Genomic DNA, 144,179 nt, shown 5'->3' on the forward strand with positions numbered 1-144,179 from the left:
ATCAGCACTTCATAGAGATAAATTAACATACATTAAATATTAAAGATATTATTTCATCAATTATGTTAATTGAACATCAAAATACAGATCTAATATGTGTTTATTTATATCTCTCATACCTTTTTTGTTTGATTAATATCTCCTATTTTTTATCTTTTACACAGTATCTCCATTTTAAAACTACACAAAGATCATAAGACAATGTAATGTGACTTCAATATTTCAATATCCAAAATCCTTTTTCTTTTATTCTAGTACAATTTTCAAGACTGTTAGTTACACTCTCCGGTCACAAACATAAGCAAAAATCTAAGTTTTAGATTCATTCAATAAATTATGTATGTTGTCTACAATAAAGACTACATACATCATTTATTGAATGAATCTAAAACATGAATTTTTGCTTATATTTGTGATGGGAGTGTGTACGTTATTATTATGAGTATGAAGGACAATAAAGAAGTTAATGATTGAAATGTGGGTGGAATTTAGCCTGGGACAGTGATGTTTTTTCCCACCATGGGAAAGTAAATGTTAGCCATTAGATCAGGTAGAGAACACAATCTTATTATACACTCTCAACACTATATTTTTTTTATCACTATCTTCTATCACCATCTCTCTCCTTCATACCAACCAACCCACCACCGGAACGGCAGCAACAGAGATTTGAGATTTTTTTGTCACTAGATTTGAGATTTTATTTTTCATCTCAAATCTTTTACATAAAGAAGCTCTGTCCTTTTCAATTGAAACTCATAAATTGAAACCATTATGATTTGTCCCAAAAAGAAAACCCAGGTTATTAAGATATTAAATTGACAAAGGAAACTTCACGTGTGCTTCAAAAAAAATCGTCATCATCTTCATGTTCCAAAAAACAACATAATATAATGTTGTTTTTGGTTTTCCAAACTGTTAAATTTGGATTTCCAAATTCTGTTATCTACCGAAGTTGTTACTAGGTTGAGTCACGACCAGGTCGCTCTCTTTAAGACGTTTCGTGGCACTACCCAAAGTTGTGCAAGGTAGACTATCAACCACGCCGCCTCCAGGATAAAACAAGCCCAGCTACAACTGTTCGATTAACTACTGCACTGTAGAAAAATCGTTCGAGAATTACACTACGACCAAGGATGTTACCACCATTCTAACTTCTCCAAAACATGAATATGGCACTACGACCACTCAAATATGGTGATACCACCATTTCTCTTTAAAATAATATATATATATATATATATATATATATATATATATATATATATATATACTGTTAAGATCATTCTTTAATATGATCTTAATAGTACTCTATATTCCGAAGAATCATATATTATCGAAGGGACTATGAACTTAAGACCAAGGGACTATGGTCTTAAGAACACTCTTAATACCGAAGGGACAGAAAGGAGTAGAAGCAGAAGAAACTTGTTAAAAACAAGTCGGAGGGAGAAGAGAGGAAAAAACACTGGAAGCATCGACTGTGAATTTTCGGTGTAAAGAATCAAATGAGGCAAGCTCTCCTTTTATAGGGAGAGTTTGTAACAAAAAATGAGTGACTTGGGGATTAAGTCTGCTTAATCCTTAAGCAAACGCGTTTTGTTTCTTAATTGGATATATCCGGAAGTTTCTGGATATGCTTTTGGATCGGGTCGGATCGTAACAAATTTATTTGTTACGCGTAGCGCTTAGGGATAATGATTAAATTAATTAATTAATTAATTTAACATTTTCAAGTGACAAAAAAAATATATATCAATTTTTTTTTTAAGCGTTCACCCGTTCACAAAATTGGGTACCCCAAGGGCACACCCTTGGAGGTCACTTTTCCCATATATAAACACTTACTAGTTGGGGTGACCGTTCAATGTGGGACATTTTTAAGTCACACCCACACACTAGTTTTTTCATAGTGTTTTTCTTTCCAATTTTCTTCACTAGAATTAACTAGTGTTCCAACAATCCCCCACTTGACTTCAAAATGGTTTCGAGAAATAACGTAAAACGTTTCCATAAGATTTGCTAATATACAAAGGTGTCGCCAACAACTTGAACCTTAGCATAGTGGAAGATATTCTGATTTAACAAGAGTTGCTTACAGCATTGAACTCTATCTCAGACATAGAATCCACACACAAACCTTTTCATAGGTGTATTCTAAAAGCCCGTGAGTTTTAAGGCCCTGCACGTGTATCCCGGTTTTAACGAATGCTCTAGGAATTCTGCCTCGAAATTCCATAGGATCGGCCTAAGTTCCACATTCGTATAGGTGAGTCTATCAAGGGTACTCCTGTAGCTGTGTACCCCACTCAACATAGAGTATAGATCTCATTAGGAGTTACTATTACCTCATCCTTCTTTCGCTGCAGGATCATGCTTTCTATATTCTTTCTCTCATAGCATGTTCTACCACTTCATGACTTGTTTTTACCCATTGAACCTATTTCTTGGGATCTCCAGTCATGTAGGTCGGGTTACCATCACTTGTGGGCTATAGGCATTAGTCCCATCCTACTAGATGTTTCTTGGACTTTCTCTCTATTAAGTCCTTTCATCAAAGGATCAGCTAAGTTTTTGTTCGTACGTACAAAATCAACTCTAACCGCTCCATTTAGAGATACACTCTCTAATCGTGCTATGTTTTCGCCTTATCTGTCGTCTCTTACCATTGTAATAACGATTCTTAATCTTTGCAATAGCCGCGGTACTATCGCAATGAATTAACACAGCCGGTAACGGTTTCTCCCATGAAGGGATTTCAGCTAGCAAGAATCTTAGCCAACTTGCTTCTTCACTAGTTTTCTCTAGTGTTCTCATCTCAGATTCATTCCATAGTGGACTGAGTCAATATCATTTGTTTTAAAAAACAACTCCTCTAGTGATGCTCAATGTGCAAACACTAGTCGCTAAATATTCATCTAAAAGATGTTCATTTTATATCTTGTACCATTTAAGTACAATATGTTACTCCTAGTGAAGTAATCTTAGAGTCATAGTCTTCTTAAGGCACCTCATGACTCTTTCTATAGCATGGCAATGCTTCTCATCCGTCTACTAGTAAACTTGCACAAGAGTTTCACGACATCGACAATGTCGGATCTAATACATTCAGTGGCATACCTAAGTGCTGCCAATGATGCTCATATATTCTGTTTTTCTAATTCCATCTCAAGTGTTCTTACACTTGGATCATAATATGTGATTGCAAGTTTACGGTGAAATAATTACATTTCTTTAAGATCTTCTCAACTTTGTGAGATTTATCAAAAAAGTTATCTTTTCTGATCTAGTAATCTTGAAACCAAGAATTACTTCAATTTTTTTGTTTAGGTCTTTCTTATCAATGTTGTTGATAAACAATGATTTCACATAATTCATAACATGAATCTTTAAATCAAATATGAGCAAGTCGTCTTCATAGAGACATATGATCGTGCAAATATTATTTGTCACTTTCATTCACTTTATACTCATTCGATAACATTAGAATGTCAAATTTTTCATGCCATTCCTCAGGAGTTTATTTTAGACCATTCAAATAATTATCTAACTTACAGACCTTGTTTTCTTGTCCATGAATTGCAAACTTTTTCAGGTTGTTCCATATAGACTTGTTCTTCTAGTTCACCATAAAAATGCAACTTTCACATCCTTTTGGAGTACTATCGAGTTATAAACGGCGGCTAAAGGGACTAGTACTCTTATGGATATGATTTTAGTGACTGGTGAATGAATGTCGAAGAAGTCTATATTTTTCTCTTTGTCTAAAACCTTTGACTACAAGGAAAGCCTTGTATTCATCAACCGTACCATCAGGTTTTAGTTCTTTTTTCAAAAATCCAAATACAAACGATTGGTTTTGCAACTATAAGACAAGTCAACCAAGTGTCATGTTTTGTTAGACTCTAGAAAATTCATTTCATCGTTTATTGATTTTGCCATAATTCAGCATCCAATGAGGATATAACTTCTTTAAGGCTTAATGAATCTTCTTCCAATGTATAAACCAAGTTCATACTCTTTAGCAATTTTAGCTTTCTTACCTCCTTGAGGTTCTATAACATCTTGTATGATGTTTTCATAACTATTTCTAATTACATGAATGTGATTAGATATAGTGCCCCCACTAGTTCTTAATTTTTAAAGGGAAATTTATTTTTCCCCCACTAATGTCGTGCTCCCATTAGAGCCCCCACTAGTGCCCCCACTATTCTTTAGTTAAAGGGGTAAATATTTACATAGAATTCGACATCTTTGAAATTCTATGATCACTTTAACATTTAGGTCATAAAACCTATATGTTTCGTTATTTATCGCATACCCGATGAATACATATTCATAGGCTCTACTAGTGAGTTCAACTCTCTTGGGGTCCAGAATCTAAGTATAGTTCAGACAATCCCAAGTTTAAAAATAAGACAAGTTGGATTGTCTTTTCTTCAAAAATTTCTTAATTAGAATTTTTGTTCTTAGACTTGGGTACTCTATAAATTTCAATTTTCGTTAAAAAAAAAAAATTGAACATTCAAGCATATCAATTTTATTTTTCCAAAGTTCACAGTCATCAATAAATATGATAAAAATATCATTTTATCATTTCTAATTTATGTGTCATCAAATTAACACATATCATTATGTTTAGAGATTCATATCCTCTAAATTCTAATTTATATGAACTTTTGATTCATATATCTTGACTGCAATAAATAAAATTGTTTAATTATATAACTTTGGAATTAAGTCCAAGTTACTCAAGTTTAAAATTAAACACTTGTTCGTGATCAATTTTGATATGTCAAATATTAAAATCACACAACTAATATCATAGAAGGAGAATTTAATTTTTAACATACCATCAAAGTGCAATCTTTCTCCACAAGAGTGCATGGTACACAAGTCTCTCTTTAAGTCTGAGTCAACTCAGTCTTATTCAATAGAATTCTGAAATTCAGATTCTTTCTAATATTTGTTTCAAACATTTTGAACAAATTTCTCAGATAATTTCTAGTTCATCAAAAGACATTATTATTTTTCTTTCAATGTTCATATCATTCCAAGTACATTCCAGTATTGAACAATTCACTAATGTGACCGAGTGCATCCAGAAACAATTATTAGCACATAACAATCCATTTTTTAATAGTCACCAATTAGATGACGTCACATCAACCCAAATACTTTGATGTAAATAAAAAGTTCTTTAGCAAGCACAGAAGTCACATACTTCAATTGAATGGTTCGAAGACCTGTATTGTTCTCTAATGGATTTAAGTGTTGTTGTTTAAAAAACACTTTTAGAATTCACCATAACAAAATAACGACCTTGCATTATTTTATTTTCTGCTCCAAACAATTTTTTTATGTTTTGTAACAAACTAAACTTGTTTGGTTCTGTAACAAATAATTTGTTTTGTAACAAATTATTGTTTTCATCAAATAATTTTTTTTAGTGTTGTTGATTGAAACAACAATCACTTCATCGTTTCATTCGAAAGATGTAAATCTATAGTTTGGTTTATCCTTAATGTATTTAGGGACAACTTAACCTCAATATGTAACTTCTTCGGTAGACATAGCATATAGAAACGTCTTAAAATTGTTGTTTTTGGTTTTCCAAACTGTTAAATTTGGATTTCCAAATTCTGTTATCTACCGAAGTTGTTACTAGGTTGAGTCACGACCAGGTCGCTCTCTTTAAGACGTTTCGTGGCACTACCCAAAGTTGTGCAAGGTAGACTATCAACCACGCCGCCTCCAGGATAAAACAAGCCCAGCTACAACTGTTCGATTAACTACTGCACTGTAGAAAAATCGTTCGAGAATTACACTACGACCAAGGGTGTTACCACCATTCTAACTTCTCCAAAACATGAATATGGCACTACGACCACTCAAATATGGTGATACCACCATTTCTCTTTAAAATAATATATATATATATATATATACTGTTAAGATCATTCTTTAATATGATCTTAATAGTACTCTATATTCCGAAGAATCATATATTATCGAAGGGACTATGAACTTAAGACCAAGGGACTATGGTCTTAAGAACACTCTTAATACCGAAGGGACAGAAAGGAGTAGAAGCAGAAGAAACTTGTTAAAAACAAGTCGGAGGGAGAAGAGAGGAAAAAACACTGGAAGCATCGACTGTGAATTTTCGGTGTAAAGAATCAAATGAGGCGAGCTCTCCTTTTATAGGGAGAGTTTGTAACAAAAAACGAGTGACTTGGGGATTAAGTCTGCTTAATCCTTAAGCAAACGCGTTTTGTTTCTTAATTGGATATATCCGGAAGTTTCTGGATATGCTTTTGGATTAGGTCGGATCGTAACAAATTTATTTGTTACGCGTAGCGCTTAGGGATAATGATTAAATTAATTAATTAATTAATTTAACATTTTCAAGTGACAAAAAAAATATATATCAATTTTTTTTTTTAAGCGTTCACCCGTTCACAAAATTGGGTACCCCAAGGGCACACCCTTGGAGGTCACTTTTCCCATATATAAACACTTACTAGTTGGGGTGACCGTTCAATGTGGGACATTTTTAAGTCACACCCACACACTAGTTTTTTCATAGTGTTTTTCTTTCCAATTTTCTTCACTAGAATTAACTAGTGTTCCAACATATAATATTTTTAATTAAAAATTAATTATTCATCTTCATGTGTTTCTTCATCATCTACCTCACTTCATACCCATCATTCTGCTACGATGGAAATTGCAATTGGAGAAAACTCTTTAAATTTCCAGGAAGCAAATTGTAAACATGAGTGTCAATTATTTCTGAGATTTTGACAGGAAGTTATTATTGTCATGATTTTTTTTCTTTATATTCATCCAGGAAATAAAATAACCCAGCAGAATTATGAATTAATGAATGGAACAAGGAATTAAAAAGTTTTTGGTGGGTATTCTAATTGAAGAAACAAGAAGCCCCATGAAAATGGCAAAGCATGGTTACTGGAACATGGGGTGTGTGGAACCGTAAACAGGATGAATGATTGCAGAAAAAATATAGTGTGGGTGGTCTATCATAAAGCTATACTCATGATATGATCTGAGGGTTAAAAAACAACTTTCCCATGATGGGAAACAACTAGCCTTTCCCAGGCTAAATTCCACCATAATATGACTGATATGATTTCATGTTACAAATGGGACACACTAATAGTACAATGTGAAACATATGTCACTAAACTATTTCTCTGAGGAAAAATATCATTGTATTGGGTAGCAATCAATACTGTCCTTAAAGTGTGTGTGGGACTTCTATTCTAGTATATGTGACTCTTCTAATTTTGGATGGGAGTTGAGAAAGAAAAAAAAGAAAAGAGGGACAGAGAGGAAAAAATTGATGTGGCATATACATTTAGGTACCGTACGTGTCAGTGGTACTAGTACTATGTCTGCCACATTGGTGGATACTATGTACAATACAGAAGAAAGAGTACTAATAGGGCCCACTATTTTATTGAGAGTATAATATATAGATTTACTCACTATTTTGACTCTCAAAATTGTAGTACTAGGGCAATTTGATCATCTAAAATTGAGATTTTTTTTGTTGTTGAGTGACCTCAAAATTGAGAACTTGTAAATTAGTATTTCTTAGTTTTGAAAAGATAAATATTAATGTGTCTATCTATCCGCATTTTTTTTGTTGTATACTGTATTATTTATTACCTTAATTTAATTCATTTATTTATGTTTTTTTATAATATCTATGTTATCTAAACTTATTAAATTTACTTTGAATATTCAATTTATATAATTTTAAATTTTTTAAATACAATTCTAGTTTTTTTGAAAAATATGTTGTTAATAGAAAATTTTCTATAGAATTACAAGAAAATAGGTTATTCTATTTTAAGTTTCCTATGATTATTGTGTAGATTACTAAATTTAAAATTGTTGATTGGAAGCTGAAATTAGTCGAGGCCGGCCTTAAACGATTAACGTTGAGGGAGGAACTGTGTCCCTCATTTACGTTTCCCTAGCTACTCTCTAATAGAGGGTTAGGTGTGATTGTTTTTTGGTTTTGAGCTAGACTAAGAATTGCATAGATAAAAGTAGAAAGATAAAGGTATGAGTTTGCAAAAATAAGTTTGTTTGATTGATTGGATGTGTTAATTATAATGTATAAATAGAGTATTTATAGTGTAACTATTGCCTATTAACCCAACATTATGGCATACTGTGTGTAGCCCATATTTGACTAATTTTTGTGGTTGTTGTGTGATAGCTCTCATAGTAGTGTGTCATAGCGATCCACGTTCAGCTTTAATATCCTCTCATTGACATGATCCATTTACAAGGACCTGTTATACACAAATCCATTACTGACAATGTCATGACTCTCATTCCTCATAAACGTTATTGGCATTGAGAGCAGAAATTGTGGGTAATGCGTTATTGTCCATTCCCACTATATCTTTGACCTAGTTTTGGGCCTTTGACGACCCATGTTCTGGACTAGTGTACTTGAGAAAGAACCAGATCCCTCGCTCGACTGCTCTACCATCGCCTATCATTCACTCGGCTAAGGGGCCTCATCTCATAATTTCTCCTTCGCTCGACTACTCCACCATCACCAATCATTCACTATAAACCCTCTTAATCCTGTCTTCTCAAAGAAAAGGCCAACTGAATCTCGTGCTTCTCCGGCTAGATCAAAGCCAACTATAAAGGTAATTAAGCTTCTCTTTAGTTAACTGGTTCTTGTGGAATCTCATTCTTTTGCCATCGAGTTTTCTCTTTCAGCAAAAGAATGTGCATCCATACAATTACAAGAGAAGAGTCATGATCTCACCACCATAAGTATTTGAGAGGGTAAGTTCAACTAATGATCCTTTTGCTTTGAAATATGTTGTTCTTGATTCTAACTTTATTTTTTACTCTTTATAGGCTATAACACATCTATTTACTACACTAGAAATTGTCCCAAATGAAAATTTGGACGAATATCTAGGGATAGCTGTCCTTCCTTAGCCAGCCCCAACGAGCATAAAAGAAGACCTCCATCAAGTAGAGAAACTATTGCAAGGTGAGATTACAACCGATCTACAGGAGATAACGTACTTTTGATTCATCTCGCATCGGGTGGAGTCATCCTCCTCAATACCACCTCTTCCACATGAAGTTTTCAATCAACTAGCAATTCAACTTGGGGACATTTCAAGAAGTCACATAAGCTCGCGAACTCAGTTTGACTGTGTTGTTCACGACCTATCTCAGCTGCAAAAACTGTAAAGACTCCTTCAAGAAGACCTATTTTGACAAGGAGTTACATTTTAAGAGGAAGAAGAAGATAGAAGATAGGGCAACTGATTTAAATGCACGAAATCTAGACATCTAAACATAATTGAACAAATTGGTTCCAGAGTCTAACATTGTGGTAGAGAAGATCAAATTAGCCAATGCACGCAACCAGAGCTTATTTCGGGAATCTCAAGAAGTGGACATTAAACTTGATCCCTTGCTGCAATAGAAATCTTGCTCAGACCAAGATTTGGCCACCGGTCATGAAGGACTTTCCATCCAACATAACATAGTTTTACTTGTATTAAATGACAACTCATTAATAGCTACCATTAGTTTTACCTAGTTTCTATACACGGTCTTATCTTGTAACCAACTTGCTGCTGAGTCAGGAACGAGTGCACTGATATATAAACCGGTTACCATCCCATTATAACTAACTCATATTCATTCTATCAAAATCTCTCTCTGTAATAGCCCGTTTTTCGCTAGGATTATTTTATTAATTTATTATATGTGTTTGTATGTTTTTAATTACTAGTTTGTGTATTTGATTTGGGATTAGTGGATTTATAGCCTAGAAGGGTATTTTAGTCATTTTTAAGACTGAGTATTTTGATCATTATGTGAATAATGTTAATTTTAGTAAGAAGGTTATGTTTAGTGTTTTAGTGAGAGTAGTTACTTTTACTAAGTTACTAGTGAGTTGAGGTAATTATTTTGAAGTGGTAAAATAATGAGATGTTTTAATGAGTAGTGTGTAGTAACTTTTTAGAATTAAGTGACAAGAGTTTTGATGCCCAATAAGAATAGAGCTACCCTAGCCCATTTTTGTGGTATAAATAGATAAATCATGAGAGGAAATTATGGTTACACTCATTCATTCTCACATTTCACAAATATAATGTGGCTAGAGAGGGAAAATAGAGAGATAGAGAGAGAGCTAGAGTGAAGAACAAGAGGAGACCCAAAGGGAGATTCAAGATGAGATCAAGCTAGGATCAAGGGGAAGTGAAGATTTGCTTAGGATTGTGAAGAGAAGAGTTACGGGGGGTGGGTTTATTCATATAATCACCTATAATTCAGTTTTAGTTTATGTGTCATAATTGATTTTGTGAATTGATGATTTTGGGCCCGTTTGTTACGGATTAAAATAAAAGTGATTTTGACATAAAATAATATAGCGATTTTATGAAAAATCACTCTTTATTAAACAAATAATTTAGTTTGTTTGGATACAACCAAATAAAAAGGATTTTTTTTGTTACAAAATTAGTTCAATCTTTTAAACGATATTTTCTCCCTCCTCTAAAAAAATCTATTTTTTGAGAAGCTGCTCATAACAGCTTCTTATTTGAAGCTGTTTTTAGATTTTTTTTAGATTCTGATTTTTTTAAAAAGTTGTAACAAACAAATGCAAAAGTGATTTTTTCTTAAAAAAAAAAGACTAAAATATGGTTTTAGTCCCTGCAAATATGTCACGTTTTGATTTTAGTCCCTGTAAAAAAATTTTGTTGTTTTTGGTCCCTGCAAAATATTTTATTTTTGAAAATAGTCCCTGACCCTACTTTTGTGATGATTTGGATACGTGGCACATGATGGCTGAACCTATTTTGTAGTTTTTGGTCCCTGTAAAATATTTTGTTTTTTAAAAAGGTCCCTGCAAAATATTTTGATTTTGAAAATAGTCCCTCCAGGGACTATTTTAAAAAACAAAAAAATTTGCAGGGACCAAAAACTACAATTTTTTTTCAGAGGGACTAAAACCAAAACGAGGCATATTTGCAGGGACTAAAACCATATTTTAGCCAAAAAAAAACTGTAACAAACGGGCTCTTTATATGGTGAAATTCGTGCTCCTATTTGATGTGTAATTATGAGTATGTTGAAATTTGTAGAATTGAAGTGTGTATATGTTCAAGTTCATGCTTGGGGTTTGAAATAAGTTATTTTGATGATTTTTGCTTAATTGTGTGGAAACTATTAATTTTGGGAATGATTATTGTTCAAACATGTTTCAAATCACTCATTAAATGTTTGAGTATGTTTGTATGTTGTTGGGTTTTGAATTGTTGGTGTTGTTTGTGAAGTTTGGATTGAATTGTGTAGAAATGAGTTTTGGTGAAAAATGAACACGATTTTGAATTCTTGAGGAAATGATGTTACGAACTCATGATTAAAAGTGTTTTGATTATCTTTTGATGTATGTTAACTGTCAATAAAGTTTGGGAAACGATTTTGGGACAAATGAGATCAAAATTGGGGTGTTTATGGAGTTTTGGTGTGTGTTCCTGATGACAGTCAGTCATACACTATTTTTAGAGTCGCTTTAAATTAAGTTTTTAGTTTATTTCTATTAGTTCACCATTTAATTTAGAGTCAATTTGAATAAATTGTTGCTTTAAATAATTATTGAGTCAGCATTATTATCAATGTTATTGGAAAAGATATATAATGAAGGAGCTGCGCACAGAAAAGAGGTATCACGTTTTGGAAGAAAAGAAGCTACAGACATTACGGGATTTTGGACATCAAGAAGAACACAGTTTGGGAGTTTTGGAAACAAAACGCAGCACATGACAGAGAGGGGAAGCTACATGGACATGGAAAGACAACACACATCGGAAAGTAATTGAGAGCAATGACGGCAACGACGGAATTCTATCGGTTTATTTTCTTTACTATGTTGTTTATTCCTTTGATCATGTTTAACTAATTTCCTTTGATTAGGTCCGAGATGAATCTGATGTAACTCTGTTTGAACCATGTTGTTGTGAAACTCTATTTCAAGTGAATATCAATCTGGTTTTATTCATTTCAATTGTTCTTAATGCTTTTTATATATTGATCACATATAATCCAAATCAGTGAGATTGCATGACTACTGACCATAACTTACAACTTAGACCTAATTGAATTGTTCAAATAAACAGGGTTAGTCTAACAATGGATAATCGTTTATTTGTGATACTAGGTTAATGTTCTTAAAACCTTCAAAGAATATTAGATCACCTAAGGAATTAGGGACTGTAATCTGAGAAGAGGGTCCTAAGTCAAGGGATTGATTAAGGATATTCTAGTTAACCATCGTGAAACTAGATAAATTAGGGGAATTCAGAGGATTCGAAAAACCTAGTATCATCTCACTCTATCTTTTCCAAACAAATTTAATTTTCTGTTTATTTATGCACAACAAACCTACTGCCCCGGGCACTAAAATAAATTTCCACATCCTAGATATTAACGATATTACTAAATTGAGATTAACACAGTCCTCGTGGATACGAACTTATTTTTTATTACTTCGATAGAATTAGTACACTTGCTAAAAGTCTATCAGTTCCTGAGAGGGAACCCATTTATGGGTTCCCTGTTCTGGTGCAGCTCGCTTGTGAGCCATCTAGGTGCCACGGCGAGCAGATTATGTGCCATGGCTAGTTGTGCTAGACATCACTTGTTGTTTTGCGTTTTCCGACCTTTTGGGGTGTTTGCGGACATCCCTAAGTGTTCCTTTTGATTTGTTTGATTGATGTTTTGATCTTTAAACCTACTGAAACATCATTTGGATTGGATTAAATTGATTTCATAGATTTGAGACGAACTTGACTTGAAAATGACATAAACTTGGAATTTTTCCAAAACTCGTTTTTCTTGAACAAAATGGTGAGGTTATGACTTGTTTTCTGTAACAATGAACTTAGAACAATCATGTAAGGTGTTTGTGAGCATATGACTTGGTTTTACCTTGAAAATCAATTTGTTGTGAAAAAGGAGGAAAATGAGGCGAACTTTGTGAATTTTTGGAAATAACTGGAATTGAGCTATGATGTTGATATGTATAACTACTGTGATGTTATGTGATATTTGAAAATGCTTTGTTGATGTGTTTGAGCATGAATGCCTTGTTTCGGTGAATTATTTGAAAAAACATGATTTTTGTGAAAATAGACGAACTTTATCAAAATGTTGAAAAAAGATTTGATAACTTGCAAATGACTTTATATTCATGATAATATGATAAAATAAGAATGAATCATGTTTGATGAGTGTTTAATATATGGATTATCATGATGTGAGTGATTATTCGTCTATTTTGCAATGTATGCCTTATAAAGTGATATTACTTCCTTATTTGGTGATGAATATGGGGAGTTATTTATTTGGTGATGAATATGTGGAGTTTATTTTTTGGTGATGAATATGTGGAGTTTATTTATTCGATGATGAATATGTGGAGATTATTAGTTGATGATGATTTGTGATGTATGGATTGTAATTACTTGACGATGCAAATGATGTGTTAATGATGAGAATCACGAAGATGAGATATATATATTATATAATGGTGTAAATTATATAATGATGATGAGTTTTGAGTTATGCATTGTCGAGTCTTTACTTGAACTTCATGCATTCATTAAGTATTGTAATCATGAAGATGGAAAAATCACGAAGATGGGGGAATGAGTTGGTAACAATAAATCCGGTTGTATCCAAATAATCATGAAGATGGGAATCACGATGATGGGTGGATTATTTGGTAATATTACCTCCAATATCCAAAAATTGGTACCACATGAATGTAGAGACGTGTCTAGAACATTGGATGCATCCGAGTCTTTATGAAATGCCTTATTCTTGATGATGTGATTTGGTGAATTATTTGATGATGTGATTTGATGAATTACTTGATGATATGACTTGGTGAATTATCTAAATATGGTGACTTGGTGAATTATGTGATTGTGTGAAATGTATGGAGATGTGTACATGATCATGTTTGTTAATTGGTGATGCTTGTAGACTTGGTGATTTTATTTGATGATAATTATTTTGGTGATGGTAAAGAAGTGTGAATCATATGTATTTGACTTGGTGAATTCTTGATGATGTTGAATTACTTGTCTATACTCTTGAATGATGATTGTGATTAATTGAAGTGATTATGTGAGGATTTATGGAAATGTTGTATCAACATGTATATTTGAAAATGTAAAAGGTGATGTTATGTTACCTGATGAGGTGAAATGAGATAATGAATTCTATGCTAATGTGCCTAATTGAAATGGTGATATCTGTTAATGAGTTTTGTTATATTAAGATATGATTTGATGCTTATACATGACAAAATATGAATACTGTGAATTGAATTGTTGATGACGTGATGACCTCTTGATGTTGAAATGATGATGAATATGTTTACTTGAGTTGATGTCGTTAATTATAAATGATGTGATAATTGTTTATGATAATATTCACATCATGTTAGTATTCTAGGATAATGAGTATGTATATGAATATGTGGTAATTGAAATCCTTGAATGTTAATTATTTGATTATATGTTATTATGTGAATAATATCTAACCTCTCAGTGGTCGTTTGGTTGGCCACCACGCCATTTATTGAATGACATATGTGATTTGCAGGCTTGAGTTATTTTGCTTACTTGTGAGTACTTGAGGACTAGCATGAATGCTACCTCGTTTATGTTTTTGTTTGGAGTCTAGATAGACTCTGATTTAGGAATGTCGGTCTTCAATCTTTATTTTGATACCATTGAGACTTATTATTATTTATGTTTGAGATTTGGTTGTATCCGGGAGATATAATTATGAGATGTGATACATGGCTTTTGGGATTTATGTATGTTGTTGGGAACATTTATGTTGTTGATTTTTCTGCTGCGAGTTTTATGAAAAACAGATTATGCATGTATTTGAGATAAATGATGAAGTGACATCTAAACTCTTTTGAAAATATATTATTTATTTGCATGTTTATTGCTTTCGGGATTTAGAGTGTTACTCTCTCTCTCTCTCTCTCTCTCTCTCTCCTCTTCATCATTATGGCATGGGGTTATCCAACTCTATTATGGTATCACGAGCTTATAATGTTATAGATTATTAAACTTATAAGATAATATTAAAATTGGGATTAAGGTGTTTATTATAATACCGTCCATGTTCAAAATTGAATAGAAAATTATTACTTTTGGTCGATGAACCTCATACTGACGCTCTCTATCTCTCTCCATTCTCTCATCATCCATTGTCATCCCACGATCATTCTCATCCGACCAATACATTTTTCTTTCTAGGAGTGTAAAATCAATGGCCCATGAACTCAAAGATTCAGACCAAATAAATTAAAGGTTTTTTTTTCGATGTTTGGATCCAAACTAAACTAATTAAACTCGATCAATATATATATTTGGGTGTTGTTTTACGTAATTCAAAACCAATTACCCAAAACTCAAGCCAAACTTTTAGATTTAATTATTTCTCTTATTTTACACCATTTGTAGTTCTTTACGAAAGGATAGTATGTTGAATTCATGTATTGTTTAATCACTATATATTATTTCCAAATTTTGACATAATTACTTATTTTAATTGTATAAAAAAATATATAAAGTATTTAGAAAACAAAGTTATTTTGTTTTTAGTATTTCATAATATAATTCTTCATTTTTGAAAAATACCAAACTGATTGAACCAAACAAGCCAATCCCTTTTTCATCAGTTTGGTTAGATTTTCGGAAGAAAAACTGCAAAAACCAAATATAAAAACAATTTTTAAACTAAATCATCTATTTTTTTATTAGTTTGATTTTTTTTTCAAAGATCAAATGAAACCGGCCCATTACATTCATCAGGGCCGTTCTTTTGGGAGTGCAAAGAGGTCAACCGAGCTGAGCCTCCCAAAGTGATGGGCCTCAAGAAAAAAATTATTGCTCAATTTCCCCACCTCCACTCAAAAAAGAAAAATAAACATGTTTCATGTTTCAATTTTTAAGTAAAAAAATCATGTTCCATGTTTCTATTTTTAAGTTAAAAAACACGTCTTTAGTAAAAATAATTGCTAATTTTGATTTTGGTGGCTAATAATCATCATATACGAGTGTTATTTTCAATTTAAATATAAGATTAATCTTTTAAAAAAATTATGCGTTTTTTTATTAGGGGCCTATTTTTAATACGAGAACCGAGGCTCTAGTTTCATTGGGACGGCCCTGACATTCATGCATTTTCCTACCACCCTATATTCCCCCTAAAAATAAGTTTTTTCTCCCAAAAGTCGAACAAACCCGACCAATTGCATCCCTGTTTCTTTCAACGACCCTATAACTCCCCTATATCTCAAGTTCATATTAGTTCATATTTTTCCTTCCAAAATAAGTTTTTTTTGGTCATTAATTTTAAAATCAAACCTACTATTTCTATTAGTTCATATTTTTCCTTCCAAAATCGAGTGAAAGCGACCTACTAAATGACAACCTCTTTCTTTTACCCTGTTCAGATTTTTTTCTTCCAAAAATCAAATGAAACAGATTTTTTCTTCGGTTGCATCTCTGCCTCTTCTTACGCCCCCAAATTTCTTGATCATCGATTTTTAAATTGAATCAACCTGACAACTTTTTATTAGTTTGGATTTTTTTTCCTTCCAAAAATCAAACAAATTGACCGATTAATCCTACCTTTTTCGACCGCCCTATTACACACGCTGGCACACACACCTCTCCTCCCAAGATGAATTGCAATACTTCCAACTTCTTTCCATTTTCCTCTCCCATTGCCAATTTCATGTTATAGATTTGAGACCAACAAGTGGTCCCAAGCTAAAGTCCTCCCTCATGCCACATTCAAAATTAATGTCCTCGTAATCTTTATGTCCACCTGTCTTATTATATCGATGTGATCTTTTATCTCTATTAAAAATTGGGAAGTTATACCCCACACCTCTACATTTATACCTTCACCCCAACATTTGACATAAACTACCAAATTTATCCTTTATAAAAAATAAAACACAATCACCATTTCACCCCATCTTTTTCTGGAAAAAAAACGTGGCTGCTGGAAACAACGCTTCCAGGAAAACACATAGAATTTCACCCCTCCTTTCTTGTGAAAACACTTCCTTGCTTCAGCTCCCAAGAAACAATAAGCCTTCTTTCACGAGTTCTCTTAATCGTTTTGTGTTCTTTCTCTTAATCTGTTCCTGTTCTTGTTCTCTTAATCATTTACCGGAATTATTGATTGAGGTTTTCTAGGTTAGTGGGTTATCAGAATCGTTCACGAATTGTGTTCTAGGTTACCGAAATTGATCTCTGAATCATTGATTCATGAGAAACGCGAGCAAAGCGTTCCAGTTGAAATCCCGGAAAACGTTTGCAAAGCTTTCCGGTTGATGCTTCTCAGAATCCTTTTGTACACTTTATTTTTAGTTCTTACTTTTCTTTTTTCTCAAACATTTTAAATGAAAAGAAATTGAGATGGGAATTTCTGCACCGTTAAAATTGAGATGGAAATTAGGAATTATTGTTGTTCTTTATTCAGATTTGTAAGACTTGGTATTTGTTAATTTATTAGGTATCCAAGCTCTTGCGTACATGAGAGGAATGGTTTTAAATATCAATTCTTGTACAACAAAAACTCATACTTCAAAATATTAGATCTCGTTTACCTGTTTGTAAAGGATATGCAATGCTTTCCAATAGACATTTCGGATAAAACAATGATGACTTTTCCGGAAAAATATCGGAAACTTATTATAGGAGGCTCAGGAAAAATTGATGTTGGGGTATACTCATGGGAAATGTTAAAAGTCAGGGTAAGAAATTGATGTGTAAAAGGTTAAATAATAAAGAGGGTAAAATTGGAATTTTTGAAAATATGTAGGGGTGAAAGTACATGTGTTGGGGTATAGGGTAAAATTTCCTAAAAATTGATGACAAAAATTGGGCTTGGGCCCAACTATCTAAACATTGAGTTCTTAATATTTACGATGTTTAGCAAGGAAAGTTGTATGGAAAAAAGAGAGGGGTAAAGCTATATGTGTAAGCGGTTCAAACAAAACAGATGAAAACTAAATAAAAAAGAAAGTTATCTGATATTTTATAATTTGGTTCAAAAAATTGTATCAATCTGAGGGAAACCGAACTAAATTGATTTAGCTATCGGTTTTCAATTTCAAAATCCAATGAACCGATGAGTCGAACCAATAAGTTTACTATGTGTACTAAGTTCACTTTGACTTAACCCAAACCCAACATTTTATTAACACCCTTACACTAAAACAACAAACAAACATCATTTCCCCAAATTAACTATAAAAAAAAAAAACTAAGATTATGTTTCACATTTCTCAATTTGTATTGCTTCAATGAGAATATACCGATTATAAGCATTGTATTTGTACTTTGACTTATTTATCATAATTAACTTGATTTTTCTTTAATTATTTTAATGATTTCGTCGAGTAAAAAAAAATATTTTTTAATTATTTCCGTAACTTTATGTAAGTTGAAAATTTAAAGGTAATTTGATGTAATGTTTTTGGATGTGATCAATCTTCAATAATATGTCGGTAAGAATGAATGAAAGTTATTATCTTTTTAATTGCATTATTAGGCAAACTAGTCAACTTAACCAATCAAACAAAAGATCATTAGTTTAGTTAAAACCGAACAGATGTAGATTTAGTTGGTGTAAAAAACAGAAATAGAAAGAAAAGTAGGAAGATAAAATCTTGTCTTTTTTGTTTTTTTTCTTCTTATAATTGAATCAAAATACCTATATAATAAACACTTACAAAATGAATGATCAATTAATTTGTTTGCCTCAGAAAACAAAAATCTAACAAAGGATTTTACAAAGTTGAAAAAGCCATAGTGAGGTGTGAAACCAAAGAATGAAATTCATTCATGCAATCATGTTGCTTATGGGATGAAATAAAGGAGAGATTATTTGCTGTACCCATCTTACAATACATACAATCTTATGGGGACCGAATCAATTAAAAAGACCACTTTACGACAGAGACAGAATTTTGCAGCCCCATCCTATACACTAAGAGTAATGATATTTTGACATCCATTTGATGACAACTTTGTTGACAACCTTGATTTTCTCACTTCTTATTGGTCAAAAACAATGGAGAGAGAAAAAGGAAGAGAGAGGATAACAACATCATGTGAGTATGAGAGAGAAAGTTGTCCAAAAGTTGTCAAAAAGTGGTTGTCAAAATATCATTTCTCATACACTTATTATATCAATATCAACAAATAATTTAGAGTAATAATATTTATACAATTATTTTGTGACAATTTTTAAAACAACTTTCTTTTTTTCTTTTTATTGGTTATAAACAATAGAGATGGAAAGAGAAAGAGAGAGCAAAAAAACACAATAAAAGTATGAGAGAAAGAAAATAGTAGTACAATAAACAAATCAATTAATTGGTTTATTTAAAAACATATATGTATATGTGTTTTTATTTAAAACGTGGGAGAAACGAGTGGCTAAAAAAATAATATATGAAACCAAATTCATGAACAATCAAAGTTAAATGAAGTAAAGGTGTACCAACAATGGGATTTGGAAAGGTAAGGGATTTGGATCCATTAAACATGTAGTTAGGAGTTTGATTTACGGCTCATGTGTATGTGGTTGAGAGGGGAGAATCCACCTTGTGTGTCTCATAAGTTCTTCGACGAAGACCAGCCACTGTTAAACGGTGGTAGAAATTTCGTACCAATATCAAGGTAATTGAAAAAAAAAAGGCTTAATTAATCCTTTGGTCCCTTAACTTATTTTTGGATTACAATTTGGTCCCCTAACTTTAAACTGTCTCAATTTGGTCCCTTAAGTATCTCTCCGTTTACCAAAATGGTCCCTTCCGTTAGTTTTCCGTTATTTTTAATAAAAAAAGTTAAATATGGTACACGTGTCATTTTGTCATTGGTTGAGAACTTAATTATTTTTTATTGTTTTTTCCTTCATCTTGTTCATAGAATCCTTCATCTTCTTTCTTAAAAAAATGAAGAACACAAACCAGCTTCCAATCCTTCAGCTTCCAATCTCAATCACTAACCATCCCATACTTTCATTTTTTTACAAAATCATCATCAATCATAAAATTTCCACCGAACTATTAACAATATACAAACATACCAACACAATTCAATTCCAGAATCATTTTTTCAAAGTAGTAACAGTGAAGAACAAACACCATGATCCATACAAAATCCCACTACCACAGCCTTTAACCCTCAAATTTCAAAACAACAATCATCTCAAATATCAACACCGCTCCAAAACTCAACCAAAAGATTGAATCCTCACCACTACACACAAGCATACGAAGCTGTTCACAAAGCCAATCTTCATAAGCTGAACCGATTTCAGCAGAAGGAAGAAAGGGAGTTCAATCTTTCAGTATCGACGAAGGCAGATGGAGTAGGAAGAGAAGAGGAACAAATCGGATTGTTCAAACTGCAAGCCAGAACCGAGTTTCATCACAAGATCCAGGCTCAACAATAACAACAGCTGCAGCAACAACAACAATAAGCAAACAGAGGCAAATTTACGAGCCAACAGAAGCAAATATTAACTATTCACCAATTAATGACGAGACAGAGGAATTGATAAACCTCCAGGCTTAATGATCTCGTGGACACGGTCGATTTGGGAAGAATTGTTGATGATGATGACGTCTGTGTTCCATTTTTTCCTTTCTGGGTTTTTTTTGTCCCACTTTTCAGAAGAAGAAATTAGAACAAGAAGAAAAAAAAATCCCCTTTTGATTTTGGAAAAGTTTCAGATGAAGAAGATGTAATAGGGTTGGATCTGGAAGATGGAATTTGTTTTGATACTACTGCTGGATTTGTTCACCGGAATTGGAAGCAAAATTTGAATCATCAATTTGAAGCAAAAATAATGGTGGAAGAAGAGAAAGATGAAGGAAAAAAAAAATAAAAAAAATAAGTTCTCAACCAATGACAAAATGACACGTGTACCCTATTTAATTTTTTTTATTAAAAATAACGGAAAACTAACGGAAGGGACCACTTTGGTAAACGGAGAGATACTTAAGGGACCAAATTGAGACAGTTTAAAGTTAGGGGACCAAATTGTAATCTAAAAATAAGTTAAGGGACCAAAGGATTAATTAAGCCAAAAAAAAATGAAGTAAAGGCGTGAGCCCCCAATTTTGGTTGAGTTGGGACACCCGCAAATATTTGAGACAGTTCAAAGTTCAAATTCAACCTACTAACAAAGCATGCTAACAACTAATTTTAAAGTTTCCTCTAAAAAAACTACTCCCTCCGTTTCAAAATGAGTGTCGTTTTAGCCAAAAAAATTTGTTTCAAAATGAGTGTCGCTTTCAGTTTTCAATGCAATAATAACTTTTTCTTTTCAATTGTACCCTCCAATTAATACTCTGCACACTAATTCCAAAGTATTACTTTTAAAACTAACCAATAGTTAATAAGGATAATTTGGTAAAATAACCATTCTCTTTCTTTTAATCATTGCATTTCTTAATATGTGTGTAAACACCTAAAACGACACTCATTTTGAAACGGAGGTAACATTTTAAAATTCCGCCAATCCAACTCAATTGACGAAAGGTTATGGGGATATTTGATGTATTGGACAGTTCGTATTTAAATCACTGGAGACAAATGGAAACTTAGAAAAAAACTTTAAGAAATATGAATTTTACATATGAGATTACTTTAAAAGAGAGATTAAAAGTGAAGATGCAAAACTTTAAGAGAATAAAAATTGAAGAAATTTTTTAGAGGAACTAAAACGAAAAGTTGACATATTTATACTCAATTTAGACTTTTCAATATAAGATAAATTATTTTTTCAATTTTACCCTCTAATAATCATTGTGAATACTACTTTCAAAACATTATACTCAATTTACATTTATGATGGTGAAAAATACACAAATATATTTGATAAAAATGTAATGATTTTTACAGCATTATCACATTTCTTAATTTGTGTAAAAAAACACACTTCTAAGTAGAGCTGTCAAAACGGGCCGGGCCGTACGGGCCGGCCCGAAAGCCCGAATAAAATGCAGGGCCTGGGCCGAATAATTACAGCCCGAATCGTTTCAGGGCTTTTTAGCCCGGCCCGAAAAAGCCCGGAGCCCGGATGGGCTAGCCCGGTCGGGCCTCGGGCGGCCCGGCAGCCCGCAAAAAACTGAAATTATGAAAAAAATCTGTTGCTTCTGTAATAAGAACTGCATGAAGGTAGTTGAATGCACAGACGTCAATAAGCACTTTAGTTGATAATATTGATATTGTTGTATCTTCAAGTGAATTGATATGTCCAAAATCAGAAAAGTATGTCCACAGTTACACGTTGCATGGATCTGTCCAATCTTTGCGAAGAAATTAAACTAATGTAAATTAAACTAATGTAAGATTTACACCAGAATAAATATAATACAGGTATCTGCCTCCTTTAAAATAGGTTGAGCCTACTGAGTTTTTGTGAAAGTTTGAAGGATATAGAAAGAATACTGCACGCCAATTATAAACAAAAGAATATAACAAAACAAAAGAATACAAACAAAAGAATGCTACCAGTCACATAAACCAGCAAGCAACAAGTAACATACAATATAGAACAGTGACAATTTTATCAATTCTAACAAGTAGTAATAATAACTATGTACTAAGATCTCTCCAAAAAAAAAATAACTATGTACCAAGATCTCTCCAAAAAAAAAAACTATGTACTAAGATTGAAATAAAAAAAAAAAAAAAACTAGATATGTGCGGGCCGGGCTGGCCCGTTAGCCCGGGAGCCCGTATAGGGCCGGGCTCGGGCTCAATTATTCTAGCCCATATTTAAACCGGGCTTTTTAGCCCGGCCCTAAAAAGCCCGTTGCCCGGTCGGGCCGGGCCTAAACGGGCCGGGCCGCCCGTTTTGACAGCTCTACTTCTAAGATCCTAGGATAACAAATGAATGTATGCGATAGAAATAGGATCAAACCTAGGGGGACAAGAGAAACATTATCCACACTCTCCCATATCATCTCTTGTTGATACTACTAGCTAGGGCTAGGCTAGCACAAACACATTAATGGCTCACATGACCACATGCCATATGAATCCAGTACTATGGTACCAACACATCACCAACCATATATATCACAATTTGTCTTTTTGTCTCGTGATTTATCTTGTATTTTTCTTGTTTAAATCAAATATCATGACATTGGTTAGTATGATCAACATCTAAAACTTACTATACAAATAACACTTGACAAAGGTAATTTAATAAAAATATTATCTCTTTTGTATATTTATACACATGAGTAGTATTATTAACACTCTCTTTTAAACATTCTTTTTAACATTCATTTTTTTTGTTGGGTTAAATCAACTTGGATACACAAATAACACTTGACAAAGGTAATTTAATAAAAATATTATCTCTTTTGTATATTTATACACATGAGTAGTATTAATAACCAGTGGCGGAGCTAGAAAAAAAAGCTAGGGTGGGCCATTAAAATTAACCGTTGAAAAATTGTTTAAAGCCTCGCAAAATAGACCTATAATTGAATTATTTAAATTTTTCGGGTGAGCCACTACATCACTTTGCGGGAATTTGGATCAACCGAAACCTAAAACCGACATAAAATTGTATAAAAGCTCGTAAAATAGACCTATAATCGTTGATTTTTTAAATTTTGGAGGTGGGCCGTGGCCCACCTCAGCCCATGAAGGGCTCCGCCACTGTTAATAACACTCTCTTTTAAACATTCTTTTTAACATTCATTTTTTTGTTGGGTTAAATCAACTTGGATACACTTTGAAAATAAAACTCACATAAAGTGGTGTATTTTATTTGAATTTATTTCACTTAATAAAAGAGTGAATGTTAAACCCCTAAAAAAAATAGTGAATTTTTTTTGACACTTAAAAAAAAGAGTGAATATTAAAGGGTGTTTAAAAGAGAGTGTTTCTAATATCGTAATAATTTTATAAAAAATAAATGGTATACATATTTCTTAATCTATAAGAAATTTTAAAAGTTACATTGTAGAAAGAAGTGGTATATATAAGAGAGACATGATTATGTAAGAAAATGTCCTAAAGACATTCTAGCAATTCATAAAAATAATAATTTATCTTTGAAATATAATGTTTTAAACACACTTGTTATTAATATACACCCCTCCGATCATTATTATAAGTAAAACTTTATTCTTTAGATTTAATCAATAAAATATGTATGTTATCTATATAATAGACCACATACATCACTTATTTAATGATCTAAAAATATGAATTTTTGTTTTTTTTTTGTGGTGGTCGGGGTTCAAACCCCGGACCTTGCATATTTTATGCATTGTCCATATCAGCTTAGCTAAGCTTACGAGGACATATGAATTTTTGTTTATAATAATAATCAGGGTGTATTTTCCTTAAAAAAAAAAGAATAGCGAGAATCTTTTTGTTTTTAAAACAAATATCTTATACGCACAGCTGCAGAGACTAATCTTACGAGTTAGATAAAATCACGATGAATGATAAAATTCTCACACAAGAGATCTATATTGATCAAATTCAGAATCTCGAATCTCTGATTAAATTGATCATCTGATTCAAGTGCTTTTGCGTAGAATATGAGGAATCTAATGGAGTATATAACGTCATTAAAATGTCCTTTAAAATAAAGATGACACATCAGTGACACTCTTTAATACAAGTTTTTGATGATGGTTTTATAGTTAATGCATACACGCATTTAGTGTGGAAGCCAACTCACTACTTAAGTGTTTCATAGCACCATTTCATTAATTCAGACTCTGTTTATAGAAACCAATACGTATGCATCCATTATGAATGTGAGATTGTCAACTCATTCTTAAATGATTTGTGAGAAAAGGACACTATACGAAATACTTGGAAGTTAGAATATTCATATGTTTCTTTCAAAAAAAGGTTAGTTTGCTTTTAATTTTTTTGTGGCAATTTTATTTAAGCAAGCAAAGTTTTTTTATTTTTTGAAATGGCCAAATGAATGAAATAATATTGAAAAATTCTATTGGAGGGAAAAGAAGTTACCACAGTGTGCTTGAAACCAACAACAAACCAGTCTAGGAAAGAAAATTTCCTAGACACAAAAGAAAAATTGCCCTAAAAAAAACATCATGGAAATTGTATATGAAGAGTATTATCTAGCATTGGTTCATATTTACTAGAGTGTGTGCAATTTCATTTATCTGTCTCCTAGTAAACTAACACAAGAATTTTAAAAGATGTGTGAAATCTAATAATATGACATAGGCAAATGCTAACTTGTACCCGACACATGTTAATAAACTCATTATAGATGTATACGTATCAAAAGTCGAGTAATTAACTCCTTAAAAGTTAACCTATTATGTTTTCTAATGCAGAGTTGATTTTTTTGGGTTGTTTAAGATGTGCCCTTTGAAAAAACAAGTTAGCATAACCCTATGACATAATACAATATTTTTTACTAAATAATACTACTAGTTTATTTATTTACTGATTCATTTATTTAATATTAATACCTTAAAATTTTGAATACAAATGTGACATCTCTCTTATATGGTTCTGAAGCAATGACATGTTGTTCTCATACTCCTCTAAACTTCCCAACATAATATTCATGAATACTCATTTTTGTGTGGGACTAAAAATAAATATTTGTGTTTGGGACAAGAGGAGCAAGTAGTCCTCATTTCAATCTCTAGAATCAAACGCATTAATTCACAGTGGACACCAATTATAATTCTTTATCGGTTTATATTGCCAACTCATGATTCACTAGCTGTGTTCATATATACAAACATGCACTAAATATGCCAACTCATTTATATGCAGTTTCATTACAAAAGACATGTCATAATACACTCAAACATTTGGATATTTTCACCTCCAAACCGCTTAAAATATTATATTTTTTTGTGGTTTTTATAATTTACTTTTTTAAAAAAAAAAAAAAAAGAAGTTAAAGGTTATAAACACTAAGTATTTGTGCTTATCAGCAAAAGTTTGTGGGGAATTAATTACTTCTAATCAATCTATGTCTTCTTTATTTCATTTGATTTAGACCGCTGAATTTTGATTTAACATCACAAATGTTTGGAAATGCTACTTTTTGCATGACAATTAATTAAGTAAAAAACTATTATAACATCGATATATGTTTGAATTAACGATTTAAAAAAAATCATAATTGTTTTCCATGATTTTGCAAAAAAAAAAAATTTTGGCGGTTCAAAATTTTTTGTTCATATTATTCTTCTTCACTTAGTTTAATTGTTAGAGTTACACAGCAAATATGTTCAGAAGTGAAAAATACAGAATTCAAACCCTTATCTTTACCTATCAATATCCAACTAATCTACGATTACAAAACAAAACATGTGTTTTTTAACTAAAATAAAACGTTGCTGTAGTTTTATCAAAGTCACTGTCTATCATACTCTATTTTACTTTAAGGAAATATCTTCAATTGCTAAATTAATTAATAAATTGAATAACAAATATCGTTGTTTGACTCACTAGTCAAGAATACAGATATGTTTTAAAAATCCGAATCGCTTTCATTCTTAGTTTACATATTTGACCCAATTAATTAAGAGTTGAATAATATATTGATAATCATAAAAATATAAAAATTAATTTTTTTACAAAGTTTTATCATCCTTCCACTTTCAATATTATTTTCTTATTTTCTTATTTTCTAAAAACATATTTATATAGTAATAAAATAAATTTAATTGATATGAACCAAACTTTCTAACACTAAATGGAAAAACAAACTACAAGATTTTTAGATCATAATATAAGGTCTAAACATTTGATTCTTAAAGGAAAGGGGTCTTTGATAATTTAAAATTCGACGGAGAAATAAATAAAGTATGACCAATAAATGTTTTAGACAAGATTTGAACTCGGATCCTCTCACAAAATTGTACTAGGAGTATTTTAAATTGAGACAAAAATGCAATCGAAACGTCCAAGTAACCGAAAATAGAAAACTATTTTAAATATAACCGAAAATAGACAATACTCGGTTACATTTCAATGAGTTGAACATTCCGTTTCGGTTTGATTTTTAAAATATACTTATGCGTTGACATTATAATTCTTTTATAGACATCAAATAATAGTTCTCATTCAAACGCGGCTCAAATTGAATCACCTCGATGGAAGGCAAGTAAAAAAAATTAGGTCAAATTCGTGCCTTGACATAATTTCATATAATAATTTAATCATTTATATTTTTTCACGTCATTTTTGCTGTTTTGATCCGTTTGCATATAAATCTTCTAAAATTAAACCTAAAATTCTTATGAAAACATATGTAGGACCATATATTTGAACATTAAGAGTTCATATTGAAATAAAACCATAGATTTGAATCATAAAAATTCATATGTAAATTGATCGAAAGGAAGAAAACAACATGAAAAAAGATAAACGACAAAATCGTTACTTGAAATTAACTTATGGTATTTTTGGTGTAAATCGGGTATCCACTGCGCGCGCAACTGCAGAGATTAATCCTTCGAGCATTGTGGGACCGAAATGAGCGGGAAGCTCTCCCTAAAAGTTTTAACGTTGCTGCATGCCCAAGGCTGCATCTGAACCCAAAACTTTGGTTAAGCTAAAAGAGACCCATGTAATCTTATCTAAGCGCTCTTGGGTAAATTAGCTCTTGGGTAAATTAACTTAAGGTGTGACTAGAATAATCTTTTACCTAACTTATTTTATGTGAAAATATTAACAAGTCTTATTTTGTGTTTGCTGAGGAACTCTTGGTCCTGCTTAGGAGCCACCCTTACCCCATCATCTCACCAATTCTATCTCCCAACCAAATTCCAAAGCCCCCCAAAAAAAAAACACAAATCCCAATTTTCAAAGGTACAAAGAAAGTGTAATAAACAACCACAGAGACACAACACAACACAACACAACGCATAAAATCAACACTTAAAAAACTCTCACACCCCAAAAAAACACACACTCTGTTCTGTTCTGTTCTGTTCTGTTTCAAACTATGGATTTTTGGACTTCTTCTCTCCCTCTTGATGATGAATTTGAAAAGCTTGTAATTCGAATGAATCCACCAAGGTAACAAAAACATGTTCATTTTCATGTTCTCTTTATGTTTTTGTTGTTTTTATTATTGTTATGATTATGAAACTGAATTGAATTACATGTTTTTTTGTATGTTTTTGTATTTTGTGACAGAGTAACTGTGGATAATACTTCAAGCAGAACAACAACTTTGATAAAGGTTTGAAATTTAAACCTTATAAGGTTATAATCTTTGATTAATTTCAAAAGGGTCATTTTAGTTTATAAATAATTTTCATGTGAATTTTGTGTAGGTTGATAGTGCTAATAAACGTGGTAGTTTGTTGGAAGTTGTTCAAGTTCTTACTGATATGAATCTCATTGTTAGAAGAGCTTATATTTCATCTGATGGTGGATGGTTTATGGATGGTATGCTATACCTACCATTTACAATAATTCTTCATTTTTTCATCAACTAATTAGTCACCATTGTTTTTTTAATATTTTTTGATAAAAATATTAATCTTGTTTTTCATGTGTTTTTTTTTTGTTTACACCTTTTATTTTTCAGTTTTTCATGTTACTGATCAAAATGGGAAAAAGATTCTTCAAGAAGATGTAGCTGATAGAATTCAACAGGTAATAGATCTGTGTAATATTCATCGGACATTAGTTTTTGATTTTACATTTGTTATGATTGTAATTTAGGAGTGAAATTAAGATTTTAAGTAAGTAATTGATATTTTCTTATTTTATCGGTATATAAAGCGTATCAAATTATGAGTAATCAAAGCATATTTCCATGATTCCCGGTCCGCGGCAGCAATAAATCGGTCTCAAAAGTCTCTGCAACGACATCGCAACCGCAATTGCGGCCACATTTGCCGATTTTACCTCAATATAAAAGTTGATCACAATTTAAAACCATGATAGTTTATATTACTCTTGCTTGAAATCAATGCTCATATAATTTTTCAATTTTCGTCATACTATTCGGCTTTTAGCCATTGCCTTTTGATTGGAATAGGATGATTTTGTTAATGATCTTTCAATAAATGCATGATTTTGTTTATGATCTTTCTTTTCAATAAAGTAATTCAACAACTAGATTGAAAAACAACAAGACAAAACCAGAACTAGTGCTTTTTTTTTTGAGGTACTGTTTGTTCCAGAACTTTGTTTACTAATAACACTTTTTGGTTTTCTTGTTCCAGTCACTCGGTCCAAGAGTCCGTAGCTTCCGATCCGTGAGAAGATCTGTCGGTGTTCAAGCTGCGGCAGAACATACAACGATCGAGTTAACAGGACGAGATAGGCCAGGATTGCTTTCAGAAGTCTTTGCAATTCTTGCTGACCTCAAATGCAATGTGGTAGCGGCTGAAGTCTGGACACACAATTCAAGAATGGCGTCTGTCGTTTACATCACCGACGACACAACAGGATTGCCGATCGACAATCCTGACCGCCTTGCCAAGATTAAGCATCTTCTGCTTTATGTGCTGAGAGGAGACATTGACAAGAAGAATGCAAACACTGCTGTTTCGTTTTGTTCGACTCACAAGGATAGGAGGCTGCATCAATTGATGTATGCTGATCGGGATTATGACATATATGATGGAGATTATTCTTGCTCAACAAATGAAAGAAGCAAGCTCAATGTAACTGTTGATGATTGCATCGATAAAGGATATACCGTCGTGAATTTGAGGTGTCCAGATCGACCGAAGTTACTATTCGATACCGTGTGTACTATCACAGACATGCAGTATGTTGTGTACCATGGAACTGTCAATGCTGAAGGAACAGAAGCATATCAGGTTTGTCATTCATGTTCTTGCAATTGGAATCTAGTAAATTTAATACTTGTCTATTTGTCCTGACTTATTTTGAGCTTATCTTTTCCTTAAAAGAAGATGTTAAGCCGAACGGTATTTTAAAAATATCTTAATTGAAAGAGTGCTTATCTTTTAGTTACAAACTAGATACAAGGAACTTTTTAAAAAGCAGTTGAGAGAATTTTTTTATATCAAGTAGGAGACCTTTGCTAATTTTGTCCATTTTATTATTAATATTTAACTCAAATTCGATCATTCTATCAGGGAAAAAAAATCTTTTAAGCTAAAAAATAACGATAATTACTAAAGAACTTTACTTGAGCTTTGTTTCTAAAGCTCTTATTTTTAACTTAGAGCAAATAATATACTTTGAATGTATTTCATTTCAATTTGTTTGGTTGAAAAGCCTATTCTGACGCATCCTTTCTACCAGCTTATGAGTCCATCACTCAAGTTATCATTAAATTTCATTAATGTGTTTTGCTTTGTTTTACAGGAATATTACATAAGGCATGTGGATGGATATCCAATCAGTTCTGAAGCAGAAAGGCAAAGAGTAATTCACTGCTTGGAGGCTGCTGTCCGAAGGCGAACTTCTGAGGTACTCCCTCCGTTCCAAATTAATACCTGTTTTAGCAAAAGTAAAAAAAATTATAAATTAAGCGCCGCTTTATCATTCTAACACATCATTAATTATATCTTTTCAATTTTTCTCTCATTAATTATTTACGGAACATGTAGTTCGTATTGCAACTTTTCATTAACCAACGACATTATCGAGCTTGCATTTATCAATAAAGAGGGTTTACCTCTTTTCTTAATATTTGCGTAGAAACCTTAAAACGACTGTTGATTTGGAATGTGAGTACTACATATGACATGGATGCTATTTCACAACTTTTTTTGCCATCGGTATTTTTAGTGACAAAGTTAACTTGTATTTGATATAGGGTGTAAAGCTCGAACTTTCCGGTGAAGACAGAGTTGGCCTTTTGTCTGATGTAACTCGCATCTTTAGAGAAAACGGCCTTTCAGTCTGCCGCGCTGAGGTCACGACAAGAGGTTCCCAAGCCATGAATGTTTTCTATGTGACAGATGTGTCCGGAAATCCAGTTAAGAGTGAAACAATTGAGGCTGTTCGAAAAGAGATCGGGTTGACTATACTGCGTGTAAAAGACGATCCATGCTTAAAATCTCCTACCCGGGAGAGTGGAAAATTCTCTTTACGTGATCTCGTTAGGTCTAGATCCGAGAGGTTTCTTTACAATCTAGGTCTGATGAAGTCTAGTTCTTGAAGTATCAATCAATAATGTTGTGTTTGTGAATAGTAGCTTTTAGTTTCAACTAGAATTTAGGCTGCTATGAAACCTCACATTGTAGTATTTTATGGTTGATCTTTCTAGATTTTGTTTCATTTTATGTTGTTTAAAGATTTTAGATTGTAGAGTTTTATCTAGGCATGTTTCATTGGGAATTTGTATATTAATGTGCCTGTGTCATATACTTGTTGTCTCTAAGCATTGTCAACACACATATCACCAAAAGTTTGAAATAAGCTTCTCATTGAAAAAGAAAATTTAACTGCAAATGTTGGTAACTAGTATTCTAAGAAAAGTCTTTTTAGTGACACAAAATAGAATTTCAAATCTCTTAATGCCACTTTTGTGCATGCAAGAGATTTTTACTACTCCATCCGGTCCTATTTATAAGAGAAAGTTGGGTTAACAAAAGTTGATGTATCTGGTTAAAAATTCAGTTAAGATACATCAATTTTTGTTGACCCAACTTTTTCTTATAAATAGAATCGGAGGGAGTAGTAAGTAATATGTTGGTAAAGGGACTCAAACCTACATCAATTTATCTCTTCAACCTACATGTTTCAAACCACCTTATCACTCCAAAAAAAAAAAAATGAGTGAAGAATGTGGAGTAGAATCACAATACATGGTTTAAATTGTGTTATCTTCTCTTCAACTAGGATATGGTTTTGTTCTTTTGTGCCAAGAAGAATATAATAGGTTGTTGTTGAGTACGACTCATAGTTTACTGATAAGTTATACCGAGTTACTATGTAAGTCCTATCTTGGATTAATAGAAATGTACTACAACTGTATTGTAGTCGGAAACGTAGCATGATTGGTCAATTTCGTAATCATCTATCGTATGTTAGTTGCAACTGGAGTTACGTTGTAAACTTTGATATTTTGACAAAATATGACCAAATATGGTCGATAGAGTCGCAATCGCATTTGCGATATCATCGCAAAGACTTCTAAAACCTTTATATTGCGACGACAATTGCGGTTGGACCACAATTTTGAAAAGCACATAATGTTAAAAACATGGCATGTTAATTCTGTAAGTTCTACTACAACAATTGACCTATGTTAGTCTATATAGAGACATTTCATTAGGAAACAGCTGGAAAGAGGGGGGTATCATGTGGTACCCTGATGTACCACTATCACGTGTCCTTTGCCTTATGTAAGAGCTCATGTAGAATCTTCAAATACAGTTCTTGTTGGATTGTGATGTTTCTTAAAGCTACCACACGTTTGGTTCAGAGTAAGACTACACTTTTTATATAGGGCAAACGTGCGTGGAAAAATGTGCAACTTAAACTACAATCACATATTTTTGTAGAAAGAGTTGATATATAATCCAAAGAGGCTGGAATAGGTTCAGTGATAAAAGTTATCTTTGAAGACAAATATTAACTGAAATTTGTTTTCATTTATGCAACTTGGTGTATTCATGCAAATAAATTATGTGTAATGAAATGATTTTTACTTTAAGTTGTTGTTCAAATTCGATATATTTAAGTTTAAAATATGAATCGTCTAATCTTCATTGTATGATTCTAATTATTGACTGCACTAAATGCTCGCTATTGCAACGGTAGACAATTTGTATCCAAAGCTTTTATTTTCTTAATTAAAAATTGAATAATATAAAAAATGTTGTGTGTCATATAGGGGTTTTGATATTCAAATCTATTAAAATAAAATAACACAAACTGATAAAATAAAATGACACAAAATGATTTAATCTCCATTTTCTATAGAGACTAGCGAAAAGACGGACACTCATGTGTCCGTCTTTCCGCTCTTTTTATTGCGCTAATGTTTGAAAATTATGAACGGTGTTTCTTTTTTATGAAATTTTGATTTTGATTAAAACTAAAAAAAAATGTTTGTTGCTTTTAAGTTATAAAAAATCAAACTAACCATGATTATCTATTTCAACAACACCGACAATAATACAATATAACAAAAAAATATAATCTAAATTCTTTTTTTAATGACAAGAACACTTTTATTATAGAAAAAGTTGTTTAAGGGTATAATTGGAATGATGAAAAAGTAAGTATAAATATACTCATCAAGTTTGTTACACTTTTCAAATGATAAAGGTAAAAAAAACAAAAAAAAATATATATTCATATCGTATTTGTTACATTTGTTTTAATATTTAAATTTATTCTTATCTATTTGTTACATGTGTTATTTGTATTGAAAATTAAGGGTATTTTTGGAAAGAAAAATCCAACCCAAAAGTGTTGAAAGGGGTAGTTTTCTTTATATATAGTATAGATTTATGAATTATTAATCTCCATTTTTTCATTATATATATATATATATATATATATATATATATATATATATATATTTGGGTTATGATAGAAGACACCTTTTATGAAGGTGTCTTTTATCAAGTTACTCTATGAGCATTTGCGTAAAGACACCAACTTACTTTTAGGAAGGTGTCTTTTAGCAAAGTTATAACTAAAAAGTGAAAATCACACCTTAAGGTGTGACTTGATAAAAGACACCACCAAAGGGTGGCTTGTAACAAAACCCTATATATATATATATATATATCTTTTGATCTTTGTAACCCTGACCTTTACCTTTTGTAACTATTAGTGTGTGGTCCAAGTAGTAAGTCCTTTGGGTAGGCCGTGAAACCGTTGGTTTAGCACACTTTAGAAGCAAATAGGCACAAACTATAAGTGGGGAGAGAGAGAGAGAGAAATAATAAGAATTTAAAGAAAGAACTCTAGTTTGTTTAAAAAAGATTTTGAATTATGTCTCAAATAATAAGGGCTTTAAGTCAGTTAGGATCTAGTAGTCGTAGAAGTACAAGTAATAGAACATTATGTCCTTCAACATCTAGTAACCCTAATATAGATGAATTAAATCAAGATGAATATCAAAATCATGAATTAGAAATCCAAGAAATAGAGGATAAATTAGCCAATTGGTCTTTACCAGAAATAAAACTAAAAGAGATATATAAATTTAGTACTTTTGAGTTCAATGCTCAAAAGATAATTCACACAGTTGAATCTGCAACTTCGGTTGTAAATAAATATGAAGTAATTAAACCATTAAACAAAGAATTAATTAGCAAACATCAAAAAGATGGATATAAATATATTCATTTAGGATTAATCCAAGTAGCGGTTAAACCTCTTCACAGGTTAGGATTAAATACCCCTTTACTCTTAGTATTATGTGACACAAGAATTAAAGATTTTCATGAATCAACAATAGCTACATTAGAGTCAAATTTAAATAGTGGACCAGCATACTTTAATTGTCATCCCAATTTTAGTATGAGTCTAACTAATCCCTTTACCCCAAACTCATTAGCTATTTGTGTGGTAACTCAAGGAGATACTTTCGTACCAGAAGTTGCTAATTTAGATGTAATAAGTAGAATTACTTATAAAGTCTCTAAGGTTAATTATGACTTTAAATCATTAAAAGCCACCTCAAAGAATGAAACAAGTATTATAGAAACTAATCTTAACAAGTCTATGGTAATAACTCCTAAGATATTAACTGCTTCAGAAATAATTGAAAAATTACCAGAAGAATGGGTCTTACAAAATGTTGTTAAAAATAAAAACCCAAAATCCAGATCTATTAGTCATACAATCCAAGATAGAGATGGATCTGTCATAATTAGAATGAACAGAAGTCAGTCTCATAGGTATTATGGGTCTAGTAGTATCAGTTCAACTTCTAGTACTCAACCCTTAGCGTCTAGACGCTCAATAGATTCAACTATAAGGGTTAATTTAACTGGGGTTAACTTCGAACCAGCAGTTCCAGTTCCTTTATATCAGCAAGAAAGGCCTAGATCGCCATCTAGATCACCTTCTCCTACTAGGTCTCAAGTTTGTAATACATTAACCAAAGAAGAGCCTTTTGAAATAGATAAAGATTGGATTAAAATCAACTTTAATCCTTATATTGTTTAGAATTATATTGTTTAGAATAATATTAACTTTTTCACATGGTTTGAATTATATTGTTTAGAATATAAAATACATAATCCTTATACTGATAAAATGTTTTTAGATACTAATACTAGAATGACTACCCAGTGGAAAACTTCTAATAAAGAAATTATTGTTTCTATACATCCCCCTTTAGAACCTATTATGTTAAAAGTTGAAAATATGGAAATAGAAGCCGCACCTTTTAAAACAATTAAAAGTCCTGATCAGCCACCAGCGCTTACAACTAGAAAAGATTTTTACCATATACACACACAATTAAATTATACAAATCAAACATTAAATACAATAGCACAACAATTAGTTAGAATTGAAGGAGCTCTTCCTACTCCTAAAGAGGAAATTACAACTAAACTTGATCCAAATAGACCTATATACAAATATGAGGTCCCTTCTAAAAATACTGTCACTAAAATGAAATTAGGACAGGAAAAATCAGAAGAAAAGATAGATGAATTAATTAAGAAATTAAATAAAATGAATCTGGCCTCGTCATCCGTAATTAATACGCTTTCCCAAGAAGAAAGTAGTATTAATAAATTAGGACCATGACCTAGGCCTAGAACTAGAAATTTTTATCCTCGCCCTTCATTTGCAGATGTGCAATATGAAGAAAGATTTAATTTTGTTGAAAATTCTTATTCCGGTCAAGCTATATCTGAGTGGAATATTGATGGTGCATCTGAGCAACATGTTCTAGATGTTATTCAACAAATGACAATGGCGGCAACCGCATTAAAAATTAAAAATAATTCTGATAAACAAACAAAAAATATGATAGTTATGTGGTTTACTGGTCAATTAAAAGGTTGGTGGGATAAAATAGTTTCTCAAGAAGATAAGACCATAGTTGATACTGCCGTTAAAACTGAGAATGGAAATAGTGAAGAAAACTGTGTCACTACTCTTCTCTATTTAATTACAAAATTCTTTGTGGGAGAACCTCTTAAACTTTAACAAAGAGCTTCTGATCAATTAATGAATCTTTACTGTCCAACTATGTCTGATTATCGCTGGTATAGAGATATGTTTCTTTCAAAATTATGTCTTAGGTCAGACGGAGGAATGTCATATTGGAAAGAAAGATTTATAGGAGGATTACCTAGATTATTTGCTGATAAAGTAAAAGAAAATCTTAAGAGAGCACATAATGGGACTATCCCATATGATACTCTAACTTTAGGAGAAATTTCTAATTATGTTATTGAAACCGGGATGCAGGTTTGCACTGATTTTAAAATACAAAGAAAAATTAAGAGTGAATTAGGAAGTAATAGACGCGAAATGGGATCATTTTGTGAACAATATGGGGCACCTCCTTTGAGAGCCCCTAGTAGTAAGAAAGCCAAAGAAAACTCCAATTCCAAGAGAAGGAGTTCTCATAAACATAAACCCTATAAAACTATTAAAAATAAAGATAAAGATAATCAAGATTATTATAAAAATAATAAGAAAAGTTCGGGGAAAAATTATAGAAAACCTCATAAACCATCTAAAAATACTAAAGACGTTCAATGTTATAAATGTGGAAAGTTCGGACATTACTCTAATAAATGTAAAGTTAAGGAAATTAAGCAAATTATCAGTTTAGATATTTCAGAAGATTTAAAAGAAAGTATTGTTAACTCTTTACAAAAATTAATGTTAGACTCAGATAAAGAAGAATTTGTAGAAGAACGATCTTCAGGAGACGATTCTAATAACTCTATATCTGATTTTGAAGATCTTAATCAATTAGAAACTTGGGAGGATAACATCCAAGATCGACCAGAAGAAGAATGTTCTGGATTAGATTTTTGTAATTGTAATAATTGTATTAAAACTATTAATGTAATTACCAATAGTCAAGCTGATAAGTTAATTACTATTTTAGATAAAATGGAAGACTCTGAAAATAAAACCGCTTTTATGAAACAAATAAAAGATATTTTAGAAGATAATAATATTCATAAAAATGATGTTCATAAAATAGAATTTAAAGAAATTATGAAAATGTTTGAATCTCCTAAGGAAGTTACCGTTAAAGATCTAAGTGAAGAAATAAAAATTTTAAAAAATGAAATTAAACAGCTAAAAGAAGCAGATAGCTACTTTAAGCAGAGAAGTGATAATTTAGAATTAAAATTTTTAGAATTACAAGGAAACTTCTTAGTATCTCAACAGGAACTAGGAGAATCCTCTAAGATACCTAAGGATAACAATGAAGAAGGTTATATAGCTAATATTGCTAGGATTATATCTCATAAATGGCACACTAAAATTGAATTAATCGTCCATGACCACACATATGTATTAGATGCTTTAATAGATTCAGGAGCAGATTTAAATTGTATTCAAGAAGGATTAATTCCTACACAATATTATGAAAAAACTAAAGAAGTCCTTGCAGGAGCTAATGGGGCAAGGTTACAAGTAGCGTATAAATTATCTAATGCAAAAATTTGTAAGGATCAAGTATGTTATAAAACTTCTTTTTTATTAGTAAAAGATATGAAAGAAAACATAATTTTAGGAACGCCCTTTTTAACGCTATTATATCCCTTTATGATTAATGATAAAGAAATAATTACAGAAGCCTTAGGGAGAACGGTGAAATTTGAATTTATACATCAACCTAAAATAAGAGATATTAATTCAGTTAAACGAAATAATATATCTGCATTAAATCAAATAGATTTGAAAAGAAAACAAATTAATTTTATTAATAAAGAAATACATTACAAAAGAATAGATGAACAATTACAATCAAAAAAGATTCAAGAGGTAATTAAAAATATGCAAGAAAAATTTGTTAAAAATCTCTGTTCTGAACAGCCTAACGCTTTTTGGAAAAGAAAAATACATACTGTATCGTTACCTTATGAACCAGACTTTAAAGAAATTAATATACCGACTAAAGCTAGACCTATACATATGAATGAAAAACAAATGAATTACTGTAAGACAGAAATACAAGATTATTTAGATAAAGGCTTGATTAGGCCTAGTAAATCGCCTTGGAGTTTCTCAGCCTTTTATGTAGTTAACGCTGCTGAGTTAGAAAGAGGGAGTCCCAGATTAGTTATAAATTATAAACCCTTAAATAAGGCTTTACAATGGATTAGATATTCAATTCCTAATAAAAGAGATTTAATTAATAGATTACAAAATAAAAGTGTTTTTTCAAAATTCGACCTTAAATCTGGATATTATCAAATTCAATTAAAGGAAGAAGATAAGTATAAAACAGGGTTTGTAGTACCTTTTGGGCATTTTGAATGGAATGTTATGCCCTTAGGATTAAAAAATGCACCCTCGGAATTTCAGAATACTATGAATGATATATTTAATAAATATTCTGATTTTGTAATAGTATACTTAGATGATATATTGGTCTTCTCGGACTCTATTAATCAACATATAGAGCATATGAATAAGTTCTTTGAAATTATAAAATCTAATGGATTGGCTTTATCAGAGAAAAAATTAAAAAAATTTCAATCAAAAATAAGATTTTTAGGTTTTGACATAAGTCAAGGAATGTATACTCCTATTAGTAGGTCTTTAGAATTAGTTAGTAAATTTCCTAATGAAATTAGAGATAAAACTCAATTACAAAGGTTTTTAGGATGTCTTAATTATGTGTCTGAATTTATACCAAATTTAAGAATCATTTGTGCTCCATTATTTAGGCGACTAAAAAAGAATCCTCCGCCTTGGGATGAAACCATGTCCAACAGTATTATTAACCTTAAGAAAATAGTTAAAAAATTACCTTGTCTAGGAATCCCTTGTCCTAGTGCTAGTTTGATAGTGGAAACCGATGCCTCAGATCTAGGATTTGGAGGGATATTAAAACAAGTGTCACCGGGATCAGAAAAGGAACAAGTTGTTAGATTTTATTCGGGAACTTGGACGGGGCCTCAATTAAATTATAGTACAATTAAGAAAGAAATTTTAGCCATTGTTTTATGCATTATGAAATTTCAAGATGATTTATTTTCAAAATCATTCATTTTAAAAACGGATTGTAAATCAGCAAAAAGTGTTTTACAAAAAGATGTTAAGAACCTAGTTTCGAAACATATTTTTGCCAGATGGCAATCATTACTTGCATGTTTTGATTTTGAAATTATGCATATTGAAGGCATTAAAAAATGCTTTACCGAACTTTTTAACAAGAGAATTCTTGCAGGGAAAATCATGAGTTCTAAAGAATTAACCTCCAGTAAAGACTCCTATGGCCCTCCATTACCCAAAAATGATAAACAGATTGTAGTAGGATCATCACCTACATACATATCAAAAGTTAACTCTCCAAGTTCCTCCTCCGGAGCTGGAGCCCAAATTGTGTTGGTTTCACCTTCACAGTTTAATCAGAGAATTACGACTTCGCAGAAGTCATCCGTTTCACCATTAGCATATTATTCTCCTCCTCCTTTGGAGAGGATGAACTTTATTACAAAAGAAATTGCCTTGCCAATTATTCCTTTGGAATCACATTACTGCCCAGAAGGGTCATCACTTTTACAAATTACTTCAAAAAATTTTCCTCCGGGATTTTGGTTTCTACCTAAAGATTTATCCAAAACCCGAGAATATTATGAATTCATATTAGTTGATTCAGATTCTATTACTCTGACTCATAAAAGAGAAAATTCATCTATTAAATTTTCTAAATTCAAAATTAACAAGGTATTATCTCCATCTGATTGGGGAATGGCTCATTATACCAAGAAATCCTTTTCTAGGGTTTTTTCTCCCCAACATTACAACTACTTTGATTATATGGATGCATGGAGCTTCTTTTTGCATCTTTTACCATATGAACATACCTGGTTCATCTGGTTTAATAAAAAGATCTCATTATCCTTTCCTAATTGGTTTGTTCAATGGTTCGAAGTATATGGCCTTAACAAACACATATTACCAGATTATGCTTTACAAGCCTATGAAAGATTTTCTCACTTAACTACTTGCCCAAAGCATAAAAGTCTTTTGGCCTTTTGTGCCGTTTTTGGCATAACTTGGATTACTGCCTGGTCATTTGCTACTCAGCAGATTTGGGCCGAATGTACTGGTCAAGAATTAGTCAAGAAAATTAAAATTAAGTGGTGGGTTAAGTTTAATCCAGCCCTTCTAGACTCCAAGGTATTAGACGATTGGTTCAGAAATAACCCCTCTAAATGCAAAGGAGTCTCTGTCCCAGAAGAAACGCCCTTCTTAGCCAATAAAGCAAAATTAATGGCTTCTTTATCATCCACCTCGGATCCTAAAGAATTTTTTAAAAAATTACAAGAGGCAATGTCTACCGTCTCAGGAAGTGATGGCGAATCTGCCACCGAAGAGCAATTTCAAGAAAATGAAGACGATTGCTATGGAATTATTGATTAAACGCTATCAACAATTATTGGTGTAAAATTACTTTCTCTTTATTAAAAGCCGTTTTCGCGTCTAGTAATAATTACAGGTCATGTCGACCATTATGTTTTACTATTTGGCCAATTAACTTTGTTAGCAAGCTACATCTACTTATATTTTACTAAAACACCCTTTTGTTTCTATTCTAATTAAATTTAAATAGAAGGGCGGTTTTGAAACTATCTTAAGGAAGATCCTTAAAAAAAAAAGAAAAAAAAAAGACAATGACATGTTTAAGGTACAAAACATGTAATAGATACAAACTTTAAAGGAAACAATATTTGAAATGATGAAAGTGGGTGTAAATTAGTTAGGTGGGTGTAAACAATTTGATAAAATTTATAAAAATGAGTGTATATAATCAAGTGGGTGTAGATTGCTAACTTACAACTTAGTATTTTTAGGTGGGTGTAGCTTGCTAATTTACACCTTAGTGTGTTTAGATAGGTGTAAATTAGTAGCCCCATTACATAAAATATTCAAACTTAATGCTAGTCAATTAAAAACCCTAAGCTAAACCAGTGGTGCAAGTTGATGGAGAGGAAAGGAGGAGGGAGGGGGAAGGAGAAAAAGATGTTGGGGGTGGAAGCAGGGGTGAGGTTTGTATCGTTTCTAGAGCGAAAGAGCTTATTACATAAAATATTCAAACTTAATGTTAGTCTATTAAAAACCATAAGCTAAACCAGTGGTGCAAGCTAATGGAGTGGAAAGGAGGAGGGGAATGGGAAGGAGACAGAGATGTTGGGGGGGGGGGGGTGTTAAGGTTTGTTTCCTTTCCAGGGCGAAAGAGACCTTGATGGTCAACCTTGCAAACAAACCAACCTTACACCCAGATCGACCATGCTTCTTTGCAGTGCGTCACCATCCCATTGACCATTCATGCAATCCCTGAATTTCCAAAGTAGTACCTTTTTATGAAAGCCCAACGATGGAAACCCATTGTTGTAGAAGGAAGAGGAGGAGAGAGAATGAGATGATGGTGTGGGAAATGATGAAGGTTGGAAGGGTATTTATATGGGAATAAGTGCATTGATTGTAACTACACTTAATGCATAGTAAAAAAACGTGTTCAAAAGGGTTTTACCAGCCATTAAAGCTGATAAAAACCTTTGAAAAATGTGTTTTATGAGTTATATATCACTGTCCAAAAATCTGTCTTGTTTCAGATTATATAATCTGAAATCCTATCGAAGCTTTACGAATTATATAATCTGAAATGCTTCAATACTGAGTGAAAATGAGAGAAAGTTCGTACTTTACGTAGGGTGGGGGATGTTTCGGGTTATATAATCCGAAATAGTTCAAGACAAGATTTTTTGTGTGGTCCTCATTGAACCGACAATTTTTGTGGTCCACGACTCCTCGAAACCTCTATAAATAGGTGTCCTTGTTTTCATAACCAGTAAACCACACACACAAAAAAATCTTGGAAAACTCTGTCATTGATCCGAACACCAAGCTAGCTGCATTTTACTACAACGGGAGAAAACCACCCCATCTGTTCAGGATTCGCACTGATGTCAGCCTCTCCGGGTTGAAGGATCATAAAAGGATAAAACAGTGAGCCCAAACTCATGTATTCTCATTATATATAGTATAGATAACATATTACAAGCTAAATAACATCAGAGAGCACTTAGACAAAATGATTCCTATCTCTTTCAGTTTAAGCAGAGATCTTAAGTTTCACGTAAACCCTGAGAATACAACACAATTAAATCTTTTGAGGGAGAACTTTGTCGTTATTGTTGTTTCTATCCGACTGAAAGGATAAGTCTTTGAATTTTTATGCAGAGAATAACTGGTTTAGTGTATATATATATATATAGACACACACACATGACTGCTAATTTACACTCACTTTCATCATTCTAAATATTGTTTCCTTAAAGTTTGTCTCTATTCATGTTTTGTACCTTAAGAATGTCATTGTCTTTTTTTGTTTCTTTTTTTAAGGATCTTCCTTAAGATAGTTACAAAATTGTCCTTCTATTTAAATTTAATTAGAATAGAAACAAAAGGTGTTTTAGTAAGAAACAAAAGGTGTTTTAGTAAAATATAAGTGAGTGTAGCTTGCTATTTTACACCTTAGTGTTTTTTGGTGGGTGTAAATTAGCAGCCCCCTTTATGTAATAAACTTAAGCTTTATTTTATTGTAAATGTATTGATATAATAATAAAGTGAGATCTTTTGTATCTTTTTGTCCTTTTAATTTTGTTTATATTTGCATTTATTTTATGATTTTGGCATCAAAATAATATAAATAAACCAAAGTCTAATTAAAATTATGGTCAATGACTATTTCAGATTATATAATCCAAAAATTCGTGGCAATCTAGTTCGGATTATATAACCCGGACCATGGGTATTTTTGGAAAAAAAAAATAGGACCCATGATAAATAAGTAGGATGAGAATAATAATAGTCTAAATGGATTGATAATGTTTATTTTAACAATGTTGTGTTGTCATATGGGTTGGTCCATTCTAAATATTGTTTCCTTAAAGTTTGTCTCTATTCATGTTTTGTACCTTAAGAATGTCATTGTCTTTTTTTGTTTCTTTTTTTAAGGATCTTCCTTAAGATAGTTACAAAATTGTCCTTCTATTTAAATTTAATTAGAATAGAAACAAAAGGTGTTTTAGTAAGAAACAAAAGGTGTTTTAGTAAAATATAAGTGAGTGTAGCTTGCTATTTTACACCTTAGTGTTTTTTGGTGGGTGTAAATTAGCAGCCCCCTTTATGTAATAAACTTAAGCTTTATTTTATTGTAAATGTATTGATATAATAATAAAGTGAGATCTTTTGTATCTTTTTGTCCTTTTAATTTTGTTTATATTTGCATTTATTTTATGATTTTGGCATCAAAATAATATAAATAAACCAAAGTCTAATTAAAATTATGGTCAATGACTATTTCAGATTATATAATCCAAAAATTCGTGGCAATCTAGTTCGGATTATATAACCCGGACCATGGGTATTTTTGGAAAAAAAAAATAGGACCCATGATAAATAAGTAGGATGAGAATAATAATAGTCTAAATGGATTGATAATGTTTATTTTAACAATGTTGTGTTGTCATATGGGTTGGTCCATTCTAAATATTGTTTCCTTAAAGTTTGTCTCTATTCATGTTTTGTACCTTAAGAATGTCATTGTCTTTTTTTGTTTCTTTTTTTAAGGATCTTCCTTAAGATAGTTACAAAATTGTCCTTCTATTTAAATTTAATTAGAATAGAAACAAAAGGTGTTTTAGTAAGAAACAAAAGGTGTTTTAGTAAAATATAAGTGAGTGTAGCTTGCTATTTTACACCTTAGTGTTTTTTGGTGGGTGTAAATTAGCAGCCCCCTTTATGTAATAAACTTAAGCTTTATTTTATTGTAAATGTATTGATATAATAATAAAGTGAGATCTTTTGTATCTTTTTGTCCTTTTAATTTTGTTTATATTTGCATTTATTTTATGATTTTGGCATCAAAATAATATAAATAAACCAAAGTCTAATTAAAATTATGGTCAATGACTATTTCAGATTATATAATCCAAAAATTCGTGGCAATCTAGTTCGGATTATATAACCCGGACCATGGGTATTTTTGGAAAAAAAAAATAGGACCCATGATAAATAAGTAGGATGAGAATAATAATAGTCTAAATGGATTGATAATGTTTATTTTAACAATGTTGTGTTGTCATATGGGTTGGTCCGCCCCAGTTCAGTCCACCCTGCAAGGCCCGAATACATAAATGGGTCAGCCCAACCCAATCCATATAGTAGAGCCACGTATCATATAAATCTTTATCTTTAGACCCCTCTAATATATCTATGGTCCCCTAATACGCATCCGGTAGTTATCTATCGGATGTATGTTTTTTCTTGTCAAACACACGTCCGAGAGATAATTCCCGAAATAATCATACATCTGGTAGATAACTACCAAATATGTATTTAGGGGCTAAAGAGAAACATTCCATATTATAGAGTCAGTCCCACTCCATGAGGGTCATGGGCCATCCCCACCCGTCTAATTTTTCTTTTTTTATTTAATCACTAATTTTTTTTTCTTGTATATTAGTTCCTCACAATTATCTCTTTATTTTTTAGGGAACAATTATCTATTTGTTCAAATATGATTGGATGGACATAAAAGTGTATATAATTTTTCATTAATATTGAATACTAATTAAAGTCTAGATTTATTCATTCGATTGAACCAAATTAACAAATTAATAACTTTTTTTTTGAAGGAAACAAATTAATAACTTAAATATGACTCTTGGAGTCATGAATGTCGTGTGATAATGAGTAAGTGATTGTATATTCCTATCCATATATCACTCATGTACCATGTATCTACTATTTTATCAAATAACAATTTTTTAAAATAATCTATGTATTGTATCTTATAACCACTTTACTTTTGATTTGTATCATAAAAACTCATTCTAAATTGCTCTTCATGTATTAAATACATTTATTGGAGTCATGCATATTATGTGAGAGAGATTATTATATATGTATGAAATACAAGGTTATTTCAAGTTCTAATTCTGATTTCATTTATGTATTATGCAATTTTTATTTTTAAATAATTTAATTTTTGAATATAATCATGTAATATTTTTAAATAATTTAATTTTTGAATATAATCATGTAAGGTTTTGTAAAGCTGTACTATGTTTATGAAAAGTTATACTATATTATATTAGTCACCACTTTGACATCAACATTAGTTATCTCTTCATTTATTATGTTTCTTTTTCTTCTTTTTTATCTATTTTTTGGCACAAATGCGTAAAAACTAAGGTACGTAAAAACTAAGGTAAGTAAAATCAATATAAACATTGGATCGGCCTTGACAACGATTCAAGGTTCAAATATATACGATCGAGATTGATTCGGAATTCAACCACTGATAATTAAGTATAATTTTAAATTTAATATATTATGTGATTTTGTAATGTTATAATAGATTATCAAATATTCAAATTTTTGGCGTTAAAAATCGGAATTTAAAATAAAAAAACCTTGATACGATAGCTTCTCGGAGAGGGAAATTCAGGGCATTTCATCAGTCTCGTTGAGAAATGATACGACGTTAGCAGTGACGTCAGCGTTGCCGGCGACTACAAGTGGCTAATGTCCCATAATCCAAGCGATTTCTTCTTCGATGAGTGGAGGGGTCGACGAATACGGTGTCGGTTGATTTGCTCCGCGTTATCGACATCGGTGCTTAGGTGAATCGAAATTGTTAGGGTTTTGCTTCACCTTCATATTCTCCAACCACCTTTCCTTGTAAATGTATCAATCATATTAATAAAATGAGATTTTCTGTGTATTATTTTTGTTCCTTTATTTTTGTTTATATTTACATTTATTTTATGATTTTGACATCTAAATAATATAATGTCTGCGAAGACTAATTAAACCCAGCGTGAATTCGAATAAAATTGCATATTGAATAAATTCGAATAAAGTGGCACAAGTACACAAAATCAATTAAAAAATTACACAATTTTTGAAAATTTACTAAAAAACTTGGCATTGAAGTGTCTTATACTTAGGGTAGTGATTTCCCGCGTCCTTTGAAAGTCAAAAGAATGAATAGAACACAACACATGTATTCTTCCAAATCAACTATATATGTTATCACATCGAATTCACTCGTATAAAATGAGTCATCAAAAAAGGAATGCATTCCAAGAGGTTGCTTTGAACTGAATATTACTGCTCTGCTAATTGACAAGTTTCAATTGATAGAGGAAAACAAATTGCCGATGTTTGATTCTATTTGGTGCTAAAAACAAATGTTGTTATTTTTTCTCCATTGTGAGAAGAAAAAAATACCTCATTTAACTTACAAAGTTATTGAAATGGATAAAATGAGGGGAGACTGATGTGTTTGGAAAATTAGAAGGGTGCTTTTGTTATTTAAGAAAATCTTAAGGGAAGTCAAAGTAATTTGCCCTTTTATTATTAACGTCAACTTTATCATTAGTTTTTTTTCTTCTTATTTTCTCAATTCATATAGTATTGTAATGCGCTTTGATGCACAACCCCTCTCTTCGAAGCCCGTCCGAATGCTTAGCATGAGATTGTTGCTAGTTTTTAATAATAATAATAATAATCTCCTAAAATAATTAATAATAATAATAATAATAATAATAATAATAATAATAATAATAATAATAATAATGATGATGATGATGATGATGATGATGATGATAAAAAATAGGGAGATTAGTCATTTTAGTCCATGAATAGGAAAATAGTCGTCGCTTTAATCCCTGAGTGCAAATAAATTGCAAAATAGACTCTGTTAGTCAATTTAATTCATAAATGCAGGCTCCGTTAGTCAAGTTAGTCCCTAAATGTAGACTCCATTAGTCACTTTACTCCTTGAAATTGACCACATGTCACACAACTATAAAATGAAAAGGGATAAATGAAGCTTTGGTAAATGGAGCAAAGATGCTCAAAAAATAATAAGAAATTGGGTACGAGAATGAGGTGGTGATTTAGCATCACCTGAAATGGCGCTAAGATTCAGTAGCACCGTACTTTCAGTTTCAGTTTCAGTTGTACGTATAAATCATTGTTCGAGGAAACCCACGTTCAGTTTCAGTTTAAGAAGTGTTGCTGTTGCTTCAAATACTACAATTAGAATGTCTTCAGGTGAAACAATCCCTTCAACTTCTTCAACCTCCAAAGTCATTGATTCACATCTACACGTTTGGGCTTCCCCTCAAGAGGTAACAAAAACATATCAATACTTTCTCACAGTTTGGTTAATTCTTCTTTACACCAAACCTCAAACATTGTTTATTTATTTATTAATTATTGCTATTAGTTTCAATTAATTATATTATTAGCTAAGTTATTTTGAGTTTAAGTGGTTAATAAGCTTCAATTAAGATCGAATTAAACTAGTGAACCTTGGTTTCATCACTGATTAAAACAATCTTTGGCTAGACTTTATTTAGCTTCCGGCCAAATTCTGGAGTATTGGGCCCTTTCTCGTGGTAACCACATGGTTAAGGGGGCAAGTAACTATATTACTTACCTAATGTCTTTAAAAGACATTTTTTTTAATTTTATCAATAATTTTATAAATCATCATATTCAAGTTGGGTGGTTGAAATAGAGAAGAGCCTCAGGTGTTTTGAGTGATAAGAAAGTACCACTTAAGTTGAAAGGAAAGTTCTATCGTGCAGCACTCAGACCGGTGATGTTGTATGGTACGAAGTGTTGGGCGGTTAAGAGCCAACACGAGAACCAAGTAAGTCATGCAGCGGAGATGAGGATGTTGCGCTGGATGAGCGGTAAGACTAGACGGGATAGGATTAGGAATGACACCATTAGGGAGAGAGTGAGGGTAGCACCTATAGAGATACCGTCGTATGAAGAGTAGATCAGATGGAGGAGAGTCAGGTCAAAAGAGGTAGAGGAAGACCTAGCATAACTATAAGAGAAACCATTAGAAAAGATATAGAGGTCAACGAGTTGGATTCAAATATGGTTTATGATAGAACACTATGGCGTAATTTGATCCATGTAGCCGACCCCGTTTAGTGGGATAAGGCTTGGTTGTTGTTCAATTAATTTTACTTTTATGAATCAAAACTTTTCTGCATAATAAATTTTTTGTAATCCAAGTGGTTGGACTAAAGTGGTTAATAAGATCGAATCAATCTGGAGCACCCAAGTTCGATCCTGGTCGGATCGTTCCTTGGCCAGAATGTACTTACCTCTCAACTGAACTTCGAATTACTTGGAGCCCTTTCCCCTAGTAACTAGAGGTTTAAGGCAAACTAAAAGACTTTTTTTTTAGACTATATACTCTTGTTATGATTTTGATAAGGTTGTTTTTTAATATAGCACCAGCATTGACCTTTTTTGTTTTGGTTTTTGAACATTAAGGCTAGTAAATTCCCCTACTCTCCTGGACAAGAGCCCAATTTACCAGGAAATGTAGATTTTCTGCTCCAGGTTTGTATTTTCGTCTTTTTGCCCATTTTTGAATGATTTTGTCTCTAAATTTTGCATATTTGTTTTCAAATAGTTTGTGATACTTATTCTGGCATCTTTCAAATGTTGTCACTTTCATTCAAGGTTTTAAATAGCGGCCGCATCACAATTTTTACTATTGCAATGAATTATGGACAAATATGAGCGATACAAGCTCAATCGCAGTTGCGTTTCAGTTTCGGAAACATAAAAAATCGTTATATCTTGGCTGAGATTGTGGTCGCAGACCTTTATTTAAAACCCTGTTTTCATTCATATAGATTAAGATTACAGAATGTGATGCAGTGTCCTAAAATCCTAACTGTTTAAGGCTACTTAGAAATTGATTCTGATTAGATTTGTGTTATGTATCATGGATGCTGTGGTACCAAACTTTTGCAGCGTATGGAGGAAGCAGGAGTAGATGGTGCACTCATTGTACAGCCAATTAATCATAAATTTGATCATAGTTATGTCACAAGGTATATATATCTTTGACTTTTTTCATTTTTTCCCCATTTGATGGACGAAAAACTCAATGGTTTAAGCTACATTTGGATAAACAGCTTAATAAAGTGTTCGTTGATGCTTATCATAAAAGTGCTTATATATAAACTATTTCTATAACAAAAATAAAATAAAGGTAAACTGTTTTCATGTATGCTCAGAACTATTTTCATAAGCTATACAGCATATTTGTAGAAATATACTGAAAGCAGCTTATGGACGTGAAATATAAGTTGTTTCCGCAAACTCTCTCAAACAGTTACAGAAGTACATATATCATTAGATCAATTCAAATAAGTCAACCAAAAGAGGCCTTTGGTGCTTTTGTTGCCGTTAGATAATACTGAAATGTCAGTAGGTGAAGATGGAATATATAGTTTTAACACAATATCTTAGCATTTGACATGTATTTGTATTCCATGCTGGAACTAATAGTTATTATTCATATAAATTTGTTCGCTGGACAGTGTTTTAAAGAAATATCCAACCAAATTTGTTGGTTGTTGTCTTGCTAATCCAGCTGATGATGGAAGCGGGCTTAAGCAGTTTGAACATCTTGTTCTCAAGGTCAGATATGTATCGAAGTCTGACACCGATAAGACACTAATACACGTAGTTAAATTCACTCACTTCCATTTGTTTAAATTATTATCGATGTCTTTGTGTCTGTAATAGTGTCATGTTCGTGTCTTCGATGGTGCTTCATAGATCACATCACACAGTCGAGTTCTTTATAAGTGATTGTTTTCTTTTTATTTGGCTTAGGATGGCTACCGTGCTGTTAGATTCAACCCTTATTTGTGGCCATCTGGTGAAAAGGTAGGCAACTTCTTTTCTTTTCAGACATATATCAGTTTGTTCATGGTATAAGCTGAACAGATAGTATTAATTATATTACTTTGATTAGTTAGGAAGTTTGTAATTAATAAATCTATTGGTGATTGTATCTACTTATAAGTTGTGCTTATTTAGATTGACGGGGAATTTGGCAAAATCACGATATACCACTGTAACTTTTAGCAAAAACTATACTTCGAAAATTACAGTGCCACAATGATTCCGTCAATTCACCGCCATTCCAAACATGCATTTATATCAACTTACACGAATAAACATCATAGGAAGGGAATTGGTAGGACTTTCTTAATTGCCGGGCTTGAAGATTGAAATCTGCCAAGACCTTTTCTTATGAATAAGTTCAGATGGAAGGATACTTAGCAAGGGAAGACCCTTCTGGATCAATTTTTTGTCCTGATTTATATTCAAATGATCTCATTGCAGATGACAAATGAAATAGGAAAGACAATTTTCAAAAGGGCTGGGGAACTCAATGTAGCAGTTGGCTTCATGTGTATGAAGGTATTTTTTTTTCCCCTTTTATTTTAATCATGAGAACTATTATTTTAACCTTGAATTTATTGTTCAATCCACTTTTACATTCAAATCACTTTAGCCAATTCAAACAAAATCAATTTTTGTCAATGCAGAACCAAACACACTTGCATCTTCTTTCCTACTTTCTTCCTCAAAACAAGTAATTAATATATCAAGTTTGTCATATCTCATTAGTCTCGTAACATTTTTTAAAATCCGTTTGATTAGTCCCTATTAGTATATCAAAATATAACAGAGACTAATGTGATAACTCTGACAAAACATCAGAGAATAGAAATTGAGTAATATTATCATTAATTTAACTGACGAAGTAGGAGAAAAGGTTTAAGTTTAGGGACGAAATTCGTGGTTAGTTCGTCAGAATATTTATATTTGTCTATTATTTCCACCCTTGTTTACATTTGTTGGAACATATTCAATAAGTTGAATAATTTCAGGGGCTTGATCTGCATATTTCCGAAATTGAGCAATTGTGCACAGAGTTTCCATCTACAGTTGTATTGCTTGATCACTTGGCCTTTTGCAAACCACCATTGTAAGCTATTTTGCATTCTTTCTTTCAAAGGCTGAGAAAGTTACACTTACATGAATACTATGTTGCAGAAATGACGAGGAAGGTCTTGTATTTTCCAAGCTTTTAAATCTATCTAGATTCCCACAAGTAAGTCAAGCATGCCTAGATTATTTTGTTAATTGCAGTTTAATTTAATTTTCTTATAACATCATGGTTTCTCATGAAGCACGGACACTCCTCGGTTTAGGCGTGTCCCGGTGTCGGACACGTGTTGTGTTAGACACCGACACGGCACCAACACTTGTAATTACACTGAATTATGTGATTTTTTTCAAATTATTAGCTATGTCGGCGTGCCAGTGTCTGTGTCGTGTCCGGTGTCCGTGTCCGGTGTCCGTGTCCGTGCTTCATTATGTCAAATGAATGTAAAACATGATAAAAGGTGTAAATCTGTGAAAGCTTATGTCTAAATACATATATGATCTATGTAGCACTGACGCCAGATTGAAAGCGTGTTCGGTGTCTGACATAGACATAACACCAACACATGTGGTCACATTCAATCATTTCATTTTCTCAAATTATTGCTATTGTGGATGTGTCAGTATTGTATCTGGGCAGTGCTTCATAAGATTTTTAAATGCCTTACCAAAGTAATTGCAATCTTTTATTTTTTGTTTCCGCCCTTAAATAATGAAGCCTATAAGCATTCAGAACTTTGTAGTACTGACACTTATAATCAAAGGCATGTATGGTATTTGACACGTGTTGGTGTCCGACACCAAGATGTGCGATCACATTCAATTAATTGATTGTCTCAAATTAATACCGGTGTTGACGTTTAGTGTCATTGCTTCATAGATTAGGAATACTAAAATTTGAATTTATGATGACAGGTATATGTGAAATTCAGTGCTCTCTTCAGAGTGTCAAGAACACCATTTCCTTATCTGGATTTGTCTCCTCTCTTGTCCCAACTTGTCTCTAGCTTTGGTGCTAATCGTGTAATGTGGGGCAGGTAACTTCCATACAGTAAAAATAGGAAAAAGGGTATTAAATTTTGTTCAGAAAACATCATGTTAAGTTTTTTCAACGTTGTTGCTGTTGCAGTGATTTCCCATTTGTTGTTCCTGAATGTGGATACAAAGGAGCCAAAGAAGCAGTGCAGCTTATTGCTAATCAGATACCTTTGCCTTCTTCTGATTTAGAGTGGATCATGGGCAAGACTGCTGCACAACTCTTCGAAAGCCAGTTGACTGCTGCTAAGCAAGATTCTGATTGAGGTTGGGAATGTTACCTCTTGGTCGAGCCTTAGTTTTGGTTTGATTTTTCATGCGTCTGCTGCTGCTTTCACCGCAGTTTTATAGAAGCTCGAAACCAAACTTCTACACTTGTCACTGTGAATTTAGTGACACTCGCAGAAGTAAACATGTACTTAACTGTTGTCTTACAAACAAATTTATTATCTGTTGAATATACGATAAACACATTGTGTCATAGAACATCTTTTCGAGGTGAGGGTAAAACTGCTTAACTGGATTCGACTCCTACATTCTTCTTTATATGATTATTTATTAGCAGAAGTTATAACTCGGAAGGAATAGAAAAGCCTCAAATTGTGTATACAGTAAACTAGGCAGTTGAGCGTAACGGAGTGGAAAGGAATTGAGCAAAGTATAGCGAGTATTCAATCGTAAATTAGACGACCAAAATCGTAGATGCAATTGACTGAATTCACTTTGATTAATGTTATTTTGTGTATCTTACTTGTATATTTCTCCAGAATCAGATTGCTTATTAAGAGATAACGATTAAAGAAAAGGCAATGTGTTTACAAAACTCAGAAGGCAATTGACAAGCCACTTTCATTGAAGTTAAATACACTGGTCACAATAAACACATGATTGAGAGACAACAAAATTCATTACATAAGAATAAAATATAAGAGGCAAGATTACAAAGAAAAGCAAAACTCAAATGCAACCATTATATCTATGTTTGGCATCAACATTTCTCCTCTTCTTATTCTTCCTCCTCAATTTGTCACAAGTAAAAGCTCTCTCAAGCTGCTCCACCCTTTGTGTGAGAGATGTAAGAAGTGTTGTTTGCTTCTCATTCCTCTGAAACAATTGTGCCATCATTTCCATCATCTTCTCATTGTCCTCTATCATCCTTTTCAACATTTTCCTATTCCCACCATCTTCTTCCTTGTAACAATTCTCCTCCTTATCCTCCTCAAATCCATTTCCAAATCTCCCCTCCTCTTCTTTCACATCCACACTTACCTCAATTCCTTCCTCCACCAAACTTGTTCCCACACTCTCTTCCTTCTCTTCTACATCCATCTTCTCTTCATCCTCATCATTTTCATTCATCGAATTCTCCTCTTCTTTTACCTCACTATCATCTTCGCTGTTCTCCTCATTCCCCAAAGCTTCAAGTTTTTTACCTCCCTCATTTTCCTCCTTACACCCCTTATCTTCTTTCTCCATCTCCTCCTCCTTGCATAAAGCTTCCATTTTGTTATCTTCTTCATCTTCACCATCCTCCTCCTTCATCAAAAAATGATCATCTTTTACACATTTACTCTCACCACCATCCTCATTACTCTCCTCATTCACCAAAGATCCCATTTTTTCATCTCCCTCATTCTCCTCTTCACACCCCCTCTCTTCTTTCTCCATACAATTCACCTCGTCCTCGCCATCCTCATCCACCAAAGGTTCAATTTTCTTACCACCCTCATTCTCCTCTTCACACCCCACCTCCTCCTTCTCCATTTCTTCAACCTCATCTGTGGGACCCACCAATTGAATTTGATCAACAAATTCTTGAAGAACAATGGCCCTCTTGATAATCGACTTTCTCAAGTCCCTAAGAACAGAACATTGAAAGACTCTAACAGAATCCAACCTAAGAAGCAAATTCATGATGGTTTCAGCGATCCTTACCCTCTCTTTTTGCTCCTTCTTCATCATCTTCACAGTTTCTTCATCATTCACCTTCTTCTCAATCTCATCCAACTCCACCTTCATCTTCAACATCTTCTTCACACTCTTCCTCACAAGAAACCCTCTTGCTACCTTCTGAATCTTCGTTGCTGAATCGGCTCTGTTTCTCTCTAATCCCACGAAATGAACAGGAATTGAAACCACCTTGGACGGTGCTTTCTTGTTGTAATGAGGAGGAGAATTCCATTGGGGGGTTCCGTACAAGGAAGAAGGTTGTGATTTTCTGTTGTTGTTGTTGTTGTTCAAATGAAACATGTTGTGTAATGTGAGTAAAGTAATTAAGATATAGATTGTTGTTTTTGCTTTTGTGATTGATATTGTTGGAAGAAAGATGAAGTGAGATGATTTTATAACAGATACGAGGTTGTTGTTGGATTTGGAACATAGACATGAATGTTCGAGAAGTTTCATGAGAAGAAGTGAAGAGAATAGAACAGAAGCGAAGAATGAAATATTAACTGTTTTGATTACGTGGCATATGTGGGTCCCTCTACTTTTGCTTTTCATTCGTTCTAGATAACTGTCGAAACATCCCTTAAAAACTTTAAACAATATCCCTAGAAAAAAAAAAATTTAAATAATAATTCTCTACCAAAAAAAAAACTTTCAATAAATATTTATAGTCAGGATCTATGTTGACACCAGATGTCATTAAATTCGTTGACACTAAATATTAACCCTTGAATTCGTTTGATCTATAAGTTTATATTTGTTCAATTAAAATTATCATGTGATCATATCTTTTGAAGATTTTCATCCCATAAATATTCATAATCTTTCCCTCAACTTTCCCTTTTTTTTCTTAGAAACAAACACCCCCTTAACCTATTAGACATAAAATCTGTTCTTTTCCATGATGATATATTGTGACAGAATATTTCTTACATTTTTTTTCTCATGCTTGCATTTTTTTATCTCATGCACAATATTTATAATGAATGCTACATAAAATATTCTGACTTGAATGAAACAAATAATAGCAGGACATGGTGTGTCTAATTATGTGATCCCTGTGGTATAAGTGTATCAAATTGTATGTAGAGCAGGGTAAATATTTCTGTTATCTAAAGAACAAAATGTGGATCCAAATTGCCCGTTCTTGCTAGTTGCTACTTTCTGTTCATTAGTCTTAAACCCAATTGTGATGAGCATATTGCTTTTGAAAGCTTCTAATTAATTTAAGTTGAGTATTATAAAAGCCTCCAAGTATATATGGAGAAATTAAATGAAGTAGCAATTGAATTTTATACATGTTCTAATTCTAAGTAAGTGCATGAGATACAAATTGTCCCAAATATCCTAATTGATTTTGTTTACAATTGTTTGTTTAATTATTTACACTTTAATTATGATATGTAGATGTAGTGGGCAATGATGAAGAGAGGGATGTTGGAAACTTGGAGCCAACTGTTACAACAATAACAAAAGCATCGTATGATCATGATGTAGGATGATGATTGACTTGAGATCACTTATCTAGGTGACTAATTTAATTATGTTTTTTTTTTAAGAAAGAAATAATTTAATTATGTTTTTTTTAAGAAAGAAATAATTTAATTATGTTTTTTTTAAGAAAGAAATAATTTAATTATGTTTTTTTTTAAGAAAGAAATAATTTAATTATGTTTTGTGATCTGTTTTTTACAGACTTGTTTTATGGCCGTGGATTTATTTTGAGACTTATTTCTTGTAGGTGAATTGGTTTTATGATGGTGTATTTATTTTGAGATCTGTAATGTTGTTTTCTTAGTTAATTTATTTTATTGCATCCTTTCTAACTCAAAGGTAGACAGTGATGTTTGACCAATTATTCTTACTAGACCCTGACCCGTGCGATGCACGGGTTTGTTTCGATTTTTATATATAAGCATCAGATTGACTATATTATTAGTTGTCGACATGTTTAAATGTATTATGTATAACATTTCAATAAAGACTACAATGAGCAAAATTTAAACAATGAGCTAATTAAATAGTTCAAAATACAAATCAAAGGAAAAAAGTTATTGTATAAAGCTACTGTATAAAGGGGAAGAAATGGATGAAAACCCGCAGAATTTTGGGTTTAGATTGCGAAAGAGAAAGGAGAAAAAAGGGTTCAAAACCGTTTGGAAAGTAAGGAAAAAGAATTAATTGGTTTTTTGAGAAGGGAGTTTAATATTGGATATCATGTAGTGGAAGCCAAATAATATCACAAAAACAACAAGTGGCTTGGAGGTCAAAATGCTTTGAAGTAACTAACATCGCATGGGTTCGAGTTCGAATCTTTGGATGGGTTCGAAGAGAAATTTTTTCATAAATATTTTTCAAACCCCTCAAAAAAGGCGGGATTAGGGTTAATCAGGACTGTTTAACATTTATATATATTAAGATGTCTTCGACGACATGCTATAGCTTTTTATAATAATTTAGGTCTGTAAAATTTAGATCAACTGACAATGTCAAAATTGTTAAGTTAGATACCTTTATTCAAATTCGAATCCGGGACCTCAATCTTTAGGTCTGTCTGAACAAAAATATACTATTGTTTAAATTACAAGTTTACTCTTGAAGTGTCTGCCCGTTTTAGCTACACTTGCTATGCACAAGCGTCTACCCACTTATTAGCGAACGAGTCATGCTCAACAAATACGGACTGAATTATAAGCTTTACATAAGTTGTATCATAACCTATGTGAAAGACCACAAAATAAATCTAAAACAGCCTATCGACATGTAAAAAACAATTTTTGCATTTTTTTCAAACACTTGCATAAGTGTATTGATCATGAAGTCCATATTATGCCTCAAAAAATGAAGTCCATATTAAGCAAGTCTAAATATGTTGTGCACCAATATGTAGGCCGTCCAAAATTTGTGGCTTCTTTGTTTGGATTAAAATTTAAGCTTATGGGATTATATGATATTAGGGGTATTAATATGGTACTGCAGCTTTCCAATTTTTTATTTTTGCCATACACCTCAATTTCTGAAATCAAATGATTGGCTAGAAAAATTGAGATGAAAACTTACTAGACTTCTTCTGTATTAGAGGAAGAAGAGGAAATAACCAATTGTCTTATGTTGTGAGGAGGGATGGGAATAGATCAGGTCGGCCTACAGGAGCCTACGGCTTAGCTTACGACAGGTCAGGCCAGGCCAGGCCAGACTTTTTTCTTAAATAGAGAAGGTCAGGGTTTTTTTAAAAGCCTTTTTAACTTAAAAGGCCGAATCCTGCTCTTTAACCAAACATTTTTGCTCATTCCCAAAGTAAATGACCTTTTTACCCTTACGTAACTTAACATGCGGTAGTACAAAATGGTACGTGGCTTAAGACAAGTAGCGTGACTTAACTCACGCTAGTACAAAACGCTACGTAACTTAAGTCACGTTGTGTGACTTAAGTCACGCTAGTGTTAACACTGGTTCAAAGCATGCACAATTCAACAGACAATGAGTAGCGTGAGTTAAGTCACGCTAGTTGTAACACTAGCGTGAGTTAACTCACACTGGGGCTATGAACGTACCAGATCAGACTGGCAGTTGCAGTAGCTACTGCCTTGTTCCTTCATTCCCTGTAACAGTCTTTTATGCATTCATTCAAACATAATATAGGTACAATCATTCATTGATTTAACCAAAACTCCTAATTTAGAGAACATGCATTCATTCAATAATAATTTAACGAAAATTAAGTCAAATGTCATAAAGAGGCGCAACCGCGCAAATGTAAATATCATACAACCAAAATGTCGAGAAAAATACTACAAATAGCAAAAAAAAGTCATAAAAAAAGTCATAAAAACAAGACACTACTGCTGCTCCTGTGGACTATGACTCCTAGACCTCCTCCTCGGAACCTGCTGATGGTCAAACACGCTATAATTGGTCCGAAGGCCCTCCAATATGCCGAAGAAAAGTGGATTTGAAACCACCTCTGCAATCTGCATCGCATGCTCCACTCTGCCTCTGATTCAGCTGATGACCTGCAATGGATCAGGAGGATGTCCGGTCCACTCCTGGTCAACAAGAATATCCTAGTAGACAGGTCTCGGCATGACATTGTCAGGCTCTGGAGCAGGGTTGACGATGAGAGGATGGAATACACGGTAGAACCACCTAATGTACCTATCTGAATGCTTCCAAGGTTCGTCGTCCGGGACCTGCTGACCCCTCTGCTGTTGGGAAACGACATGCATAGCAAACTCCAAGAAGGCAACATCCACATCTGCTGGGGCAAGAGGCATAACCGTAGTAGGAGGTCGGGGAACCCTCTGAACATGTCTGTACTGCCTCAGAACCCGCTCCGGCAAGTGGCACACCATCCTTTGTTTGCCGGCCATGATCCATCCAGAGTACCAGCACACGTCCAGAAAAGGCGTCACGTCTCGTCGGTGCTCGTACGGTCTCCAGGTGACATGACAATGCTCCATCGAATCCAACAAGCCTCTGAAGTGCTCAGCATCAGCAAACCCCCTTTTAGGTTTCCATCTACCCACGAATGGGTTATGCCGTTCGTAATCATCATATTTCTTCCTCGGAACGCATGTCTCATGTGAGCTATAACCCGTCCCTACAAACACAAAAAGACAGATTTATATCAGCACACAAGTATCATACAAAAAACTATACATTTACGATTAACTTTAAAAATAAAATAAAATAATATATTACCACAAGCAAGGTCATGTAACCACCAACGGAGCCAACATGTTCGCTGGAGGTAAGATTCAGCTGCTCGTACAAGAAAGCAAGTCTCATCGCACCCCATGACCAGGTGCCTATGTTAGGCAAATCCCGAATCGCAACCATACAAAGCAGACTTATGGTTTTGCTGTTCTTGCCGGCAAAAAGGGTGTAGCCAAGCAAGAGCAACAAAAACGCCTTCACACAGGCGGGCCTAATATGACTCAGCTCCTGCTCCTCCTCCTCTGATAAATCCTCCTCCCCCTGCAAATGGTTACACCTACTCAACAACTGCTCATAACGCTCTTTCAGGGCCGTGTAAGTGACACAGGCACAAAAATCACTCACCTGCCCAATCGCTTCCTCCACCGGAAACAATAGGTGAGTCACCAGCAGATCTACAACATGGTCATGATCTAACTCATCCTCCTGAATGAGCCGTCCAGCGACGGGTATGCTTAGAAGACAAGCCACATCATCCAGTGTGATGGTCATCTCCCCAACATGCAGATGGAAGCTGCTGGTCTCCTGATGCCATCTCTCGGCCATAGCACAAACTAACCCGTGGTTGATGATATCATACCCAGTCAGAAGGAGGGGCCTAAGACCAGATGCATCCACAGGGTTCCAGAACCAAGGGTTATCTTCTACCGGCAACGGAAGGGACAAAGCAGAAAGCCTAAGTTTCCTCCCGTGTGAGACGCCATTCAACTTATGATCCGCTTGCAACTAAAATAAAAAAAAATTTAAATTAGTAAAATAAACATGAAATAATAAACTATAAATATTCTACGTAAAAAATAAATCAATTATACTTAAATACGTAAAATAAGCATGACATATTCTACGTAATCATACTTAAATTAAATAAAAATAACATATTCAACGTAAAATAAACATGACATATTCTACGTAATCATACTTAAATTAAATAAACATAACATATTCAACGTAAAATAAACTTTACATAATAATAAACTATAAATATTCTACGTATAAAATAAATCAATTATACTTAAATACGTAAAATATCATTAAATTAAATAAAACAATTATACTTACTGTTTTATCGTTCCAAAGTCTGCATGCCACGTGTTTACCGAAGTTCGGTAAAAGTGACATCTCATAAGGCCCCCCTGGAAAGCCCCCATCCTCGTCCTCCATAACAGGCTCTGCATACTGTTGTTGAGGATGCTGCTCAGGATGCTGCTGCTGAGGAGGCTCGACATGATGCTGCTCAGGAGCCTCGACATACTGCGGCTGAGGAGGCTGCTCAGGCTGATACCCCTCGTGAAACTGAGCATGATACCGCTGGTGATACTCATACCCCTTCTGATACTGATAACCCGGCTGAAATCCAGGCTGCTCCTGATACGCCTGCTCCTGATACTGCTGCTCATGCTGGTACTGTGTCGGGTCCACTATTTGGGATGGACTCGTCTGTGACGTCGATCCCCCCACAGCATCAACGGTACCAAGTCTCGTGCCCCCCACTCTCCCTCTCCCTCGACCTCGACCTCGACCTTCCGGAGGTTGTAGTGCTTGCTTCTCCCTACGTGCACTACTAGCAGGGGCAATCCTCCCTAACCTAAGCATGTCAAGCCTCTCCTGTTCAAACATATCTGTACAAAAATCAAAAAATATTTAACACATTTGCACATAATTTTGACAGCAACCCATGTGTCATCTTTAACAATACAACAACAACATTATAATGTCGACAGTGTCATTTGAATCCATAAACTACCACACTGCAGTCAAATTAACTATAATCAACATTAACAAACATAATTCTAACTAATTACATCATTAACAATCCAAAAAAACAAAAAAACATCATAGAGGCATTTTACCGAACACGTAGTGTGCAATTTTCAAACAACTAATCTAACAATTTCTAAACCCTAAACTACCACATTGTACCCTAAACAACAATTCCTAAATTAAATCATCACTGACAATCATAATCTATAACATGCAAGCAAAATTTTTAAAAACTTAAAAATGTAAATTTTCTACAAAAATTCGAAAATTTCAACCAAAATAATGCCAAAAAGTAGTATAATCATCATTTACTTGATATTGTGGACGAATTTGGCTTTGAATGGCACATGATTGATGAAATTCGACTTTGGGGGTGAAATTTTCGTGTTTTGGGAAGTTTAGAAATGAGGAATGTGTTGCTGTGTTTTGCTCTTAACTGACTTAACTCACGCAGCGTGAGTTAACCCGCGCTGCGTGACTTAAGTCACGTTCAAATTATAACTTTCTTGAGTTAATTCACGCTACATGAGTTAACTTGCGTAGGGGTATATATATAATTTACTTTGGGAATAAGCAAATCCATTTGGGTAAAGAGCAGTTCGGTCATAAGCCATTCAAAAAGACTCTTAGGCCTATTATGCCGGCCTATTTAAGTAAATTTAATAATATTATTTATTATTATATTATATTTTATACTTTAAATTAAAATAAAAATTTGTTAACCTTTATAGTGATCTAAGCTATACATTAATTTTTTACATATTTAAATTTATTATTATAAACTAAAATTGAAATATGATACAATATAAATTCCTTAAAAATTCATGTTGATTATCAAAAGCGAGTTTAATCTAACTGATATATTAGTTCGCTAGTCTATTTAAACTTCGATCACATTGCTTATTTAAAGATGTTTATATGAACTAGGATTTTAAACAGGCTAGCAGGTCGTATCAGGTTTTCAGAAGGCCAGACTCAGGCTTAAAAAGGAAGCCTATGACAGACCGCAGGCCAGGCCTAGGCCTCAAAAAAATTTGGCAGGCCAAGCTTAGGCTTTGCAAAGCCTAGCTCAGCCTAACCTATTCACATCCCTAGTTGTGAGTTACCAATTGTTTTCTATTGCGAGTTACCAATTTGGAAAGGATAAATACTCCCTCCAGTCTTTATTATGAAAAACCGAAAAACATCAAAACCAATGCAATCATTAATTAGTTCAATTTTTTGAATATTTTTACAAATATACCCTCATTAAAATTGTGAAGCATTAAATACACCCACTAATATTATAAAGACAAACATTAATTAAGGTATAGAAAAGTCTTTTAAACAATAATTATACCTTAAAAGTTGTGACATTTTCTTATAAATAGAACCAAAAAAAATTTGAAAATTTTCTTATGAAAAGGACCGGAGGGAGTAACATAAATTAACATATCACTAAGTTTTTTTTTTAATCTCAATTTAGACAAATCAACTATAATTTTATATTACTTTCAATTTTATTCATTCTTCATTCATATGTTAAATATTAGTTTTTAATTACAACTACTTTAATTTGATATGTATCATGAGAATCGACTCTATTGCTTTTTATATACATTAAAAATTACTATAGGAGTCATGCATGTGGTGTGTGAATGAATAAGAGATTGTAAATTCCAACCCATATTTCACTTATGCACCATGTATCTACTATATATGAAATAACTATTTTTTTTAAATAATCATGTATATTGTATGTCATAACCACTTTAATTTGATTTGTATCATAAAAACTCATTATAAATTGCTCTTCATGTATTAAATACAATTCTTGAAGTCATATATATTATGTGAGAGTGATTATTATATATGTTAGAAATAGAGAGTTATTTTAAGTTCTAATTCTTATTTCTTTTATGTATTATGTAATTTTTATTTTTCAAATAATTTAAGTTTTGTAAATAATCATGTAAGATTTTGTAAAGCTGTACTATTTTTTTTGACAAGTTATAAATTATATTAGTCACCACTTTAAACGTGGATAGGGAACATCATCAACATTAATTATTTCTTCAGTGTCTAGTTTCTCGTCATTTATTCAGTTGCATTTTCTTCTTTTTTATCTATTTTTTTGCACAAATGCGTACAAACTAATTAAGTATAATTTTAAATTTAAATTATCAAGTGATTTTTTTTTTGTGAGGATTATATCATATTAGCATAAATTATCAAATATTCACTTTTTCAATTAAAATAGAGAACATTTTGTTTACATTTATTGTTAATCATATGATATTAGGATACATTTTTAAATATTTGTATATTTTTATTTGATATAACATTGAACTTTTTTTTTACACTTTATGTTAATAAAATAACACGAATTATTTTTTTCGAGAAAAAAAGTCATGTTCTATTTTTCAATATTATTTAATGTTATATTTGATCTTAAAATTAAACAACAAAAAACAAATTCATAACATATAAGATTCCTAAAGTACTAGAGAGTTAGAAAAACATATGGTCCAACAAAATATTACAGACCGACAAACAAAAAAAAATTGTGTAAAGTCTAAATAAGAATAATGAAATTTTGGTCTTTAAAAAAAATAATGAAATTTTGGTCAATAAAAACACCAAAATGACAATTTCATAAAGACTTTTTCTAATTACACCATGTATATTCCCGGTTACACTTCAAAATGACAAAATGACCCTTTCATAAAATTTGATTTTCAAAAAGTCTCTTCCTTATTGGTTGGTTACACCCCAAAACCCCTCTTCCTTAAACTCAGTTTAAGTAGGTTATGTAAATTTAGTTTAAGTAGGTCATGTAAATTAATTTAAGTGTACATACTTAAACTCAGTTTAAGTAGATCATGTAAACTTAGTTTAAGTAGGTCATGTAAACTGAGTTTAAGTGTACATACTTAAACTCAATTTAAGTAGGTCATGTAAACTCAGTTTAAGTAGGGCATGTAAACTGAGTTTAAGTGTCCATATCAACCTTGTTCAATGATTCTACGTAATCTTATTTTAAGTATGTACATGTAAACTGAGTTTAAGTAGGTCATGTAAACTCAATTTAAACAGGTTCATGTAAACCGAGTTTAAGTAGGTCATGTCAGTTCAAGTAGGTTCTTGTAAAATTAGTTAGGTCATGTTAATTTAGTTTAAGTAAGTCATGTAAACTCAGTTTAACTAGATTCATGCAAACTTAGTTTACATGAATCTACATAAACTGAATTTAAGTTAACCTCAACAATGTAAATTGAAACTGTCTTACAGTACAGTTGAACAAGAAGAAAAAAATTGAAACTACCATTATTGAAAAAGAAGAAGATCACTTTTACTTATATACGATTGAGTATGGATGAAAGATATTTTGATTCACTCTTTAATCTTCTATAGAATTTGATTAAACGTCAGTTTGTGGGTAAAAGAGGGTGAAAGTGACAATGAATAAAATCAAGGTTTTAAGAAAATTTATATTAAAGGGCAATTTTAGTATTATTAAAAACTTTTAAGAAAATATGGGTGTAACTAGAAATATATGGGGTGTGAATAAAAAAAATCTTTCATAAATTAGAAACCCTAACCCTATTTTTATTTGTTTCTATCCCCAAATGAGTAAATTATTAAAAATGTTTTGCGCTGTCAAACAATCTCTAAATTAATAAAAATTGTTAAAAATTGCTAGTCAATTCAATCAAAAACCTTTAGTATCCATTAAATGTGATGTGATGATACGTCATATATGACATGTTGATTATGATATTTCAATGATTTGTTTTAGTTTTCTTTTCTTAGAAACTAAAACACAATAAATTAAAACAAATTTATCACGTTCGTTCTTCTTCATCCCTCTTACTTTTCCCTTCATCACCCATACTTTGTTGTTCATCTAAACCTAGAAAAGCTAGATCCAACTACGATTTGTATCAATCATATTTCCTAAATTCATTCTAAGACATCTATACACAATAAATTGCAAACCCATTCCACACAATATTTTACCGCCCGATCCAACCTAATTTCCAATGAAGCAGGAAGATAAGATGAAAAGAAAAGAAAGATAAGATGAATTTCATTTAATTTAATGTATTTTATTATGTTTTTTTTAATTAATTTTAATTTTAAATAAAAAGAGAAATTACACTCACCTGCCCCAAGGTTATTGTAAATGAATCCAACTCCCCACACTGCCTAATTTTTGATATCGCCATTTCGTTTTCAAGAAATGTGCACCCAAATTTTTGTTTACTCAAAGGAAGCAACACAAAAGACATGAAGCACAAAGTGTCTCTTTTGTTTCGTCTGTTCTCTTCGTTTGTCTTCAAACGTCTCTTTTGTTCTCGTTGGCTGAAAGTATTTTCTGCGAATCTACTATTGGGGATATTGGGAATTTATTTGCCAAATGTCATCGCCACCCAAATGTCATCGCCAAGTTGGAATCGCCAATTTTGATACAAATTTTCATATTTCCAAAACATGATTCGGGTGCCATCGTGTTTATTAAGGCAGCTAAAATGAACACATTGTATGCTACAATAATCAAAGATTTCCCTGTCAAGAACAAACACCTCGTGGGCATAATTGCCCAATAATAAAGATAAAACCAAATCAATGGGTTGATATTCATGTATGATGTGTATAAAAAACCTGAGAATAATATGTATGTGTAGAGATTTAAATAAAACAAAGATAAAGAAATTGAATAATTTTCAACAATGTGTTTATCTGTTTTAAGAGATCTTATAAAACTAGAGAAAATGTTTATGTCGTTTATAGAGATCAGGTAATTTCCCCTAAACAAAAGGCAAGTAGACATGAAAATTCCAACTGATTTGACAAGAATTGTTTGACAGAGCCGTACACTTTTGGGGACCAAAATGAGGGTTGCCAACCCTATGAATTGTCCTATGAATTGTAAGTCCCTAACATATCATCTTCCATTCATCCATTTGCAAATCTCTTTTTTCCTTCTTTATGTACACGGTTGACCACACTAAAAAATTTCCTCTATATCCCATCAGAATTAAGAATGGTCTTAAGAATATAGTCCATTCGATAATATATGTCCATTCGAAATAAAGAGTTATTTTAAGATCATAATCCCTTTTCAGGAATAATGTCCCATCGGAATTAAAAATGATCTTAAGAGTATAGTCTCCTGTGGTGATCCTTTGCCTAAGTCTGTTGATATTTCATCAACCCTAAGAATGAAGTTGGAGTTTGAGTTTTGGTACCTTTTTGATCTTCGAGTTTTTGGTAAGAATCTGTTGTTTTTCGGGTTCAGAAACGTACCTTTTTGATAAAATCGAAATCACCACCGAAGATATTACCATGTTGAGTCTTCTTGAAGTCCTACCGGATTGAGTCACGACAAGGTCGCTTTCTTTAAGACAAATCATGGCGCTACCCAAAATCGTGCAAGGTAGACTAACAACCGTGTGCCTTCAGGATAAAACAGCCCAGTTCACCTGTTCGATTAAATACTGCATCGTAAATAATCGTTCAAGAAATAACACCCTCTAGTATGGTACTAATACTGAAACCAATATGGTATTGTTACCACTCTGTTATGGTGTTGAGACCACTCAAATATGGTGTTACCAACATTCTAATTTTAACTTCTCCAACTATAGTACTATGACCACTCAAATATGGTGTTACTACCATTCTAGTTCTAACTTCTCCAAGAATTTTCCGAAAGGATAACAAACTGAAGATTGACTATGGTCTTAAGAACACTCTTAATTCCTGAAGGGACAGAAAGGAGTAGAAAAAGGAGTAGGACTTGTCAAAACAAGTCGAAGGAGGAAGAAGAGAGGAAAAGCACATGAAGCATCAATGTGACTTTCGGTGTGTTGAATGCACTGTGTGAGCTCTCTATTTATAGAGAAAGTTCACAACTAATAAGTGAGAAACTTTGGGAGCAAGTAATTCACATATTAGATCTAGTACAAAAATATCTCAAATTGAGTATCAAAATATATCATATTGAGTACAAAAATATATTATTCAGTACATAAATATATTATTGAGTATCAAAATATATTTCAGATCACGCACTAAAATATGTTAGATTGCCTACCAAAATATTTTAGATTGTGTTCCAAAATATTCTAGATTGCGTTGCAAAATATGTCTTAAGAACACTCTTAATTCCTGAAGGGACAGAAAGGAGTAGAAAAAGGAGTAGGACTTGTCAAAACAAGTCGAAGGAGGAAGAAGAGAGGAAAAGCACATGAAGCATCAATGTGACTTTCGGTGTGTTGAATGCACTGTGTGAGCTCTCTATTTATAGAGAAAGTTCACAACTAATAAGTGAGAAACTTTGGGAGCAAGTAATTCACATATTAGATCTAGTACAAAAATATCTCAAATTGAGTATCAAAATATATCATATTGAGTACAAAAATATATTATTCAGTACATAAATATATTATTGAGTATCAAAATATATTTCAGATCACGCACTAAAATATGTTAGATTGCCTACCAAAATATTTTAGATTGTGTTCCAAAATATTCTAGATTGCGTTGCAAAATATTTTAGCAAAACTTGGGGACTAAGAAAACACTTTCTAATAATGATTAAATTAATTATTTAATTTATCATTTCCAAATAATGAAATATATATCAATATATTTTTTTTTTTGTCCCCGTGAGCTTAGCTCAGTTGGTAAGGACAACGCATAATATATGCAAGGTCCGGGGTTCGAACCTCGGACACCTCCAAAATAAAAATCAATATATATATTTTTTCTAGTGCTTACTTCGTTCACTTAATTATGTACCCCCATTAATTACAGGTACACCCCCACTATTTAAACACTACTAATGTATGATCCATACCATGTGGGACTTCCACTTTTTTCAATTCACACTACACTAGTGCTACCCATTGTGGGAATTTGTGTTTAGTCAATTACTCAATTTCCACGTATGTTCCAACAGAATCTCATTCAAAATCATCTTACTTTTTGCATTTACAACCACACTGCAATTTGGTCCAAGCGCCACTGGCCTCATGGTTTTAGATGCAATGACCACGTACAACTCAATAATGAAAAAATGTCCAAGTCCACTGGAAACTTAAGGACTATTCGTCAAGCAATTGAAGAGTTTTATGTTGATGCTACACGTTTCTCTTTGGCTGATACTACTGATGGCACCAATGATACAAATTTTTCTTTTGAGAAATCAAATAACACAATTCTCCGACTCACCCAAGAGATTGCTTTGTATGAAGAAAAAAAAATTGGTGTGGCAGAATCTTCTATGAGAGTTGGTGCCTCGTCTGCTTATGTTGACCGTGTGTTCTCCAATGCAATAAACATTGTTGTCCAAACAACCGAGCAAAATTACACCAACTTCATGTTTCGAGAAGCCCTTAAGAGTGGAGTTTACGACCTTCAAGCTGCAAGGGATGAGTATAGATCGACATATAACTATAATAATAAAGATAATATAGAGGATTACAATCACGAATTGGTGTGGTATTTTATGGATGTACATACACGTCGTCTAGCACCCATCTGTCGACATTATGCAGAGTTTATTTGGAGAGAGATTTTGAAGAAGGATGGTTTTGTGGTGAAAGCAGGTTGGCCAAAAGCTAATGATCTGGATCATACACTAACGAGTGCCAATAAATATCTGCAAGGCTATATTGTTGATCTAAGGAAGTTAAATGTGATTATTTGTCTACACTTACGCTGATGTGACATATTCACTAGAGTATTTCGATGATTTGTTTTATTATGTTTTTCTTTTTTCTTCATCCTCATAGCTTTCTCTTCATCACCATACCTTGTTTTTCATCCAAACCTAGAAAAACTCAATTCAGCTACGATTTGTATCAACCCCATTTCCGAAATCTTATTTAAGGCATCTATACACAAAATTGCAAATCCATTTCACACAATATTTCACTGCTCGATCCAACCTAATTTCCAATTCTCATTGTTTAAAACTTGATTCATATTTTTGTGTTAACCTTTCCAATCCAAACATAACCAATTGGCGAGAAGTTAGATACAAGGAAGAGGAAGATGATTGAAGATTTTTTCATAGAGATTTCAACAACCACATCTGAAAATAGAGATTTGAAAGAAAAATTAAGTATAAACCTTAAGAACCAAAAATATAAAAATAGAAAATGAAAATGTAAACTGTTTTTTTTTGGTCAAGTAGCCTAGTGGCTAAAGCTCACACAATTAAATTGTGGAGAAGTGAAGTGTCCGGGGTTCGAACCCCGGTCCCTGCATATAATATGCAATATCCCTACCAACTGTGCTAAGCTCACGGGGATTGAAAATATCATAAATTAAAAAATGGGTGGGGGTGGGCATGGGAGTCATACAATTAAAGTAGGTAAAAATTTAGAAATTTGGCATTAAAGGTCTCAAAATTGAGATGCAAAAATGAGAAATGAAACAATTGAAATTGGGCTTAAAAAGTTCACGTGCGTTTTGTGAGATTTTCAATTTGAGTCGTCAAATGAGTAAAACTTCCCCTAAACTAAAGCTTATTCTTCTATAATAATTGGGTTTTGTAGAGAAAAGCAAAATGTTGCTTTTGATTTGAAGATATTTGAAAGTTTATTCAATGAAACAAGATGGAAAGGAAAGAGAAAGAAATCTAATGTATTTTATTATGTTTTTCTTTTTAAATTAATTTTAATTTTAATTAAAAGGAGGAAATTACACTCATCTTCTCTCAAGGTTATTGTAAATGTATCCAAGCTCTATTTACTTTAAGGTGGCAAAATGGATGGATTGGATGAATATGGATTTGGATCTTAATGGATGGGTAAAAAAATCCATTAGTCCATTAAAATCCACTATTTTTTCTGTTGAAAAAAACATCCAATCCATCCATTAAAGATTACGTCCATCCAATCCATCCATTACTAGATTTTAATGGATGGATTATCCATCTGATCCATAAGTTAATGTGTATGGTTTTTTTTCAAGAGGTGCATTAGTTATTAAAGTGTTTTTTTAGTGAATTCAATCATAGAAAATTTTAAGTAACAGACCCAAAACTGTTTTTTTCTAGCCCAATAATATTGATATAAGCCCAAAACCGGCCACCTCCGACGTTGACCACAGTGGTTCTCCAACAACCCAATGGCGGCAGCTCACAGTGGTCAACAGAGGAGCTCCGGCATAGACCGGCCAAGCTCTGGCGTTGACCACCACCTATAATAAAATAATATTAAAACATGTATTAATTTAATATTATTTAAATATTAAAAAATTAATTTTTTTCTTTTTTTCTGGCAGTTTTTTTATTTAATTAATTTTACAATTAATTTTTTTTAATTTTATCAAATATATAATTATTTAAATAAAAAAGATTAATATTATTTGAAATTATCCATGAGATTTTTTTTAAAGAAATGATCCAATGAATTTTTTAAAATAAGGTGGATGGATCTAAACTAATCCATTAACAATTTTTTTTTTTTTGATGGATAGATAGATATGGATCTCATGGATCATATTGCCACCCCTATTTTACTTACACGAACCTCCCTTGACCTTAACACTATTAAACTTCTGTGAAATTAATTTCTTGAAACAGTTAACAATGACTAATTCTGAATTTTGACATTGCCTTTTTATTTTCTCCAAGCAATGAGCACCCACATTTTTTCTTTTTCTAAGGAAGCAACACAAAAGATATGAATCACAAAGTGTCTCTTTTGTTGTTGTATGTTGGATTACTTTTGTTCCCATCGTTTGCCTGGGTTGATCTTGAAACGTCTCTTTTATTCTCGTTGGTTGGATTATTTTTCATTCTCCAAATGCGACTGTTCATTGACGTTTTGAAGTATTTTCATTCTCGTTGTTTGTAAAACCCTGATTTTCTATTTTTAATTAATTTCATAAAGTTAGATAAGCGAGGTTTTGGTTAAAATTATTACTGATGTTGCTTTTGCTTTAGTGTTAATTTGTTGTTGAGAAAATAGAATATTGATGATGACTGAGAAGTAGTATGAGGAATTAAATAAAATGAAGAGATGAATCAACATAAGAATAATAGAGTCGGGAGGTGTAGAATATAAGTTTTAAATAAGTGGGGGAGGGATAGAGTAAAAGAATAGTGGGGTGAGGAGAGAAAGGATCACAACGAGTGACCAGTCCGAATATAAATAGAAAAATATAGAGGTTAGGGAGTCAATATTGCTGAACGTGGAAAAGAAAAAGAAAGGAGCAGAGGAAGAGGAAAACCTTAGTTGCAACAACAGCAAGCCAAACCGAAGATTTCGAAGGATTCAAGGTAATGGGGAGAATCTCTTTATCTCTAGGGTTTAATTTTCTGTTTGGGGCTGTAGAAATGATGGAGAAGGAGAGCTACCGAAAATGCTGAAGAGGGTTGTTTTTGTGGTTAAAAGATTAAAATTCAAAAACCAAGGTTATGGTAATTGATTTAGAGGCTTTAATCACGTGAAGAGTGATGCAATTAGGTAAATGGTGTGAGAAAGTATCACATCGTTGCGCTGCAGTTAGGGCGCCTAGCATCCAACACCCGAGAGCTGGCACCTCAGGTGTTTGTTCCTGGAGCCTAGCGCCTACTTTTGGGTGTTTTTCACCCATTTCTATTCCAAACTGGGTCTTGGTGTAAAACTGAAAGTTGTAGGTATGGATATTAGATTTCCATTGGCTTTGATTTGACCTCAATCAGACACCCACAACGTAAGTTATGATCATAATACCACACATGGGTCAGCACAGTCGTGCATCTCTCCCAGCCTTAAGAAAATAAACTTCTCCACCAATTTCTGTTTAGAATTGCATCTTGGTGTCTTCAAGAAAGTTGTAAATATGAGTGTTAGCTTTCATTTCCAATTGGTTTGAATCCATTAGTACCTCTAAAACGTGATTTATGATTTAAACACCACGCCTGGGTCATGCTGCGTTGTTAATGAAATTTCAGTACAATCCTTCTAGTGGACTCTTCAACATCTATAAAAGTAATAGTGATTTTAGGAAAGGCATTGGTGTGTAAAGTAAATGTAAGGATCCCCAAACTACTTATATAAATGAGGGAGCGTGTTCGAGCATAAATCGAAGTGGTTGTCTCAAGATAAAAACAAGTCTAAATATGAACTAAAGATAGTAACATATGGGAACCTAATGATGTTAAAGATGGCCTTCTAGTAGAGAGTGAAATAAAATTATAGGAGGGGGAACAAGGGAGACGTTTAAGATAGACAACTAAGGTAAATATAGGTCTCTCGAATTAGAGATGAGCCTAAAACGGTGAAGTATTTTAGGTAGTAGAAGGAGAAGTAGAAGAGATACAGATGGGTAGTTCAAGGAGGAGTGGTAACGACGAGAGTAAGCCCTTGGGATATTTAAAAGGTCTAATGTGGCAAGTCGATTAAAAGGGTATAAAATATGAAAGATATAAAGAAGTGAAGACGACGATGAAGATAGGGGATATGAAGTATGTACTTTTTGGGTAAATGATGAAGATAAACATAAACTCCTTAAAACAATAATGAGTTTAGGAATATTACTAAGTTGAAGAATAAACGAGTCAAGGTAGTTAAAGAACTCAAGATGAACGTTAGATAAGATCGTATAAAGTGTAGACATGAATAAAGATTATAGAAGTCGATTTTGGATGATCGTAGGCGATGAGAGGGTTGTTAAGACAAAATGTAAAGGATGATAAGGAGTTGTGTATTTAGTCATGAAAGACAATAGGAATGAAGATAGCGGTGAATAAGACAGAAATTGATTAGAAGAGAGCAAGATGAATAGGAAGGAAGATAAGAGGTAATAGTTATAAAGTTTGATGATAATTATAACGACCGGTATTGAGAGATTAAAACCTTAAACTTATAATAGAGTTTTAGTGAGGAAAGTGGATGACGTCGAAAGCAATGATAAAGTGAGGTAATAACTTTAAATTAGAATGAAGTTAAGGTTAGAGGGACGGTCAATGTATAAAATACGATGAATGTGAGAGCGACGTAATAGGATATAGAGTTGATTTAACAAGAAGAATAAGTACGGGAGAGTTAATGACGATGGTGAGGAAGAACCTAGTTGTAACAAGAACGCAACGAAACACTTACTGAACAAGAATTAACTGTCATTTGGGCAAACGACCGTTAACTGTCGTTGAGGACATTATAATATTTTCACGGTGTTAAAAGTAATTTTTGAAGTGAGATGAACAAAATTTCAGCACATTCACAAGTTGAACTCAAAAGTTGATAATAACCCAAAAATATTGAGTATTACTTTTCCCACCCTATGGCTTTCCTTGCGCACCCTTTTTTTTCCCCAAAATACCCCTCATCCGGATTGTATAATACGAACACGTTCCAGAATATTAATTCCGGATTTATTCTTGGATTTTGACACTTCATCCACCCTGATGGATGATGATGCCAGTTATGAATAGATGGATTTGGATTATATAATCCGAAAATTGTAGATACCTTTCGGATTATATAATCCGAAAAGTGTAAATCACCACGTTGAAAGTCAACAAAAAGGGGTGGTGAACTATGGTTCCGGATTATATAATCCGGACTGTATCAGTACAGAGGCAAAAGTCATCTGGTTTGGCAGAGCCTCTGTTTTAGAGCATATTTAGTCAATTTTGTTGGCCTTTGACCATATGCGAACCAAAAAATCAAGTTATAACTTCAAAATTAACAACACAATATAATTTTCAAACATTATTAAAACATAATTATCCAAATGGTACATAACATAATTGTCAAAAATATTCAAACATTAAAATTACATTAAATACAATCAACTCCTAATAATTACACCCATACCACCACCACCTCTGCCACCACCCCTGCCACCACCTCCGCCACCACCTCTGCCACCTCTAACACCCCTGCCACCCACAGTAGCTCCCGACAACGGTAAACATTCCCATCATGCACCTCTTTCAACGCATCCTCCAAATGCTGCCATTCCTCAGTCCCTTTCGGCACCAGACCACTTCTCATCACAACATAGATGTGGTCTCTGATGCGGCTCATTCTTCCGCTAAGCTGTAAGTACCCAAGGTCTCCATCCTCCTGAGCAGCTCGCGCATCAAGGACCTCACGCTCCGGTGGCCTCGACACCGGTACCGGCATGTCAGGAAGAATCATGCGTGGATGGGAATGGCGATAAAACCAATTGATGTATCCATTTACTGCCTCCACCTAATGAAATGCAGTCTCTCCCAACTCCTGAGGTGTCAGCGCATAATCAAGTGCACACCGAAAGCGGTTTGTGATCTCCGCCAAATTAACATCAGAAAGTGCACTCTCAACGGGATGTCTCAGTATGATCTGAACCCACCCAAACTGACCAAGCACCCTCTCCAGCAGATATCTCACCATGCGGACTCCACATCTCAGCCATCCAGAGTAAAGGCTGACCCGCTCAAACGGACGTGCTTGATGGTGCTCTCCATATGGGGCCATGACAACCCTCATCAAATCAAGCGCATCCAGATGGTTTCTGTAGTTGTCTGATGTACCTAAACCAGACAGTGGTTAAAAAAAACATCGGGCGTGGATAATGATTCTCTCTATATCCTGCCCAGACATCCTTGCTTCCCATACTTGGGAAGTGATGAAACACCCAAGCCTGCACCAAAGACAACATCATATAAATATATAAACCATATACACTTACATTTAAAAAAAATAAAGCATAGTTTTTAATTTAAACCTGCAACAAAGTCAGGTATCCTGCCACCTGACTGGTGTTCCAACGTTCAGCATTGTTGAGCTTCTTATACAAGTGAGCTAGTGCCGCAGCTCCCCATGAAAAACCAACAACAAGATCAAGGTCTCTATAGTACCTCAGGTACACAACATCCCCAACCCACTGGCTCTTGTCAGTGAATATCGTAATCCCCACCAAGTATAGCAAATATATGCGGACAGCCTGGTCCCGCAACCTCTCCACCTCCTGAGTCACACCTTACTCGGTTTCCAAATCCCTCTGCTCCTTCAAACGCTCCTTGAAGATCCTTTCCAAGTAGCCAAATCGGCAATGTGCACCTTTGGTCTTTTCGACCTCAATAAGAGCATCACCCGGATCAGACCCCAAGTATGTCTCCATCATTTCCACAGCCTCGTCCAGTGATATGGACCCGTGGGACAGGAGCATACCGTCAATGGGGAGATGCAGCAAACATGTCAAATCATCAAGTGTGACTGTCATCTCCCCAAACAGAAGGTGGAAGATAGAAGTCTCCTCATGGCACCTCTCCACAAAGGCACAAATCAGACCATGGTCAATCAGGCTGTAGCTGGTATCCTGAAGCCAAGAAAGGCCAGTGTCCTGCAATTTGTCTTTCCACCACCGTGTAGCCATTATAAGTCTGGTTTCTTTATCATGCATCACTTCTATCTTCTTTCCGTTGCTGATGCATTTTAATTTTCCACGCCACTGCAAATAATTAAAATTAATAAAGTGAGTTTAAAGTGAGTTTAAACTCATGGCTTCACAAACCGATTAAAAAGTACATAAACAGGTAGATTTAAAAGTACATAAACAGACAGTTTCAGATTGAAAGTTAGTTTAACATTAATAAATACCTCGTCATCAGTCGCCTTCCTGGCCTGGTGCACACTGTACTTCCACAACAGGTCAGTCTCGTGTGGGCCACCAGGATAGTCATCTAGTGGCTCAGGGTCCACCACCTTCTTCTTCTTCTTTCGCCTTCGTCATGGCTCGACATCTTCCATTTCCTCGTCCATAGCCTGCAGCTCCTCCTCAAGCTCCTGCTCTTCCATATGCTGCAATTCCACATCAGGCTGCTCTTGCTCTAAGTCCATATACTCTTGCTGCTCCGAATGATGCTCGACATCAGGCTCGACATCAGCACGGCGTCCTCTAGCACCCCGACGCCTCGGAGGAACACCACCTTCCTCCTTCAGCCGTCGGAGACGCTCTCTCCTGTGGGAAGCATGCCCTGCCTCCCTTACGCGCCAAGTATTAGCGGTTGAACCTTCTGTAACATGTACACAAGACAATGAGCACATAAAAGTACAGAATAGACGGTCAAAACAAATACTGGTGTTTCTGGAATTAATTTTCCGGATTGCAACAATCCAGCTCGGAAAACGAATTCCAGATTGCTTCAGTACATAGGAAAAAAACGGAACAAATTACTTGCATGCATACAGAAATCGAACTAACCTTCCATGTGATGTTTGTCAAGGATTGAAATGCGGTCCGTTTGAGCACGATTTCACCGATTTTAGTTAGATTTTTGCAGTTCGGATTTTGGGATTAGAGGGAGAGAGAGGAAGTGAAAAGTGAAACTGTAAAAATGGGGAGTGAACGCCCTTTTATACTTCGAACGAGTCCGAAATATGTACTCCGGACTAGAAGTTAATTGTCCGGAAAAGGATTTTCAGAGGACAATTTAGTAATTTTTGCAGGGCTCGTGAGAAGGGTAGGGTGAGAAAAGTAAGTCTCAAAAATATTTTGTAAAGAAAAAACCCAAGAATAAAAAGATAAAGAAAGTTGAGAAAAGTCCCTATTTGCGATGGACTTTGATAGAAAATTGATGTTGACACATTGCATAAGGCTGTGTCACACATGTAAAATACGTTTTTGCCCCTTCGGCAGTTAACTGCCGAATTATGAAACCGGCTGCAGTTAACTACCGAGGAAAACTTCGGCAGTTAACTACCGAGGAAAATTGAAAACTTCGGCAGTTAACTGCCGAGGAATCCTCAAACCTCCCCGTTTTTTTTTTTTTTTACAAAAACCATTAATTTTTTTTTTATTCTTTAAACCTAAATTTTCCTTAATTAAATTTAATTCTTAATCCTTTTAAGGAATTAAACACAATTTTTTTTATGATTTCATTCATGTGATTTTGTTGCCATAAATGAAGAAATATGAGAGATGAATAATATCTGCAATCGGTAGTTAATGGACCTAAAATGATAATTCAATAAAAAAAATGCAACAACAAAAAACATTACAAATGATAGAATAATTATATTTGTAATTATTAGTAATTAATTATAATATTTAAGATATTTTTTTGTTGTTCACAGATTATAATATTTCAGATATTATTCTTCTCTCTTTCAAATAATTATATTTGTAATTATTCTATCAATAATACCTTTTTTTTTTTGTACAAATAAAACCACTTTTCTATTCTTAAAAAAAAACATTTTTTTAATTAATAAACGTGATTGAATATGTAGTAATTCTAGGATCTCATATTTTTTTATTTATGGCAACAAAATCATATGAATGAAATCAACAACTTTATAAAAAGAATCGTGTATTTAATGGCAACAAAATCCATATTTCTTCATTTATGGCAACAAAATCACATGAATGAAATCATGAAAAGAATTATGTTTAATTTCTTAAAAGGATTAAAGAATTAAATTTAATTAAGGAAAATTTAGGTTTAAAGAATAAAAAGAATTAATGGTTTTTGTAAAAAAAAAAAAAAAGGGGGTTTGAGGATTCCTCGGCAGTTAACTGCCGAAGTTTTCAATTTTCCTCGGTAGTTAACTGCCGAAGTTTTCCTCGATAGTTAACTGCAGCCGGTTTCATAATTCGGCAGTTAACTGCCGAGGGGGCACAAACATATTTTACAACACAGCCTTATGCAATGTGCCAACAACAATTTTCACTTTGATAAAGAAAAGATTCGAAAGAGGAAAGAAAACATGTGTGATTTCCAATGTACTTACCTATCTAAGCAACCAAATCAATGAAGAAAGAACAAACAGAAAGGACAAAAAGTGTGACTACGTGAGTACGGTTCCGCCGCCTGAATCAGGAAAGTAAGCAGGCATGCTTGCGGTTGATTGAAGAATTATGGCCACGCCTTGACTGCCCTTCAACACCAACTGCCACTTTGTCACTGCTTTAGGTCAGCATTACAATAACATCACATCCCCTCTATTCCTACCTCTACATACAACTGTTTTTTATTGTCTGATTATAATAATTTATTTTTAAAAATTTCCTATACCAAATTTGTTATCGTTTGGTTTAGATTTTATCCAAAAAGAACTACATCATGATTAATATTTTGGTTTAAATACGTTGTAGTCTTTATAAATATATTAACATTTTGTTTTAAACTTTTTATAAAAAAATTTCAACTTTTAATCTCTTAAAAGTTTTTCATTTTCACTTTTCGTAATTCAATATCACTGGGGCCCAGTTATAAAAAAAATTCTTCCATATGGATCGAAGAAACTCTGCCTTGTATTTCTGCAGTCTTGGCATTTGATTTATTGCCAGATTTTCATTAATGAAATCGTCTTTAACGTCAAAAAAAAAAAACCTCTGCAAACAGCTTGCATGCTGCTTTCTTGTTTCATTATTTGCATTGTCATTAGCCATAGTCATAGAAAAAGAAGCTACCTATCTTAAGAATATAGGAGTATTCAATTTTACTATTCACATTTTTCTTCATTCTTAGCTTTTTGACTATGGAGATATAATTGCTTTATATTAAACGTTTATTTTAGCAACAAAGAAATGATAATAATTGTGAGTGTATGTTTAATTATTAGGACTAAAGTAAACGTTTTATGGAGTACTAGTACTATTGTGAATGATGATGATAGTGATTAAACGAAGTTGTATGGAAGAAGCATGCATGTTTGACTCTGATAATGCTGAATTCATATTATGCAGATTATGTGCAACAGGAAAACACAGAATGTTCTATTGTTAACAGAAGTGTACCATAAAGTATGGTGTAATGTATGTCAGAAAAAACAGAACAATAAAGTAGGTTTGTTTGGTCGACAATCTCTTGCAACCTAGCTTCTTCTGATTCACTTTTCCCAGAAAAAGAAGTCTGCTTTTCATGTCTTTATGCTTGCTTGATCATCTTTTTACTTTCATACCTTTTGAAAAATTGTTACTACCTATACTATAGTAAAATGAAGGTCAAATTATATTCCTTTTAAGTTAATTTTAGATTTCACTTTTGGTCCTTTAAATTACAAATGCTAGACAATTTGATGCATTATGTTTTTATTATTTCATTTTGGTCACTTAACTTACCAATATTAGATCCTTGTATAATTTAATAGACACTTTAGTCCATCACACCAAGGATCAAAATATCTAAATATTTGTTACTTACAAGATAAAGTGTTAACTTAAGGAAACTTAATTTAAGATGCCAAATTGTAAGTTAAGGAACCAAAATGAAACAAAACAGACTTAAGCCATCAAAGTGAAATCTAAAAATAATTTAAAGGGCCTAAGGTATAATTTAGCCTAAAATGAATTTAACTAGGTTAATAGAGAGCAGGGGCGGATTTGGACTCTCAATATCACTGGGGCACAATTTTTTTTTTATCAAAATCAAAGGTAGTGCTCTTGTTTGTTTTCACTTCCTTTATAAAAATCAAAATCAGTTTCATAGGATTTTGTCACTTCCTTTATAAATAAAATCTCCCATGTGAAATTGTAAAGAAAATAGGAGTTACAACAGTACTTGAGAAATTTATTCCAAATCCATTCTTGTACGTTTATATGGTTATTTACGGCCATGGAAGATGTGTGCTCAATTATTCAAGATGTTACACCAACAGCAAGTAGCATGAGAAGAAAGGAGGAGGTGGCAATAGAATAAGGGTAGTTGTGAGAGAGCAAAAGTGTGTTCTGTTTCTATATAATTTTCTTTAAGAGTTGGGCCTGGGCTGGCTGGTGTGGCACTTGCCACAGTGGGCCTTGGCCAGATCCGCCCCTGATAGAGAGGATACAACTCCACAAAATTTTCCATTTTCTAGAGTGAAACTAAAGAAAGCATACCATTCCATTGTACTGTATCTATTATTCTGTGTTTATAGAGTACACTATCTCTCACCCTATCCCTCCACTCCATCTTAGACAAACATCTTCTGACCTAATGCTACGTAGACTAATACATAACCATTTTCCTTTTGTTGTTTTTTGCTTTTTCCACTGTTTGAAAAACATGTATGCTTGCACCACAGCATGCATATTCTCCTCGAGTACAACCATTATTTCTGCAAACTATAAACACAGAGAGAGTATTTAGAGACATGAGACAAACAAAACTTAAGAAACAGAACACGCTTCTCCGACAATAACAGACAAACCAAGTACCCTATGGTCCACAACATTCTTCTACACACTCTTTGAATGTTTCTCTCTCACACCCCCCTTCATCACCCTTATAAAACCCCCTTTCCCTTCCCACATTTTTCATCATCAAAATCACACAAACAACAAAGCCAAAAAAACAAGTTTTTTCACCTACCCTTTTGCTTCATTATTAAATTTCTCTTAAGTTTTTTTAATTTCGCATACTCTTTTGGCTTTTGCTTAATTTGTTCAAATCCACTACTACTACAATGTTCAATCAAGAGAAACTCATGCATTACCAGGTAGAACCATCATGGAGCTACTACATGAGAGTGAGAACAATGGAAGAAGATCAAATGGAGAGAATAATGAGGTTAGCTACACAAAGTGCTGTTGTGATATTCAGCATAAGTAGTTGCTGTATGTGCCATGCAATGAAGAGTTTGTTCTGTGGAATGGGAGTGAATGCAATGGTTCATGAAGTTGATGAAGATCCTAAAGGGAAAGAAATGAAGAGAGCATTGATGAGGTTACTTGGAAATTCAACATCACTTCCAGTTGTTTTCATTGGTGGGAAATTAGTTGGTTCTATGGATAGAGTTTTGGCTTTTCATATTAATGGTTCTCTTGTTCCTCTTCTCAAAGATGCTGGTGCTTTATGGCTTTGATTAGATTAGTGATTAGTGATCATAAGCACTGACTTATAGGATTGGTTTAGTGATCATAAACAGACTTGCAGTAAATGTAGCAAATCACTGACTGATAACTGTAGTCTGATAATTGTGGCTTGCAACTCTTGACTAAATGAATTTTAAGTAGAAGAAAGTAGCTATTAGTTGAAATTAGTTTGGCATAAAATTAGTTTATATGAGATATGAGAATCATTGACCAATTGTGGCTACTTGTTTATGGCATACACTCATTGCAATTATCATTTCTATCTACCATTATTATACCTACATATCAATGTGTACCAATCATGTTTCATTTTTATCAAGCTAAGCTTGTTACCAATCATGTCTCATTTTTGTCAAGCAAGCTTATAAGCTAGTACAATAAGCTATAAGCTAGCTTATTAGTGTTACCAAACATAGCCTAATGTTTACTCAATATTTTCGGATGCATTAGTAACTTGACCCTATATCAGAACTGGATTCATCAGAGTTTCTCATAAAATTTTCAGAATGTTGTTGTCTTGCATTCCTATTGTCGCTTTAAATCACACCACTAAAGTAATACTTTTCTGAAAGTATCAACACACATTATTGTAATGTAATGCTGACACTGCTATTATAATGTAAGGCCACAATCTTATAAGGATCAGTAGAATTATCATAACAAAACACAAAAATCCAAGAACACCATGGATAACATGTAATCAAGCAAATATCCTAATTTATCAGATATTTTCTATGTGGCGGGTTTCCAGAAACGGAGCCACAAAACCATATAGCGATTCTCGGCGAGAGAATAACCAAACAAGCAGACCAATCCATTGCAGGAACCAACATTTTTACGACACTCCAGGTCATTCAATTGATAATAAGGATCCTTTGGAAAGGTAATATAACAGTTATCCAATAAACGACTAGCGGGAAAGGGTATGAAACTGTAATCATCATTATGTTTGGGTGTCTCGTAAGAGACTAGCGAGAATTGTGGGTTTCGTGTAGATCGATCAAGGTGCAATTTGACGAATTTAGGATCGGAGGTAAGAGTGTTCTAAGACTTACTCACTCACTAGAAATGCATCAGAGATATGACTTGAAGCCAGGATAAGATTTCGGTGATAAGCTCGTCGGGGAGGATTACTGACGGTAGCATATTGGATCAAGAGCGGAGATGCCACAAATTCCGTGGTAATGTATTCATCAGAGCGGTAATAAAAAGAAGAGGTGGAGTTAAAAATTGACGATACTCTTAAACAAGAGCCGAACACGAGTTTGAGAGTGAGAGTTGGGCTTATTCACTTGAGTAAATGAAGATGCTGAAAACAACCAAATACAAAATTCCACTAATCCAATTGATAGTTGACATCATGCGGATATTGCCCTGGTGGCCGGGTTCCTAAAATTTACCCACATAGAGTAATTTTTTAGGGTGACAGATTAACCGACCAAGTAGACCAATCCATTGCAGGAACCAACTACAACACGACAATCCATGTCATGTAATCGATAGTGAGGATCCATAGGAAGGGCGAGTTTATGGTTTTGTAGTAAATGACTAACGGGGAAGGGTACAAAACTGTAATCACAACGTTGTGTGGGTGCCTTGTTAGATATATACTAGTTGGAAGTGTGGGTTTCATGCGGATCAACTCAGATGCATTTTGACAAATTTATGATCTGATTACTTACACACTTCAGCTGTTCAAAGATTTGACCAGAAGCCATGATAAGATTTTGGTGATAAGCTTGTTTGGGGATTACTGAAGGCGAAAAACTAGATTGACAGTGTCAACGCCGTGGCTTCCGTTGCTGGGTATTCATCATAACGGCGCTAATAGGAACAAATCCTAACGTGTTGTTGGAATTGAATATTAATGTTATCCAGAAATTCCTGTTCAAAAAAATGTTATTCAGAAACTTAAATATTATCCTATTTGAGCAGTGTAATATTAATTTTGTGCAACAAACGGAAAGAAATTTGTGAAAAGAATCCACATTTGGTACGATTTACAATTTGTCAATTTTTAACAATAAATTACACTTATCAAAGTATCATACATTAATGTTGCATATATATAAATATAAAGATTAAGTTTAACATCAACAGACTCATAAAGAGCAATGGAGTTTTAGCTCGGGTGAAAATAGGCTCTATAAAATTAGTACAATAAACAAACAAGTTCCAATAAGCTGCAATAAGTTCCAATAAGTTCCACCATGTTCCATCATTCATGCTTGATGTGTTTGAAGTTCAGGTTGTAGATCTACAATTCAAAATGAACCAATTATTCTCAAGATTATGTGAAGTTACTAATCCAGTTCTCAAGGTTGAAAGACGAAAAAAGTAGGACAGAAACACAGTAAATCATGTGAAGTGTTCCATTATTCTCAAGATTATAGCCTGCCAACAAGATGCAAAATGGTTAAACCAACATTTTCAGATGCATTAGTAACTTGACCCTAAATCAGAACTGGATGCATCAGACTGCGATCAAATTTACAGAATGTTGTTGTGTTGTGCATCGCTATTGTCGCTACTAAAGCAAAACTTTTCGAGATAAGTGTCAATACATCCTAAACAAACCGATTCTAACTCAGAAGATCATACCAGATGCACAAATTATTTCATAGCAATTTAAGAAAGAAAAGAAATAAAATTGCAGCATTTCTGAAAACCGCGAGAAAAAAAAGCAAAGAAATCTATGGTTCCTTCAATATCTAGACAAACTCCAGGACTGCCACAATTAAGATACATTGTACCAATAATAACAAATAAATAAGATACTAATAAACAATTAAAATCTATGGTTATTTTAATAATTTCATCTAGATAGAGAAACAAATCCTTAAGAAAGATAAGGAATATAACAGCAACATGCAAACCAATGAAAAAAACATAAATGTACCAAAAATGGAATAGTGCAGTAAAATTCAATAAAAAAAAAAACATAAATGTTCAATTGAGATATGAAAAGATCAATTGTGATATATATAGATAACTGAGTGAGTTCTAAACATGTAATCGGATCCTTCGGTTGATTCACCATATCTACGACAAAGTTTTAAAGTAAAGGAAATAATCACACAATCGAAACCTAGTCAAAACCAAGTACATAAATTGAAATAAATATTATGTTGGAGAAGAACTCACTTTCAACCGGTTGAAACCAGACTTTCGACATAATCCTTGATAGAGAACCAACATATCTTTTTGTTGACTCTAGATTTCAGTACTCTATTAGTTCTCAAGTTATAGAGAATTGCTTGGTTATCTAGGCAGCATCCGAATACTATTGTATCACCATCTTCGGAAAGATGCAATGGCTTTAATTTCAACCACGAGTAAACAACACTTGAATTTAAATTCATTCGAAGATTGTGATAGCTAAATGTCAAGAATTGAGTCCATGACCGGTCATCTCCAAATTCTGTCATCTTCCATATAAGAAAATCTGTTCCGTTGTGATCTTGAGAAAAGCAGAAGGAGTTCATCAACACACAAACACTTGATAAACGTGTCGACTTCTCAGCACCAGGAGGGAGCATCAACTTTGTGTACGTCTCAGTCCCTAGGTGTAGTGAAATAATCACAAATTCATAAATAATAGTAGTATCATTGGGTATCAACCAGTCAACAGTGTATGTTTCAGTCCCTGGAATCCGACTGCGTGCCAACCAGTTAACCGTGCAGTTGAATTGTACACCTTCATACGTTCTCCAATAACTATAGAGAAGCTGAAGAGGCACAAGAGATAAAGTTTGTATAGTTCTCCAAACATTATCACCCAAAGTAAAAATGCTCACCTCAACCATGGGGTTGTCGACATTGCGATTATAATGCAAGGCCACAACCTTATAAGCGTCGGTTGAATTATCATAACAAAACACGAACCTCCAAGAATTCGATCCAAAATTGAAATCATCGAAACTACCTAACCTATCAGATATTTTCCGGGTGGCGGGGTTCCAGAAACGGAGCCAGATAGAGTAAGAATTGAAGGCGCCGTAAGAATAACCCAACAAACAGACCAATCCATTGCATGAACCAATAACTTCACGACAATCTTTGTCATGCAATAGATAATAAGGATCCTTAGGAAAGGTGATATGACGGTTATCTAATAAACGACCAGCAGGAAATGGTACGAAACGGTACTCATCATCAAATGTGGGTGTCTTGTAAGAGACTAACGAGAAGTGTGGGTTTCGTGCAGATCTATTAAGGTGCATTTTGATGAATTTAGGATCAGAGATAATAGTGTTCCAAGACTTGCTCACACATTTGATCTGCATCAAAGATCTTACAGGAAGCCATGATAAGATTTCCGGGATAACCTCGTCGGGTAGGGTTACTGACGGCGGCAGATTGGATTGAGAGCGAAGACGCCGCGAGTTCGGTGGTTGTGTATTCATCAGAGCGAGCAATGTTGATAGGAACGGAGCGTATGTCGGTGCAGTTGAAAGTTGACGAAGCTATCTCTCTTACAAAAGAGCCAAAGACGTGAGTTTGAGTAAATGAAGTTAGTATTGGTAATTGGTATACTAGTCATTTTTTTTTTGTCTAGTAGTCCGCTGGGTGGAGCTCACACAATTAAATGTGGAGAGGTGGAGTGTCCGGGGTTCGAACCCCAGGCCCTACATAATTATGCAATTTTCCTACCAACTGAGTTAAACTTAAGGGGACTACTAATCATTTTCTATATGCAATTTTCCTACCAACTGAGTTAAACTCACGGGGACTACTAATCATTTTCTATCACATTATACTTACTACTTTGTCACTTGTCATTTTTTATATGTTTGACTGCTATACTAGAAAAAATTACCATATGCAGTAAAAAAAGTACTACACAATATCAAAATAAAGTTATGAGATTTTTTTTTTTAAAAAAAAAAACTTAATAAATACTAATGGAAAGACGTGCAATATTAATGAAAATTATTCATACATTAATTTATCTACAATTATTTTTTAAATATTTATCTACAAATTATTGCCAAAGCATATAACAAAATTATTTATCAACTCGATGTATTTTAGTTTGTCTGTATATAAAATAAAAATAAAATAGCGATCATTTTCTCATTGATTATATTTATAGTGACATTTTTTTTAAAGTAATTTATAGTGATATATACTTGACCTAATTTGTTACATTTTGTTTTAAGGATAAAGGAAAAAACTGGATATATATTCATATCGTGTTTGTAACATGATATATTTTGTGTGGTAGCAAAAAATTTGTGTTTGTTACATTTTTTAATATTTGAATTCACACTTATCCATTATCTTTTTTAAATGATAAGGAAAAAAATCAGACATATGCAATTTGTTACATTTTGTTTTAATATTTGAATTTACTCTAATTTGTACCAAAAAAAAAAAAGAATTTACTCTAATCTATTTGTTATATGTGCTATTTGTATTGAAAGTCGAGGGTAATTATGGAAGAAGAAAAACCAGCCCAAAAAAGTCGAGAGGGGCTACTTTCTTTATATATAGTATAGATGACAATTGTTGTCAAAATCGCAACTTAAGTATCAAAATCCTTGAATTTGCTACTCTACTTATAGCTTTAATGACTCAAATCCATAGCAGAATCCCAAAACAGACAAAATCCTAGCAAAATCACAAAAAATCGTGAAATTCGTTCAAAATCGCATGATTTTAAAGGATTTTTGAAAGATTTTGCCCATTTTTTGATACATGTCAATTTCTTATCTGATTTGTGAAATGACCCGATTTGTACCAATGACCCGATTTTGTAAATACCAAAAAGACTAAGTTTTTTCATTCTTTCACTTCACACCACACTTCCTCATCAAGGTTCATCTATTGATGATGGAGGAAATGATGAGATTGATGAAAATGAACATGTTGATATGATCGGAATAGCCACTTCCTCATCACGGTTTAAGTATTTTTTTAGGCATCTAGTCTTTGCCTGAAAACTTAATAGCCACTTACTCACTTATGATCAAGTATTTTGCCAGGCATCTAGGATTTGCCTTTAGGGATTTTGTCTAGCTTTTTTTGCATTATTATGGTTACTAAAGAATATTTATCATTTAGGCTTTGAGTCATTTATGTATGTGTATTTTATAGACTTTGAACTTTGAGTCATTTAGGACTATATGCAATTTATACATATATTTAACATTATTTTTGTTTTGGTAGAATCCTCAATTTTGATTACGATTTTGCTATCCTATATCAATTCTACAAAAGTCCTTGAATAAAATCCTTCGATTTTGTTTTGCGATTTTACAATGTGCGATTTTGTTATTCTTTTTCGACTTGAAGCAAAATTCCGATATTTACAACCTTGAATATGACAACTTATTCCTAAATATATAAGAAAATTTCCAATTTTTTTTGTGGCCATATTTATAAGAAAATGTCACAACTTTTAAGGTGTAGTTATTGTTTAAAAGATTTTTATACCCCTTATTTAATGTCTGCCTTTTTAATATTAGTGGATGTATTTAATGCTTCATAATTTTTTATGAGGGTATATTTGTAAAAATATACAAAAGGTTACACTAATTAATGATTGCATTGTTTTTAATGTTTTTTTGTTTTTCTTCTTCTAATAAGGAACGGAGGGAGCAATTTCTATATTTTTATATTCATTAGTTGAGAGAACAACACATAATTGGATTCAGATGTAAAATGGTTTCGTACGGTCATCTATACTAATTAGTTTTTGTTTTTTAAAATAAATATTGGGTTTTAAGTCAACCTCTATTTTAAAAATAATTTAAACTAATCTACTTACTATCTATTAAAATAAATGTATCATGTTTTTACATTTTTGCCCCTAGGACGGGCAATTTGGTAATTCCATAATTCATGGATTTTGATTGTTGCCACCTCATCATGCCATGAATTTCCATTTTTACCCCTCATCAATTTTTTTAATTATTTTCTAATTTTTATATTTTAATAACTTTTAACTATTATCCAATTTTTATATTTTTCAATTTTTTTTCTCCCAAATTCAGTTGCTTCTACATTGCCGTTGTGGGAGATTAAGGTATCGTTTGACCCGATTTTTTTCCAACTTCTCTACATTTTTAAGGAGAAGTTAAGCCAAACACAGTATCAATTAAGTACTTACTAAAAGAAATTACTTTTTTTGAATGCATAAAATTGAATGGAATGAGCTTTGGCCAAAAGTTGTTGAATGTTACTTTAAAAAACTACTTGTCGACAATTTATTTCACAAGCACCTCTTTTCAACTCACGCTGGGAACCTTTTCTTTTATTTTTTTAATATTATATTTCAATATGTTTTTTCTTCCATTTAACTTTATTTTATTTTATTTTATTTTATTAAACCGTTCCATTTAATTTTTTAAGGAAGTTCGATTTAATTTTATTATCTTTTTTCAAAGGAATTTTATTATCTTTTTTCAAAGGAATACCATATAATTTTATTTTATTTTTTCAACCTCGCAAATATATATATACAAACACACACAATAACGTTTAGAGTAATATTTTATGTGTGTCTGTTTTTTTAATACGCTAATGCGTATAATTTTTTTTGGCATTGCACCTTTATATTGTAACAAACTATGCATATCTTTTTCTTATTCAAAAAAACTAAACATATCTGTTTTCATGACACCAACAATGTAACAAATATAATATCATATAATATAAATTCTTATCTTTTTCAAAGACACCAAAAATATGATATTCTTATAACGAAATTTGTTATAGAGTATAATTGAAATATAAAAAACCAACTATTTTGATATTATTTATGTTATTATTTCAGACTCCTCAAATTGTTTCTCCTATTCAAATATTTAACAAGTCATTTATATGATGATACAAATTTGTATTCATGTTACACATAATAACGTTATTGATTAAATATAGTATTTGTAAAAAAACAATATCTTTTATTTTTTTAACATTTTTAGCCTTCAAAAAATATTTTAAACATTTTATCTATTTATTATGTTAACTCAGTTGATAGGAACAATGCATAAATACATGCCAAGTCCGGGGTTCGAACCCCGGACACAATAAAAAAATTAAAAAAAATCACAGTTTGTACAATATTTTGCCAAACAACATTTAACTTAAAATTAGCTTCTTTCTTAAAGGCCTTTATTTTAACTTTGTTTTGAAGTAACTTTCAAGTCATAAAAAACCTTGGCCAAACGGTATCTAAGTTCAGCTAGAAACACTGTTTCACTTTCTTCTTCATAAGAGGTCATTTTCTTCCTTTTTTCATAGTTCTGAGACCATGCATGACTTGAGTTGACTGATTTTTATGGCTTGAGGGGTTCATTTTTCGACACTGTTTCAGTTTTCCTATTCAAAGTTCTGCATTCAACCTAAAATATTAGAGCTTACTTATAAAAAAATTAATTATAGAGAATATTTTGTCTTGGCTTGGCTGTTTAGGATAGAGAATATTAAGTTCATGTGATTCGAAATGTTAATATGTTTGTTTATGATTATATGATGCGATATCATAACTTATTCCACCTTTGTTTTGTTTTGATAAGTAATTTGATATTTTGTGTTTGCAGGAAGAGCAAACAAAAGAGCAGGTGATGATGGGTAAGTTGAACTTCTTCTGTACATTCTCTATTTTGGATTTCTTTCAATCTTCTTTAAATTAATATATTGTTTTTGGCATGTGCATCAGCTTTGTTCTTTGTGTGCATTGAATTTCATCATGGTCTTAGCTTAGCTTTCTAATATTTTTGTATTTGGTAAGTTTCAAGTTTCTATTATCAAGCATCATTTGTTGCATTTTTATTTGTCAAATATCTTCATTTGTTAATCCTAGCATGATGTATGTTAAGATTTTTTAAGCTACAATGTTGCCGTTTTAGAGACTTAAAGCAATAAATATGATGTGTACCACTAAATTCATTAGATTGAAACAATATATGGATTGTGGTGAAGAATGTGAGTTTGAAAAAATTGGATTGAAACTATATATGGATTGTGGTGGAGAATGTGAGTTTGATAAATATGTGCATCATATTGAATTGACCTGTATAATCTTGCTATGGAACTTTCATAGCTTAAATCTCAGGAAGACATTGGTGTGAAAAATTCATAGGTGTAAGCTTACTTATATGATGGCTACCGAGAAGACATTGGTATCGCTGAGGCTTTCAATAATGCAAATCTCGGAATCGCCAAAAAGCCTGTATCTGACTTCAGGTAAATAAATAGGCTATATACCATATAATCATTATATTGTCATGTCAATGGATATTAATTTCAGTTTCTATGATCGTTCATCTCCAGTTTACACTCAACCGCGATATTTGCCTCCGTTGAAGATGCTTGATGCTGATATCACTGATAGTGTTATCGGGGAAGGATGTACGATTAAGGTAAATTATTTCCGAATCTGATAGAAGAATGTGAGATTTATACTTTTCTTGACAAAGATGTCAAATATGATTAAATGGATTTAATTGTGAGAAACTTTAATTTTTTTTCTGTTTCCTAGAATCGCAAAATCTTCCATTTAGTGGTCAGGATGCGGTCTTGCGTTACGTTCAGAAAAATGCAAAAATTCAGTAAATTACATTCAGGAGCTAAAAGAGAGGAAATACATGAAAAACTTGATGAATGGTTTATGATACTTGATTCCTGTGGATTTCGTAAAGTCCCTTTAAGCGCATTTATAAAGAATGCAAATTTTTGTTGGATATTTCTTCAGCTGGTACCTCATCTAACTTTTTCTTACCACTTTAGGTTTAGGATCCATATGAGCCTTAATCTATCATACTGCATTGGTTTCTTGGACCATGTCAGTACTTGCCAAGGCAATCCTTAGTCCTTTTTGGTCTATCAAAGTTAGAACTTATTAAACCACCTTTCACATACATGTACTGTTAGCTAGGTCATTTATGGTCATGCTTGTGGTTGTGCTAACATATATCATGCTTACATATCAAACCATTATATTTACATATCTAAAGTTTGGTATTTGGTGCAGAAAATTCAGGTTTACACGTCTTTGACTTCTTTGCCAATTCAATCCTTAGAGAGGTTCTCTTTGCTATTTAGAAGGGAAAACCCGATGCATTTTCTCCTGGAAGACCAGAGTTCTTGAAAAATTACAAATCAAGCTTGGAGTTCTTGACTTATCTAGAAGGTAGTAGTCATATCTCCATTTAGCTAATCTCACTTTTCACCTTGAGAAACAGAAATAAAGAAGAAAATGTGGCCTTAATGTGTCAAACAAATTTGTTAATTTAACAGTGTATTTGCTAGATTTATCGATACATGTCTAAGAGTATATATTCACTAATATATGTCATTTAATTCCATGCAAGGCTGCTGTATGTCCAGATCTGTTGTTGCTAAATTTCGATCTGAAGCAATCTATACTGAGTTCATGAAGAAATGGAATTGGAAACTTAGAGAGTATTTTGCTTTGAGGTGATTCTTATCTTTAATATGGTCATAACTTTATAAGAATACCTGAATTATTAGTGATATGGATCTCATATCTTCAATTGCCTCAGGTTTCAGGAAATAGCAGGGTCTTTAGATTCTATGTTGACAACATCCAGTCCTGTCCCCGTTCAAAATTTAGATCATGGCGAAGTAAATTATCAGGACTTAAGGCTAAAATCAAGTTTAACCCTGTTGGAGAGTTTGAGATTGTGCTGGAGAGAAGAAAATGGTTGTGTAGTAACTTGCTGGCAGGACAGGTCTTTGTTTTCAACAACAGCTTGGAGAGCTAGGAAGTAATTAAGACTAATTTTCAAGCAAGAAGAAGAATGCTATATTAGAAAGAAGAAAAATATGATATGAAGTGAAGAAATGATGGGTAGAGTTTTGAGGGTTTTAATTTTTCTTTTTGTTTTTCTTTGTTTGAAGAAAGAATTTACGAATATGGTAATGAGTATTCATTTCATCATTGTCAATTTAGAGATACTTTTATTTTCCTACTTGACTGCTACTCATTTTGTTCTTCATGAACTCCTATACTCTAGCATGTATAGTACTTGAATATATAATACTTTGGACCTACCCTTAACTATAATCCAAAACTATCTTAACTTGGAAATGTTGTTTCTTTGGTTCATTTTGTGTCATGCGAATGTAATTGTAATTTGCACATCATTGGTTCCTTCATCGGTTCAAATTAGTTTAATCTTAATTATTACGTTGTTTTCCCGATCTCATGAACAAAATATATGCTCTTTTCATGAATCAAGACCTGGTAAAGCTTTGATAAATATTTTGATAAATATTTCTAATGTTTGTGCAATATTCCTTAATTTGCTCATTTTTCCTTTGAAACAATTTTTTTACAAAATACGTTCTTCAACCCGTGCGAAGCACGGGTTTGTAACTAGTTAAATAGGATAAAATAAGGTGACCAAATTGACTTATCCCGCCATTCTAACTGGCCAAACAATCATAACTAGAGTATCCTTTCAAAACAATTAAAATCTAAACTAGAGTATATGAATTAAATTAAATTATTTATTTTTTGTGAAACTAATTTTTTTTTTTTTGCTGAATCAAGAGGAGGACATGCATCACGGGGAAATATAGACATGCCATCTAGGTTAACAAAACTATAAGAACGGCACAGATAAAATCAAGCAAACATCCTAATTTATCAGATATTTTCTTGGTGGCGGGTTTGCAGAAACCGAGCTACAAAACCGTATAGTGATTCTCTGTGAGAGAATAACGGAACATGCAGACCAATCCATTGCGGGAACCAACATTTTTACGACACTTCATGTCATTCAATTGATAATAAGCATATTTAGGAAAGGTAATATAACTGTTATCCAATAAACGACAAGCGGGAAAGGGCACGGAACTGTAATCATCATTATGTTTGGGTGTCTCGTAAGAGACTAGCGAGAATTGAGGGTTTCGTGTATATTGATCAAGATGCAATTTGACGAATTTAGGATCAGAGATTAGAGTGTTCTAAAACTTACTCACTCACAAGAAATACATCAGAGATATGACTTGAAGCCAGGATAAGATTCGGTGATGAGCTTGTTGGGGAGAATTACTTACGGCAGCATATTCGATTGAGAGCGGAGACGCCACAATTTTGTGGTAATGTATTCATCAGAGCGGTAATAAAAAGAACAGGTGGAGTTAAAAATTAACGATGCTCTTAAAAAAGAGCCAAACACTTGAGTTTGGGAGTGAGAGTTAGGCTTATTCACTTGAGTAAATGAAGATGCTGAGAACAACCAAATACAAAGTTCCACTAATCCGATTGATAGTTGACATCATGCGGATATTGCCCTGGTGGCCGGGTTCCTGAAATGTACCCACATAGAGTAATTTTTTAGAGCGACAGATTAACCAACCAAGTAAACAAATCCATTGCAGGAACCATCCACAACGCGACAATCCATGTCATCTAATCGATAGTAAGTTTCGATAGGAAAGGCGAGTTAATCGTTTTGTAGTAAATGACTGACGGGGAAGGGTACATAATTGTAATCACAACGTTGTGTGGGTGCCTTGTTAGATATATACTAGATAGAACTGTGAATTTCATGCATATCAACTCAGATGCATTTTGACGAATTTATGATCTGATTACTTACGCACTTCATCTGTTCAAAGATTTGACCAGAAACTATGAAAAGACTTTGGTGATAAGCTTGTTCCGGGATTACTGCCGGCGAAAAACTGGATTGACAGTGTCGACATCGAGGCTTTCGTTGTTGGAATTGAATATTAATGTTATTCAGAAATTCTTGTTCAAAAAAATGTTACTCAGAAACTTTACAATTTTTTTTTTGAACAAGCAAAAATGGTATATATTAACACTAACAAGCAATCTCTTCAGCACAAGGTGTACCAAAGAGATCACAAAGAATTTACAAAGTCAACATCTGAATATAGATACAAATCAGCCAATGCCCAAACATACTAGTGGGCTCGACCACCACATATGAGTCCCAAATACAAAACGAACTTTCTAAGCTTGAAGCCACCATAAAGAATAAGATTAATCTTTTCTAATAACCGAAGCATAGTATTTTCTTTCTGCTTATATAACCTGGTGTTACACTCATTCCACACAATCTAAGCACACAGTAACCAAATAAACTGAAGAAAATACCACAACGATTTCAGACCACTGTGTAATAAATAAACTAATGAAAAAGATCTGTAATCACTTGAGAATCCGCACCATCAAAACCAATCCACGATCGCACTGGCTACCACAAAGTACCAAATGTGCTACATGAGAGGAACAAATGTTGAACATCCTCCTCGTGACCGCATTAATTTAGCCACACAAAATCGATCTGCTGTAGTAATGATACCACACTTCGCCTTAGTTGGTAATCAATCACGAAGCAACCGCGATGCAAAAATGGAGACCTTCAACGGAACCTATTTGTGCCAAATGAAATCTGAGACTGAACACACAGACTGGTGCTCCTGAGTAGTGAGCATATCATAGACACCACAAACTGAGTACCCCCCTGAAGGATCTGGGAGCCACTGCCAACCATCTACCATACGAGAAGGTAGACTACAAAGAAACATCAGATAATAATAACCTACACTCTGCTAACATCTCCTCCTCCCGCACCGACAACCTCCTCCTCCAAACTGTAACACCCTATTTCTATTAAGCGGTAAAACGCGCAAATACATCAAAAATATTCTAGAAATAGATGCTACGTCTCAAAATAAAACCAACTAATGTCATGCATATATATAATATTTCAACGGTCACAGCGGAATTCAAATCATAAACTTCAACATATACATGCCATGGTCAAATATATCCTCATATGAAAATATTCCAAGTCCGTCAAGTGGACAATAGCAACAACATAGCAACAGAATCTAAAACAACAAATAGACGCTAAGCCTAATCAGAGCCTAGATACTACGACACTGACACGACAACGGAGAAAGCTCCCGTCCTCCAAACATCCAACAAGCAAACTCACCAAGCGTGTAATCCTGCACAACGTCTACCCATCCATACAGACAGGTAGGCGGTCGAAACCACTGGGGGTAAGTATTACATTAATCATAATTCACGAAAAACATTTATCATGAACATTGGAAATGAAAGACATATTCAAGAATACAAAACAACAAATCATACATGTATTCACAGTCTTCATGATTTTCATGCCATTCAAACCATTCCATATCATCATTCCAAGTTTATATCAACAAGTGTATCATACACGTATCACATATACACAACCCTTCCTCTTAGAACACTAGCATCACATGATCATTATTATCCCCCATCACTTAAATTTCAAGCTATCACATTAATATCATAGCATAGCATGCATATTCAACCTCTAATCAAGTCATCAACAAAAGCTCATCATTTATCAACATCAATCAATGAAAACATTACTCACTTCATTACTCATCTAGCATGCTTATCTTAACAAGTACAATTCATCATATCGAAGTTATAAGCAAACCATCATCATTATCAAAGAACATCACCACCTCATATATGTATATATATACATATACAAATCTCACCTCATCATTATTATTAAATAACCATCATCAATTGATTCACCAAGTGTATAAGCACAAACAATTAAGGCATGCAATTAGAGCATAATACAATTATTCACAACCATCCACAAAATTCACCAATGTACATATACACCAATCCACATCATCACAACATTCACCAAATTTCACCAATACACAAATTCACCAAGTCATATATTCAATTATGACACAACTCATCAATTATTCAAATGCATGCAATGTTCTAGACTTTTCTCTAGATGCATGTGGTACCAAAACACCTCAAGGTCGTCACCTTCGATGCAACAAAAACATCGTATGTAAGAGTACACCTCCTCTTACTATGTAAAAGTACACCTCCTTTTACATTTCAACAACAACAACAACATGGTATGATGCATGGACATATAACAATGACTCGATAATGCACAACCCCAACATAACAACTATCAAAAACAATGTAAAAGTACACCTCCTTTTACATTTCAACAACTCAACAACATTGCATTATCAAGAATCATGCCCATACATTCAACAATCACATCTCACAAAAAATTCATCAACATTCATCAACATCGATTTACAATTCATTTCCATTTACATCACATAAATCAAGTAAAATGGAATAACAGAACAATTTATGATAAACATCATTCTCAACCTTCCACAATCATTCAAACACAATTATTTAATCATATGTGACCATTCACAAAAGATTCATAAGACTTTAGTTCATCAAGGTTCATTTCTACTAAGTTCGTCTCCAAAAGTCACCATTTAAAAATAATAGAAGTTATGAACCAAAACCAACTCTACAAGCTCAATTGCCTATGCCATGTATTCTCACAAGTCACTTATAGGTGCAGTAGAGGACACATAAGCATTTCATCGGCCAAAAACGACGAATTCAAGAAAAACTCAAAGTTCGTCTCACTTTTCCACTCTTTACAAAATTTTCCATTTTCAAAGCAAAACAAGTTAGATCCATCACCTTATAGATTAGATAGTATTAAACACCTTAATTGAACTCATAAAACCCAAGTTTGAAGTTTGGAAACAATCCATAAGGTTTGGGTCGACTTAGAAATAGTTATGCGGATTTTTCGTAAAATTTTCTCTAAGACCTCCTTGGAGTATTTTCCTCATGACTCAAAAACCAAAAATCATTTTCAAGTCAAACCAAAGCCATTGGAAAGCTAACAAAATTATCTACAACTTTCATGTTTAAACCAAAGACCAGATCAAAACAGAAACGACGGAAAAAGACGTAAGAACGCGAAACAGAAAAGCTGTTTCTGGGCAATTTCGCTATTAGCGTAGTTTGAGCTATTAGCGCAATAACTCCAGACAGTTTCGCTATTAGCGCAGTTCTAGCGAATTTCTTCAGTAGTCACGGGTTTTTACACCATTTTTGCCCAAAATCCCAATTTTCAAACCCCCAACTCCCAAATCAACTTCCAGAAAGTGTTTATGGGTCAAAACAGGTTCAATACACTTAAACAAACATGATTCAAGCGTTAAAAACAACAACATAGCTCATTTCGTCAAATTCACAAAATTCTTTCAAAACACCAACATAACCACCAATCTCCTCATGAATCCATAAACAACGTTTCCAGTTACACAATTTTGATTCTAACAGTTCAACAATCATCAACAACAACTAATGAACACAAATTAATGCACAATTCAACATCACAACCTCATTTTTCATCAAAATTGCTCAAGAACACAATATACCCACAAATGCACATTTCAACATGTTAATTCACATACTAACATGCAATTGTCATACAAATCATGCTCTCAATCATAACAACAACAATTATGCACGAATTCAGAGCAATTAGATTCAATTTATCAATTTCATAAAAATGGGTATAAATGAAAAATGATGAAATTATGATCAAAAACTAACCCCCTTACCTCTAACACCAAGAATCTTTAATTCAAGCCTCAATTTAGCTCCTAGATGATGAATCCCCTCCTCTAGCTCTAGCCCTTGATCTTGTTCTACTCTCAAGCTTCTATCTCTTCTCTTCCCAAATGAAATGAAATGTGAAATGTTGTGAAACCTAATTTTCACCAACAACTAGAGTTTATATATGTGCTCTATTCAATTGGGCTTATCTCTCAAACCTTAATGGGCCTAACCCATTTCTATTCTAACACCCAAAATGTCACTACTCACTTAATGGTAAATTACAACACTAACGGTCACTTACCGGTAAATAAAATGATTGCTACACTCTCTCTAGTAACTTGGAAAAATAATACTCTTACTAAGCACTAAAATAATTCTCATCCAAAATTACAAAATCACCCCTACTCTCAAAATGACCAAAATGCCTCTAAGTCCAAAATGACTAAAATACCCTTCTACACCGAATTCTACAATTCCCAACCAAAAATACACACAGATGCAAATAATCACATAATAGCACACACAACACACATAAATAAATAATAAAATAAATCTAGCGAAAATCGGGCTGTTACAACTCTCCCCCACTAAAAAGAATTTTCGCCCTCGAAAATTACCTGAAGAAAACAACTCTGGATACGCAACCCTCACTCTACTCTCCGATTCCCAAGTGGCACTCTCACCGGTTGGTCCAACCCAAATCACTTTAACCAAAACGACCTCCTTGCCACGCAAACGCTTCACTTCACGATCCTCAATCCTAACTGGCCAAGTCTCAACGGTCAAATTATCCCTTACTTCCAAATCATCCACTTGAATCACATGGAACGCTTCATACACATACTTCCTCAACTGAGACACATGAAACACATCATGAAGATTCGACAAAGATGGCGGTAACGCAATCCTATACGCTACAACCCCAACCTTCTCAACAATCTCAAAAGGTCCAACAAAACGAGGAGTCAACTTCCGACACTTCAAAGCACGTCCAACACCAGTTACAGGATTCACTCTCAAAAACACATGATCACCAACCTGAAACTCGATTTCCTTCCTCCTCTTATCATGATAACTCTTCTGCCTACTCTGAGACGCTCTCATCTTCTCTTGAATCATCTTAACCTTCTTGGTCGTCTCTTGCACACTTCCGGTCCTAACAAAGCACTTTCTCCTGACTCATACTAACACAAAGGAGTTCTACACCTCCGACCATACAAAGCTTCAAACGGTGCCATCCCGATACTAGAGTGAAAACTGTTGTTGTAAGTAAACTCAATCAACGGTAAACATTCAATCCAATTGACACCTTGCTCCAACACACATGCTCTCAACAAATCTTCCAAACTCTGAATAGTCCTCTCCGTCTGACCATCAGTCTGGGGATGATACGCAGAACTCAACCTCAACTTAGTTCCCAAAGCATCTTGCAAACTCTCCCAAAACTTAGAAGTAAACCTCGGATCCCGATCCGACACAATACTAGAAGGAACACCATGCAATCTAACAATCTGCTCAATGTAGATCTCAGCCAACTTAGCCACAGACATACCGGTCTTAATAGGAACAAAATGTGCCGACTTCGTCAACCGATCAACAATCACCCAAATAGAATCAAAACCCTTAGCAGTCTTTGGCAAAGCTCCAACAAAGTCCATTGATATACTATCCCACTTCCACTCTGGCACGAACAACGGTTGCATCAAACCTAACGGTCTTTGATGTTCAATCTTAGACTTCTGACAAACCAAACAAGCATACACAAACTCTGCGATCTCCTTCTTCATTCCAGGCCACCAAAACAACTTCTTCAAATCCTGATACATCTTAGTCGCTCCTGGATGAATACTCAAACTACTTCTATGACCTTCTTCCAAAATCTGTCTCTTAAGCTCAAGAACTCTCGGTACACAAACACGATCACGAAACATCAAAACACCGTTCTCACCCAATCTGAAGTCCCCACCTTTACCTTGATTAACCAACACCACACGATCTACAAGTTCCAAATCTTCCTTCTGACCGTCCTTAATCTCTTCCAAAATATTACTTGTCAACTTCAACATTCCCAACCTCACACCATCCGGTGTCAATTCACTAACCAAACTCAAATCTCGAAACTGCTCAATCAACTCTAACTCTTTCACCATCAAAGCAGACATATACAACGACTTCCTACTCAAAGCATCAGCAACAACATTGGCCTTTCCAGGATGATAACACAACTGGAAATCAAAATCCTTAAGATACTCCAACCATCTCCTCTGCCTCATATTCAACTCCTTCCGGTCAAACAAATACTTCAAACTCTTGTGATCACTGAACACCTCAAACTTAGAACCATACAGATAATGCCTCCAAATCTTCAACACATACACAACGGCCGCTAATTCCAAATCATGAGTCGGATAGTTCTTCTCATGCACTTTCAACTGCCTCGAAGCATAAGCCACAACCTGACGATTCTGCATAAGCACACCACCAAGACCCATCTTAGAAGCATCACAATACACCACAAACGATTCCTTCGGATTTGGCAAAATCAACACTGGAGCTGACGTCAACCTCTTCTTCAACTCTTGGAAACTCTTCTCACACTTAGCATCCCAAACATAAGCTTGTCCTTTCCGAGTCAACTGCGTCAATGGCAACGCCAACTTAGACATTCCTTCAATGAACCTCCGATAATGACCTGCCAATCCAAGAAAGCTTCTAACTTCAAAAACAGACTTAGGTGATTCCCATTGCCACACTGCATCAACCTTCGACGGATCCACCGCAATGCTACCTTTAGAAATCACATGACCAAGGAAACTCACTTCCCGCAACCAAAACTCACACTTGGACAACTTAGCAAACAACTTCTTCTCTTTCAAAACTCCCAACACAATCCTCAAATTCTCGGCATGCTCCTCTTCAGACTTAGAATACACCAAAAATATCATCTATAAACACCACCACAAAACGATCCAGAAAAGGATGAAATATTCTATTCATGTACTCCATGAAGACACCTGGCGCATTAGATACTCCAAATGGCATCACAGAATACTCATAGTGTCCATACCTCGTTCTGAACGCAGTTTTGGATATATCTTCCGCCTTTACTCTAATCTGATGATATCCTGACCTCAAATCAATCTTACTGAATGCTTCTGCACCAACCAACTGATCCATCAAATCGTCAATTCTCGGAAGCGGATACCGATTCTTGAATGTCACCTTGTTCAACTGCCGATAATCCACACATAACCTCATACTTCCATCCTTCTTCTTAACCAACAACACAGGAGCTCCCCACGGAGAAACACTCGGCCTGATAAACTGCTTCTCGAGCAACTCTTCCAACTGCTTCTTCAACTCACCCAACTTCAATGCAGAAATCCGATACGGCGCAATCGAAATAGGACTCGTTCCAGGTACCAAATCAATTGCAAACTCAACTTCCCTCTCCAGCGGTAACTCGGTAACGTCGTCCGGAAAAACTTCTGGAAACTCTTGCACTACCGGCAAATCACCAACACCTTTCTCACTACTTTCCTTCAATGAAGCAAACATCATAAACACACTAGCTTCACCATCCAAGGACTTCTTCACTTGCTCCGCGGTCAAGAACCTTCTACCTTCCTCAACTACTGGCTTAGAAAACGTTACACTTTTGGTCAAACAATTAATGTTAACACCAAAAGTCAACATCCAATCCATACCAAAAATAACGTCCATATGCTTCAACGGAAGACACACAAGATCCAACTCAAAATCAACATGAACCTTAACACAAACCACAAACAACTGAGCCTCCGCAGCCAAAGATACCTTCCCTTGCCAGACCCAACAAACCTGAAGCAACCTGCTACTCCCCCACTACGCTCAAACCCACCTAAAAAAACAGAACAACACAACAAGTACCGACAGTACTTCCGTACATGTCGCGTACAAACAGGAAAATTCAACGGATTTTGGTCTGGACAAGACCGACCATGGCTCTGATACCAACTTGTAACACCCTATTTCTATTAAGCGGTAAAACGCGCGAATACATCAGAAATATTCTAGAAATAGATGCTACGTCTCAAAATAAAACCAACTAATGTCATGCATATATATAATATTTCAACGGTCACAGCGGAATTCAAATCATAAACTTCAACATATACATGCCATGGTCAAATATATCCTCATATGAAAATATTCCAAGTCCGTCAAGTGGACAATAGCAACAACATAGCAACAGAATCTAAAACAACAAATAGACGCTAAGCCTAATCAGAGCCTAGATACTACGACACTGACACGACAACGGAGAAAGCTCCCGTCCTCCAAACATCCAACAAGCAAACTCACCAAGCGTGTAATCCTGCACAACGTCTACCCATCCATACAGACAGGTAGGCGGTCGAAACCACTGGGGGTAAGTATTACATTAATCATAATTCACGAAAAACATTTATCATGAACATTGGAAATGAAAGACATATTCAAGAATACAAAACAACAAATCATACATGTATTCACAGTCTTCATGATTTTCATGCCATTCAAACCATTCCATATCATCATTCCAAGTTTATATCAACAAGTGTATCATACACGTATCACATATACACAACCCTTCCTCTTAGAACACTAGCATCACATGATCATTATTATCCCCCATCACTTAAATTTCAAGCTATCACATTAATATCATAGCATAGCATGCATATTCAACCTCTAATCAAGTCATCAACAAAAGCTCATCATTTATCAACATCAATCAATGAAAACATTACTCACTTCATTACTCATCTAGCATGCTTATCTTAACAAGTACAATTCATCATATCGAAGTTATAAGCAAACCATCATCATTATCAAAGAACATCACCACCTCATATATGTATATATATACATATACAAATCTCACCTCATCATTATTATTAAATAACCATCATCAATTGATTCACCAAGTGTATAAGCACAAACAATTAAGGCATGCAATTAGAGCATAATACAATTATTCACAACCATCCACAAAATTCACCAATGTACATATACACCAATCCACATCATCACAACATTCACCAAATTTCACCAATACACAAATTCACCAAGTCATATATTCAATTATGACACAACTCATCAATTATTCAAATGCATGCAATGTTCTAGACTTTTCTCTAGATGCATGTGGTACCAAAACACCTCAAGGTCGTCACCTTCGATGCAACAAAAACATCGTATGTAAGAGTACACCTCCTCTTACTATGTAAAAGTACACCTCCTTTTACATTTCAACAACAACAACAACATGGTATGATGCATGGACATATAACAATGACTCGATAATGCACAACCCCAACATAACAACTATCAAAAACAATGTAAAAGTACACCTCCTTTTACATTTCAACAACTCAACAACATTGCATTATCAAGAATCATGCCCATACATTCAACAATCACATCTCACAAAAAATTCATCAACATTCATCAACATCGATTTACAATTCATTTCCATTTACATCACATAAATCAAGTAAAATGGAATAACAGAACAATTTATGATAAACATCATTCTCAACCTTCCACAATCATTCAAACACAATTATTTAATCATATGTGACCATTCACAAAAGATTCATAAGACTTTAGTTCATCAAGGTTCATTTCTACTAAGTTCGTCTCCAAAAGTCACCATTTAAAAATAATAGAAGTTATGAACCAAAACCAACTCTACAAGCTCAATTGCCTATGCCATGTATTCTCACAAGTCACTTATAGGTGCAGTAGAGGACACATAAGCATTTCATCGGCCAAAAACGACGAATTCAAGAAAAACTCAAAGTTCGTCTCACTTTTCCACTCTTTACAAAATTTTCCATTTTCAAAGCAAAACAAGTTAGATCCATCACCTTATAGATTAGATAGTATTAAACACCTTAATTGAACTCATAAAACCCAAGTTTGAAGTTTGGAAACAATCCATAAGGTTTGGGTCGACTTAGAAATAGTTATGCGGATTTTTCGTAAAATTTTCTCTAAGACCTCCTTGGAGTATTTTCCTCATGACTCAAAAACCAAAAATCATTTTCAAGTCAAACCAAAGCCATTGGAAAGCTAACAAAATTATCTACAACTTTCATGTTTAAACCAAAGACCAGATCAAAACAGAAACGACGGAAAAAGACGTAAGAACGCGAAACAGAAAAGCTGTTTCTGGGCAATTTCGCTATTAGCGTAGTTTGAGCTATTAGCGCAATAACTCCAGACAGTTTCGCTATTAGCGCAGTTCTAGCGAATTTCTTCAGTAGTCACGGGTTTTTACACCATTTTTGCCCAAAATCCCAATTTTCAAACCCCCAACTCCCAAATCAACTTCCAGAAAGTGTTTATGGGTCAAAACAGGTTCAATACACTTAAACAAACATGATTCAAGCGTTAAAAACAACAACATAGCTCATTTCGTCAAATTCACAAAATTCTTTCAAAACACCAACATAACCACCAATCTCCTCATGAATCCATAAACAACGTTTCCAGTTACACAATTTTGATTCTAACAGTTCAACAATCATCAACAACAACTAATGAACACAAATTAATGCACAATTCAACATCACAACCTCATTTTTCATCAAAATTGCTCAAGAACACAATATACCCACAAATGCACATTTCAACATGTTAATTCACATACTAACATGCAATTGTCATACAAATCATGCTCTCAATCATAACAACAACAATTATGCACGAATTCAGAGCAATTAGATTCAATTTATCAATTTCATAAAAATGGGTATAAATGAAAAATGATGAAATTATGATCAAAAACTAACCCCCTTACCTCTAACACCAAGAATCTTTAATTCAAGCCTCAATTTAGCTCCTAGATGATGAATCCCCTCCTCTAGCTCTAGCCCTTGATCTTGTTCTACTCTCAAGCTTCTATCTCTTCTCTTCCCAAATGAAATGAAATGTGAAATGTTGTGAAACCTAATTTTCACCAACAACTAGAGTTTATATATGTGCTCTATTCAATTGGGCTTATCTCTCAAACCTTAATGGGCCTAACCCATTTCTATTCTAACACCCAAAATGTCACTACTCACTTAATGGTAAATTACAACACTAACGGTCACTTACCGGTAAATAAAATGATTGCTACACTCTCTCTAGTAACTTGGAAAAATAATACTCTTACTAAGCACTAAAATAATTCTCATCCAAAATTACAAAATCACCCCTACTCTCAAAATGACCAAAATGCCTCTAAGTCCAAAATGACTAAAATACCCTTCTACACCGAATTCTACAATTCCCATCCAAAAATACACACAGATGCAAATAATCACATAATAGCACACACAACACACATAAATAAATAATAAAATAAATCTAGCGAAAATCGGGCTGTTACAACTCTCCCCCACTAAAAAGAATTTTCGCCCTCGAAAATTACCTGAAGAAAACAACTCTGGATACGCAACCCTCACTCTACTCTCCGATTCCCAAGTGGCACTCTCACCGGTTGGTCCAACCCAAATCACTTTAACCAAAACGACCTCCTTGCCACGCAAACGCTTCACTTCACGATCCTCAATCCTAACTGGCCAAGTCTCAACGGTCAAATTATCCCTTACTTCCAAATCATCCACTTGAATCACATGGAACGCTTCATACACATACTTCCTCAACTGAGACACATGAAACACATCATGAAGATTCGACAAAGATGGCGGTAACGCAATCCTATACGCTACAACCCCAACCTTCTCAACAATCTCAAAAGGTCCAACAAAACGAGGAGTCAACTTCCGACACTTCAAAGCACGTCCAACACCAGTTACAGGATTCACTCTCAAAAACACATGATCACCAACCTGAAACTCGATTTCCTTCCTCCTCTTATCATGATAACTCTTCTGCCTACTCTGAGACGCTCTCATCTTCTCTTGAATCATCTTAACCTTCTTGGTCGTCTCTTGCACACTTCCGGTCCTAACAAAGCACTTTCTCCTGACTCATACTAACACAAAGGAGTTCTACACCTCCGACCATACAAAGCTTCAAACGGTGCCATCCCGATACTAGAGTGAAAACTGTTGTTGTAAGTAAACTCAATCAACGGTAAACATTCAATCCAATTGACACCTTGCTCCAACACACATGCTCTCAACAAATCTTCCAAACTCTGAATAGTCCTCTCCGTCTGACCATCAGTCTGGGGATGATACGCAGAACTCAACCTCAACTTAGTTCCCAAAGCATCTTGCAAACTCTCCCAAAACTTAGAAGTAAACCTCGGATCCCGATCCGACACAATACTAGAAGGAACACCATGCAATCTAACAATCTGCTCAATGTAGATCTCAGCCAACTTAGCCACAGACATACCGGTCTTAATAGGAACAAAATGTGCCGACTTCGTCAACCGATCAACAATCACCCAAATAGAATCAAAACCCTTAGCAGTCTTTGGCAAAGCTCCAACAAAGTCCATTGATATACTATCCCACTTCCACTCTGGCACGAACAACGGTTGCATCAAACCTAACGGTCTTTGATGTTCAATCTTAGACTTCTGACAAACCAAACAAGCATACACAAACTCTGCGATCTCCTTCTTCATTCCAGGCCACCAAAACAACTTCTTCAAATCCTGATACATCTTAGTCGCTCCTGGATGAATACTCAAACTACTTCTATGACCTTCTTCCAAAATCTGTCTCTTAAGCTCAAGAACTCTCGGTACACAAACACGATCACGAAACATCAAAACACCGTTCTCACCCAATCTGAAGTCCCCACCTTTACCTTGATTAACCAACACCACACGATCTACAAGTTCCAAATCTTCCTTCTGACCGTCCTTAATCTCTTCCAAAATATTACTTGTCAACTTCAACATTCCCAACCTCACACCATCCGGTGTCAATTCACTAACCAAACTCAAATCTCGAAACTGCTCAATCAACTCTAACTCTTTCACCATCAAAGCAGACATATACAACGACTTCCTACTCAAAGCATCAGCAACAACATTGGCCTTTCCAGGATGATAACACAACTGGAAATCAAAATCCTTAAGATACTCCTACCATCTCCTCTGCCTCATATTCAACTCCTTCCGGTCAAACAAATACTTCAAACTCTTGTGATCACTGAACACCTCAAACTTAGAACCATACAGATAATGCCTCCAAATCTTCAACACATACACAACGGCCGCTAATTCCAAATCATGAGTCGGATAGTTCTTCTCATGCACTTTCAACTGCCTCGAAGCATAAGCCACAACCTGACGATTCTGCATAAGCACACCACCAAGACCCATCTTAGAAGCATCACAATACACCACAAACGATTCCTTCGGATTTGGCAAAATCAACACTGGAGCTGACGTCAACCTCTTCTTCAACTCTTGGAAACTCTTCTCACACTTAGCATCCCAAACATAAGCTTGTCCTTTCCGAGTCAACTGCGTCAATGGCAACGCCAACTTAGACATTCCTTCAATGAACCTCCGATAATGACCTGCCAATCCAAGAAAGCTTCTAACTTCAAAAACAGACTTAGGTGATTCCCATTGCCACACTGCATCAACCTTCGACGGATCCACCGCAATGCTACCTTTAGAAATCACATGACCAAGGAAACTCACTTCCCGCAACCAAAACTCACACTTGGACAACTTAGCAAACAACTTCTTCTCTTTCAAAACTCCCAACACAATCCTCAAATTCTCGGCATGCTCCTCTTCAGACTTAGAATACACCAAAAATATCATCTATAAACACCACCACAAAACGATCCAGAAAAGGATGAAATATTCTATTCATGTACTCCATGAAGACACCTGGCGCATTAGATACTCCAAATGGCATCACAGAATACTCATAGTGTCCATACCTCGTTCTGAACGCAGTTTTGGATATATCTTCCGCCTTTACTCTAATCTGATGATATCCTGACCTCAAATCAATCTTACTGAATGCTTCTGCACCAACCAACTGATCCATCAAATCGTCAATTCTCGGAAGCGGATACCGATTCTTGAATGTCACCTTGTTCAACTGCCGATAATCCACACATAACCTCATACTTCCATCCTTCTTCTTAACCAACAACACAGGAGCTCCCCACGGAGAAACACTCGGCCTGATAAACTGCTTCTCGAGCAACTCTTCCAACTGCTTCTTCAACTCACCCAACTTCAATGCAGAAATCCGATACGGCGCAATCGAAATAGGACTCGTTCCAGGTACCAAATCAATTGCAAACTCAACTTCCCTCTCCAGCGGTAACTCGGTAACGTCGTCCGGAAAAACTTCTGGAAACTCTTGCACTACCGGCAAATCACCAACACCTTTCTCACTACTTTCCTTCAATGAAGCAAACATCATAAACACACTAGCTTCACCATCCAAGGACTTCTTCACTTGCTCCGCGGTCAAGAACCTTCTACCTTCCTCAACTACTGGCTTAGAAAACGTTACACTTTTGGTCAAACAATTAATGTTAACACCAAAAGTCAACATCCAATCCATACCAAAAATAACGTCCATATGCTTCAACGGAAGACACACAAGATCCAACTCAAAATCAACATGAACCTTAACACAAACCACAAACAACTGAGCCTCCGCAGCCAAAGATACCTTCCCTTGCCAGACCCAACAAACCTGAAGCAACCTGCTACTCCCCCACTACGCTCAAACCCACCTAAAAAAACAGAACAACACAACAAGTACCGACAGTACTTCCGTACATGTCGCGTACAAACAGGAAAATTCAACGGATTTTGGTCTGGACAAGACCGACCATGGCTCTGATACCAACTTGTAACACCCTATTTCTATTAAGCGGTAAAACGCGCGAATACATCAGAAATATTCTAGAAATAGATGCTACGTCTCAAAATAAAACCAACTAATGTCATGCATATATATAATATTTCAACGGTCACAGCGGAATTCAAATCATAAACTTCAACATATACATGCCATGGTCAAATATATCCTCATATGAAAATATTCCAAGTCCGTCAAGTGGACAATAGCAACAACATAGCAACAGAATCCAAAACAACAAATAGACGCTAAGCCTGATCAGAGCCTAAATACTACGACACTGACACGACAACGGAGAAAGCTCCCGTCGTGCAAACATCCAACAAGCAAACTCACCAAGCGTCTAATCCTGCACAACGTCTACCCATCCATACAGACAGGTAGGCGGTCGAAACCACTGGGGGTAAGTAATACATTAATCATAATTCACGAAAAACATTTATCATGAACATTGGAAATGAAAGACATATTCAAGAATACAAAACAACAAATCATACATGTATTCACAGTCTTCATGATTCTCATGTCATTCAAACCATTCCATATCATCATTCCAAGTTCATATCAACAAGTGTATCATACACGTATCACATATACATAACCCTTCCTCCTAGAACACTAGCATCACATGATCATTATTATCCCCCATCACTTAAATTTCAAGCTATCACATTAATATCATAGCATAGCATGCATATTCAACCTCTAATCAAGTCATCAACAAAAGCTCATCATTTATCAACATCAATCAATGAAAACATTACTCACTTCATTACTCATCTAGCATGCTTATCTTAACAAGTACAATTCATCATATCGAAGTTTGCAAACCATCATCATTATCAAAGAACATCACCACCTCATATATGTATATATATACATATACAAATCTCACCTCATCATTATTATTAAATAACCATCATCAATTGATTCACCAAGTGTATAAGCACAAACAATTAAGGCATGCAATTAGAGCATAATACAATTATTCACAACCATCCACAAAATTCACCAATGTACATATACACCAATCCACATCATCACAACATTCACCAAATTTCACCAATACACAAATTCACCAAGTCATATATTCAATTATGACACAACTCATCAATTATTCAAATGCATGCAATGTTCTAGACTTTTCTCTAGATGCATGTGGTACCAAAACACCTCAAGGTCGTCACCTTCGATGCAACAAAAACATCGTATGTAAGAGTACACCTCCTCTTACTATGTAAAAGTACACCTCCTTTTACATTTCAACAACAACAACAACATGGTATGATGCATGGACATATAGCAATGACTCGATAATGCACAACCCCAACATAACAACTATCAAAAACAATGTAAAAGTACATCTCCTTTTACATTTCAACAACTCAACAACATTGCATTATCAAGAATCATGCCCATACATTCAACAATCACATCTCACAGAAAATTCATCAACATTCATCAACATCGATTTACAATTCATTTCCATTTACATCACATAAATCAAGTAAAATGGAATAACAAAACAATTTATGATAAACATCATTCTCAACCTTCCACAATCATTCAAACACAATTATTTAATCATATGTGACCATTCACAAAAGATTCATAAGACTTTAGTTCATCAAGGTTCATTTATACTAAGTTCGTCTCCAAAAGTCACCATTTAAAAATAATAGAAGTTATGAACCAAAACCAACTCTACAAGCTCAATTGCCTATGCCATGTATTCTCACAAGTCACTTATAGGTGCAGTAGAGGATACATAAGCATTTCATCGGCCAAAAACGACGAATTCAAGAAAAACTCAAAGTTCGTCTCACTTTTCCACTCTTTACAAATTTTTCCATTTTCAAAGCAAAACAAGTTAGATCCATCACCTCATAGATTAGATAGTATTAAACACCTTAATTGAACTCATAAAACCCAAGTTTGAAGTTTGGAAACAATCCATAAGGTTTGGGTCGACTTAGAAATAGTTATGCGGATTTTTCGTAAAATTTTCTCTAAGACCTCCTTGGAGTATTTTCCTCATGACTCAAAAACCAAAAATCATTTTCAAGTCAAACCAAAGCCATTGGAAAGCTAACAAAATTATCTACAACTTTCATGTTTACACCAAAGACCAGATCAAAACAGAAACGAGGGAAAAAGACGCAAGAACGCGAAACAGAAAAGCTGTTTCTGGACAATTTCGCTATTAGCGTAGTTTGAGCTATTAGCGCAATAACTCCAGACAGTTTCGCTATTAGCGCAGTTCTAGCGAATTTCTTCAGTAGTTACGGGTTTTTACACCATTTTCGCCCAAAATCCCAATTTTCAAACCCCCAACTCCCAAATCAACTTCCAGAAAGTGTTTATGGGTCAAAACAGGTTCAATACACTTAAACAAACATGATTCAAGCGTTAAAAACAACAACATAGCTCATTTCGTCAAATTCACAAAATTCTTTCAAAACACCAACATAACCACCAATCTCCTCATGAATCCATAAACAACGTTTCCAGTTACACAATTTTGATTCTAACAGTTCAACAATCATCAACAACAACTAATGAACACAAATTCATGCACAATTCAACATCACAACCTCATTTTTCATCAAAATTGCTCAAGAACACAATATACCCACAAATGCACATTTCAACATGTTAATTCACATACTAACATGCAATTGTCATACAAATCATGCTCTCAATCATAACAACAACAATTATGCACGAATTCAGAGCAATTAGATTCATTTTATCAATTTCATAAAAATGGGTATAAATGAAAAATGATGAAATTATGATCAAAAACTAACCCCCTTACCTCTAACACCAAGAATCTTTAATTCAAGCCTCAATTTAGCTCCTAGATGATGAATCCCCTCCTCTAGCTCTAGCCCTTGATCTTGTTCTACTCTCAAGCTTCTATCTCTTCTCTTCCCAAATGAAATGAAATGTGAAATGTTGTGAAACCTAATTTTCACCAACAACTAGAGTTTATATATGTGCTCTATTCAATTGGGCTTATCTCTCAAAACTTAATGGGCCTAACCCATTTCTATTCTAACACCCAAAATGTCACTACTCACTTAATGGTAAATTACAACACTAACGGTCACTTACCGGTACATAAAATGATTACTACACTCTCTCTAGTAACTTGGTAAAATAATACTCTTACTAAGCACTAAAATAATTCTCATCCAAAATTACAAAATTACCCCTACTCTCAAAATGACCAAAATGCCCCTAAGTCCAAAATGACTAAAATACCCTTCTACACCGAATTCTACAATTCCCAACCAAAAATACGCACAGATGCAAATAATCACATAATAGCACACACAACACACATAAATAAATAATAAAATAAATCTAGCGAAAATCGGGCTGTTACACAAACCAAAGCTTCCCCTCCTTCCCCCACCCAAGCAAAAACATGTTCCTAACTGTAGTTGATTTATCAACAGCTAAATCAAACAGGCGGTGGAAACGTACACTAAACGGAACACCACCAACCCAACAATCATACCAAAACAAAGTATATGCCCCATCCCCCACCTTCCTCACGGCCATCTGCTCAGACCAACCCCCCTCACCGCCGCCCCCGCCCTCCCTAATCCTCATTATCTCTCTCCACCACAAGGAACAACTTTGGCCCCCATCCTCTAACCTACCATGCACCGCACCGTACCGAGCCAACAACATCCTATACCAAAGACTACCTCTATCGACTAACAACCTCAATTACCATATACCTTGCAAAACAATATTAAATCCCCTTAACTTCCTCAACCCCAACCCTCGATACTCCTTATGCAAACATACAGTATTCCAACGTAACCAAGATATTTTTCCATGGAAATAAAAAATTATTCAATATAGATTCAATGGAAGAGATTATACTTGATGAGGCCTTGAAGAAGGACAGAGCATAGACAGGAAATGCATTCAAGACGGCCTAAGAAGAACCAAGCGACCACTGAAGGAGAGAATCTGACTTTGCCAAACAGACCGTCTATTTTTAATCTGTTAACGACAGGCTCCTAAAACAACAATCGACGCGGATTGCCACGAATAGGGAACCCCAAGTACACAAACTGGACCTTACCAACTTTACAACTCAACACAACCAAGAGTCAGATATATTAACCCCCACCAACATGCTTTTATGAAAATTAACCTTCAACCCAGACACCGACTCAAAAAGGAGAAGAACGACCCACAAAGCACAGACATTGGCCCAACTTTTACCGCCTATCAATAAAGTGTCATCAACAAACTGAAGATGGGAAATGGCCACCGAATTAGACTCGCCAATGTTGTAACTAGTAAAGATATTATTATCAACCATGACCTTCATCATGATGTTCAATCCTTCCGCCGCAACAAAAATAAAAAAGGTGAAAGAGGGTCGCATTGACGCAAACCCCTTTCAAGCATAAATTCATCAGTGGGGCTCCATTAACCAACAAGGATGCTGTAGCCATGCTAACGAACTCTTTAATCCACTTACGCCACAAGGTCGGGAAAGATATTCTACCCATGATTACGCCTTCTCAAAATCAACTTTAAACAACATAAGCTCCTTTTTCGACTTGTGCACTTCATCCACCACCTCATTCACTATCACAATGCCATTTAGAATCCGCCTATTTTTGACGAAAGCTGACTGAGCATCAGAAATAACCCCGCCAATCACCTGGCGCCATATATTAACAAGACTTTTTTGCCAAAATTTTATAGAAACTCTCCACTAAAGATATCAGTCGAAAATCATTAAGGGTTTGAGAACTCTCCACTTTCGGAATAAGAGCAATAAATGTATAGCTTATTCCTTTCGTCAATCTCCCATTCTGATGGAACTCCGAAACGAACCTCATCGTCCTTCAGATCAGGCCAAAAATCCTTCACAAAACCCAAATTAATACCATCCAGCCCCAAACTTTTAAAATTGTCACAATCCTACACCGCAGCTTTAACTTCATCCAAAGAAAAAGGTTACAAAAAATATTATCCTATTTGAGCGCTGTAATATTAATTTTGTGCAACACACGGAAAAAATTTTGTGAAAACAATCCACATTTGGTACGATTTACAATTTGTCATTTTTGGTTATAAAAAAAAAAATTACAATAAATTACACCTATCAAATTATCATACATTAATGTTGCATATGTGTATCAATATAAAGATAAGTTTAACATCAATAGATATCAATAAAATAACACATAAAAAGCAATGGAGTTTTAGCTCGGGTGAAAATAGGCTCTAAAAAATTACTAGTACAATAAACAAACAAGTTCCAATAAGCTGCATATTTTTCTTCATAGCATTCTGCCGCCATGTTCCATCATACATGCTTGATGTGTTTGAAGCTCAAGTTGTAGATCTACAATTCAAAATGAACCAATTTCAACAATAGAGCAAAACTGAAAAACGAAAAAAATTAGGACAGAAATACAAAGTAAATCATGTGAAGTGTTTCATTATTCTCAAGATTATAGCATCTTATAACATGCCAACAAGTTGCAAAATGTAGTGCCTGGAACAATCAGATTTGTACTGCAGTGGTAATTAACTTGGGAAACAGGGGCGGATCCAGACTTCAAGTATACGTGGAGCTAAAATTTCAAACAAACAATAATGCAAACTATAATAAAAATAAGAATTAACATTATTTTTTGTTGAAACGAAAAATTTTATTCATCGACAAGTTAGGTGTAAGACACACCACCAACTCGCGGGAAAACAGGAAAAAACAACAAAAAGCGCACCGTATATAGGCGGCACGCCAAAATCCCAAACCCTCTACCTATGATGCCGAAGTATAATACAAGAGGCCAATTCTTATAAAAGTAAAACACACAATCATTGTTACAAGTAACAAGAATATCACTAGTAATCATAAACAATTCTTAGTATAGTTTTCTACCTTATGTTCATTCAAATATAAGTATGCAAAATGTGTACGGGAGAAGCTATATTTTAATGTAATTTCAAATTGACAACCTTATCATTATATGATACACCTCTTTATGATGAAATGATTATATAATTGATTGAAAATGAATTTTTGGATACGAAACAGAGGCGCCAGCCTATGTTCTGCTTGAAGGATGCCAACAACAGTGTTCTTGCGATACCACTTATTAATTAGAAATTAACATTGCATACAACACGAATTCATTTCGAAAGGTAATAACATGAACCTGTAACAATTAATTAGTCGAATACCTACTCAAAATCAATATAAAACATTCTTAGTAAATGATTGATGTCACTAAGGAAACCCTAACAATTTTAAAACCCCAATTTTAAAAACCTAAAACAATCAATTGAAGAATGAGGGGGAAATTGCTTACCTTAGAGTGAGAAGTGAGAGTTGAGAAGTAGGAGAAATTTGAAATTAAGAGAGATGGAGAGCTGAGATTGAAAGAGATGGAGAGCTGAGAGAGAAAGGGGCGTGTTTGTTTAGTTACGGTACAGCCTACAGGAAGGAAATTGGAATAGAAAATGAAAGAGAGTGAGAGTGAGACACACAGCTGTCTTTTGTTTAATATACCCTCCAGTCACTATTATAAACAAATGTTTGCATTTTAGATTTATTCATTGAATGATGTATGTGACCTACAACAAAGACCATATATATCATTAATTGTTGAATGAACCTAAAGTGTAAAAGCATGTGGAGCTATAGTCCCACAATGCTCCTACATGCATCCGCCCCTGTTGGGAAAGATGGTTTCTAAATCAGATCTATTGCAATTTCATAATAGTTTTCCTCATTCTCAAGTTTCCAAAGCTGATCTTTTTATTCATTTACAGATGCATTAGTAACTTCTAAATGTTAAACCAACATTTTCAGATGCATTAGTAACTTGACCTTAAATCAGAACTTGATGCATCAGACTGCGATCGAATTTACAGAATGTTGTTGTGTTGTGCATCGCTATTGTCGCTACTAAAGCAAAACTTTTCGAGATAAGTGTCAATACATCCTAAACAAACCGATTCTAACTCAGAAGATCATACCAGATGCACAAATTATTTCATCAACAATTCACATCAAGAAAATAGCAATTTAAGAAACAAAAGAAATAAAATTGCAGAATTTCTGAAAACCGCAAGAAAAAAATCAAAGAAATCTATGGTTCTTTCAATATCTAGACAAACTCCGGGACTGCCACAACTAAGATACATTGTACCTAAAATAACAAATAAGATACTAGTAAACAATTAAAATCTGTGGTAATTTCAATAATTTCCTCTAGATAGAGAAACAAATCCTTAAGAAAGATAAGGAATATAATTGCAACATGCAAACCAATGAAAAAAACATAAATGCTCTATTGTGATATGAAAAGATCTATTGTAGCTCTTAAATTGAAGAAAAAAGCATAAACTGAAGAAAAAAGACACTCTTGAAGTCATATTGTCGATAAAAAAAAAAAAGATTCTACATATAATCCAACTGCTGACAGTTTGGCAATCAATAGGAAGAATTCAAAAAGGCCAAACAAGGGGAAGATAGGATAGATATGCAAAGAAAATACTTGATGGTCTTAATTTGTTAGAGATCAAAATGAGAAATTCTACACATTCTCATACAATCTTAATCAAAGAGTGAATGCCTAATTCTCAAGAGTGAAGTCATATTCCTTTGTGAAAAAAATAAAGAAATTAGACAATCATGAATGATGAAATAATACAAATCTGAACAGCAGGTAGGTGATACTTGAATTGGTGTGATAAGAACAAGAAGAATATTCAATATCTGTAGAATTGCAAAATCAATATATGGTTAAAAACATGTATCCGGCGGTTGATTCACCATATCTACGACAAAGTTTTAAAGTAAAGGAAATAATCACACAATCAAAACCTAGTCAAAACCAAGTACATAAATTGAAATAAATATTATGTTGGAGAAGAACTCACTTTCAACCGGTTGAAACCAGACTTTCGACATAATCCTTGATAGAGAACCAACATATCTTTTTGTTGACTCTAGATTTCAGTACTCTATTAGTTCTCAAGTTATAGAGAATTGCTTGGTTATCTAGGCAGCATCCGAATACTATTGTATCACCATCTTCGGAAAGATGCAATGGCTTTAATTTCAACCACGAGTAAACAACACTTGAATTTAAATTCATTCGAAGATTGTGATAGCTAAATGTCAAGAATTGAGTCCATGACCGGTCATCTCCAAATTCTGTCATCTTCCATATAAGAAAATCTGTTCCGTTGTGATCTTGAGAAAAGCAGAAGGAGTTCATCAACACACAAACACTTGATAAACGTGTCGACTTCTCAGCACCAGGAGGGAGCATCAACTTTGTGTACGTCTCAGTCCCTAGGTGTAGTGAAATAATCACAAATTCATAAATAATAGTAGTATAATTGGGTATCAACCAGTCAACAGTGTATGTTTCAGTCCCTGGAATCCGACTGCGTGCCAACCAGTTAACCGTGCAGTTGAATTGTACACCTTCATACGTTCTCCAATAACTATAGAGAAGCTGAAGAGGCACAAGAGATAAAGTTTGTATAGTTCTCCAAACATTATCACCCAAAGTAAAAATGCTCACCTCAACCATGGGGTTGTCGACATTGCGATTATAATGCAAAGCCACAACCTTATAAGCGTCGGTTGAATTATCATAACAAAACACGAACCTCCAAGAATTCGATCCATAATTGAAATCATCGAAACTACCTAACCTATCAGATATTCTCCTGGTGGCGGGGTTCCAGAAACGGAGCCAGATAGAGTAAGAATTGAAGGCGCCGTAAGAATAACCCAACAAACAGACCAATCCATTGCATGAACCAATAACTTCACGACAATCTTTGTCATGCAATAGATAATAAGGATCCTTAGGAAAGGTGATATGACGGTTATCTAATAAACGACCAGCAGGAAATGGTACGAAACGGTACTCATCATCAAATGTGGGTGTCTTGTAAGAGACTAACGAGAAGTGTGGGTTTCGTGCAGATCTATTAAGGTGCATTTTGATGAATTTAGGATCAGAGATAATAGTGTTCCAAGACTTGCTCACACATTTGATCTGCATCAAAGATCTTACAGGAAGCCATGATAAGATTTCCGGGATAACCTCGTCGGGTAGGGTTACTGACGGCGGCAGATTGGATTGAGAGCGAAGACGCCGCGAGTTCGGTGGTTGTGTATTCATCAGAGCGAGCAATGTTGATAGGAACGGAGCGTATGTCGGTGCAGTTGAAAGTTGACGAAGCTATCTCTCTTACAAAAGAGCCAAAGACGTGAGTTTGAGTAAATGAAGTTAGTATTGGTAATTGGTATACTAGTCATTCTCTATGATATTATTTATTTATTTTTTTTTTAATTTTTTTTAGTTTAACTGCTATTCTAGTAAAATTTACTTCTTCAATTTCACAATACTTATGTTTCGAGTAAATTAAATAAATTTTGTTATTTTTAATGAAATTCTTATGTTTATTTTTCCTTTTCTTCTTTCCCACATATATTATTTTTAGGGTATTCGAGGTGCAGTTTGGTTCGGTTTTAAGGTTAAAAGTCATCCGAACTACAAGATAAAAAAGCATGCGGTTTGGTTTGGTTCGGTTGACTTTTAAAACAAAATCTGAACCAAACCAAACCACATCCAACTAATGTGGTGTGGTTTGGATCGGTTGGTGCAGTTTTTTCGAGACAATTACAATTTCAACGATGTTTTAAATTTCATCAAATATTACAATTTCATTTTCAATTAAAAAATTTCCCAACAACATAGACCAAATTTAAAACGTGAACAAAGTAATCATATTTTGTAAAAAATACAAAAGACTAAGATTTTAACATTTACTAAAAGTAGCATATTATGAATACACTTTTGAATTAAAAAGCAAAGAAGAAACTTATCAAGAGAAAAAATATGCCATTTTACAAAAATGTTAATTTAGTTTCTTTAAGTATTGGTCTAGGTGACCTATGTTTAATTAGTGTTTTACTTATGTTGTGGTTTGGTTTGGTTTGGTTTGATTCGGTTTGTAAAATAAAAACCGCAAACCAAACCAAACCATGTAGATGCAGTTGAGTAAAAAAATGATCCGCATACATCCGAATTAAATGCATTTTTTTGCGGTTTTGATTTAGGTTGGTTCGGTTTACGGTTTTTCTATTGGATTAGTTCGGTTTTAGACACCCCTAATTATTTTGACTTAAAGTACCTTTAGTCCCCTAGTTTTTTTAGTGTTAGGATTTTGGCCCCTACAAGAAAAAAAAGGACAAATGTGGTAGTTCCCTATGTTTTAGCCCATTTGCAATAGTCATCCTTGTTGTCAATTTTGACTAAGTCAACGTTGGGGTGGCAGTTCATTTAACTAGGTGGCATGCCACATGTGTAATTACTACTAGTAAAAAAAATTATTATGTACTCCACTAGTAAAAAAAACACTACACAAAAGTCGGTATAAAGTTATTTTACGCATATATTTAATGTTGTCAATCAATTAATGAACATGACAATGTCTCAAAAATAATTTATTGAATGACAATTCATGAATTTTTATATTTATTATATTTTTTTTGTGTGTACGTTTTTATATTTATTAGTTGACATGACAACACATTATGTTAAATGTTTGAATAACTATTGTAGATGCAATGTTCGTTAAACATTTTCTAAAAACTATTTTCTTTGTATGGTTGTTGATGGCAAATTTGGCAAGTTTTCCAAACTGTAATAAGTAATAAAGTAGTAAATTATCGTCTCCATAAGGATTGTCGTGATGTCGTCAACTAAGCAATTCACTATACCTATTTAAACTTGAAAGCAATTAAAAGGGGTTAAGGGTTTGTGCTTTTGAATTGTGTGCTTATGCAAGTAATAGTTTACAAAAAAGTAAAGAGCTTGTTTCAGAGGTTAGATGACAATTAGGATGACAATTTGAACCCTCTCTACCTTCTTTGTCAGAATATTGCAATATTCAATACAAATTATGATTAACTGCTTGATAAACGATGTGTTGATTATGAAACCATGATTAATCTATAGAACTACTTATTGTAACTATGCTTAACTAGAGCGGTACTAAGTAAATTCTCTAATGATGAATCATAAATCTAGTATCATACTTAATTAGGGCAAGATAAGTCAACCTTTTACTAAAACGTAGAGATCATGCATGATAGCCCCAGGTGCTTATTTCTATCTAAGTTCTATAATATATATAACTAGGGCATATTTGTGCCATGTGGTTTAGAAGCTTTACAACGTCGACCAAAACAATTGAAAATTAAATAAGAACTTAAAACATAACTGAATAAAGAATTTGAAACAAATAAACAGGGATTTATCTTAGAACTCAAATAAGAGGGGGTTTAGTTGCTCATGTGCGGCCATAGAAAACATAAACAAGAAAAATTACAAAACATGCTCTCAATGGAAGGAATGGGGAAAAGACCTAGTGGCTCAGCCTTGACGGTAGCCTTGTTCCTAGCCTTCATATAGCACCGTCTTGTTTCTGAATGAATAAAATGTTTACACCGGGTCCTCTATATATAAGCAAGTTTAGAACTGGATTGTTGGACTTTTTCCACTAATTTTGGCTTGAAAAATAAATCAAAAAACAATTTCCTAGGAGCATGGGGTAGGAACCTCTTGTTGAGACAAAATCCTTATTTGATGTTTTAAAGATAACAAACATATTATATTTATTTAATCTTATTATCTACTAATTCGTTTTGTGAGAATTTGTTTCATGAGAATGAACTGAGAACGTTCTGGCAAAAATGATGAACATAAAACAGTACATCAAAAGTGAACAAGTCTGGACAGCAAGAAAGCATGACAGAATATTATTTAGTATATGTCTCTTGGGCCATTGGAAAAGGGTTCAACCCATTTGGATGCAAAGAGCCCATTAAGAATAAGAGCACATGGACCTTTTAAGCATGACATCACTAAAGCAAAAGGACATGACATCATCTGCATAGGGCAACAAGTTATACAGCTCATAACAACTGGTTATCTGATGCGCAAGCAAGCAATAATGCTTTCAAAGCCAGGCAAATCAGACAGAACATTCTGAGAACGTTCTGGCTATTTTAAAGAAGAAAAGAGAAATCAATTGAGACTTTGGACAGCTATCAAAAACGCGTCCAACAACTTTATTTTCTCCCTTGATCACCAAGACACTCCTCACCTATAAATACAAGGGCCTTTGAAGGTTATAAGCAAGAGTTTTGCAAGCTAATATCTCTCTAAGTGAAAATCATCACTACAAACAAAGCTCTTCGCAAACAAAGCAAATTCTAAGCTCTCTCACTATATCTCTAGGATCTTCTCTTTCGAATTTGCTATTGTAAATCTCATAAAAAGAGTTGAGTATTTATTTGATCCAAACAAATCTCATCATACAAAGTGTGTTGTATTTCTCAAATTCTATTGGGCTTAAAATTTTTGAGATAGAAAATTCCAACCTTTCTTTTGCTAGTGTGCAAAGAATTGTAGAAGCCTGCTGAGGTTGATAATACAGGTGTAACAGACTGATCTGGTGTGATCAAGATCTTATAGTGCTAGTCAGAAGTTTCTGTTAGCAAGAAAACGTGCTAGTCAGAAGTTTCTGTTAGCAAGAAAACTATAGTGGATAATCTCACACGAGGTGTGGGGACTGGAAGTAGCCGGGTTTGGTGAACCAGGATAACTCTCTTGTGTTATTCTTCTCTCTCTCTCCCTCTCTCTCTCTCTCTCTCTCTCTCTCTCTCTCTCTCTATTTAAAGTTACACAACACACACACACACGCTATCACATTTATATTAATCTCTTGAACATTCTGGTCTAAGATAAAACAACTGCTTAACTACTTGACTTAAGATTAAAATCAATATATATTATTGTTTTATCATTCTGTCATCATTTTCCAGAACATTCTGGTCCTAGTTAAAATAATCTTATATTTTAACTTAACATCATTTTTCTCATTCTGCTTATAATCATTCTCAAGAACATTCTGAGATAATCAAGTAATTGTTATATACTCTAATCTTGTTGAACTAACATACACCAAGAACATTCTTGAGTATATAAATCTAAACTTAACTTTCAGGAATAATTTTTAAAAGGGTCACAATTCAAATCCCCCCTTTCTTGTGACGTTTATTGCTACTTCACCTCTACTATCAATAGTGGCCGCTACCGTCGCTATCGCGATGCGGAGCTGCCAAAAACACACTAGCGCGTTGCAACGCTCCAAGGCGGAGCATTTGGAGAAAGCGAATTTCGCAGCCGCGAAACGATGGAGCGGGGCGGACCAAAAGCGGGTCAAAGCGCCGCTTTCTCCATATTTTGGTGTTTTGGAGGTTGTTTCCAGCGAGTTGCACGAGAGAGGGACACAAACGACCGTGTTTTTGTGTTTTGGAGGTTGTTTCCGGTGAGTTGCAGGAAAGAGGGACAAGAGGCGGACGATGCAGTTTTTTTTTTAATTGATTTGAAGAAGAAAAAAAAACATGTTTTAGCACGTGAATGGCTGGACACAACAATTGTAACCCATTACTCATTGTTTGTCTTTTTTTTTTTTACATGGCACTACTCCCTATTTGAAAAAAAAAACGTTTTAGCATGTGAATGGCTGGACAGAACAACTGTAACCCACTACTCCCTGTTTGTCATTTTTTTTGTTGACAAGGCACTACTCTCTATTTGTCGTTTTGCTTTTTTTTTTTTATCAATTTTTTTAAAATTTTTTAATTGAAACTTCTCTATTCATTCAATAACTTTACATTCTTTTTTTATTTCCAATAAATATTAATAATTAGTTGCGCTAATGTGATTTAAAAAAGTCACACTCATGTAATAATCATAATAATAATTTGTTTTACTAAATTAATAGTAATAATACTTTTTTTAAAGGAATAATAAATAATACATAGTATAGTATATTGTTTTTAAATTATGGCATGATATATTATTTTTGTCTTTATCAAAATAATATAGTATGATATATAGTTTTTAAATTAATAAGTAAATACAATTAACTTTTTCTTAAGTACATTGTTTAAGGTATTTTGGTATTTTAGTATATTTTTTTTAGCATTATGGTATTTAAGTATATTTTTTAGGTTTAAGGTATTTTAAAATTCCTTTTTGAACAAATGCTATTTAACATTAAAAGTATTTAAGTATAATAGTATTTAATGCTAAAAACAATTAAAAATATTTAATTTTTCATTTGTACTAATACTAAATATATTTTTTTCAATATTTTATTACTCCTTTATTAATATTATAATTTTTAGTTTATTGTCCACGTCATGAAATACTGATCGCATACCGCGCCGCGTCAATTTTTGGGGTGGTCGCGCCGCACAACTTTTCCTCTTAGACAACAGAGGTAGGAACTAAGGGTGGGAATAGGCCTGGCCGCCCGTCAGGGGCCTATGGCTCGGTCTACTAAAAGCCCGACTCAGCCTAACTTGTTTAATAAATGGGTCAAGCTTGAGCTTTTTAAAAAGTCTATTAATTTAAATACGACAGGCTTAAGCTTATAAAAAAGTTTATCAAGCCTATCAGGCCAGCCCGCATATTAGTATATTACATTTTTTAGCATTTATTATTTATATTTATATATGTCAAAAAGAATTACCGATTCTTCATATTCTCATACCACAATTATTATTATTTTAGTTTTTTTTTAATTTTCTATTTGGGATACAACACAACTCTTGGTATTTCACTCATATATCAGATGAACTTAATCTAACGAGGCAAGAGTTAAGGCTTGCTATTGGTATTCCTATAAATTTTACAATTGTATTTTATTAGTTTAATTTGTATCTAATTAATGTTTATCTCTATATTAAGTACGTTACACAAATTCAAAGGAAAAAAATTGATGAGCAGACTCTCTTTGAAATTTGTAACAGTAGGCTTCTAGACATGCTAATAGGCCAGACCAGACTTAAAAAGGTCAAGTCAAGCTTAAAATAAAGCCTTTGACAGGTAAAAGGCCAAGGCTTAGGCCTTAGTTTTTTCAACTAGGCCTAGCCTGGTTAAGCAAAGCCCGGTCGACCCGGCTCATTCCCACCACTAGTAGGAACATAATGCCTTCTAGGCAGTTCCATGCATCTATGGTGCATAAGGCACACATTGGAATGCATGGTGTAATAACTTGGTCAGAAAATGCCAATTTTATTCGTTCTTTGAGTGATCTTCTTCCATGCTTTCATCTCTGGACTTGGGACATTATTTTCTCACATTGTATTGCCTTCAGAAACCTTCTTAAACTCATTTGTTTTTCATTCTCTTGCCTCCATAACTCCATGTGATGTTTTGATTTTCCGATTTACATAATTTCTCACTAAAATGACTCAAAACACATTTGAATTTGCCGGTTATAGGAAGAAATAGAATTTTACGAGCTCAAATGAAAACAATATAAAATGTCCCTTAACCAAGCAACTCCTTGATAAAGGAGTTTTGACTGATTGGTTTTACTCTGACGCAGTGGTAAGTATGCCGGTTTTATCAAACAAATAAAATATTGTATCTACAAAGACCACTCTTAGTTAATTCGAGTTTGTAGTGACAAATTTCCTAAAAAAGTTGTTTATAATTTTTTTTAGTGAATTGAATCAAAGGAAACTAAATAAATATAGATAGAGTTGTGCTGGTATTGAATTTCAATAAGTATTCCACATATGTTGCCTCTTATGCCGAAGATATAACTCCAATCATTCTCCAGTACGTCTCCAACTAAGGTTAACGATGCGAGATAACATAAAAACAACTGATTTCTGATACACGACAGCAAAATAGCTTATTGTTTCTTTGGCATACGACTGAAAAGTTATACATGAATATAGACCTACTTGTGATCTCTCGAGGTGATAACACTTGTACATAATCTAAATCATACCCCTTAGATAGGCAGCCTTTCTAGGGTCTGGATAAATCAAAAGATCAATTGTGGCACACTACATTGGTGGCAAAGCATTAAGAAAAGATTTAGACTAAATTTTTATTGAGAACATAAATCATATACAACCAGCCAGACTAAGAGTACTACATAGATTCCTATCTATTTTACATCCAATTCCAACACATGAGAGAGTTTAGTCACCCATGGGTTACATGACTAACAACTGAGAGTTGTTAATTCTTGGAGAGGCATTTACAAGCATGTTTCCAAGCTTCTTTGGCCCTTTACTAGCTCCAACTATTATCCCCTCCCTCTCTCTCTCTCTCTCTCTCTCTCTCTCTCTCTATAATATTCTATGTTTACAATTGATTATATTTACAAATGAATTTCACTTCAAATTATAGAGTTCTAAAATTGAAGATTCGCTAAGCGCATAATGCTTGCTTAACGAATCAAGGTTTCTTCAAGGGAGGGAAAAACCAACTGTTCTTTAGATATTTTTCCTTAAATAGAACTTGCTCGCTAAGCAATATTGTTGTTCTTAGTGAACCACCTTTGGTTTCCCTTACAGAATCCTTAACCACCTTTCCTCTCTAAGCAGGACTTTCATGGTTAATTAGCGAATCTACTTTAGCATTTTCTTCTAGAATCCTCTGTTTAGGCTTGCTTTTACCTCACCATGCATGCTTAACAAATTGTGGTTGTCTCAAGATGCATGCTTAACAAATTGCACCTTATTTTGGCCAATTGCAGACATTAATTCTTCAAATGAGCATATTTTCCCACATTGATGAAAGTCGTTCTTAGCATCAAACAAGATAAGTATTTGTGTGTCGTCTCCATAGGGAATAGTGCGTTATCAATGACAGTTTAACATCAATTATCATTCAAAGTATTAAGAGTACTTGTTTGTTTGAATTGAAATGTAACTAGCTAAACTAATTGCAATAAGTAAAAGTTGAGATAAATAAGGATTGAAACTTGTTAGGAGTAGCGTTCCTTAACCAAGCGTCACACGTAACCGAATGATCCATACGAATTCTAGCTTTATAAACAACATTATCACAATCAATTCTAAACTACCCTTCGTGTCCAAAGTGATATAATTATTTCTAAGTTATCGTTTAAATATTCGTGTCCAAATCCCTTAAACAATAACAAAGTCGATCGGATAACTTAATGGACCGTGTCCAGCCTGATTAAGCATCCGAAAGCATTAAACTCTTGATTATGGTGATTATCACAAGATTAACAAAGTTGTCAAAGAAGTTAACCTAAGATATATTGCTATTCTAGCTCTAGATTCAAGAGTTTGTGTCCAAATCATCTTGAATCTCATTGAAAGCACTAACACAAGAATAACAACAATATTGAATATAAATTGCTAGAATCATATTTTGCAAAATCAAAAGATTACATGTTAGCAAGAATCAAGTACCTCTCATCCCAACAAAGAGTGTTTAGCTACACATCATCATGGAAGCCTTGCAAGGATAGATTGAAAAGGAAGGAACCATTACACTTGTGATGTCTCAACAAAGGAATAAGGATCCAACTTCCAAAATCACTCTCACTTCATATGATCTACCCTATTTTCTCTCTAAGATATTACAATGAAAACTAAGAGAAAAGCTATGAAAAACTAAGAGAAAAGGATCCTAAAAATATCTAAGAAAATCCCAACATAACATAATATCTTCAAGGAATAGCAAGTGGGTGTTTTATAGACTCTGCCCTGCCTGAACTCGCAGATGCGAGCTACATCACTCGCAGATGCGAGTTGCTTCTCTGGACCAATGCAAAGCTGCCACGTCATTATTGAGGAGGTCAAACCGCCCTAACTCGCAGTTGCGAGTAAGGGAGCTCGCAGTTGCGAGTTGCTCGCATCTGCTACTCGCAGTTGTGAGTTTGAGTGCGAGCTGCTTCTCTCCTGGATCAGCTTCTGCCCAAATAGTGTTTTTCCATGGTTTTGGTCTTTAATCAGTGTCTTGAGGCTAATTTATGCACAAAAGGATAGAGTAAGATATATAAAGCGTAATAAGGCATTTAACACTTATTTCTCGGCTTTTCCTTCGATAACTTGTAAAACAAGTAACAAAAAGTGTATGAAATATAACATGAAAATAACACTTCTTGGCACTTATCAAACTCTCCCCAACTTAACTCTTTGTTTGTCCTCAAACAAAATATTGAAAATCAAACAAGTAAATTACAAGACACAAGTACACAAGGCTTTGAAAACATCTTCAGATGAATGATTTAAAAGTGAATGCGCGGGCAAGTTTAAATTTCCAACTAATCTAAAATTCTACTACTAACATGAGATGAGTCCTAAGTACAAAGTTCATGTCAAACATTTCAAAACAATAACATATTTATTTACGAACCACACCTAACACACTTCTATGAAAGTAGATAAACAATTGAAATCAAATGAATGAGGGTTATGAACACACATCCGGCAATCAAGTTAACATTCCAATCAAGTTATGTGTCCATCCAAATATCGTTTCAAAAGGCATAAAAACATGGATCAAAAGGTCTTTGAGGGTTATAACTTGGCTTGGCTACAAAAGAAATGTCATATGTGGGGCAATTGAAATCAAAAAGCCTATCAAAGAGGAACATTCCTTGTATCAACCATTAAAATTCACAATCTTTCCTACCAATCATTACAAACCCTTGGTGCTTAAACATGAAGCACTTTGATCTTGACAACTTATTTTCTTTTTGGATTTTTCTTTCTTTTTCTCTTTTTCTTTTTCTTTTCATGTACACATTGCTTTTCTTTTCTTTTTGTATTTACAACAACATGTTGTCTTGATCAAAGATAAATTTACACCATAGTACTTGACATAAGATTTACATCTACCCTCTCTCCCCAACTTGAATCAACAAATACCCTAATTGAATGTTCCTCTACTCTAAGGCAAAAGGGACAAATAACATTGAAATTTTAGGGTTCAACAATTAAAAACATATCAGAGTCCTAAAGTGCGTCAAGAATGAACTGAATTTTGAAAAATTTAAAGGCAACTTCATCAAGCATTGTGCTTATGAATTGACAGTTCATAATTGATGACTCCGATTCATTTGGCTCAAGTGGGTTAGCAAATACTCGCTCTTCTCATAAGGTAGGCTATTTGTGGTCAAGTAAGTTTCACTCAATAACAAAAAATGTGCCTTGATCACTTCCATGCCTTCACACAATTTAAAACAATTATTGAATTTAACATAACACAAACGAGTTAAACAATGAAAGCCGGTCTCCTTGCATATGTACAAACATTTGAGGTTTCCTCACTTTAGGCTAGTACTATGTGGTTCACAAACAAATAAATTATTGTAAAGAACTAAATGAAATGAAATTTGCGCAAAGTACTCATTCCATATTCGAGTAAAAACCTAGAAAAACTGGAAACTTGTACCTTGGCTTTGCGCTTTAATCACAACTATGAATTGTTATCAATCATCTGAGATTTGAAATTAAGCAAGAGTGATACGCAAGAAACTTCCACAATTTTTAAATTAAAACCAAATAAAGTACTTGAAAAATGCTTAACACATTATTATACTACAAAATAAAATTAAACCATACTAATATGACTACGAACATAATAATACTAATTAAAACGAAATAAAAGTTACCATACATCAATATCCAAAATACTTAACAAAGTGCTGATAACATAAAATAAAATATGAGTTCATGTGCTAAAATAAAAACCAACAGAATATTGTTCACAAAGAAACAAAAGAGAAAAGAAATAACAGCTAAGGAAGACAGCAAGAAATGACTGAAAGCTTTGATAAAATCACTCTTTGAAGAACTAGCTTTCAATTCTTTTCCTCTTCCTCAAGACTGCATGTCATCATCGTCTGACCCATGGGGGGTTGAAGTAGCACTTGGAACATTTGCCGGATCATCATCACCTAAACCACCCATATCTTCCTCCATGCTCGCATCCCCCTGACCTCTAAAGTCTCCACCCCCTCCAAAAGGTTTTGGCGTGTCCTCAGGCCAATTTGCATACTCTTGAAAAGCTGGAGGTGCCATGAATTATGCCATAATCTCCGGAGGGTATCCAGATTGCTGCTGCATAATGTATTGAGATTGCTGAAAGTACAAGTTCTCCCGATGAATGGCTGACATCATATTATAATTAAGCACATTATTCTCATGTTGCCATTGAACATAGCTAGCAAAATCAAAACCAGCTGCTGGTGGGAATGGAAAAGGTCCATCTTGAGGCTCGGATTGTGAGGGAGGTGCCCTAGAAGATGAAGCTTGCTTACCCTTACCCTTTTTAGATTGACCCATGATGTAACGGGTAATGAAGGCATCATCAATGGGGTTTTTGATTATTTCATGATAATCAGCGGGCATCCTCATATGGGTGTCTTTGATTAAACCCATGATTAACCCAGGAAATGAGAGACGGGTTTTTGGCTCCCCCTGGCCTTGAAGCACAACCTTTCTTAGTTGCCAAGCAATGGTGCGGGCTATATCTACCTTGATGCCTTTGAGAATGTAAAAAATTAATGGGCAGACATCGATGGTACAATCGAGCATATGACTATTAGGCTTGACATTATGGAGGATGAATCGAAACATCAGTTTGGCTGGTGGTTTCATCAGTTTATATTGGGCAATGTTTTCTCTACCCGCATCACTTTTGTCATAGGTTTCCCCCTCTAGCATTATGAATTTTTTTATCTCATCGTGGACATCATCAAGGAGAAAGTGACTTAGGTTTTGTTTCTTATGGAAATCATCAATCCCATCCTCAGCCTCAACATCTAAGTCGAAAGGATCTCCTAGGAATTTGTTTATGGCATTACGATCAAACTTGATTGTCCTACCCCTCACAAAGGTTTCAAAAGTGAAAGGGTCGGTTTGAGGGTTTAGAGGAAGGGCATTGGCATAGAATTCACGCACCAACTCTTCGTTGATTTTGGTTATGGGGTTTAGGAGCCTGGTCCATCCTTGTTCAAGGAAAAGCTGGTGATAATTGCCATATGGTCCATCGGGTTTGATTTGAACAACTCTCTCAGTCCACAAGGTCTGTTTTAGCAGTGCATTGTACCTATTTTGGTGGTACCTAGACATGAATTTCTCTTGATCATAGGACTGGTTTTGGGTTGGAGGTTGAGGTACGGATGACTCGCCTTGCTTTCTCTTACCGGTGTTAATTCTTTTAGGTGCCATGCCTGCAAAACAACCAGAAAAATACCACACCACAATGGAATATACAATTAAAATCAGTATGGAACAAAATAACACAACTGCAGGTTGAATAACAGAAACATGCAGCAAGTTCTGCTGCAACTCGCAGTTGCAAGCAGAAGCACTCGCAGTTGCAAGTTATTGATGAAACTCGCAGATGCGAGCAGATTCACTCGCAGTTGCGAGTTGCCCAAAAATTGGCACAACGCAATTTTTTCAAAACTTATCTCAGTGCCATTGTTCTCTAACCCTAAGTCAAGCATTTTCGACCCTAAGCATTTAATTGAATATTTACAAAAGGGTTATTTTCAACAAAATTGTTTTCTGCAAATCTGTAACAAGTTTGAACGATTCAATCTCATCTCTGTTCTTAGGTGTGAAATTCAAACCAAAAACTCACATAGAAATCAATCCTATAACCTAGGGTTTTCATGCAAAAAAAATCATATCATAAAGCTTTAAAAACAATGAATAACATGGATTACAAACCTGAATCAATTGAAATGCAAGTGCAGAGAAATAAACCGAATAATTTGACTTGCTTTGGACTTGAATTAGATTTTGAATGATTTAGGCTTTGTGTTAGTGTTTGAGAGAAAACTTTTGGAATTTTTGAATGAAAGAGAAACAAAACCGAAAATGAAGGAGATAATGAGTGGGTAAGGGGAGTTAATGCAAGTTAGTGGCATTGGTTTTCGTAACTGCCCAAAAACTGCTGCTACTCGCAGATGCGAGCAGCTTTACTCGCAGATGCGAGTGAATTGGCAGTCAACATGGTCAAAGGCCATTAGCTCGCAGTTGCGAGCTATTTTACTCGCAGTTGCGAGTACTTATGGTTCAAACTTTTGCTCTCTGTTTGGATTCTGTTTTTCGATGGTGTAATGCATGCACATGACTCTAATATCTAATTATGCATTAAAACACTAAATGGACTTACAAAATTGGGTTGCCTCCCAACAAGCGCTTGTTTAACGTCGTTAGCTCGACGCCTTTTCCGTTAGGGTGGCCAAAATGAAACGGATAGCACATCATCTTTCGAAACCCTACGTCCATGGCCTCCCTAGCTTTGGTTTATTTAGCAAGGTACAAATCTCATCAATTACCCAATCGATTTCTACCTTGTTCACTTTATTCCCTCTTGCTTCTATTAAATCTTTCTTGATTAGTAACCGTTCCTTTTTCTCAACCACCATGACTTCTTCAATATCAACATTTGTAACTTCCTCATTTTGAACAACAACTTCTTCAACAATCTCTCCGACTCTCTCAAACATGTTTGGATTATTTTCTTGTTCTCCAAGAGTGGATTGATTGTTGGCTTGGTTATCCATGATTTGTGCTTGAATCAACTCAATTTGAAGTGATAAAGTCTTCAATCTTTGGTTGGTATCTTGCATGTTTATCATGGATTGTTGCATGAAGATATTCAAAGTATTTTCTATCACCGAATATCTTTCATCTTCATAAGAATGTTGAGGATATTGTTGATAGGATTCATACTCGGGTGGAGTATAGAAGTTGCTATAACCATGATCGGCCATGATTGTGGCTAGGTGATGATCCTAAAACGGAAACAACTAACAAGAAACTTTTCTATGTTTATCAACAAGGGGTTAGTACAAACAACTATCAAATAAAGAAAAATATTTACGGATTATATACAAATGCTTAAAATGATAAATCAATCGTTCTATCTATGATAACTAAACACCATTCCCCGGCAACGGCACCATTTTGATGAAAGTCGTTCTTAGCATCAAACAAGATAAGTATTTGTGTATCGTCTCCACAGGGAATAGTGCGTTATCAATGACAGTTTAACATCAATTATCATTCAAAGTATTAAGAGTACTTGTTTGTTTGAATTGAAATGTAACTAGCTAAACTAATTGCAATAAGTAAAAGTTGAGATAAATAAGGATTGAAACTTGTTAGGAGTAGCGTTCCTTAACCAAGCGTCACACGTAACCGAATGATCCATACGAATTCTAGCTTTATAAACAACATTATCACAATCAATTCTAAACTACCCTTCGTGTCCAAAGTGATATAATTATTTCTAAGTTATCGTTTAAACATTCGTGTCCAAATCCCTTAAACGATAACAAAGTCGATCGGATAACTTAATGGACCGTGTCCAGCCTGATTAAGCATCCGAAAGCATTAAACTCTTGATTATGGTGATTATCACAAGATTAACAAAGTTGTCAAAGAAGTTAACCTAAGATATATTGCTATTCTAGCTCTAGATTCAAGAGTTTGTGTCCAAATCATCTTGAATCTCATTGAAAGCATTAACACAAGAATAACAACAATATTGAATATAAATTGCTAGAATCATATTTTGCAAAATCAAAAGATTACATGTTAGCAAGAATCAAGTACCTCTCATCCCAACAAAGAGTGTTTAGCTACACATCATCATGGAAGCCTTGCAAGGATGGATTGAAAAGGAAGGAACCATTACACTTGTGATGTCTCAACAAAGGAATAAGGATCCAACTTCCAAAATCACTCTCACTTCATATGATCTACCCTATTTTCTCTCTAAAATATTACAATGAAAACTAAGAGAAAAGCTATGAAAAACTAAGAGAAAAGGATCCTAAAAATATCTAAGAAAATCCCAACATAACATAATATCTTCAAGGAATAGCAAGTGGGTGTTTTATAGACTCTGCCCTGCCTGAACTCGCAGATGCGAGCTACATCACTCGCAGATGCGAGTTGCTTCTCTGGACCAATGCAAAGCTGCCACGTCATTATTGAGGAGGTCAAACCGCCCTAACTCGCAGTTGCGAGTAAGGGAGCTCGCAGTTGCGAGTTGCTCGCATCTGCTACTCGCAGTTGCGAGTTTGAGTGCGAGCTGCTTCTCTCCTGGATCAGCTTCTGCCCAAATAGTGTTTTTCCATGGTTTTGGTCTTTAATCAGTGTCTTGAGGCTAATTTCTGCACAAAAGGATAGAGTAAGATATATAAAGCGCAATAAGGCATTTAACACTTATTTCTCGGCTTTTCCTTTGATAGCTTGTAAAACAAGTAACAAAAAGTAACATGAAAATAACACTTCTTGGCACTTATCACACATCCAAAACAATATACCCCCTTTTCTTCCTTCTTGAATTTACCTTATTTGATCGTTGCTGTTCTAAATTTAATGAGATTTTTGTCATTTTGCTTCAATCCATTTTTCTCAATGTATATATTATACAGATGCACAAATAATTCCATCTTCTCATCCATCTGAGGAGTATATTCATCAGTGTCATTATCATCTTGTACTAAGTATTTGGCCTTGGAAGTAGACGCCTTTAGAGCAATGGATCTCTTCTATTTCTTCTTAGCACCTTCATCGCTTGCTTTTAACCTTGCAATCTCATGCTCACGCTCCTTGAGCTTTCCAAATCTATAAGGTAGTTAACACTAGGACACAGAGGTCTTGTGACTGTTTGATAGCCATTACTTTAGGTAGACACTCTCTAGTCATGCATACACCTTAACATTTTGTTATCACAATCTTGATTTGAGATTGTCTTTCTAAGGTTTTTCAATTTATTAATAGTATGGGTGAATCTCATTTGCATGGAAGAGATGTTTTCACCTTCTTCCATGTGAAATAATTCATATGGTTGAGTAAAGGTATTAAGTTTTAATTGTTTGACGTCTATGGTACCCTTATGGAGAGTTTACAAAGCGTCCCACATTGTTCTATCCATCTTACAATGTGAAACCGAGTAATACTTTGTTGTTTTTGGATTCCCAAACTGTTGTATTTTGGTTTTCCTAATTCTATTTTCTACCGAAGTTGTTACTAGGTTGAGTCACGACCAGGTCGCTCTCTTTAAGACGTTTCGTGGCACTGCCCAAAATTGTGCAAAGCAGACTATCAACCACGCCGCCTCCAGGATAAAACAAGCTCAGCTACAACTATTCGATTAACTACTGCACTGTAGAAAACCGTTCGAGAATTACACCTCCAATATGGTACCAAGACCATTCTTATAATACTGAAACCACTTTAATATGATATTGTTACCACTCTGTTGTGGTGCTGAGACCACTCAAATATGGTGTTATCACCATTCTAGCTTTAATTTCTCCAAAACATCAATATGGCACTACGACCACTCATATATGGTAATACCACCATTTCTCCTCAAATAGAAAAAATATTGTTATAACATTTATATACAGTTAAGATCATTCTTGATTCCGACGGGACATTGTTATTTCAAATAGGGACTATGATCTTAAAAGTACTCTTTATTCCGAAGGGACGTATATTACCGAAGGGACTATGAACTTAAGACCATTCTTAATTCCGAAGGGACATTAAACCGAAAAGGGACTATGGTCTTAAGATCACTCTTAATTCCGAAGGGACAGAAAAAGGAGATGAAGAGAAGAAAGACTCGTCAACACAAGTCAAGAAAGGGAGAAGAGAGAAAGAGTTCCCGACAACTCAATGAAACTCTTTGGTGTGTGGAATGCACTATGTAGGTTCTCTATTTATAGGGAAAATTCACAACTAATAAGTGAGAAACTTTGGGAACAAGTAATATGAGAAACTTTGGGAACAAGTAATATATTACTTTGTGATTAAGTAATTCACATATTAGATCTAGTACAAAAATATCTTAATTGAGTACCAAAATATATTATATTATGTACCAAAATATATTTCAGATCAAGTACTAAAATATATTAGATTGCGTACCCAAATATTTTAGCAAAACTTGGGGACTAAGAAAACACTTTCTAATAATGATTAAATTAATTATTTAATTTATCATTTCCAAATAATAAAATATATATCAATATATATTTTTTCTCTAGTGCTTACTTCGTTCACATAATTATGTACCCCCATTAATTAGAGGTACACCCCCAGTATATAAACACTACTAATGTGTGTGTTCCATCCGATGTGGGACTTCCACTTTTTTCAATTCACACAACACTAGTTCTACCCAACATGGGAATTTGTGTTTAGTGTTTTTACTCAATTTCCACACATGTTCCAACAATCCCCCACTTGAATTTAAAAAATGGTTTCAAAAATAACGTAAGAAACGTCTCCATAAGATTTGCTGGTAAACAAAGGTGTCGCCTACAACTTGAACCTTTGCATAGCGAGTAAAATTCTGATTAACAAGAGTTGCTTACAGCATTGAACTCTATCTCAGACATAGAACCCACACACAAACCTTTTCATAAGGTGTATTCTAAAAGCCCGTGCGTTTATGGCCATGCACGTCTATCCCAGTTTTAACGAACGCTCTAGGTATTCTGTCCCGAATTCCATATGAACCGGCCCTTAGTTCCACATTCGTATAGGTGAGTCTATCAAGAGTACTCATATAGCTATGTACTCCACTCCAAATAGAGTATAGATCTCATTAAGAGTTTCTATTATCTCATCCTTCTATCGCTGCAGGAATCATGCTTTCTTACTTTTATCATAACATGTTCTATCACTTGTGACTTGTTATTACCCATTGAACCTATTTCTTGGGATCTCCAGTCAAGTAGGTCGGGTTACCATCACTTATGACCTTTGGGCATTAGTCCCATCCTATTGGATATGTTTAGGACTTTCTTTTTAGTAATTCCTTTCGTCGAAGGATTGACTAATTCTTTATCAGTACGTACATGATCTACTTTAACTGTTCCTTTTGAGAGTAGCTAGCTCTCTAATTCTTTATGTGTTCATGCCTTAATAATCGTCTATTGCCATTGTAGTAACGATTCTCAATTTGTTGTAATAGCTGCAGTACTATCACAATGAATTAACACTTCTGGAAACAGTTCTACCCACTAAGGGTTCTCTAGTGTTCTCATCCCAGATTCATTCCATAGTGGACTGAGTCAATATCATTTGTTTCAACAAATAACTCCTCCAATGATGCTCAATATGCAGTCACTTGTCGCTTTAAGACTCATCTGAAGGATGTTCTATTTAATAGGTTACTCCTCATAATTTAATCTTAGAGTCATAGTCTTCTTAAGGCACCTCATGACTCTTTCAATAGCATGTCAATGCTTCTCATTTGTCTACTAGTAAACTTGCACAAGAGTTTCACGACATCAGCAATGTCGGGTCTAATACATTCAATGACATACCTAAGTACTGTCAATACTGCTCACATATTCTGTTTTTCTAACTCCATCTCAAGTGTTCTAACACTTGGATCATAATATATGATTGCAACTTTACAGTCAAATAGTTACATTTCCTTAAGATCTTCTCAACTTTGTGAAATTTATCAAAAAGGTTCTCTTTTATGATCTAGTAATCTTGAAACCAAGAATTACTTCAACTTTGTCTAGGTCTTTCTTATCAATGTTGTTGATAATCAATGATTTCACATAATTCATAACATGAATCTTTAAATCAAATATGAGTAAGTCGTCTTCATAGAGACATATGATCGTGCAAATATTATTTGTCACTTTCATTCACTTTTTACTCATTCGATAGCATTAGAATGTCAAATTTTTCATGTCATTCCTTAGGAGTTTATTTTAGACCTCACAAAGAGTTATCTAACTTACAGACTTTGTTTTCTTGTCCATGAATCGCAAAACGTTCAGGTTGTTTCATATAAATTTCTTCTTCTAATTCACCATAAAAAAGGCAACTTTCACATCCATTTGGAGTACTATCGAGTTATGAACGGCAGCTAAAGGGACTAGTACTCTTATGGATATGATTTTCGTGACTGGTAAATGAATGTCGAAGAAGTCTATATTTTTCTCTTTGTCTAAAACCTTTGACTACAAAGAGAGCCTTGTATTCATCAACCGTACCATCAGGTTTTAGTTCCTTTTTCCAAAATCCAAATACAACCGATTGGTTTTGCAACTATGAGACAAGTCAACCAAGTGTCATGTTTTGTTAGACTCTAGAAAATTCATTTCATCGTTTATTGATTTTTGCCATAATTCAGCATCCAATGAGGATATAACTTCTTTAAGGCTTAATGAATCTTCTTCCAATGTATAAATCAAGTTCATACTCTTTAGCAATTTTAGCTTTCTTACCTCCTTGAGGTTCTATAACATCTCGTATGATGTTTTCATAACTATTTCTAATTACATGAATGTGATTAGATGTAGTGCCCCCACTTGTTCTTAATTTTTAGAAGGGAATTTATTTTGCCCCCACTAATGTTGTGCTCCCATTAGAGCCCCCACTAGTGCCCCCACTATTCTTTAGTTAAAGGGGTAAACATTTACATAGAAATCGACATCTTTTAAATTCTATGATCACTTTAACATTTAGGTCATAAAACCTATATGTTTCGTTATTTTATCGCATACCCGATGAATACACATTCATAGGCTCTACTAGTGAGTTCAACTCTCGGGGTCCAGAATCCAAATATAGTTCAGACAATCCCAAAAAATAAGACAAGTTGGATTGTCTTTTCTTCAAAAATTTCTTAATTAGAATTTTTGTTCTTAGACTTGGGTACTCTATAAATTTCAATTTTTGTTATAAAAATTGAACATTCAAGCATATCAATTTTATTTTCCAAAATTCACAGTCATCAATAAATATGATAAAAATATCAATTTATCATTTCTAATTTATGTGCCATCAAATTCGCACATATCATAATTTATTAAGTTTAGAGATTCATATTCTCTAAATTCTGATTTATATGAACTTTTGCTTCATATATCTTGACTGCAATAAATAAAATTGTCTAATCATAACGTTGGAATTAAGTCCAAGTTACTCAAGTTTAAATTTAAATGCTTGTTCACATGTCAAATACTAAAATCACACAACTAATAAAATAGAAGGAGAATTTTAATTTTGAACCTACCATTAAAGGTGCAATCTTTTCCCACAAGAATGCATGATACACAAGTCTCTTTTAAGTCCGAGTCAACTCAGTCTTATTCAATAGAAATCTGAAATTCAGCTTCTTTCTTATTTTGGAGCAACTAGCTTCAAACGGAATTCAGCTGCATATACTTTTATAGCAGCCAAGATCCCACCTCTATAACACTCTCTTATATGGACGCAAATTTTGCACATTCTTGCATATGGTTATTCCAAAGTAGTATAGTGCAATTCCACTTAACGTAATAACAGAATCAATGCCAAGCAATTCCATCGGAAGCATTCATTTGTTCATTATTTTTCTTTTTCCGTCCAAAACATTTTTTTTTAATGTTTTGTAGCAACCAAAAAAATTACAACATATCCTTTTTATCATTATTAATGATAGTCCTTAAACAAGTAGTGTTCGATTCTTTATTCACAGTGTGGTTTTGATTTTTGAAAACAAATTCAAAGTCACATATGTGAATTTCTTAGTATTGTTGTTTATAACAACAATCACTTCATCGTTTCAGTCAAAAGATGTATTTCTATAACTTGATTTATCCTTAATGTGTTTAGGGACAACTTAACCTCAATAAGCAACTTCTCCGGTAGACATAGCATATCGAAACATCTTAAAATTGTTGTTTTTGGATTCCCAAACTGTTGTATTTTGGTTTTCCAAATTCTATTTTCTACCGAAGTTGTTACTAGGTTGAGTCACGACCAGGTCGCTCTCTTTAAGACGTTTCGTGGCACTGCCCAAAATTGTGCAAGGCAGACTATCAACCACGCCACCTCCAGGATAAAACAAGCCCAGCTACAACTGTGCGGTTAACTACTGCACCGTAGAAAACCGTTCGAGAATTACACCTTCAAATATGGTACTAAGACCACTCTTTAATACTGAAATCACTTTAATATGGTATTATTACCATTCTATTATGGTGCTAAGACCACTCAAATATGGTGTTTCCACCATTCTAATCTTTAAGTTCTCCAAACTATGGCACTACGACCACTCAAATATGGTGATACCACCATTTCTCCTCAAATAGAAAATTATTGAAATAATTTATATACCGTTAAGATCATTCTTAATTCCGACGGGACATTATTATTACGAATAGGGACTATGATCTTAAAAGTACTCTTTATTCCGAAGGGACATATATTACCGAAGGGACTATGTTTTTAAGACCATTTTTAATTCTGAAGGGACATTAAACCGAAAAAGGGACTATGGTCTTTATAACACTCTTAATTCCGAAGGGACAGAAAGGAGTAGAAAAAGGAGAAGGACTTGTTAAACAAGTCGAAGGAGGGAAAAGAGAGGAAAGACTCGTCAACACAATTCAAGAAAGGGAGAAGAGAGAAAGAGTTCCCGACAACTCAATGAAACTCTTTGGTGTGTGGAATGCACTGTGTGAGCTCTCTATTTTTAGAAAAAATTCACAACTAATAAGTGAGAAACTTTGGGAACAAGTAATACATTACTTTGTCATTAAGTAATTCACATATTAGATCTAGTACAAAAATATCTCAATTGAGTACCAAAATATATTATATTTAGTACAAAAATATATTATATTATGTACTAAAATATATTTCAGATCAAGCACTAAAATATATTAGATTGCCTACCCAAATATTTCAGATTGTGTTCCAAAATATTCTAGATTGCTGTCATACCCCAAATTTTGACCACTTTGCTCTGTCTTTACTTATTTTTGTCCGTATTTTAAAACGGCTCAATTTCTCTTCTTTTCGCTTTAACGAGTTAAAACCTTTCTCAGTCGTTGTTTAATCATTCAAAGTCTGTGATCTTGCAAGTAAAATTGTGTCCAGTCGAAATTGCTTTATTTGTCTTTTCAGGCATTTTAAATTTTTATGCGTGCTTTTAAAATATTTAAAGTCTTTTATTCATTTCTTTTTATAAATAAACCTTTTTAGGTAATTTCCTTTTTGTCCGCATGATTAAACCATTTAAAAAGTTTTGTTCGTGTTTTAAAACACCGCAAGTTTTAGTCGTCTCAGTCGAGATTTCGACAGCTTTAAAATTTTATTACTTTTTTATTATTACTTTTATCTTATTTTACAACTCTATTTTCTTTTATTTCATTTTTATGTCATTTTTATTTTTTTATTTTTATCAACAATTTGTTTTGTCTTAAGTCCACTTATTCCATTGTTATTGGTCCAAAGAGCATCCAAAGCATTTTCTTTCTCTCCAAGTTTCATTAAGGATAGTTTAGTCTTTTGTTCACTCATTCCATTTAACCTAGTTGGTCCCTATATATAGACCCCCAATCATTGGTGAAAGGGGGCTGGCACTGAAATCCACAAAAACACTATTCCCCTGCGGCTGTGAATGAAAAATAGATCAAAGCGCTCAAGAACACCACAACAATTTCCAGCCATGTTCAATCCTTCTCAGCCATAACATATACTCATCCATCCATAACCAAAGCTTCACAAGAAAACCAACTTAAAATCATCTTAACAATACAATCTTCTCTCGTCAAATCTTCGTCAATCTTCAAGCACATAACCTCACAAAAATCATCATCACCCAAACAACTCACAAAACTCTTACTGATTTCAAAAACCAATTCATCATCCTGGTAACAACACAAACTTCAAAAGCTTTGAATCTAGTCACGAATTGTGCAGCAAAGTCATTACCAACAATATTCCTCAAAACCATTCTGTCTTTCTTCGATCTACACGCAAACACTTTCACGAGGTCGAATCATCATCATCAAATCACAAGATAAAACTGAAGCTACACAAATCCATTCACACGAGCCACAAATCCGAATCTGCTACTACCACCCCAACATTAACACCAAACCAGTGCAATATCTGAAGCAAACCGAGCTTGAACATAGCAAGAACGAAGAAGAAAAACCGTTCACGAATTCAAACAACAATGACAACCGTAGCTTGCACGCATAGCACAAAGCCAGGATCACGTGAGGAAAAAGGAACAGAAAGAATCCAGATCGTGTAGAACAACAGGGAAGAGCAAATCGGAACTGAGCTGAAGAACAATGGACCAGATCGAAGCAGAAGAAGAATCGAGCCAAAGCTGTAACTGAACTCGGATCCGCAATCAAACCAGCAGCGGATTCAAAGTGGAAGCTCATACCACAAGCACAGCCTTATGCACATCGTCCAGAACCCAAGTAGAGGTAACGATTGTCTTTTCTTCTCGGAATTTTGTTTTAATTTGATAAGCTTGTAGATCTAGAGTTTTTGATTAGATTTAGATCCGTTTGGTTTGAATTGATTTAAAAACGATTTTAAAAATAGTTTGAAGTGGGAGTTTGTTCATTGTTTTGAGTATGTTGTTGTCTCAAAAAAAAACGTTTGAAAGAAACATGGAGGAAAAAGGAAATAGCAGCACCGCAGTTAAGTTTTAAGAAGAAGAAGCTTTGAAAAAACCAGTCTTGTATCACTCTTGCTGGACCGGTTCGGTTGAACCGACCCGTTCCTGAACCGGTCCAGCTGTTTTGATCCAGCTCTTTAATCCAGCCCACTGTTGCTTCTCCTTCAGCCCATTTTTGATTCATTCTGGCTTACTGCTTGCTGTTTGTCACCCCTGATTTTGGTGCTGCACCCCCTATTTCTGCATATTTTCTTGCATACGTGAACTATTTTAAATTCATGCATTCTCTAACACTTCAATTATTTATGTTGAAAACACATCATGCATTTTTAATATAAGCGACTTGTAATTTGATCTTCATGCATATTCCTAATACTTCATATCATGTTTTTACATATAATTAGTCTTTTGCATACAAGGCCTTCATGCCTCTTTTGATTTATGATCTAGTAGTCTGCTGCATTTCGCTTTTTGCATCATCTATAATATTGCATTATGCATCTTGTAGTTAATTTTGCCTAATGTTTGTTTTAAAAACTTGTTTCTCACGTTTTTTTTTTCCCTATACACCTAATTTCATGCATTTTTATTTCTTTAGTGTATTGGGCTCAAAAATCATTTCATGCATCATAAATCTTTTACTCTATGACACCTTGTGTTAACCTTGCTTTAATATTTCAATAGCCATTTCATGCCTTTCCTTGATATCTCAACATCATGCATTATTGTCAATTTATAGGTTGGCTTTACAATCATTTTATGCATCTTTTGGTTGTAGTTTCATCAAACATTCTTACAACTTAGCTTTAAAATTCAACTCTAGTCCCATGCATTTCAAATTTTTCACTCCATGATACCTCTTGTCAATTTTGCTTTAATCTTTCAATTTCTATTTTGTGCATTGCTTTAAAAATTTTAACATCATTGCATTGCATTTTAGTATTTGATGCTTTTAACTTTCTCTATATCTCATTTAATCATGCTTGCTTTAAATTTTGGTACCTATTCATGTTTTTTTTCCTATTGCAAAGCCCCATAATTTTTAGCGTGTATAATTAGGGGAATGATGTAATTTGTTGTGGGCTTTGCATTTAGGAATGGTATGTAATAGCTCAGTAATTGCACACACCGACACAAGCACCGACACTACACCATTTTATTCATGCTTGCTTTACTTTTCGCATCGTTATGCTAAATTACCGTTAGTTTAGTAAAACCTTTTTTATCCCAAAAATCAAATAAGCAAAAGTCAAATTATTTTCTTAATAAACCTTGGATCCAAATCCAAGAGATTTTTTCTTTATTTTCTTAATCAAATTCCTAATTGAACTTTAATTAAACTTAGACTCAATTTCTCAAATAAAATGAAACAACCTCACTTCTATTTTATTCTTCTATACCTTGAGGTCTCGCAACCCTTCTCAAAATCATTTTCAATCAAATAAAAATAACCAAAACTCCTACTTCTTCTCCCTCCATTCTTTCACTCATACTTTAATCAATAATTTTTCAAATAAAATAAAGTTAGAAAGAGGTTCTCACGGAGTACCGTGAACGACGCGGGTGCCTAACACCTTCCCGAATCGTAACCAACCCCCGGATCCAAAAAGGGTTTTTCAATCTCTTTTTCCCTTCCCAAGAATAAAATCGAGCAAGTCCGGTAGATTGAAGGTTCAAGTCCAATTAATGGCTTGACACCCGAAAATCTTGGTCTACAAAAATGGCGACTTCACTGGGGATCCTACGCGGGTTAAGCCCACCTTTCTTCCTTTTAACTTGTGCTTTTTACCTTGTAAATACGTGTTTACTTGTTTATTTTTTAACGTGAGTGGTGAGACAAGTCCAAGACCCAGACTTGAGAGAAACATTAGGATAGGACGGTGGTATAATCATAGTGTCCTGCCAAGAGTGAATTTTGGTTGTGGCACATGTGATAACCCCACTCAACTCAGGGATCTTAGAGGTATACTATGTTGACATGAGTATTCGTGTTCGACATGTTTATTTTTAAGTGACCGCTAAAAGTTGAGGACCTTTAGTTACCTTTAACCCCACTTGGCCTTTTTAGGACGTAGTGCGGTGGCTAATCTTGAGTCAATCTTGATTTAGTTGATACGCGATACTACACTCAGACGAGACTTTCTTACGGACGATATTGGAACGAGAGTAATTTCGTAAACCGATAAAATTCGTAAGTGGTTGAAAACTCTGGGAACTTGGTAGAACCCTTGTTACTTGTGCAAATGAAAACCATAGTCCTTACCAAATGGCGTTGTGTCCCTTAAGCTCCAACATTGTATACCTTAAACCTCATCATGTTTTCATTGCATAATCATGCATACATGCATTCATCCATAAACCGTTTTTTTCATCCATTAAAAAAATATTGAAGGATTTAGCCAAGCTTTTTGTAAACATCAAAGGAATGGGCCTTGTAAGAATGAACACCAAGCAATACAATTTCAAAAATCTCAACTAAGCTTTTGCTTTTGTTAAGAACTTCTTCCTTGGGTTCGTTCTTACCTTTTGAAAAGGAAACCTATTGCAATATCTTTACAAATCTTCAAAATGAAACCATGTTCACCTGCAATGTTTACAATCTACCTTGATAGATCCTTCGATAACAAAAAAATTGTACATTTTTTTTGCATGAACATATCATGCATCATGTTGCATTCATAGTCCGTGTCTCATACTTTATCTCTATGTACAAAAGGAATCCATCAGTAAAGTGGTCCGATGTCTTCATCCAAGTTCGGTTCGCACATGCAAACACTCATGCAAACACAAAAGATTGATCAGCTTGAGCAAGAGGTCCATGAGCTTTGTGGAGAGGTAACAACACTTCGGTTTGAGGTGGAGAAGTTAACTAGTATATTCGTTGATGGATGCAAAGGATCCACTGCTTGTTCCGCAAAGGTCTCAACCATTATGTCAGCCAAGGAGCATGAAACGACCTCGACAACAAGTTCCTCAACAGCCTCAGCCGCTTACTACTCAGAATTAGGCTCCTCAGCCGTTTACTTCCCAGAACTGGGCTCCTCAGCAACTTATTCTTCAAAATCAGGCTTGGAAAACATCACAGTTTGACCCAATTCCTATCAAATATGCAACTTTGCTTCCCATCTTGCTTAAGAAGGAACTTGTTCAAACCAGGCCACTTCATTGGGTGCCGAATCCGCTGCCATCTTAGTATTGCCCTGATCTCAAATGTGATTTCCATCAAGGGGCACCAGGTCATGACACTGAGCAGTGTTACTCTTTGAAGGAAGAAGTTCGGAAGTTGATTGAAAATAACACCGAGTTCTTCGAAGACCCGGATATAAAGGTGCTACTTCAGCAACAACATCTGGCTCCTCACTCTGTTGCCGCTGTTAGGCCCATCAATACTGTTCAAAATCCGGGTTATCAGCCCCAATTTCAACAAAGTCAATAACAGTATTCGATTCCTCACTCTGTTGCTGCTATTAAGCCCATCACCAATACTGTTCAAAATCCGGTTTATCATCCTCAGTTTCAGCAATATCAACAACAGACTTCAAGGAAATAGATCGATCCCATTCCCATGAAGTATGCAGAGTTGCTTCCAAAGTTGCTTGAAATGAATTTGGTCTATACCAAGGCACCTCTTCCGGTGCCATCAAAATTGTCAGCCCGGTACAGGCCTGACCTCTTTTGTGCTTTCCATCAAGGGGCACCAGGTCATGATATTGAGCACTGTTGTGCGTTGCAGAAGATAGTTCAGAAGTTGATCCAGAAAAATCTCATACCTTTTGAAGAGTTTGAATTGGAATATGCAAGTTAATCCGCTATCGGATCTTGGAACCTGATGTTGATGCATTGAATGTTTAGCTGCAATTGGGTCTTTGCTGATGTTTCTTTCTACTACTCATCTGTTTAATTAATATGTTTGTTTGTTGCTTTATGTTTTTCAAAAAAAAAATCCTTTCGTCCTACCCGAGACGAAAGTGAACTTGTTTAGGGCTTTTTGCTTTATGTATTTTCATCATTAATTAAAAAGTCGCTTTGATCCCGACTTTGTTTTTATTGTGCCTTTTCTGGAAAAATGGTAATACAAAAAAACCAAAAATTATTTTTCTTTAAATCATTTTCACATATCTGCATAATCATAATGTTTATATCAATAATCAAATCATGCATTAATAAACCCGTTGAACACTTTAGCCCGGTACTCTCTCTCGACTTTGAGTTCTCTGTGTCTGAG

At 34.0% G+C, this 144,179-nt stretch overlaps 6 protein-coding genes, 4 long non-coding RNA genes and 2 pseudogenes across 11 annotated transcripts; 5 read left to right on the forward strand and 7 right to left on the reverse strand.

The window, feature by feature from the left end:
* Positions 1-20,120: 20,120 nt before the first annotated feature.
* LOC146904898 (uncharacterized) lies at positions 20,121-20,992 on the reverse strand. Its single transcript, XR_015019796.1, has 2 exons — positions 20,706-20,992; positions 20,121-20,601 (listed from the first exon to the last, which is right to left on the reverse strand). It is a non-coding gene; the product is annotated as an uncharacterized LOC146904898 (long non-coding RNA).
* Positions 20,993-28,055: 7,063 nt separating this feature from the next.
* On the forward strand, positions 28,056-31,571 carry LOC146904899 (ACT domain-containing protein ACR4-like). The gene is made up of 7 exons (XM_085723040.1): positions 28,056-28,202; positions 28,323-28,368; positions 28,463-28,577; positions 28,720-28,787; positions 29,363-29,965; positions 30,480-30,584; positions 30,934-31,571. Exons 1-7 carry the CDS (start codon positions 28,129-28,131, stop codon positions 31,276-31,278), a joined length of 1,356 nt encoding a protein of 451 aa, XP_085579166.1. The 5' UTR covers positions 28,056-28,128; the 3' UTR covers positions 31,279-31,571.
* A 15,600-nt stretch (positions 31,572-47,171) lies between these two features.
* LOC146904900 (catalytic/ hydrolase) lies at positions 47,172-52,670 on the forward strand. Of its 2 annotated transcripts, none has more exons than XM_085722766.1 (10): positions 47,172-47,449; positions 48,618-48,686; positions 49,107-49,186; positions 49,679-49,823; positions 49,977-50,030; positions 50,493-50,570; positions 51,044-51,141; positions 51,210-51,267; positions 52,017-52,138; positions 52,231-52,670. In XM_085722766.1, the coding sequence occupies exons 1-10, from the start codon at positions 47,231-47,233 to the stop codon at positions 52,400-52,402; spliced, it is 1,095 nt and encodes a 364-aa protein (XP_085578892.1). In that variant the 5' UTR covers positions 47,172-47,230; the 3' UTR covers positions 52,403-52,670. The 2 variants fall into 2 exon arrangements, with proteins under 2 accessions (XP_085578892.1, XP_085578893.1); XM_085722767.1 differs by having other exon boundaries at positions 49,679-49,778.
* A 278-nt stretch (positions 52,671-52,948) lies between these two features.
* Positions 52,949-54,565, reverse strand: LOC146904901 (uncharacterized). The gene has a single exon (XM_085722765.1). The coding sequence runs from the start codon at positions 54,540-54,542 to the stop codon at positions 53,094-53,096; it is 1,449 nt and encodes a 482-aa protein (XP_085578891.1). The 5' UTR covers positions 54,543-54,565; the 3' UTR covers positions 52,949-53,093.
* Positions 54,566-67,623: 13,058 nt separating this feature from the next.
* Positions 67,624-68,271, forward strand: LOC146904902 (leucine--tRNA ligase, cytoplasmic pseudogene; annotated as a pseudogene).
* Positions 68,272-79,796: 11,525 nt separating this feature from the next.
* Positions 79,797-80,553, forward strand: LOC146904903 (putative glutaredoxin-C14). Its single transcript, XM_085724799.1, has one exon. It carries the CDS (start codon positions 79,922-79,924, stop codon positions 80,318-80,320), a length of 399 nt encoding a protein of 132 aa, XP_085580925.1. The 5' UTR covers positions 79,797-79,921; the 3' UTR covers positions 80,321-80,553.
* Positions 80,554-82,411: 1,858 nt separating this feature from the next.
* Positions 82,412-84,827, reverse strand: LOC146904904 (F-box/kelch-repeat protein At3g06240-like). The gene is made up of 2 exons (XM_085725641.1): positions 83,475-84,827; positions 82,412-82,587 (listed from the first exon to the last, which is right to left on the reverse strand). Exon 1 carries the CDS (start codon positions 84,734-84,736, stop codon positions 83,477-83,479), a length of 1,260 nt encoding a protein of 419 aa, XP_085581767.1. The 5' UTR covers positions 84,737-84,827; the 3' UTR covers positions 82,412-82,587; positions 83,475-83,476.
* Positions 84,828-89,242: 4,415 nt separating this feature from the next.
* LOC146904905 (uncharacterized) lies at positions 89,243-91,070 on the forward strand (annotated as a pseudogene).
* Positions 91,071-94,005: 2,935 nt separating this feature from the next.
* Positions 94,006-97,053, reverse strand: LOC146904906 (uncharacterized). Its single transcript, XR_015017553.1, has 2 exons — positions 96,765-97,053; positions 94,006-94,303 (listed from the first exon to the last, which is right to left on the reverse strand). It is a non-coding gene; the product is annotated as an uncharacterized LOC146904906 (long non-coding RNA).
* Positions 97,054-100,832: 3,779 nt separating this feature from the next.
* Positions 100,833-103,880, reverse strand: LOC146904907 (uncharacterized). Its single transcript, XR_015017554.1, has 2 exons — positions 103,592-103,880; positions 100,833-101,130 (listed from the first exon to the last, which is right to left on the reverse strand). It is a non-coding gene; the product is annotated as an uncharacterized LOC146904907 (long non-coding RNA).
* A 3,787-nt stretch (positions 103,881-107,667) lies between these two features.
* On the reverse strand, positions 107,668-110,621 carry LOC146904908 (uncharacterized). Its single transcript, XR_015018893.1, has 2 exons — positions 110,416-110,621; positions 107,668-107,957 (listed from the first exon to the last, which is right to left on the reverse strand). It is a non-coding gene; the product is annotated as an uncharacterized LOC146904908 (long non-coding RNA).
* A 4,913-nt stretch (positions 110,622-115,534) lies between these two features.
* On the reverse strand, positions 115,535-117,061 carry LOC146904909 (F-box/kelch-repeat protein At3g06240-like). Its single transcript, XM_085728389.1, has one exon. It carries the CDS (start codon positions 116,792-116,794, stop codon positions 115,535-115,537), a length of 1,260 nt encoding a protein of 419 aa, XP_085584515.1. The 5' UTR covers positions 116,795-117,061.
* Positions 117,062-144,179: the final 27,118 nt, after the last annotated feature.

Source organism: Medicago sativa, chromosome 7, assembly GCF_051527215.1.
Source record: "Medicago sativa cultivar Bolivia chromosome 7, Bolivia_mono, whole genome shotgun sequence".
Taxonomy (NCBI): domain Eukaryota; kingdom Viridiplantae; phylum Streptophyta; class Magnoliopsida; order Fabales; family Fabaceae; genus Medicago; species Medicago sativa.

What these genes read in the sequence shown, in the direction of transcription:
- LOC146904899 (XM_085723040.1), top strand. Translation starts at nt 28,129, where the DNA reads ATGGATTTTTGGACTTCTTCTCTCCCTCTTGATGATGAATTTGAAAAG. An exon ending in ATTCGAATGAATCCACCAAG is followed by an intron (nt 28,203 to 28,322) that starts GTAACAAAAACA and finishes ATTTTGTGACAG; the next exon opens with AGTAACTGTGGATAATACTT. An exon ending in TAGCTGATAGAATTCAACAG is followed by an intron (nt 28,788 to 29,362) that starts GTAATAGATCTG and finishes TTCTTGTTCCAG; the next exon opens with TCACTCGGTCCAAGAGTCCG.
- LOC146904900 (XM_085722766.1), top strand. Translation starts at nt 47,231, where the DNA reads ATGGCGCTAAGATTCAGTAGCACCGTACTTTCAGTTTCAGTTTCAGTT. An exon ending in GATCATAGTTATGTCACAAG is followed by an intron (nt 49,187 to 49,678) that starts GTATATATATCT and finishes TTCGCTGGACAG; the next exon opens with TGTTTTAAAGAAATATCCAA. An exon ending in GCCTTTTGCAAACCACCATT is followed by an intron (nt 51,142 to 51,209) that starts GTAAGCTATTTT and finishes ACTATGTTGCAG; the next exon opens with AAATGACGAGGAAGGTCTTG.
- LOC146904901 (XM_085722765.1), bottom strand. Translation starts at nt 54,542, where the DNA reads ATGAAACTTCTCGAACATTCATGTCTATGTTCCAAATCCAACAACAAC.
- LOC146904903 (XM_085724799.1), top strand. Translation starts at nt 79,922, where the DNA reads ATGTTCAATCAAGAGAAACTCATGCATTACCAGGTAGAACCATCATGG.
- LOC146904904 (XM_085725641.1), bottom strand. Translation starts at nt 84,736, where the DNA reads ATGAATACACAACCACCGAACTCGCGGCGTCTTCGCTCTCAATCCAAT.
- LOC146904909 (XM_085728389.1), bottom strand. Translation starts at nt 116,794, where the DNA reads ATGAATACACAACCACCGAACTCGCGGCGTCTTCGCTCTCAATCCAAT.